General features: G+C 38.9%; 2 protein-coding genes across 2 annotated transcripts; one reads left to right on the forward strand and one right to left on the reverse strand.

Moving 5' to 3' along the window:
* The first annotated feature begins 9,866 nt into the window (after nt 1-9,866).
* On the forward strand, nt 9,867-85,183 carry msh5 (mutS homolog 5). The gene is made up of 25 exons (XM_039768786.1): nt 9,867-9,914; nt 12,077-12,187; nt 14,741-14,864; nt 15,895-15,975; nt 16,083-16,121; nt 23,557-23,678; nt 26,795-26,904; nt 27,415-27,450; nt 27,636-27,718; nt 30,896-30,941; nt 32,083-32,221; nt 37,595-37,657; nt 37,759-37,887; nt 37,988-38,060; nt 38,216-38,325; nt 38,431-38,511; nt 39,527-39,614; nt 46,701-46,887; nt 47,230-47,356; nt 53,502-53,651; nt 53,758-53,832; nt 54,049-54,192; nt 60,988-61,125; nt 79,618-79,691; nt 85,052-85,183. Exons 2-25 carry the CDS (start codon nt 12,146-12,148, stop codon nt 85,143-85,145), a joined length of 2,355 nt encoding a protein of 784 aa, XP_039624720.1. The 5' UTR covers nt 9,867-9,914; nt 12,077-12,145; the 3' UTR covers nt 85,146-85,183.
* Nucleotides 85,184-96,236: 11,053 nt separating this feature from the next.
* Nucleotides 96,237-111,901, reverse strand: LOC120539066 (sperm acrosome membrane-associated protein 4-like). The gene is made up of 3 exons (XM_039768787.1): nt 111,736-111,901; nt 97,057-97,173; nt 96,237-96,960 (listed from the first exon to the last, which is right to left on the reverse strand). The coding sequence occupies exons 1-3, from the start codon at nt 111,785-111,787 to the stop codon at nt 96,749-96,751; spliced, it is 381 nt and encodes a 126-aa protein (XP_039624721.1). The 5' UTR covers nt 111,788-111,901; the 3' UTR covers nt 96,237-96,748.
* Nucleotides 111,902-144,179: the final 32,278 nt, after the last annotated feature.

Genomic DNA, 144,179 nt, shown 5'->3' on the forward strand with positions numbered 1-144,179 from the left:
AGTAAATTTCAGGTTTTGTTTATGTAATGCCTGAAATCAAGACAAATCATGTCAGATTTTTTTTACTATTAGAAAGATATTGAAATAAATGGTGTGTCAAATATTACAAATGGTGCAAGTTTGAAAAAATATATGAATGTATATATATATATATATATTACTTGAAGACATACTGTATTTGGAATGGCCTGGGCCTCTGTTCCTATTTTTTTCTATTGTTTTCTGTTTCCCCCTGCTTCTTATATCCTGTGACTGCTGAATAATTACAACATAGTAAAAGACATTGGTAGGAGGGACCAGGGCAAACACTGGGTAAAAAGGAAGGGCTGGGGCAGAGCCAATTCCAAACACTGGAGAAACATATTAATCTGATTAGGGTGTGGTTACCAAGTTCAACAAAGTTACCTTTTCACTTTTTATACCTTTTTTACTCCTGTTTTCGAGAGCTGGAAAAATTGTTCACTTTTAGTTTATGTAGTTGTAATAGAATTTTATTTTTAAGAATTTCCACATTTTTTCATATTTCCTTAATAACCCCAACTGCCAGTGACATTTTAATGCCATTTTATTTACAATTCAGTGTATATACTGTAGGTTTTTTAAATCTACCTCATTGCTCCTTAATTGTCTGTATACTGTATATAGAAGTTACTGTATTTGCATATTATTTCTTTAATGTTTGGTTTTTCTTCTTCTTTTTTTAACCTGCACAGAAAATAATTGAATGTCATTTTCTAACCAGCTAAATCCATACCAGTGTCATAGGGAGTGCTGGAGCCTATCCTAGCTAGCATAAGGTGCAAGGCAGAAATGTGTTTTTTCTTATTTCTTTGAGGCATCAGAACAGTACATGCATCTGGTGTTGTAAAGTTCAGCTATATGTAGTCTCTGCTTATCAGTTTTAAAATACCTTCTGCTTCATTTTATGTGACCCAACTTTAGCTTTTCTTCACTGCCAAAAAATAGAAGATTATAGTCAGCTGCATGCATCAATGAAGATATATAAAGTTTTTGTATTTGACATCATTCTTTAATCTGATGCAATAATAGAAACTTGTAGAACTTACGTAATTGGTTTTAAAGCTAGCATGCTTTTAAGGGCTATAGAAAGGTTAAGTGATCACTAGTAAATGACAGTATAGTAGCTAGAAACCATCCCAGCAGTATCAGATGCAAAGCATGAAATACCTTGGGTGTGGTACCAATCCATCACAGAGCAAACACACTTTTAAAAAAGGAGAAAGATGAGTCACCAATCAACCTGAGTTGTGAATTCTGATTTTGTGTGTTCCAGCAAGTTCCCTACATGATTAAACATACCTCTTGTTTATTATTTGTTTTTGGCTTTTAGACAATTCTTTCATGCTCATTTAAGTAACAAATAATTAATTTAAGATTCAACAATCAACCATATACATTTGAACACAACAAACAACAAAAGACAACAAACAAAACAATGCAAAATATCCAGTAACTCCTTCTCTTCATCTGTTTTACCTAAAAGGGGCACAATCAGTTATATTTCCCCTTAAAATGGAACACAAGTTTTTGTTGTCTGTCTATAAAATATTGATACAGAATTTCTGAACTCTTAGCCAGTAAGAAAGGTCAACTTCAGCTTTGGTTTACAAGGTTTTAAATGTTCGTAGTTGAATGCATTTAAGATAAAAAAAATAAGAAAATGTAAAAATATGAAAGAAATAAAATCCTAAATCTTTTGTAATATGAAGGCATGGTAAATGTAAACAATTCAGAAGTTATTTCCTTTTATCCCCAGGAACATCCTGATAGAAAAATAACATTATTTTTAACATTGGTCACTTGCATGTAACAGGTTTCTTCATACATTTTAACATGAATTTTACATTCTATTCACAAGAAGTATTTATTTAATAAAAACTATATTTGTACCATACTTAATAATAAACAGCAGCATGAGAACTAAAATTCACAGATTTAAGAACTGTCTGAGGTAGAGAAGAAAACCAGCTTATAGTGACCAAAACACCACTTCCTTTTAAAGGAAGTGATAAATAAAGTACATTACACATAGTATGCTGACGCACATCCTTTGTACTCTGTTTCATTTCACACACAGATGTTCATAGCAAAGCAAACATTTTGTTAGGTACTTAGTTGGCTCAATAACCTTACTAAGACTTTTAAATTTACCATAAATATCTTTACTAAGTAGAATCCTACAGTGAATGGTACAATATAAAACTGAATTCAAAAGAAAACAACAGTCATGCTTATAGAACAAAAAAGTTTTTACGGTATTGTATCCAGGACAAACTTTGAAACCCAGCTGAAGTAAAATCATCTATCCATCCATCCATTTTTTGTCAAGCAAATATTAAAGGTCTGATACAAAGCACTGTATGTACAGTACTTAGGTTAACTGACTGACTGCCTCTTTCACTCTTTGTTCAACAAAAATATTATTTACTATATAATAAACTGTAACTAGTGCAGCATGTATCTGTCAAAAATGGAAAGTTTGACATAACAATATTTAGGGTTGAAAACAAGCCTAATAATATAAAAACTAAATGTCCCAAAATCTAAAAAATGGTTTGACTAATTTAATAGAAATTTTGTGACATAGAAAAATTAAAATTAGCTGACCCGTGCTTTTCTGTCAATAATAATACTGTAGCAAGTAAGCTATGCTAATGTGCCAAGTATCTGCTCACTACAGCACTGAAACAAAGCCCGGAGATAAATCATGCCTGCCAAATATTTGATGCTTTTGCATTTATGCAAATGAAGGTACACGAAGAGTGACACTGACCAATAAGGTGGATGGACAAGTGAATAGGGGAGATCTCCTGGACATAGAAAACAGATGGAATCTTGTATAGCACTTTTCACTGAGTGCAGGCACAGAGCACTGTGACAAGTTCTCAGGTAAAATGCAAGTATAGATTTGAGGAATTACTAAATACAGAATGAATACACTTAAAGTCAAATACAGTATGTGTTTAGAAACACAAAAAACAAAGTAGAAATTAATTAACAAAAGTAGATATCAAAAATATCTATCCAATAATAAATTGTTTAACTATTACCAGTTGATAACAGAGGAGAAGAAAACAAAAATTCCAGTCAGCAGCATCGTTGGAGAAAATAAAAAACTGGGGTGTCCACAGTCAATTGTAAAAGAAAAATGAAAGACAAAATTTAACAGCTGAGACTGAAGGGACATCTCTTATATAAGCAAGGAGATCATTCCACAGCTTCACCACCCTGCAAATAAAAACATGAGCTACCCTTTTATTTTATTAACTCTTGGAATCCCATGGGGGCCAACATCTTGTGATCTTAAACTGTGCTCTGGTTTGTAAGTAATGGTAAGTCAAGATCCTTGGCCATTTAAGGCTTGTATGCTAAAAGGAGGATTCTGAAATCATTCTGAAGCTTAACTGGCAGCCAGTGTAAGGGCTTGAGAACGGGAGTTTTGTGTTTGTACTTTCTGTTTCTTGCAATTATTCTAAAAGATGGATTTCAACAGCCAGTGAATAAAACATTGCAGTAGTCAATCCTTCTAGAATTAGTTTCTGAGTATCCTGCATATTTGTAAAACATCTTTCAACATTTTTAAGATGAAAATACATGTTTTACATAGTTTTGTAATATGTGTTTTAAGTGACATGCTAGCATCAAATATAAGAGCTCAGTTTCGCATTGATTTAGCATAACTGATGGTGATTCCAAACGAGTTAGGAAGTGGCAGAATTTTGTTGCCTGTACCCTGGACCCTGAGATGGTTAAATGTGTGATGGGCGCAGCAACGCGCTGTATCAGTGCATACTCCCAGCCTCCAACTTCCAACCCCACTTAATAAATAATATTCTATTTTTTCTATTTTTAGAAACAATTAGTTCTCATCCATCCACTCCTTTAACTCACTGACACAATTAATTAAGGATACCATTGGAGAAACAAAAAAAAGAGAGTACATTATAAAGTGTAAGGAGGAGAGTTCAGCAAAGCTCAAAGAACACATGGTTAGAAAGCATGTAAAAATGGTGAAGTGTAGGTGCCAGGCACTGTGACTGTGAGTGCAGGTGTTGCTTTGCCAAAAGCAAAAAAGTATGGAGAGATTAGTAGTGGAGGGAGTGGTGTTTTAGGTTTCAAGATAAGTCAGGAGAGACAATGTCTCCCAATCAGTTTAAATGCAAGCACAGCTCATTTAAAGGTTCCCTTATGGCTAGAACAGACAGCAAGTGGACATATTTCACAATATTATTTTTTTTCACCTGTTCATTTCAGTAAATGCTTGCTTCTCTTCTGTTTTAAGCCTTATTCCTTCAAAAAATGTTCTTCCCTTCATTGTACACATTAGTGACTCATTTCTTTCCTTTAACCATGATGAGGTCACTACAATACATTTACAAGGAGAAAAAAAACAAAATTAAAAATGTTCAGTTCATTGCATGGGCCATGTAAATGGGCAGCATGTAAATGTCATTGCTGTTTGCAATAAATTCATCTAAAACACAATTCAGTTTTAGGACTTTATTGTCTCGCTATGGGTTTTGGGGTAAAGCTATGTTAATAAAATGAAAAAAACAAATTACACAGAAAATAGAAGCTTGAACATACAACTGATAAAAAATATGAAAACATAATCCAGGCTGGATTCTCTCTTTAAATGTATGGGTTTGCATTATTAGGGGCTTTGAATCACTGATTGTTTTAACCCTCACCTTGGACCAATTTGCCTTGGGAGACCCCATCAGGGAGAACATTGGTCCTAGGGTTACAGGGGTACTCAAACATATCCACCATGATAAGGGTTCTCCCCTTAGTGATAGGATGAGAAGCTCAGACATCCAGAGAGGCTAGTTGAGCCTCCAAAACAAAAGGAGCCAATTGTGGTGGTTCAGGCATCTGATACAAATGCCTCCCAGACACATTCCTGTGGAAGGTTTACGGGCACGACCAGCTGGGAGGAAGACCAAGGGCCCGCTAGGAAGATTGGCCTGGGAACACAGTGGGTTTCCACGGTATGAGTAGGCCAGTGTGGCTGCATAAAAGGACGTTAGGTCCTCACTGCTAAGTCAGTTGCCCCCCCCAACATATTATATTTATATATTATTTGCATTTACACATTTTGTCAATGAATTATACTCATTTGCTGAGATGCTAATTAAATTTATATTAATTTACCTAATATTTATAATATACTTCTAGTTTTCTTTTGTGTCATTTATTAAAAATAGAGGGTGGGGAGAGGAAAGGGGGCATATGCTTTGCCTAGGGCATCATAAGTGCTACAAGTGACATCATTTTTCCACTTTTTCCAAAGGATATACAAAGTGTTATTTTTGGCCCTAAGTACAACTGAGTTTTATAAACTGTGTCGCAGTAGGGGGCGCTAGTGCTCCCTTGAACCCTCAGGTACCACGCCAAACACCAGGTAAAAGTGCTACAATTAATATTTTTATTATAAGAATTACGTGCACCAAGCACCCTCCACTCCACACTATTCATAAATTAATCACAATACTACAATAAACATAATCAATTATCCAATCCTCCAGCTCCCAGACGCGTTGCCCTCCTACCACTCAGCTCAGCTCATTGTCTGGGAGTTCCCATGGTCCTTTTATACTCCCTGACCCAGAGGTGTTCCTGCCCAACAGTCCACAAGTCCTTATTCCTTCCGGCTCAGGGTAAATAGTCCTTTTCTTCAACCCGGGAGCACGTCATTTCTTCCTGTCACGTGACCGTGACGCACTCCCGGGTCATAGGGCACATAAGAGCCTACGAGCCCCCCTACAGCGACGCCTGGTGGCCCCCAAGGTATCCAGCAGGGCTGTGTATAAACACTACATAGTCTATGATGCCCTGCTGGAACTCGAGGCATGATCATGTTGTCGGGAGAGCTCCTCCTGGCGGCCTGGGGGTGAGGGCCGGAGTAAAATGCCGGCAATCCACCACAACTGATTCCTGTCATATGAGATTACATTCTAAAGTAATGCATACTTTATAAATTTTAAGAAATAACTTTTGATGAAGCATAATTGTTACTGGTATCCAATTGTAATGAAAAATCTTTAAACTTAAGTTCATTTTTCAAGGAAAAAGTATTGATCTGCATCTTCAGATTACATAGGCTACATATTACAAAAGAATGTATCCATGTCATTATAAAAGTAATAAAAGGCAAACCACTGCTGTGAAATTCAGCCATTGTAAGGGAAAACAGGCTGTGCGCTATACTTTGTTCCTTGCCTTCCTCTGTGGCACCGTTCAGCCCCAAGGGGGATGGATTCATCTCGTCATTGCCAAGAGCTATTATTGATATTGAATCTTGATGCCCAGATGTAAACTGCTGTCTGAGTTCTGAAGTCAACAGACAACTAAACAATAATAACTGAAAGAAGTCAGATTGTTGTGCATATTCCTTGACTATATGGATTCTTTTTCTATTATTTCGCAAAAATGTAAAACAGCTGCCATTGGATTGATATTGCTTCAATGTGAGAGAACATTGAGAATGCATGCCCTAGATTGCAAGTGACTATAACTGAACAGATTTTATACTGATATATCCATCCATCTTCCTAACCTGCTTATCCAGAGCAGGGTCACAGGGCAGGAGACCCTAACCCAGAGAACATCGAATGCAGGGCAGGATCAATCTCTGGACAGGGACAGCCCATCTCTCACACACGCATGCACACACACTAGGGCCACTTTAGCAATGCCAATTCACTTATGTTTAATTAGGATGAAGTTTTGGTACAGGTGCTTTAACATATTCATAGCATAGCACAGAGCTGTTATTATTGCCTCATAGCTCCAAATTCTTAATGGAGTCTACATGTAATCCCTGTGTACAGTATTTACAGATTGATTGGAATCAAAGAATATCAGTGAGTTTTCACTCAAAATCATTGTCCTCAGTTCTTTTATTAACATATTATAACATATATTTAAAAATGTATAAGATATGCTTCACTTTAAAATGCAAATTCATGTGGCAAATTAATGAATTTCATGATTGTAAAGAAATAAATTTGTCTTGAAAAATATCCAACTTACTGTTTAATTACCTATAATACTTAGCAAGTTCAAAAGATATAGCTAATCTGCAATCTCTAAAAAATGATAAATGATGCAATTTCAATATAGAAGTGCAATGAAAGAATTGACTTTGAACTTTGTAATGTGGCTTTGACTAAGTTGTGATTTGTCTTCTTTTGTTGAAAATGATACCTTAAAGAGGTGATTAATTTTTGAATTAATGAAAATGTAGTGCAACATAGGCCCATTCACTTTCCAAACACAGTATGTTTTTTTTAAATAAAAAACCTGATATGATTCTAGTTTTTTTTTACTCAGCATTCTGTCTCAAACATCGTATTACACTATATGACAGACTCAAGTAAAAGATGGTTTAGACTAACTTAAAAAAACAGCCAAATAATTCTAATAGCCCACAACTGTACCCAATTTTTACTATCATTATTTCCCCAGGAAATACTTTTCCAGTATAGAAGGTGATACAGGAGTTACAAAAGATATTTCCAAAGATTTTAAAAGATACTGCTCTCAAATATGGCAGTGCAGATTAGTGACTGTTTCATTAAACTTCCATACTTTTGAGTTGAGACTCTTTCCTGCTGAATGTCTGTGTGAAGTGTGTACACTCTGCACCTAAACACATATGAAAAATAGAATATATGTATGTTGGAACATATTTTTACAATGGTATCTTTTATTAATGTTGTTTCTGGATCTATTTGCTAAAAGTCTAAAAAGAGATTATCACACATGCACACCTGTGGATCACCTTCCACTTTCTAAGAAGGTAAGTGTTACCAAATTGAGATGAGAAGGGACACTGTTTCTCCTCTCTCCAATGCAGCTCCAGGAAAACACCCCAGGATGACACCAACTTCGCCCACAACACCTAAGAAGGGTCCATCCCTTCTGCTTGGGACACCATACAAATTGGAGGTCCCCAGAAGGAGGTGTTCATTCTGGACCTGGAACTTTTGGCTACTGCAAGCCACTGTACTTTGAGTGCCAGGGCACTATTTTTCTTAGTTTTTTTGAAATTAATTAATTAGGATGCCCTGGTGGGTACACTGACCTTTCTTCCGGCATCCCCAGTCTGTTCAGCCAGTCACAAAACACATTAATTAATCAATTCTCTGAATTTGCTTTTTACCTCTATCAAGTTGTGGTAATCTTGACCCTTTCCAGACTACAGCAGACATACATCAGCAACCAACTTTATACAAGAGTTAGACTCAGACCACACTAAGCAAATTCAGTATTACCAATTAACCTATCATTCAAATCCATAAAATGTGAATGAAATCTAAGACAGCTATTTACAGTGGAAAACATGCAAACTCCACACAGACAGTAACTGGACATGACATTTAATCCTACTCTATCCAGCAGGTCTCTGAAACCGTGATGCAGACACGTTAAACCCACTATCAAAGTTTCACTATCATACATCCATCCATCCATTATCCAACCGGCTATATCCTAACTACAGGGTCACAGGGGTCTGCTAGAGCCAATCCCTGCCAACACAGGGCACTAGGCAGGAAGGAAACCCTGGGCAGGGCGCCAGCCCAACGCGGGGCGTGCACATGCACACACACACACACACACCAAGCACACATAATAATTTAGATTCGCCAATGCACCTAACCTGCATGTCTTTGGACTGTGGGAGGAAACCAGAGCACCCGGTGGAAACCCACGCAGACACAGGGAGAACATGCAAACTCCACGCAAGGAGGACCCAGGAAGCGAACCCGGGTCCCCTAACTGCGAGGCAGCAGCGCTACACCCAGAGAGAGCGAGTTTGTACTAAAATCGCTTAAGCATAGGAAAAGTGCTATATAAATAAAATTAGCTGTGTTACCATATTAAGTAAATAGTACTATGGTGTTGTACCATGTTAGCCATTATGAATGTAGTGAAAGTCAAGCAAAATGACCTTTTATTGGCTAACTAAAAAGATTATAATATGCAAGCTTTTGAGGCAACTCAGGCCCCTTCTTCAGGCAAGATGTAATCATGTATTACATCTTGCCTGAAGAAGGGTCGAGATGTAATCATGTATTACATCTTGCCTGAAGAAGGGTCCTGAGTTGCCTTGAAAGCTTGCATATTGTAATCTTTTTAGTTAGCCAATAAAAGTGTCATTTTGCTTGACTTTTCACCATATTAAGTAAAGAAATATATATATATATATATATATATATATATATATATATATATATATATATATATATATACAGTATATATGTGCGTGTGTGTGTATGTATTTGTATATAAAGGCAAGTTTTCCATTAGATGTCTTCTTTGTTACTTCCATGGTAACCCTGAAGGTGAGATTCCAATGAATGTAATATCCATTCATTGGAATGACAAGGGAATGCATTTATGTCCAGTTATGCTCCATTAATCAGACCTCTAAAAGCTGCATAAAACACTGATTCGCAGGCAGACTTTGTTAAAAATACAGCAATCACATATCGCCATCTAGCGAATGTGCTTGCTCATAACAAAATGTAATTATTAACTGTTAATTTACGATTTCTCCGTATCATTATTTTAACCTTTCTAATTTACAGTAGCATTTTACTGAATGTTATGAGTAGCCTTGAGAATAACATTTAAAATGTAATTCTGGCACAGTAAAACAAAATTTTCATATATCAAACAAAACACATTTAAGTAAATCATCCCTCCGCTTTCAGAACATGCACTCTAGGTAAACAGTCGAGTGCCGAGTGCAAATGGAAGGTTCGAGTAGCAATTGGTACCCACAACTCACGTGAGTGTTGCGCGCGAAGTTTATTTCTCTGTAAACGCTGAGCCTCCTGGAGTTCGGTGTTCTCGAGAAACCCCTCAGTTTTCAGACATCAAAGGTAATATTTAATGTTTACATTTTTATATATGTGATGTTTTTGGTTATTATATACCAGTCACGATAATAATAATAATAATTCGCGTTAATTTTACGATCGTCAAGAAACGTCATACATAAGCGAGAGATTAAAACTATCGACTTAAGTTTACCCCAAATCTAATCTTACACACGTCATTGTTAGAAAATAATACGGAACGGCATTGAAGGTTATTACTGCCAGAGTTGCAAATAGTTAACCGAAGTTTCCACATTATTTAGTCATTTCATGCATTTTGTTTAATGATTTATTCCTGCTTAAAGAAATCAGAAGTGTATTCCTATTTTGCTCAGGAGTAACAAGCTCAAAATTCTGAATTAGTACTGTGGGTTTAAAATCATTCCAATAATCAGTATATGGATATAGGCGCCATATGAAATTTTCATGTATTGAACAACTTACTTATTCTGATAGTACTTGATGCACAGTCAAATAATCAGCTCCTTCATGTGTGGATTTTGTGTCAGCTTTTATTATATATCAGTAAATTAAAGCATTAGAAATATATCTACTTTCAATTACTGTTACTATTATTTTACTTTGCAAGCAGTATAACCTCAGGGGATTTGATTTGAATCCTGGCCTAGTCATTGTGTGTGTTGTATGTTTTTTTTCTTCTTCTTTATTTTATTGATTTTATTAAAATCATACAACATTCCATACAAATAAATCAATTTTTACAAACATAAGATCGAAAACAAATCAACCCCCACCCCTGAATGTGTGTTGTGTTTTATACATTCTTCATGTGTTTGTGTTTTTTTTCACTGGGTACTCTGGATTTTCTCTTGCATGTCAAAGACATGAGTTTAGATTGACATGTGATACTAAACAGTTCATCTTTAAGTGACTATGCATGTGCAGATGAGTATACCCATTGATGAACTGGTGTCCTGTCCAGGGTTCATGTCTGCCATGGGCTCAGTGCTGTAAGAATAGGATCCATCTCTCACTTGGATAAGGTGAATTTAGAAAATGTATGTACTTTGTAGCTGTACTATATTATGGTTTGCCTCAGTCAAATATTTAATGTAAATTACAATTAAATAAATATACTGTCAATATCGTCCAGTTAAGATTCATAGGGAGCCAAGATTGGGTGCAAAATCAAGCACAACATTGCCTTGAATAGGATACTAATCCATTTCAGGACCCTTGTAAGCATCCATCCATCCATCCAGCTTCCTAACTCACTAATCCAAGCAGGGTCAGAAGACAGCGGGAGCCTGCCACAACAAACACTGGGCATAAGGCAAGAACATCTCCTGGTCAGGATGTCAGTATATTGCAGAGCTGATTGTACACACAAACACGGACTAATTTAGCAATGCTAATTTACCTAATCTGTATCTCTTTGAACTGTGGGAGGAAACCCACATGGAGAACATATGCAAGCTGCAGGCAAGGAACACCTGGGATGCAAACCGTGGTCTCTTAATTTCACAGTGGTTTCCCCCTTTTTAGGGGGAAGAACTAGAATACTAGAAGCCAAACTTACAAAGACACTAGAAAATGCCACACAGATATGAAGAGAATGTGCAAGCTTCACAGCTAATAACTAGACATGGACTTCAAATGCAGGATGCTGGATTCTTGAGGTAGCAGTGTTAACTATTGTTTTACCATATCTCCTATTTTCGATTGTAATCTAATATGTAATTTTGTTTTCTGTGATAATTTTGTATAAGATTTTTCTTTCTTGCGCCCATGTTTGTTGTGCTTCAGCTGTCTCACAACCCTGCCCTAGATAAGCAGGTTTTGAAATTAGATGGATATATCGCTATAACATCTGTTCAGTGGTTGTCACTTTCAGTCTGGATCTTGCATTCTCAATATTCTCTCCCATTGAAGCAATATCAATCCAATGGTAGTTGTTTTACATTTTTACAAAATAACAGAAAAAGCTTCCATATAGTCAAGGAATATACACTACAATCTGACTTTTTTGGATGGATGGATATAAATTTTAATGAAGCCATCAGTAATATATTCTATTATAATGATGAGATTTCTACTTTCATCTGTATGTGATTCTGGCCTGACAGTTTAACAGCTTTCTTTATAATCTATACTTGTTATGTGCAGGTTTTGAAACACTGAACACTTTCTTTTTTGTGGTTTAGGTTAGCAAAAATTGCTAGATAAAGGCCCAGAGAGTTTGTAAATAGCCTTAAGAGATTTTTGGATAAATTATGAATGAACAAGAAGACCAAGACAGTAATGAAGAAAGTGAGGTACTGTAAAAATGTTGAACATGAGTTTTCACTATTATTAATTACAACAATTTTTTTTTTATTTTAAAAACTTTATATTTTCAAATGGAAATATCTGCTTTGACTTATCTTTGTGTGGTTTGAAATGTAGCTCACAAAGAAAGTCATTATATATCATGAACGTAATGTGAAAAGTACACCCTCTTTCATATTTATGTTTTATATATTAGGGCATCACTAACAATCATTTAATCCTCATAAGATCCTGAAAATAGATTTTTTTTAACCTCAGGTGACATACAACACATAATAGATTTTATTTTCTCCTTTTTAATTTATCAAAGGCAGCACGGTGGTGCAGTGGGTAGCGCTGCTGCCTCGTAGTTAGGAGACCCGGGTTCGCTTCGTGGAGTTTACATGTTCTACCCGTGTCTGCGTGGGTTTCCTCTGGGTACTCCGGTTTCCTCCCATAGTCCAAATACATGCAGGTTAGGTGCATTGGCGATCCTAAATTTTCCCTAGTGTGTGGGTGTGTGTGTGTGCGCCCTGCGGTGGGCTGGCACCCTGCCCAGGGTTTGTTTCCTGCCTTTTGCCCTGTGTTGGCTTAGATTGGCTCCAGCAGACCCCTGTGACCCTGTGGTTAGGATATAGCGGGTTGGATAATGGATGGATAGATGGATAATTTATCAAACAAGCTACAATGCAGAGTTAATTTCCTAAATGTGAGAACACCCTGTAAGTCAGTAGGTTGTAATACAACATTTAGCAGCAAAAACTTGAAGTAATCATTTCTTGTCTGAGTGTATTAGTGTCTTACATCAAACTGGAGGAATTAGCCCTCTTCTCAGTACAGCACTACTTTAACTTACAGCACTCTTAAGGTCTAAAAACAATATTTCAATGTAGTTGAGATCTAGACTTTAAATTAGTCACTTCAAAGCATTGGCTATTTCGTTTTCAGTCATTAAGTTGTTTTTCAAGGATAGTCCTTTACATTCAACCAGTCAGGTTTATGGTTAGCCTCTAACATATTAAAGCTCTTACTGTATACAGAGTGCATCATTTCACATTTTAATAATGGTCTAAAAAAATATGCTTACTTTAGAAATTTAAATGGTTGTATTACATACTTTTCTAAGCTTGGAGGATTTTGCACCCATTTTTAGGTGTGTTCACATGTAATGTGAAAAGCCCCTACAGAGATTTTCATGTCTGTGTCTCTATCTGTTTGCCCGTCCGCATGAAACAGCTTAGCTCCCAGAGGACCACTTTTGTTGGAATTTGACACCCTTATCCTTCAACGAAATTGATTGGGAAAGTCCCATTTTAAATTAAGTCTTTCAACCATTGATTAACCAATTTTACTTCAGTACAAATCTGCTGTTCATGAAAGCTACTGAACCACCACAATCCTATTTGGACTATTGCAAACTACATGATATTGTAAAGTACTGCTAAAAAGTTTGTTCCTAATGTAGTCTACCAATGCATGTAATTTAATTTTATTATCACTGTTATCTTCTACAAAAATATTTAATAAGCTGAAATGTGATGATGCAGTGGGCTGGCACCCTGCCCAGGGTTTGTTTCCTGCCATGTGCCCTATGTTGGCTGGGATTGGCTCCAGCAGACCCCCGTGACCCTTTAGTTAGGATATAGCGGGTTGGATAATGGATGGATGGATGGATGGAATTGTGATGGCTGACTGTTTAATGAAGGAACTAAAGCAATTTAAACAGCTTCAAAGTAGATAACTAGGTCCTCAAGTCCACCTACATTTTATGCTATGTGTGCATGTTCAAACTTGCTATAAAAGACGAATGTGCTGTATTTTTTCCTCCTATGGAGGATTATGTGTGCCTTTTGCCTTCATTTTTTGCTTTAAGGTGTTACAGACTAACTTTAAAGCTGACTATGATGGTTGATGGTAAATGACTGTCCTAGAACAACAATTATGATGAAGTTCTTGGAATAACAGAAAGTCATTGAAATCAGGTTTGCCAAATTTTCTGGGACACCCATTCCTTTTAAGATTGACAGCTATTTTGAATTATGTCCATTTGTTAGTAATACTTTTGAGTAGAGAATGATAGATTTCTAATTGTCCGAAGATGTCCTTATAACCTTTCCCAGACTGATAAGCAGCAACAAATGCTTATCTAAGAACACTGATGATGTATTTTACTTTTGGCTTGGAGTCACCACAAATTTGAATGCTCAAGATTACCTGCTTGGTAGCGCTCAAATAAAAAGGCAGCAAAGATGTACTTATTTTTTTCACACATGGCTTTTTTGTTAAATATTGCTTGTAATTTAAGGTTAGACTTATCTAATCTTAGAAATCAGTGATTACTGGGTGATAATTAGTGATGTCCTGCTTTGTGAAAACATAGAATTGGAAGGGTATGTAGTGACTTTTTTATTTCAGTTTTTTAAACTGCCATTATTTAAAATGTAATTTTCTAAAATTATTTTTAGTATTCTGAAATTACAGTCACTATGTTAAATACCTTGTGCTTATAGCACAATGTCCCATTTTTTACTTTCTTGTTTATACTGAAGTCTTTTCTGCAGGTATACCTCAGTGTGCTGTGCAATCATGGCCAACTTGGAGTCGCCTACTATAGTATGGTTGACTGTGCGGTGCACTTCATGCCTGACTCCCAGGATAACAATAGCCTTAGATTATTGAACAAAGGTATGATTGTATAAGATGTGTTACATTTAATCAATTTAAATATTAAATATAATAAATATATATTAAATATCACTTTGTTGTGGAAGAATTTTTGGGATGTTAAAGAACCCTCAAAAACCCACACCTGCTCTCATACATCGTCCAATTTAGAATCATAATTTAATCTAATCAGTTTGTCTTTGGAATATAGGAGGAAACTGAAGGATCTGGAGTAAAGTCTGTGCAAACACAAAAGAACATACAAACTCCACCTGGTCAGTTACTAACCATGGTGTACAGACCCAGGATTCTGGACCTGTAAAGCAGCAGTAGCATAGTAGAGTAGCCTCTGTGCATAATGCTGCCCCTTATAATTAAGATAATTATATTTTTTCACACATTTGCAAGAACTGGCTGACTTGGCAAAATTATCTACCCACTATACATTTTTTAACCTGTCCATTACAAAATGACAAGAGGTCAGAGGCTATTTCAGTTACAGCTACAAAACAAGAAATAGTGCACCAGTCTATCTCAGTGCAAACTGATCAATCCACCTACAATCAATCAAACTGTACAATGACAGTTTAAAATCACTAAGACAACTAACATAGTAAATGAGCTTCACAGAGTTTGAGATAAGACTGGAATTTTAATCCAGTATTATAAGAGTCTGAATTGCAGGGCTGATTATTATATCTCGTTGTCATTCTCATTTGGGACATACTGACATAAATATACAAATATCTAACCTGTGCATGAAGCAGTTTCTATAAATAAGTTCTTGATATATATCTACATATGTTGTGTCCGATGTCCTGTTCAACACTTCTGAGCTATGTGCAAATGTAAAGTTCACAAGGTAGTAATAACATTATTATTGCTGATTGTTTAGGACTGAAATTACTAATGGAGACCTCCTACATATTTTTCTTATATTTTTATTAAATAATTCATCTTATATTGCTTCATTGTGTTAATATTCTTTATTTATATAGTTGAGTTTCATATTCTAAAACAATTTGCATGATTTTAATTTGTTTTTCTGCAGTAATTGAAGATGTGCACCCCAAATGCCTTATTACTAGTGCTAAACAGGAACATAATTTTGCAGAGCTCCTAAAGAAGCTAAGTTAAGTGCCTTTACAAAATGGATATTCAACATAAAGGATCTTTTTCAATGCTTTCAAGCATCTTAGGCAAATAGTAATATCTCTCTTCTGATTCTTTTTTTTCCAGATACTATAGAGACTGTGCTGTATCCTAATGCTGATTTTGGTAAGAATTATGTTCCTTATTTTCATATCTGTTGAAGTTTGATGTGCTATCAAGTTTTATATATTTTAGACTGTATAATTTGCCAACTACTTTAAATCAGGTATTTTCTATTCCACGACTATTTTAGCTACTTCTTTGATTTTATATGCATAATATCTGATATTTCACAGCTCCTGAAAACTGGTTTGATGGAGCAATGTCCTGTGGTGGGCTGGCGCCCTGCCCAGGGTTTGTTTCTTGCCTTGCGCCCTGTGTTGGCCTGGATTGGCTCCAGCAGACCCCCATGACCCTGTAGTTAGGATATAGCGGGTTGGATAATAGATGGATGGATGGATAGGGCTATGTCACTGGGAAGATATTTTTGGTGTATAATTCATCCATTTAGTTAGCTAGCGATCACCATTTATTTAATTTTCACCATTTAAAGAACAGAAGTTTATTCAGGTGTCAAAATCATGTAAATAATGTCTAATGTGATCTGGTGCCGCCCTAACAGCCAGTAACATCTCAAGACACATTTGATTTTACAAAGTCACCGTTCATTAACTGCTCCCATAGTAAGAAACCCCATAAAACTGAAGTGCTTGTGCCAATTCATTTATTCATTGTCCATATAGTAAAGTTTTGGAAGAACCACGCCTATATCATATATCCAGTTTGGAATCAAATTTATGGTTGAAACTTGAATCCATACTGCCCATTTTCTTCTGTAATAGGGTGACTATAGAAATGTATTATGAACAGTAACGTAAGGTATATTATAACCCAAATAGCAAGTCCTATACCACCCTTCGGGCAGCCATGGGTAAGCATTCTGTCTACAAACAAAATAAGTAACATTAGGAGCATCTGATACTTTAGAATAGTGAAGATAGGGGCTTCTTTGAAACTTAGTCAGTTCCAGGAGTGTTTATGTTAGTAATAATAACAATAATAATATCTTTTTATTTATATAGCGCATTTACCATGCTCAAGGTGCTTCACAGTCTTAGAAAAAAATGCAGGGTATATGTAATATTGGATACAAATGTTTTCCTGAATAAAACAATGAAACAGATAACAAAGCATTAAATAGAATAAAGAACAATAAACCAAAGTAAAATACTAAATTCAATACCAAAAGAAATACCTAACAAATAACCTAATTTGTGATATAACAGACACACAAATTATCCTGAGCACCTGGACAGAGAGGTAAACTGAAAGAAAGGGCAGAATGTTAAATTAAGCTAAAAGCCTTCCTAAATAGATGAGTTGTAAGTTGTTTTTTAAAACAATGAATGGAGTCAGCTGATGTAATTAATTTCAGGATGTCATTCCAAAGTCTGGGTGCTATGGAGCCGAAGGCCCTGTCACCCATAGAGTGCAGGTTAGTGTGAGGCACAACAAGATTACCAGAATCAGAGGACCTTAGTAGGCGAACAGGAGCATAGTGATTTAGAATGTCACTGATGTAGTCCAGTGCAAGGCCATTTAAAGCTTTGTTATTAATAGAATTTTATATTCAATCCTGTAAGACACAGGGAGCCAATGAAGGCGAAGCAGGATGGGCGTTATGTGCTCACTGTTGCTGGTTCGAGTAAGGACTCTTACAGCAGAGTTTTGAATCAACTGGAGCTGTGATATAAGATTAGAAGAGGCACCTGCCAGCAGCGACTTACAATAATCGATTCGGGATGTGATAAAAGTATGGACAAGTTAAGCATTAGAAAAGGAGAGGAATGAGCGAACACAGGATATGTTATGGAGGTGAAAGTAATAAAGTTTCTTAATGTGGTTTATTTGGAGGAATAAGAAAGGGAGGAATCAAAAATGACACCAAGATTACTTGCATCAAAAGAAGATCTGATGAGATCGCCATCAAGAGTGACTGGAAAGGAGCTCATTTTCTTAAGTAGCGCTTTAGTGCCAATTTGCAGGAGTTCAGTTTTGTTGCAATTTCATTTTAAAGAGCTCTGCTCCATCCAGGTTTCAATTTCACTGAGGCAAGTTGTGAGCTGAGAAAACTCTGGTGAAGTTGCACTTTTGACATTGAAATAGAGTTGAGTGTCATCTGCATAAAAATGATAACCCAGTCCATAGCTACGAATAATATGGCCAACGGGAAGCATATAAATACAGAAAAGAAGAGGGCCAAGGACAGAGCCCTGAGGAACTCCTTGTGTGACTGGCGCTGAGCTGAGCTACAACACACTCAAGAACTTTTGACAGAAAAGGTAGCCCATGTGGTTGAATTAATGAGGGGTGAAACCATCCAATCATGGAAATAACAAATGGTAATGGACAACTCTACCAATAATTGAACAGTAAGTCAAGTGGCCCATAAACACTTTGAGTATTAGCTCAAAGCCTGCTGAAAAAGGGCGAGGCATCCATATTATGAGGTAATGATAGACACAGATGAGGCTGACCATCTGATGTTATCCTTTGTTGAGAAGCGTGAGGAAGTTAAGAAATAAAATGTTGTGACATTTAAGATGTAATCAAATGGAAATAGTAAGAAAAACAGAAAGAAGGATTATTAAGTCACAGAGTACAGCTAGAAGTAATACCTAAGGGACCAATAACACTTAGGCAAGACATATTACATAAAGATTCAGAATTATAGTATTCATAACAAATATAATTCTTCAGGATCATGGCAAATATAGATTTTTAGCACCCACTGATCCATTATCAATTATACAAATATTCATACTGTGCTAAACCTAAATTAACCAATATAATAAAAGGTACGGAAGATAAGGGAATTTCTGCATGGGCTGGAAGTATGTGTCATACAAATCCACAATCTGAAATTTTAAACAGTCTGAAATTTTAAATTCATGAGATGTTATTTCTGAAGGATTAAGGAGAGCTGCTTTTACCTGTAGATGAAAAGACTTAAGAGTTTTGCTCATCAATAAACAATAATGTAACATTTTATCTGCAATAGTGGAAAGAGCTTGAGGTTGTCAAATACACGAAGGATACTCAATTTGTTGCAAGAACCTTCCCATTAATACTTCATGAAGTGACAGTTCTGTAGTTCTGTTGGTGTTCCTTTTATAGCCATTAATGTTAGTGGTAAGGCTGCTGGCCATTTTAAACCAGTCTCCTCCCCATATGGATTTTATCTAGCTTATTTGTAATGGTCAGATTTGGTCAAATAGGTGAAAGTCAGAGAAGCTGCAGAGACTGTAAAAAGATTTTCTTTTCCTTTTTCAAAGGTATTAAGATTGTGTGTATAAGTAATGCAACATAGAGGTTCATTTAAACAAACAATGCAAGCATATACTGTAAGGGTAACTATTCTGTTTTCTTATCTCAAGCACATCTTAATTTTAATTTCTCTTACTACAAACTGAAGCTTAATTTCTTCAGTTGCTGTTTAAATTTCTCCTCAATCATGTCCAGCTTAAGGTAATTACTAGAAACTTTTTCTCAAACATTTTCATTAGCTGCTCTTTTTGTTTATCTCAGGCTCTCCTTTCTTTGCTTTCTTGCAGCATGTCCTGTAAATTCTGAGTCTGTTTGTCATACTTGCCATCACATATGACATGTTAGTTATTGAAATTGTAAAATAAATGAGTATATATGTATGTATAAGATATATAAAAATATATAAAAAATAATTTCCTTCATACATGCAAGGCTGATTGATGACTCTTAGTTGACCTAGTATGAATGAATATGGATGTGTAGGTGAGTGTGTGCTATGTGATGGACTGGAACTTATCCAGGGTTGGTAAATGTCCTGTATTATGACAATAGGCTCCAGGCCTCTGTGAAATTTGCTGTTTTATATGTAAGAAGGAAAAAATACCAATACACTGTCTAGATCTAGATGTCTGTAAATTAAGTTACTTAATAAGATGAACACCACAATAGAAATCTAAATCTAAGATTAATTGAGATTTTTAATGAATTATAAAACTTATTGGCTTCTATGAAAAATGTTGCTTAGGGGCCAGCGTCTCCAATGCATTTCACAAGAAGTCCTTTATGAGAAAGTGACAAGGAAGCAGACTTAAATGAAAAAATACAAATACTTATCTAATTTCAGTGTTCTGCTACTGCAGAATTTTTTTTTTGTCTCATGTGACTAAAGTAGGAAGTTTTGGTCTAGATGTTACAAATTAAACACTAAACACCTGTCATGTCACACCATCTCTGTTGTAACTTATTGTATGTTTATACTAGGAAGGAAATGGGGGCCCTGCTTCCCAAAAAAAACCATGAAACATTAAAGGAAAACGTATCTGCACTTAATACGATAACAATAACAATGTTTTATTAAATAGATATTGCTGACTAGCTCAGTCAGAGTTCTGACCTCAATCCCATCTGAAATCTGTGACAAGACCTCAAAATTGAAGTCTACCACTGACTCCCAGCTGACAGTTACATAATTGATGTATCTTCATAAGGACAAATGGGCATATTTTGCCCTATCACAATATGTAAAGGTATTCGAAACCCAAAAATATTACTATGCGTTATTGTTTTCAGGGATGGTTCAACAAAGTCAGGAGCCATGAAATTTAATTATTCTGTTTTTTACTAACTTCTTTTTTAGGATGGTTTGTGATCAAAATATTGTATGGATTATGAAGGAGGTCTCACAATTTTGTTAAATCAATTAAAAAGCCTAACCTGGTGAGACTCTTACAAATGAAACAAGATGTTTTGAGACTGAATACTTTTTCAAAGCACTGCTTTTCCAGAATAGCTTTGAAGCTACCTAAAGATAAATGGTATTGCATAACACAAAACCTCATGTTGTATGAAATACCAGTCCAGTGCAGGGTGTATAGTGTATATATTCCACGACTGTCTGCTTGTCATAAACTTTCAGTTAGCTTTATTTTGGTGTACTGATATAGTTTTAGAGGTGCAGGATGGTCTTGTATTTTGTAACATATACTCTAAATGTACTTGGGTAAAAGTGTGATTAAACCAATTTATCTTGAAATAAGAGAGCAAAGTGATAAAGAAATAATGGTTATTATTAAATATAAACAAAAACATATCTTTTTATTTATTTCTTATTTTTTGTTTAATGGAATTTTCCATATCTTAGAAAGTTATACTCCACTTTTTGTTAAGATGTGAATTAAATAATTTCTGTTTTTTGTAGTAAATTATAGGAATGTGTTTAGGACAGAAATGTGAAGTGGGTCACTTTACCAAATAGAGTTTTATTTTCATTGTCCACTTTCTACCTGTAAAAACGTTTAATTTATTATACAACTTGTTTACTCTTGGCCTTACTTATAAAAGTAATTGAGCAAGGTTTTCCAACTCTGTTTCACATTACTTTACTTTGTTTTTGTAATCTAGTCATTTCAATAAAAGGAAAACCTAAGTGTTAGCATATTACTAGATCATTTTTTTAATTCACAGGTATGTAAACAAAGAGTCTGATTAATCATAAATTTATAATGTGAATTTAGTAGTAATAGTAATTGTGGTAGTATTAGTAGTAGTAGTAGTATTGTCAAATGTACCAACAATACAACATGTTGCCACTTGGTAGCACCATGATAAAAAGGAGGTGATTTAGTACCGGGATGGGAGGCCAGAGAGGAGCCATAGACAGACTTGTGGGCGGAACAAAAAAATAACTTTGTGTCTAACCGGTATTAAATAGTGGAAGGACCAGTGAAAGTTGGGAGTCCAGAGCAATTCCATCCCCCATGCATTAGGTGGCAGAGTGTTTGCACAGAGGCTTTTTGCTTAGAAGATACGGACACTCATCTAAAAAATGCTGAAAGACTACCTTCACATTGATCCCTTCATTGCGGCGGCTTTATCGCGGTACTTCATTTACTTAAAAGCCCAACAGCTCGTATTGATTTTTGATTCTTTACTTTTCTCTCTCTGTCTCTCTCTCTCTGTCTGACATTCTCTGCTCCTGACGGCACTCCTTTGAAGAGGAAGATATGTTTGCATTCTTTTAATTGTGAGAAAGAACTGTCATCTCTGTCTTGTCATGGAGCACAGTTTAAACATTTGACTAAAGGGTGTTATTTCATGTCTAGAGGGCTCTAATAATGTTAAAAAACGTATTTAGAAGGTCGTAAACAGGTTTTGTATGCTCTAACTCCAAAAATATTAGATTTATAAATAAAGAATCCTACTTCGAGGAAATTAATTTATCTGTCTGGAGCGGATTAACCGCGATAAATGAGGGTTTACTGTATAACTGTGCGGAGAATATTTATAAACAGTGTGGGAGAGTTTCTAAGGGCTTAAAATATACTGTATAAAAATAGCCATACAAACATATGGTTTCTACTTTGCGGATTATCACCTGTCGCGGAGGGTTCAGGAACGCAACCCCCGCGATCGAGGAGGGATTACAGTAATCACTGTTGATTGATTATTGACTTCAACATAAGCCTGTATCCACTGCAATATACTAAACTGAGATCAGCTGTTTATATAATATACATAGAAATACATAACATTTTGTATAATTTTACAAGTTATACATTATATGATGTGTTATTTCAAGAAGTGTTATCATACCTCCGGAGTATTTTGCTTGAATTCCAGCCCAGGTGCTATCATTTTGAAGTACTTACATTCTCATTATATCTATGTTAGATTTACTCTGTGTACTCCTGGTTTTCTTCCCTGTGTCTAACATATGCCTGCTAGGTTAGTTAACAGCTGTGAATTAGTCAATGGACTTGTGCACCACTTAGGGTTGGGTTCTGCTAGTGCTGTTTTGTTTTGCCCCCCAATATCCCTGAATTATCCATCCATCCATCCATTATCCAATCCGCTATATCCTAACTACAGGGTCACGGGGGTCTGCTGGAGCCAATCCCAGCCAACATAGGGCGCAAGGCAGGAAACAAACCCCGGGCAGGGCACCAGCCTGCCGCAGATCCCTGAATTTAATTATTTTGATAATGAAGGTATGAATTAATATTTACCTGCATATACTGTAATTCTTTATAAAAACTTTAGGAATTTTTTCTTCACTCAGAGAACCATAGACAAATGGAAAAAGGTACCATGTAGTGTGGTAGATAGGACTTTAGGGACTTTCAAATCTAGACTTAATATTATTTTGGAAGAATTAAGTTTATGGGATTGTCAAGCTTTGTTGGTCTAAATGGCCTGTTCTCACCAAAATGTTTCTGATGTTCTAAAAAAAATGGTGTTTTCTAATTGTTTGCAGTTGTCATTGTAATTGCATTATAATGTATTATCAACAATCTCTGATTGTCCACAGTTGTCATTAATATTTCATCTTAATTTATTATCGACAATCTCAGCTGGAATAACATAAATTATAATATTTATTATTTTATATTACCCTTTTTGTTGGATATTGAGTTCATTATAACATAAAATTCTGAAAGCCACTTAATCCAATTCAGGGCAGTAGTATTCAATGTATTATATTTAAACATTTTCATAAACTAATGATTTGTCTCAGTTCTAGAGCTAAGCAAACAGAGGATTCTTTCAGCACATTTGCCCTTCCTCCCGGCTGATTTGACTGATGTAGAGAAGATCTCTTACCTGTCTTCCACACTTCTTTTTGAAAATACTCAAACGGTAGGCATTTCAATTAGCATTTCTTAAAAAAAAATTAGATTTGCATTGTTCAGATTAATAATTACATAACCCATCTTTACTGAGGGCTATTCAGATACTGCAAATTCATAGAACCTACAGGGCTCTATCCTTATTCTTTTATCATAGATCACCTGTACTCAGAGAATTTGATTTGGGAGTAATGCAAATAAATTTGAAACACCAGTTTATATGATTACTTAAATACTATTATTTAATTTTGATTTAGTGTATGCAATTTTGCAGAAGCCAAACAATATTAATAATTTACATGTTTAGATAATGATCAAAAGTGAAAGTTTAACTTCTTCTTTGGGAATGTTGTTTTGGTACAATGCATTTTTTGGTATAAAATGATTTATTCTTAATGTGTTATTTGCATATATCCCAGGCATTTAATTCAATGTACATTTTTATTTTTATATTATTTAATGTACTTTACAAATCCTCTCTAAAGTCTCTTCCTTGTATTTTTTCTTAAGTCTTTTAAATACACAAATGACTGAATAGATTTTTATACAGTCAATCTACTGTAAACATTGTGCATTTATTGCTTCAGCATGTGAGACATAAGCCTGGACGGCTAGAGAGAAAATTTGGAATTATTAAAGCACAATGCAAATCCAAAAAAAACTAGAAAATTCTATGGATACTATGGGGAGACAAATTAAAAAAAAAACGTTAGAAATACAATATTGCATAGATTAGTCACCCGTACCCTTGCATTAGATTTTAGTTTGCAGTTCTTAGGGTTTTTTTTTATGTCTGTCACTTAATTAAGATCATTGTCCTCAATAGATAAATGACCAAGTATAATATTTATGTATCATTTGTTTAACTGGTTTCTCTTTATCTATTTTTAGGACTTGAGCAAAAATCTGATGATGTTTTAGGTCATATTTATACAGAAGTATAGAAAATTCTAAAGGGTTCACAAACTTTCAAGCACAACTGTAGTTATATTTTGTTCTGGTGTTTTACAGACCAGAACATAGATGAGGTTCCCTGAAACAATGAATATTTTTGTTGCAGTATGTAAAAACTAGTGTTAACTGGTGAATTTTGACCTTCTTCACTGTGCTATAGGGCAATGTGTGTCATAAGATTAGAACTTGTGAGCACGATGATATGTATATATTTTTCTTATTGGTAGTTTGTAGCCATTTGTTATGTTTTGTTTGCGGTTATCGTTCTGTGTGAGCCTTATTTCTTTGAGAGATGGTTGCACAGCTGCCTCATAGCACATATCACATTTTGGCCACAGTAATCAATTCAGCATAGTTGCCAGACATTTCCCTAGCCCATGAGGATACTTAAAAGTTGATTAAACCATTATAATCTAGTCAAACGAGTTCAGTTCCTCCTTGTCAATTGACTTCAGTGCAGTTCACACAGTTCTGTGAAGTTCCAGAACATTTCCAAGATTTTGCCAAATTCACTGCATAGCAAATTCTGTACAGTTTGCTCATCGTTAGTAATAACATGTGTTAATGTGTTTTACTGGTTTTTTTTTTGTTCCTTTTGAGTTGTTGTTTTTCATATCTTTATGTATTTTCTGTGATGCTATGTACCTTTCCTTTAAATGTCCTGATATTCCTTGTGCTTTGTGGGTGGAGCCCCAGGAGACGAGGCCACATTAACATCACCACTCCTGAGCCCTACCTCCAGTTTTTAGCTAGTTTAGGCTTAGAAGTAGAAGAACATTGGTGTGAAGGATTCAGTTTGCAGTTTTGAGGCTTGCTGTATGTAGGGCTAGTCTCTTTTGTTAGGTTGTGGCCCTGCCTTTATGATACTTTTAGGAGGCTTCACAACCACTTTGCTATGTTTGGGATACTATATCATAACAGTTACAGATTAGAAAGCAACATTATGATGCACATGTGTTACATATGTGTTGCTTTTTTGTGGGTTTCCCAAAAAGTCTTCTTAATTGGAAATGTTATAAATGAGTATCAATTACTTCTTTCCTAACTCTATCTTTAAAGTCAGTCAGCAAAAAGAATCTTAAAAGTGGATTGAAAAAAGAAAATACTTTCATTAGATATATATATAGTGTAATTTATAGTCCTCTATCATTTCCTTAACCGGCTGCAACCTTAGCACAAAACTTCAAAACTTTTAAAAGAACAAAAAATATCATTATAGATTTATCAATATTAGCAATAGAACTTATTTAAATGATTTCAATAATTTTTGTACATAATATAATCATACAAATACATTGCTGTAATTCATCATGAAAATATTATCATCTAATCAAGTCTAAATTTACTCTGTTTGGCATCCAGTGTCTGTCTATAAGGTTGGTGCAAGAGATAGCCAGTTTAACAAGCAATTAATAGGAATAGTCAGGGAGCACTTACATTATGTTGGATTTAACATGATGCTTTAGCTATGATGGGATTTTGGAAAAGCTCATAAATGAATGTTCAATTTTAGAATGGAGTTTAGCATGTTCTTAGTGCTACAATGGTTTCAGTGAACTCATCCCAGATTAACATGTCTCAGGCCTTCACTTTTTCTTTTTCAAATATTTTATTAAAGAAGATATTGCATAATGAACATGATAGGTTCAAATATGATCAAATTGGCTGGTCTTTTTAGGTTTGTTTTACACCTAATTTTTGTTTTGCAGCTGGTATAGGAAAAAAAGAAAAAAATATATTGTATCTGAAACATAAAAATAATAAGGCAAAATAATTTTGGTTCATTAGTTGGTTGCTAACTACAGTATGTATGTGGGTGGAATGTGAATCCACATTGACTGGAGTGTTTGTATTCCTCCCATCTGTCCATAGCATATGTTGTCAAACCAGACACTGATGTTTGTCATTTTAATAATTAAAGACAATTTAACACATTATAACAATATATCTGTAACTTGGCTCTTGCCTTGCACCTGGAATTGCCAGCACAAGCTCCAACTTCTTGTAAATGAAAAAAATTGGTTAAAAAATTTAAAGATCAGATGGTGAATTATCTAGTGATGACTGGTAACTTATATGCTTATTATACACACCGTTAGTAAGTTCATTGACTGCCTTTTGAAACAGTTGAAATATTTATGGTGGTTTACCTTTGAATTTTTTGCATTCCAGATGCGAGCTCTTGGGGGACTCCTCAAGTTCCTGAATAAAAGAAGAATGGGATTGGAGTTGGAAGACAGCAGTACTGGCATACCTATTCTTGCTATCAAAAGGTTTATGCTGTATGTGTTCTTTCTGGAATTACAAAATGTGTGGCAAATGAAAAACCTTGTTTGGATGAGGATCAAGTTATTTATAAAAATATGTAATAAATTGAAATTCACACTCTAATTTCAACAATATTTCAATTAGGAACCAATAGTAGTATTTACTTTGCTCTAAATTAGTAAAATGCATTGGTAGCATTGGATTTATATTTGCCAAATAAATCATTTATTGACCCTAGTGTATTTGATGTGTGTGTGTGTGTGTGTGTGTGTGTGTGTGTGTGTGTGTGTGTGTGTGTGTGTATGTGTGTATGTGTGTGTGTGTGTGTGTGTGTGTGTGTTTACCCTGATATGGACTAGCACCTTATCCAGGGGATTGTTCCAGCCTTGCACCCTGTTCTAGTTGAGATAGGCTAAAGCACAACACGACCCTGCTCAGATATAAGCATGTCAGTAAATGACTGACTGACTGTACTATATTAAAAAAAAAATTTTTTCTCTGATTTATTTTATTTTTATCATCAGAAATCACCTGGTATACATGGACAGAGATGCATACAAGTAAGACCATTTTAAAAATCTGTATTTATACCTTTAAAAACTTTTTAAAATGTACAATTAAAACTTTTACACTCCTACACAGTCAGCTGTGTGACTAACGTTAAAAGGATATTTCGAAATATTTCTGCACCCATAAATACCATTTTTAAAACAGTATTAATATCTATGTACTCTACTTTTAACAGCACTTTACAGATTTTCAAATCAGAGCTACATCCATCTGTATACAAATTGGCTTCAGGAGTAAAAGAAGGTCTCAGTTTATATGGTAAAGTATATTATTATTATTATATTAGTTTATTATTCTATTTTTAAAAAGTCTTATTCTGTGCTATTTAAAATATTTATTTTCTTAAAATAAAGTAGAAAATAAGTCTTTTACAGTAAAAATTAATCTTAATTCTTAATTTTATAAGGTTTTACTGAATGCATATTTTTGACCATTTAAACATATTTTAATAAATATATGTCCTATTTTGTTCTTACTTTTTGTCATTGTACAACCAAGACAATCTTGATCAATGTGTTTTTAAAACCATATTATATGATTATTTCTGTTTTAATTGATGTTTTAAATGTATGATATTATTGAATAAAACGTAAGGTATTAAATGCAATTAAAATCTTTTTGAATTGTGTATTTTAAATCATATTATTGAAAACTTAAATCCCTAAATTCATGTGTATTATGATTGATTGCTGACACTGAACTGGTTCAATTACAGTGAATTTGTTTGTGTTAATGTACAGTATGGTCCCAAGTGTGGAAAGAAGTCCTCTCCAGCACTGGTTCTTTTTTTTTTGTTCCTTATGCTGCAGGGTTGACACCAAAACCAAACCATTTTTGATGCAATAAATTTGATTGGAAAGTGAATGATTATTTTAATGGCTGTGAGTTGCAAACAATGCCAAAGAGACACAAGAACCGGTCTAATTCAGTACTATATAACAGCACTCTCAAAATATTTCCATTTTTATTGAAAACAATAATAAAATAGTGGCATGCTGGAATTAATTCCAAATATAGTTCATTTATGTGTAGCTAATGCTTGAATGATTGATTTTCTTATTTCATGATAGCTGTGACAGATAGGGGGCACTGTCGTCCCCTTGAACCCTCAGACCAGACACCAGACACCAAATAAAAGTCCAATAATTATTTTTATTACAATAATAAAGTGCACAGAGCACCCTCCACTCCACAATACTCATATATAATTAACAATAACCAATATAATAATAAATCCTCCACACCCAGATGTGTTGTCACCCTGACACCCGACTAAGCTCGCCCATCTGGGATCTCCCACAGTCTTTTATAATCCATGACCCAGAAGTGCTTCTGATCCCTCAGGTCATGTGATTACCCAGCACTTCAGGGTCAGGTGAAAACTCCTTTTCTTTGTCAGCCCGGAAGCACTTTATTTCTTCTGTCCTCGTGACTTGGAAGTACTTTCTGGCTATATGAAAAATAAACGTCTCTGTGCCTCCCTGCAGCATCCCCTGGCGGCCCCGATGTTATCCAGCACGGCTGTGCACTAAAACTCCATAGTCCATGATGTCCTGCTGGAATTCGGGGCATCTCCATGTCGCAGGGAAGGCACCCTCTGGCGGCCTAGGGGTATTGGCCGGGATGAATGGCCGGCCATAGTCCACATAGCATAATCTGGATCAACATAATCTATACTAATAAAAGGCAAAGCCCTCACTGACTGACTGACTCACTCACTCACTCACTCATCACTAATTCTCCAACTTCCCGTGTAGGTAGAAGGCTGAAATTTGGCAGGCTCGTTCCTTACAGCTTACTTACAAAGTTAAGCAAGTTTCATTTCGAAATTCTATGCGTAACGGTCATAACTGAATCCTACTTACATACATATACACGGCCATAGCCTGCAGCTCGGTCGCCATGTGAGGCGGAATTGCGTCCCCCATCACCACGCCTCCCAAGTAGTTGGCTGCCTGCCTATATTGCGTCCCCCATACCCACGCCTCCCACGTAATTGAGTGCCTGCCCATATAAGGCCGTCCGTCAGCAGCAATCCAATAGACACGCTGCCTCTAAATATTCGCAAGTAAATCAAAAAGTTAATACTGAGAATGCCTGTTAAACATCTTAGATTCACGTGTAGCGATTTGGGTGGTGAGATGTCTATTGAGGTGGACTGGGGAAAAAGGAAGAGACACTTTTAACACATGGACTCTCACCCAGGAGGAAGCCAAGGTACTGAAAACTTACTATGACTGTTTGGAGGCGTTTGTCATGCCTAAGATGAATGCGATATTTGTGAGATACAAGTTTAATGAGAAGACGCAGGGTATAAATGAGACTTTTGATCACTTTGTAACAGAGTTAAAATTGCTGGTGAAGGACTGTGCTTATGCAAACGAAGATGCGATGGTCAGGGATAGACTAGTGTTTGGCACAAACTCAGCGAAAGTGTGAGAGAAACGTTTAAGTGCTGGGTCTTAGCTAACATTAAATAAAGCCGTGGACATCGCAAGATCGCACGAGATAGCACAAGCACAGCTGAGAACCTTTGATGTATGTACTCCGAGCGGCTTATGTGAACTGACTGTGAATGCAGTACGCAGACAACAAGCAAGAGACCTTTAAAGAGCGCTGAACAAAAAACGCTTTACAGAATTGAGAAGGCATCAAAAGAATATAAAGCGAGTGATGCATACAAGCATATTCATAAGTGCAGCTACTGCAGAAACAAAGCACACAGTGGAAAAAGTCAATGTCCAGCTAAAGGAAGACAATGTAAAAAATGTGGTAAATTGAACCACTTCGCTAAAGTTTGCAGGACTGGGAAAGGTAAACCCGTGCATGCAGTGTGTGATGTCTCAGATAAAGAGGAAGACGAGCTGTTTATTGATGCAGTAAGAAAGGAACAACCCTCTGAAGCTGAACAAGCCTTTGTAGACATATCACTAGGAATGCAAGGTGTAAAGCTTAAGTTTAAATTAAGTTCATAGACACGCTGCCGCTAAATATTCGCAGGCAAATCACAACTTAATACCGGGACACCTGTTAAACTTCTTAGATTCAGGAGTACCGGTTTGGGTAGTGAACACTTCGATGAATGAAACCTGTTATCTTTACAATGGTTGACAAACACGGAATGTAACTTGAACACAACACATCCTCCAAATACGAACCTGATTGAAAGAAATAATGATAATCAAATCCTTGATGACAGCAACACTCATAACCGTCACAAAACAATTACATTAACAATCATGTTACGTTATTTTTAAAATGTTTCCTTTTCTTTTTCATAACTTCTTTAACACACTACTTCTCCGCTGCGAAGCGCGGGTATTTTGCTAGTAATTAATATAAAGTGGACATAACCTGTGAGAAATATTTTAGTTATAATATGCATTTTTGATCTTTATTTTACATTTTATGATAATTATTTCTTTTGTTATTTAGGAATACTTAATCGCTGTAAATCCAAGTTTGGATCAATTCTTATGCGGTGAGTAGTACTTTAAAAAATTGGCACATGTAAATAAATCTCAAAAATACTCATCTACAAACCTATGAGACACATGTTTTTTCAATAATTTAAAGATATTATGTTTCACTGGAGATTTAATCCATCATCACACACTGTAAAAATTTTACTAAACAACTGTTGTAGAACCATAGACATAATTCCTGAAATTAACTTTCTAGAAATAGATCTTCCTTATAATAAGCATGGTACAGACAACAACTGTACATACAGATTGCTCTGAAATAATGGCAGTAGCTTCCGCTAAAGTCATGTGCATGCCATGTACATTTTCATAGTACCCAAAGCTTAAAACAACAAAGATGATGATACAATCAGAGCACGATTCAAAAATGGTAAAAATATAATGAGTAAGTGTAAATGATAAATATAAACATAAGATCAAAACATTAAGATCTTCATTTGTATTGTGGCAGCCAGGCTGGAAGATAATAGCACCATGAAGATAGAAAGTAGCCAACAAAATGTTAGGAAAATGCAACATACCATAACAGAACTATCATAACCTTTTAGTATGATGAATGAAAAGTGCATTTTTCTGCTTCAGGTGCACTTGCCTTTAGCTGCAAGAATATATATTTTAGGTATAAAAAGTGATTATGCAACATAAATATAGCATTACACAATGTAAAATTTTCAGCAAACTGTTAGTGATACACATTCTTTTTTATATTAAATTTGGCAGTCGTATGATAATGAACTGTTTACCTGTTTTTCCTTGCACTATAAATTAACACAAAGACATCACTCTATGAAGTTTCAGTTGTCACCTATTGTCTTTAGCTGATGATGCCCCCATGTTAATTTCACCTAGGCCAGTGTTCTTTATGGAACATCAGCAGATTGAGCAGTCTTTATCACTGATGTAACTGCCAATATGGTTTAATAAGAAGACTACTCTTAAGGCCTTTGATATATATTCTTTGTGGTATAATAGCCACTATACTGAGTATCATTTTTATTAACAACCTAAAGCATATTGGGATGTTCTTTGCTCGAGTATTACACATCTGCCCAATTGTTTCCTTCATTTTGCTAATCAATTAATTGCCCAAATGTGAATGCAGCCAAAAGCTTTAAATTAAATATTATTTTTCTACAGTCAGTGGTTTCTTCAGCCCACACGAGACTTGGAAGAACTAAAGAAACGTCAAGAAGTAGTGGAGTTCTTTACCATCCCTCGTCATTATGAAGTAATGACCATGCTACAAAACTGCCTTAAAAACATCAAGAGCATCCCTGTAAGCCTCTGAACAATTATTTAGTTTTATCCACTGTGAATATCCAAAAAAATATTCATGATTTGTTTGTTGAACTTTAATACCTACAGTTCCAAGGATAAATATCAGAAGGAAATTTCAGGTTCACTTCCAGTTTAGCATTGTCTATAATACTGATGATTTTCCTTATCTCTAGTTTTGTATTTGCAGTGTTTTATATTTTTACTGCCTCTAAATTTTTAAAACATTTTCAAACATTCAAAAGCAAAGTTATGAATTCTGACATTTAAATAACAGTACAGTATGAATCCAAAAATCGAAATGCAAATTAAGACCACCCAAAAACTGAAACCTTTTAAAATTTCCAATCTTTTGTGTGTAGAAGCTCTGTGCTACAGAGGCACAGAAGTGACAAAAGACAGACAATATGTGCCACAAAGACACCATTTTTAAATAATTAACCAGACTATGGCAACACCATAATTTTGGGCCATATGTACTCATTCCATATTTCTGTATTTATAGACCCTTGATAATGGCTCCTAAAGTATCTAAACTTAATGATGTGAAGAGAAGGAAGAACATATTGAAACTGAACAATAAACATGAAATAATAAAAAAATAGAAAGTGGTGAGACCAGCGCTGCTCTAATGGAAACCTTCAACATCAAAACATTTACAACTTACAATATAAGAAAATCAAAGAATAAAATTCTAGAATTAACAGCCTTGATTGAACCTTACAATAAAATTGCTGAAAGAAAAAATTTACATAAGCCAAAATTAGAAAATCTTGATTGAGTGTTTAACACATGGTTTTTTGTTAAAACAATCAGAAGGTATGACAATTTTTGGGCTGATGCTTATTAACAAAACTAAGAAGCAAATTAACATTGAATCAGGCTGTGCATTTAGTTATGGATGGCTTAGGAATTTCAAAACTTGTCATGGTAGTAGACAATTAGAAATTTCTGAAGAAAGACAGTTGAACGATTCGAAAAGCAGCAACAAACTACAGAGCAATATTACAAAAAAAATTACTGACTTTGATCTCACACATGATCAATTTTTTTTAAGCTGAGGAAATGGGGGTGTACTGGAAATGTTTGCCCACAAAAACTTTGGCTGGAGACCAAAAACTAAATGTGCAATGTTATAAATTTAATAAGGAAAGATTAACCTTTCTTACATGTACTAATATTTTAGCTCAATATGAAATTAAGCATTTTTAGTGCCCACAGGCCTTTAAAGGAATACTCCATGTAAAAATGGTATTTTTTATGTTATTTACTCCATGTACTTCGTTGTGGTGGCCGTGAAAAATTTTAATCACAGATTTTCATGCAGTAAGGAAAAAAAGAAGTTAACGACGTAATAGAAGGGAATCATGACCATTGTTGTACGTCAAATAGTGTGAAAAACATCCATTGAAAAAGAAAAGAGAAACTCATGTTACTTATGTCACATAATCCACATGCCAGTTATCCTGTAGTTATGCTCAAAATGTGCAAAATACAAGTCTTTTTTGCTAAAATATTGTTTTATGGTTACTTCCTAAATTATCACCATACACCTAAACAGGAAACCTAAAGCCTCATGGAACTTTCTGAATTGAGGACCCACCTCTCCTTCTCATTTGTTGGTTGAATCCTTTCTTCAATTCAAAAAGTGACTCCCATGAGGAAAAGAGTTTGTTTATTTTTAACAGTAATTTTTACCCTTTTACCAGAGCCTATGAAAAAACTTTGCACCTGTCCATCAGTGTCTTTTGTCCTGTAAATGTGTCGATAAGCAGCAAGCAGCCTACTATCACATCCCCTCACCGCTGCACATTTTTCTCAGCTCAAGTCTGTTTACCTGCGTGTCAGTTGCTTAGATTTGTATAGAGTGAGAAGTCAAGTAAAATGACACCTTTTATAAATACTATATCGTTATTTGGAACACATGCATTTCATGTGTGTTCCGTGTCTACAACAATCTATGTAAACACATTATTAAAACAAAAATGTTTTTCATGTTTTAGTAATAATTGACAAAATGTACACATGAAGTGTATAATGTATGAAGCCTGAATTCCAAATCTATATATATATATATATACTGTAATTCACTAAGGGCAAGCAAGAGGCACACAAGACAGAGAGCCACACCGGCCAACTCAGAGCCCCTCCCACCAACTCTAACAGAGCCCCGCCCACCAACTGTAAGACCATGGGATATGCACAACAGGGCCAGGCCTGCCAACTCACAGAGCCCCGCCCGCCAACTCTAAGACCATGGGATATGCTGGACAGAGCCCCACCCGCTAACTCTAACCCTCCTCATGCGTCATGGGATACACACAATAGAGCCCCGCCTGCCAACTCTAACTTTCCTCCTGCGTCTATAAACCGTTCCCACCCACACGCACCCGACACGGCATTTCTCGTCAAGCATCTGCAGTACGCCTACAAAATAAAGCAAACTCTACATGCAGCGAAAATGTACTTCTCCAGCTAGATTTCATGCTCAGAAGCAATGAAACCCTTCGCTAAATCATACAAACACATGCATGAAATCGCCACTTTGAGCTACTGTTAGTATGAAAATGTGCTATATAAATAAAATGTTGTTGTTGCATAGTCCAGTCCAACAGCATCTGTACGAATGCTTTTCAAGGAAAACCCTAGGCAGGATTTATGACGATACAATGCCCTGACATGTCACACCAATGTTGCAGCGATATTCATCGGAGAAGATGGCGAACCACCTGCCGAAAGGGACATTTACATCTGTCCCATAGGCAACTCCTCTAAACAGATTTCCACGCTCAATATGAATTGCAATCCTATGGTTTACCCATTTTTATTCCCTTATGGAGACATTGGCTGGCACAAAGATTTACAACATGTTCACGATAAAAGAACAGCCAAGCGAAGAAGGCTTACTCAATGCCAATTTTACACGTACAGATTAGCAGTGAGGAATATATTTAGTATTTTGCACTCCAGCGGCGAACTATTCCAGCAGTATGTTGTAGATGCGTAGGTTAAAACAGAGGGCGCATCTATTTCAGGTTGTTATTGATTATATTTACGTAATCAAATTTCAGAAGCGCAGCCTTCCTCATACCCACGTGCTGTTTACTCTTCACAATAATTCTAACAACCAGTCTTCAGCCACGATCAACTCATTTTCTGTTGTCACCACCAAAACACCTATTCACACCTGCGTCTTTCAAGAAGTATTTATTTCTTCTTGATTTCTGAATTCCTTTCTCACCATTTTCTGTTCCTATTCTTACACCGTTGTATGCTACGGTGGGCTTCGGCTAGTATCAAATAAACACTTTCACAAAAGGTACAAATATAACAGAACAAATGCACTTCAATTCAAGAATATAACTACAGGAAAAGAACTTGTGTTAGGGTGCGACATCGACACACATTTGCTATGACCGCTTTGGTGGCGCAACGGTATCAACTGTTGACTGGTAATCAAAACTTCACAGCTTCGACCCCGGACAAGTCCGTTTTGAGAAGTGAGCTGCTCTTATTCTTACTATTTTTGAATAAAAACGTACATTTGATTCCAGACAGTAACAGCCGCTGTATATTTATGATACTTGTAAAGGTTAGCTTTGTATCACGATCCCACCCCACCCACCCCTCGCATTTGACACTGCTGTTTTCACATAAAGACGCACTATAACAGAGGTGAACTCAGATGATGACAATGGTTCTACATCGGAGCAAGAATGCACGTCGCACTTTTGCCATCGTTGTACTTTGTATATGTACATGGGAAGCTCTGCAGTCTACTTGTGGCTTTACGCTGTAGGAAGTAAGTAAATAAATAAAGGTAAATAAGTAAATAACATTCGATCTGGCTCTTAAATACAAAGTACAGCAATGGCAGCTTCCACCTTCAGCTATTGACTCTTTAGTACGCGAGCGACTCTGCACGTTAGTGTTTAGATCTGGACGGTGCATGTGCCCAAAACATTAACATTTATATGTTACTTACATAAAAGCCAGATCGAATGTTATTTGCTTTGATTTATTTACTTACTTCCTACAGAATAAAGTCACAAGTAGACTGCAGAGCTTCCTGTGTTTGATCGACACAGGCATGCTCAAAAAATACATGTGTAATGCCACGAAAAGTGCATGCTGACACTTCAGTTTGCAAGCAATGATACGAGAATGTAGTCAGACTTCTTTTTTGGGCACATGCACCATTCATATCTAAACACTAGTGTGGAGAGTCACTCGCCTACTGAAAGAGTCAATAGCTGAAGGTGGAAGCTGCCATCGCTGTACTTTGTATATAAGAGCCTGATCAAATGGTATTTACCTATTTATCCTGATTTATTTACTTACTTCCTACAGCGTAAAGGCACAAGTAGACTGCAGAGCTTCCTGTGTACATATACAAAGTACAGCGACTGCAAAAGTGCGACGTGCATTCTTTCTCCGATATAGAACCATCATCATCATCTGAGTTCACCTCAGTTATAGCACGTCTTTATGTGAAAACAGCAGTGTCAAATACGAGGGGTGGGTGGGGTGGGATTGTGAATGCGACTGCGAGAATAAAACTGAATAAAAAAAAGCTAACCTTTACAAGTATCATAAATTTACACCGGTTGTTACAGACTGGAATCAAATGTATGTTTTTATTCAAAAATAGTAAGAATAAGAGCAGCTCACTTCTCAAAACGGACTCGTCCAAGGTCAAACCCGTGAAGTTTTGATTACCAGTCAGCAGTTGATACCATTGTGCCACCGAAGCGATCGCATCAAAGGGGTGTGAATGTTGCACCCTAACGCGGGTACTTTTATAGTTATATTCTTGAATAGAAGCGTGCTTGTTCTGTTATATTGGTACCTTTTGTGAAAAGTGTTTATTTGATATTTGGACTTCAGGCTTCACACATTAAACATTTCATGTTTACATTTTGACAATTATTACTAAAACATGAAAACGTTTCTGTTTTAATGATGTGTTTATATAGATTGTTGTAGACATGGAACACACATGAAATGCATGTGTTCCAAATAACCATATAGTATTTAAAAAAGGTGTCATTTTGCTTGACTTCGCACTCTTTATAGCTCTAAGCAACTGACACGCTGGTAAACAGACTTGAGCTACCAAAACTGTACAGTGGTGGGGGGTTGTGACAGAAGAGCTGATGGAGAGGTATGAAGCAATTTAAGGTGGGATGGATCTACGAGTTTTTTCGTAGGCTCTGGTAATTCTAATGTTAAGTGACATTTGTTCCTTGGTGTAATTGAAACTGAAAAATACTTAGCTTTTTTACACAATTATTATGCACATAATCAGTATTAATAGAAATTGCCTGAAGCACTTAAATTACTCATTTTAAAAATAAATGTTTTCTTTTTATAGACTGTGATGAGGAAAATGACTTTGTCTCAAATTAGCATACGTGACTGGCAATGCCTGTACAAGGTACATTTATCTTTGGTTTACTACTTTAATACTATAATGTTATTCATAAAATAATATAACTATATATGTCTTAGAAATACTTGCTTGTATTCCATGTGCAGACAATATACAATGCATTGTGCATCAGAGATACTATTCGATCTCTGCCTCAGTCTATTGTTTTGTTCAGAGAACTTTCTAAGGCCTTTACAGATGATCTTCACTACATTGCCACCCTCATCAGCAAAGTAGTAAGTTAATCAATTAGGTCTACCATTTGCTTAAAGCATTTTTCTTTCTTACTGAGCACATCTGTTGAGTAATGTCTTGTCTATCTTGTCAATCATATAGATTGATTTTGATGGTAGCGTCGAAGAAAATAGTTTTACTATTAAACCTAATGTTGATCCAGTCATTGATGAGAGTAAGTAAAATACTGTTACTGAATGTGTTACTAAATTATTGATTGATTGTTTTTTCATTTTTTATCAAATTACTGACTATACAGTAGAATCTTTGTCTATTGTTAAGCTTCATGGAAAGCAAAGTTGCCTTAATAATCATGTATGCCTTTCACAGAAAAACGCAAAATGATGGGACTGTCAGACTTCCTGACTGATGTAGCAAAGAAAGAGTTAGACGATTTGGACAGCCAAATACCATCTTGTTCTGTTATTTATATACCACTGGTGAGTGGTGTCTGAAGAATGTGATAGTCTTGTTCTATTAAGTCTTGTTGTACAAGATTCCAGAGCAAATGCTTTATTAAAGTTTTTTTGCATGTGTTGCTCAAGATTGGATTTCTACTTTCTATTCCTCGCCTTCCCAATATGCTTGACAGAAGTGATTTTGAAATAAATGGCCTGGAGTTTATGGTAAGTTTTTGTAATCTCAAATTTTAAAAGAAACTTTTAAAAACAGTTATCAAAAATATAGCTTACTTAACTGTGTAATAGTTGTGATTATTTTTTTTAATTAAGGTACAAATAATACCTTTAACAAAAAGTCACATGAACAATGGTATGGTGGATGTTTTTCAAGAACTTATATCCTTCTGAGTTTAAAGCCTGTGTTTTTTCATTAATCGGATATTTTCTCCACTCTGTTTAATTAAACAACCAAACTAAACAAATTCCAAAAGCTATTAAACCTAAGGCATTGGACTTGTATATCACTCTTTGGTAAAAATCCTATAGATCATTGAACTTTTTTTTACCCTTTTGGCATTGGTTAAAATTTTAATACTAGTTGATAACAAAAAGTCAATTTTATCATTAAATTGAAATTAATTAAAAACTGGTTTAAATCTCTGTTCTTTTTATAATATACAAACCTGGAAACTACTGAGTGTTAAAGCATCTTTCTGAATTCTTACTACTGCTTTATTTAAGCTTTCCTTTTTGTTTTTATTGTTGAAATAACTCTGTAATTCTATTTAGTCTATTATTTGATAATTTTCAAATTATGCCTTTACTTGATATGCACTTACCTAAACCATCATCTGGTATTTTTAAAGAAGAATTTAACAAATTCATTGGTTGATTTCATTGAAATTTCTTTGTTCACTATTTCCCTATATTAGGTGAGGATCACAAAATTGTCACATTGATTTGTTTTTAATCAAGCCATTTATGTTATGACTGTGGTTTTATTATAGTACATATTTACTCTGTAACTAACTTCCTTTGTACATCCTTGCAGTTTAACTATCCATTTATCTGTATTTTCATTACAGGGTTATGTGAGGCCAAAGCCTGTTCTGATAGTTTAGTTTGCAAGGCAAGACCCAACCCCAAATGATACATCAAATGTCTATCACAAAGTATGCATAAAGCCCACACCAATGCTTACTCATAGCCAATTTTATTTTATTTTTTGTTTTTGCTGTAGTTCCTGTCTGAAAACAGATTACATTATCGTAGCAGTCGCACTAAGGAGCTGGACAACTTGCTAGGAGACTTGCATTGTGATATTAATGGTTAGTATAGATTTACTTAGAAATGTGGGTAAGGCATCTTCTTAATATTTGTGTGGTTTACTGGACCAGCATTTTTATCTTAATTTAAAATATATATGTTATATTAATTTGAATTTTAAGTGTATAGTATGATGTTTGATGTGACACATTAAGGCCAGCTTTTATAGGTTAAAATTCTTTCAGCTTCTATCATTTTGTTTCCTGCCTTGCACCCTGTGTTGGCTGGGATTGGCTCCAGCAGACCCCCCGTGACCCTGTAGTTAGGATATAGCGAGTTGGATAATGGATGGATGGATGTATGATAGTGAAACTTTGATAGTGGGTTTAACATGTCTGCATCACGGTTTCAGAGACCTGCTGGATAGAGTGGATCAAATGTCATGTCCAGTCACTGTCTGTGTGGAGTCCGCATGTTTTCCACTGTAAACAGCTGTCTTAGATTTCACTCACATTTTATGGATTTGAATGATAGTTTAATTGGTAATACTGAGTTTTCTTAGTGTGGTCTGAGTCTAACTCATGTCTAAAATTGGTTGCTGCCGTATGTCTGCTGTAGTTTGGAAAGGGTCAAGCTTACTACAACTTGATAGAGGTAAAAAGAAAATTCAGAGAATTGATCAACTGATGCGTTTTGTCACTGGCCGAACAGACTGGGGATGCCAGAAGCAAGGTCAGGGTACCCACCAGGGCATCCTGTTTAATTAATTTCAAAAAAACAAAGAAATGTAGCAGGTTGGATAATGGATGGATGGATGGATATATATATATTGTGAGATAATCAGCTCGGACACAACCAGACGGACACCGGCAGTTCTTAAAACACACATGTTTTATTAAACTCATGTCCCTCAAGTCACAAGTCCCACACACACACAGTGCCTCTAGCACCACAACACCCTTACTCAGGCCTTTCAATGTCCGTTGGCCACCTTTCTTCTCCTCACTGGACCTTCGTCCACCTCCAGCTCCCGACTTTAGCTCCTTGACTGCAGGACTCGACTTTTATATCCACCCGGATGTGCTCCAGGTGCTCGTTGATGACCTTCCGGCGGCAATTCCTAGTGTGGCGGAAGTGCCGCTCTAGCACCCGGAACCACTCCAGGTGTCCCTGGAAGGTTCTTCCTCCACCTGCCCAGGTGTGGTGAAAGTGCAGGTTTCCTGGGGACCACAATGCTCGGGGTGCCCCCTGGCAGCAGCCACGGGCCCCAACGGGTTTGAGCCTCCTGGCTGCGTCCCTGTGGTCCCCTCCTTATCCAGGGCAGTTGCCTTCTCGTGGCCCAGGGAACATATAAACCGCCTCCTGGTCCTTCCAGGCATACCGGCTGGGTCTCCCCCCCAGCCTCCTGCCACTATATATTATATATATATATATATATATATATATATATATATATTATATATATATATATATATATATATATATATATATATATATATATATATATATATTATATATATATATATATATATATATATATATATATATATATATATATATATATATATATATATATATATATATATATTATATATATATATATATATATATATATATATATATATATATATATATATATATATATATATATATATATATATATATATATATATATATATATATATATATATATATATATATATATATATATATATATATATATATATATATATATATATATATTATATATATATATATATATATACTACTTGGGAGTCATCGAATGGGACGAGGAAGCACTAATTCCACGCCAGGCCGGGGGGTGCGGATTGCACGAAACCTCTCCCTTTTCTACCTACCTGGGGTACCTACCTCAGTACCCCATCGCCAACCCACGTAGCAAATCCAGGGTTGGTCTAGCCAGCAGTGGCCGTCGTCCTGTGGTGAGCAAGGGGTCTGCGGAGGCACGGAGACTGTGAGGTGTTATGATCTCGCTAACCTTCTGGCTTTTGAACATACTGGGGAGGTTTTATTAAACAGGATCAAACCACCAGACATCTTCAATTCGAGCAGTGACATTTCATTTGTTGCTCGCCACTTAGTGTTGCTACAACAATGGGATAAAATGAAGACCAGTATAACCTGTGTACACAGGGTCGTCTGTCAGTATAAATCAGCCGTGTGCTTTGTCCACTGCGACAGAGTGGTAAAAAAACTGACAGTAGCCATAATGGAAGACCCTCCATCCCTGGTGATACTTCGGAGAAATTGGTCAAACAGTAAAACCGGCATAACACTACATCTCCCTAAACAACCGTTGGGCCTAGTAATGGATGCAGAATATGGCCACTACTGATGATATGGAGATTCCAGGGCCATCGTGTGCCGATATGTTGAACCCAGACACCACAGCTGTACGGGAGGAAACCATACCCATTGAAGTCGGCTCCAACCCTCTTTCTCAACTTCACCGGCTTCTTTTAAAAGGGAGCAATGGAATGATGACTCCCTTAAGTTTATAAAGAATGCAGTCGTTCTCATAAACGGTCATTGCACTCAGCAGCCTATGCCACAGGGTCCTGTCTTTGTGCTGAATAACGACCTCCTATATTGGGTAGCTAAACATAAGGGGGAGGTGTGCTCCCTGTTGCTAGTTCCATGGACTTACTAGCGACAAGACAAGCACACACCCACCTCCTCAGAGTTTATTTGGGTCCCGAAAAGACTCAAATGTATCAAGTCGGGAATCAGTGAGGAGGTCCACCACTGCCCAGAATGTCATATTGGTCAGAAAGCCTGACGAAAGTTGGAGGTTTTGCAATTACTTCCGTTGGCTTAACCAGATCTCCCGATTCAACGCTTATCCAATGCCGTGCATAGACAACTTCCTCGAACGACTAGGATATGCTAAATTCCTGACCACATTCGATGTGACGAAGGGGTACTGGCAGGTTCCCTTAACGGATTATGCAACGGAGAAGACCGTGTTTAGCACCCCTAGCGGACACTGGGAATATCGTGTCCTTCCATTTGGATTACACAGGGCCCCTGCAACCTTTCTGCATCTGGTGAACAAGGTACTCTGTCCCAATAACTCATACAGTGCTGCCTACCTGGATGATGTTATTATCTATTCCAGCACATGGAAGGAACACATACAGCAGGTGCAAGCAGTATTGCAGACACTAAGCGAAGCTGAACTACGAATTAACCCCAAAAAAATGTTTCTTCGGGTTAACAGAGGCCAAATATTTAGGCTACCTACTGGGCCGGGGTACTGTATGACCACAATGTTCAAAAGTTGATGGCCCCATCCAAGGACCAAGCGGCAAGTCCAAGCCTTTCTTAGCACGCTACTTTTGCCGGATTGTGCCCTGCTTTTTTGAAAAGGCAGCATCCTTGACAAACCTCACAAAGACGAGGTTCCCAAATCATGTGGTATAGGATGCTAAATCAGAAGCTGCATTTAGTAGCTTGAAACAGGCCCTAACGTCAGCTCCAATATTGAAAACCCCTGACTTTTCTGTACGTTTTATCCTCCAGGCGGACGCTTCGGACACAGGTCTTGGTGGCGTGTTGAGCCAAAGTGTCAAGGGAGTTGAACACCCCGTCATTTACCTCAGCTGGAAACTGTTGAACAGCAAAACCAGGTGTGCGGCAGTGGAATGGGAAGCCCTGATGGTTAAATGGGCAATCACCCAGCCAAGGTACTACCTCTTGGGCCGTGAGTTCACCCTGGTGACGGACCATGCACCACTGCAGTGGATGGCTTTGCACAAGGAGTCGAACCCACGCGTTATGAGGTAGTTCTTGGACCTCCAGCAGTGCAAGTTTTCTGAATTTTACCACCTGGGTAACCTACAGGCCAATGCCAATGCACTGTCAAGGTGTCACAACCTCTCGGCCAGTGACGCCCGACCCGAAGAATCTAGGCTGGGGGGCGGCATGTCATATACGTGTGTTTGGGAGTCAACCAAAGCAATCAGGAAATGGCAATTCCACGGCAGGCCAAGGGGCGGTGGGGTGCACTAAACCTCTCTTTTTTCTTTTCACAGACCAAACATGAGAAATCCTTCCTTTCCCAGCCCAGAGAATGTCATTTCCTGTCGTAGCCACGAGGATGTCACCTCCTGTGAACCACCTATAAAAACCCCTCATATCCAATACTTAAACAGTTCTGTTTTGGACTCTAACCTGTACACATTGTACACTACTTTAAAACCTTTTGCAGCCAGGGAGACTATATGTGTGGCTGCCCCAAACCCGTTGTTGTGTGTCTGGCTGTTTCTTTCACAATATACAGTACAGTATATACCTTGAGATATGAGTGCCCCAATGTACGAGGTTTTTGAGATACGAGCCGTCTCTAGGTTGATTTTTTGCCTTGAGTTATGAGCCAAAATTCGAAATACGAGCCATCAAAAAGCTTGTTGCCGTACATTCCGAGGAACTGACTACAGAGGAGTTGATGGAACTACAGACGCAGTAACATACGTAGGTTCTGCAGGAGATCGATATCGCAGAGGCGGAGGAGGTTACATCTTCAATTGAGATAAAGGAAGTGTTGGCAATGTGGGGAAAAAGTTTTGGACTTTATTGAAAAGACCACCCTGAAAAGGTTGCAACTGGTCGTGCAGCGGCGCTATTTAATGACACTTGCCTAACTCATTTCAGAAACATTCTAAAGGGGAGGAAGAAACAAGGCTCCTTGGACAGGTTTCTGTTGAAACGCCCTGCGAATGAAAGTGACGAAAGCGTGGCAAAAAAGAAAAAAACTAATGAAGAAAATTAAGTTAAGCAAAACTGAAGTGAAAAAAAAAAAATTACAATACTGTACGCTAATTGGCTCCGCCAACATCTGTTTATTTCTTTAGATTCTTTTTTATGTATTAGGTTTTATTTTGTTTGTATACAATATTTGTTCATTATAAATACATTTTCTTATGTTGAAAACATTTAACAAAAAATTGGGGTGGTTTTTTGGGGGCTGGCATGAATTAATCTCATTTCAGTTAATTTCAATGGGGAAAACTGATTTGAGATATGAGCATTTTGACTTACGAGCTCGGTCACGGAATGAATTAAACTTGTATCTCAAGGTTCCACTGTGTTTTATTTATAAATATATATATTTGTGTTTATTGTGATAAAGGTGCTATATTGTGCCCGACCTAGCACAGACTCACACTGAAGCATGTGTAAAACCCAACAAAGACTTTATTTTTTCTTCACCTGTGGGGCACATCTTCCCCATTAACCCCACAGGCATAACACAGTCCAAATAAGCACACAACACTTTTCTTGTTCCACCACTCATCCCATCTAGCTTTGTCCTCCTCCTCCCAACTCTGGCTCCTGAGTGGTGGTTGCTGGTCCCTTTTATAGTATCAAAAAAAGATAAAGATCACATTAGCGCTTAAAAAGAAATTATTACTCGGTGAAATAACAGAAAGGCGAATAGAGATCGAATATATGGACATAGGTGATATGTTAGAAGTATGGAGATATTATAAGGCTTTGAAGTTTAAGTCAGAGACTTGTAGATCGTCTAATTCGTTTTGCCATCAGGGAAAAGTAGTGTTTCTACACAATGAGGAGGCGTATCAAAGAGAATTAAAAGATTTGATGTTTGGGGAAAGTTTCCATACATATGGTTTTTAACATTTTATTTTTTATATTTCAGATACCATAAAAAAAAAAATCTTGAATAAAAATCTCCAGATCTCATCCCACTTGATTTTTATCTTTAGGGGCATTTGATGACCATGGTGTATCAGGAAAAGATACAAAACACGTATTGAAATGTATTTTCAAAACAATGGCAGTCATGTAGAGCATATTATATGAATAAAAATGGTGCAGTCCTGTTGGGTCCCGCAGGCGCCGCCAAGGGGTGCTGCAGCTGGGACTCCTGAGCCCATATGGGCAGTGTTTTCACCACACCCGGAAGTGTAGCCAGAACTCGGCAATCAAGCACCTGGTGCATTTCTGGGTTAACTATAAAAGGGGCCAGCAGCCACCACTCTGGGAGCCAGAGTCAGGAGGAGGGAGACAAAGCTGCCGTGAGGAGTGGAGGAAAGGAAGAGTGTTTGTGCTTTTGTGTTCACTGGTGTGTTTTGGGACTGTGTTGTGCCTGTGGGACACGGTGAAGACATGCCCCACAGGTGAACAAAAATAAAAGTTCACATGCTTTTTTTATAATTGCCTCTGATGTTAGTCTCTATCAGGTCGTCACCTATATAGCACCTTTGTTACTATATATATATATATATATATATATATATATATATATAAATACACTATTAAGATGATTTGTGACATAGCACAGAGTGATAGTAGAAGGAGGTTATACTTGATATGCCTTAAGAAAGATGGCCAGGGTAAAAAACAATTCAGTGACATTATGTTTAAAAGAGTCCCCTGACCACCTCGAAAATAAGGAATGCCACAACCAGACCATCCTGTATGAATAAAACATTATTTATGTCAATACACATGAAACAGTTAAAAATCTAGCATACCAGGCTTCTTGCAGTGACAAAAATGATTGCTAAGGGTTTGAAAAAGTTTTTTTTCCATTCAATGTTTGCTGTTTATGGTTCAGATCCTACAACAGGCAAATAGTAGTTCCTGCAAAGGGCAGAGTTCCTTCTCTGGCTGCAGTTGGATTTGAACTGATTTCATCCCTTGAGATTGCTCCTTTATAAATTACTGTTTTTGGTCATGTAACCAGAATGTGTAAGGGGAGCAATTTGTAACAATATATACTGTATACATTTTGCATGAGGAAGAGGAGATCATTTTAGCAATATCTATGCATTTTAATATACAGTATATGTGTGTCTTTAAACCATATTTAAAAGCGAATTAAGTTAGCATTAACTTTACACAATATATTTGGTATTTTTGTTATTTGCACTTTGTAGCAAAAATGGTGTTTTGTTCCATGCAGTTTTTTCAGTTAGTTGTTACAAAGATGAAGCACACAGTATGTTAGTCCTAATTAATTGGAATCAAAATTGCAAGTGCTGTAGTTAAAAAAATGAAGGATCACATTTTCCTGAAGTGGTCTATTATAACAAACAATGTTTCAAAAACTTATTTTAGACTGAAAACTCACAATTATTTTTAATTATGTGTCCCTTAAGACATGGAAACGGCAGTAATTACACAACTGCAAGGGAAAATATTAGAGAAGGCCCTTGTGCTTAATGATGTAATGGAGTATTCTGCCCAGCTTGACTGTCTCATCTCCCTGTCAGAAGCTGCAAGAGAGTTCTCTTATGTTAAACCTACAGTGTCTGTTCAGGGTGTCTTCAGAATACTACAGTCAAGGTAAGGATTGCAAAGGCAACTTTGGCCTGGCTAATTTTTGCACATACTCTGTGATGGTATATGTTTCCCATTTCACCTTATTTCTATGTCTCTGGACTACTAAATCTTACTGTATATCTGAAACAGTATTATAGTCAATTGTTTATTTTTTAATTCTGAGAATGAATCATTGTACTTAATTAAGCAAAGCTGGAGTTACTTTTATAGTGAAAAAAGTCATTATGAAAAATTTATTTTGTTCAGTTTTCTTTATTTCATTTGCTTTGTTTGAAACAAATACATGAGAATGTGCCAATGTATTTTGTGAATGAGCACTGATCAATTGGTATTCTCTATCTTCAGGCATCCCTTACTGGAGCTATGCACTGCAGTGTTTGTTTCAAATCCAGTTCATAGTTCTGAAAAGGAGGGCAAAATAAAAGTTATCACAGGTCCTAATTCATGTGGGAAAAGCATCTATCTTAAGCAGGTGATTTCTTCACCATATTCCTCAGATTTAAGTATGAAGCAAATCAATAAAATGCTATATTTTGTTTATGCATTTTAAACAATGTTTACTATTTTAAAAGTCACAATATTAAAATGTTAGGTTTGAAGGTTGTTGCTTTTTATTAGTGTGTATTTATAGTCAAGTCAAGAAGGTATATAGTATTTTATTAATTTAATGTTTGAAATGTGAATTTCTTAAAACAAAAAAAGAATTCAAATACCCTTTTTAAGATGGCTAACTTTCTTTGATTTGGTATAATTAAATTCATTTCAAGAACAATATTTTTATTTAAGATCCATTCTGCTGTAAAATGGACTTGCTTCATTTGATAAAGGTAAAACCCTTAGTCTCATTTTCAGATTTGAATCCTTTTTGATCCTCTGTCTATGTTAACTTCAGCCATTAATAACTTGAAAATATTCCCTAGCCTAAATGCACTATAGTAATAAATTTACTTCTCGAGAACAATTAAGACTAGGCAGATTTCCAATACTACAACCCCTTGTTATTATTTATGACTTAAGTGAAGTTATTCACATTGAGTGCTTGAATCGAGATTGAACCTTGGAAATTAAATCAGCCATCCGTTTATTTTTCTGGAAACTAACTCAGCCATCCATTCATTTTTCTAATATGTTAATTCAAGGAAGGATCGCAGGAAGCTGGACCACATTCTAGCAAACATAGGGCACAAGGCAAAAACAAACCCTTGACAGAAACTAAATTCACCCCAACCAAACCAGATTTATGCACACATAGTATGCACCAGATAATATTGTCTGACTTTTGCACGTTGTTGATGATCTAGATTCCTTGCATCCCTACTCTCTCTCTATCTCTCTCTCTCTCTCTTTTGATGCCAAGAAGTCATAAGGTCAGATAAAATGGTTTTATTTGTGTGCATGATCTTCCAACACATGGGCTTTAGAGACAACGTCATTAACATGATTCAGACTTTACACTCTTCCCGCTCAGCAGTCATACTGTCAAATACTTCCATTGTTACTCTTATATACATAGGGGCTTCTGCTTAAATTAATAGACCAGAAATCAGTGTTATTTTAGATAAATAACATCTATAAATCATTTAATCTCTATATTAGCATTACTATTGTTTCTCAATTTAGTGTTTTTGGTATCAATATTCCAAATTAAATGATACTATATCCCATAATTCCCCATAATTATAGTTATGTGCTCAAAGAAATAGAAAACTTTGAGCCTCTGGACAGATTGTATGGACACTAGATGGCACTGTCACTCCTCAACCCCAACACACAGACTCTAAGGACACAAGTGAAAAGCACAATGAGCTTGTTTAATTAATGAACTCTTCACAATGCTTTTCCCAGCATTACAGCCACAAGTAAATAAGCAATATAGCCCACACGATTCTTTTCTCTCTCTCTTTCTTCCTCCTCTGCTCCTCCCAACAAGCTTTGTCCACTATCTACCTAACTCTGCCTCATCTCTGTAAGGTCAGTCTGGTCCTTTTATATTGTCCAACCCGGAAGTGCTTCTGCTCTTCTGGCCACGTGATCTGCCAGCACTTTCAGGACAGTTGGAAACCTTATGCCCCATGGTTCTTCCACAGCACCCCCTTGCAGTACCCACAGTACCCAGCAGGGCTGAGATTAAGAACTCCAAGTCCAATATTGTCCTGCTGGAATCCGGGGCACCACTGTAATCCTGGGGAGCTGCCGTCTAGCATCTCATGGGAGGCAGTACCCTAATGAACCTACCTTCCTCCATCCTTCCATTTCTAGGGTGCACTGTCCAGTTTGAGCTACCAGCCATTTCTTATATTACCCCTCCCTCAGCTGAGCACTGTGGGCTGAAGTGCCCTGTCCCGCGAGGGTTGTTGTTTTCCAGGAGGGGCTGTCTGCACTGGCCTGTATGTAGGATGGTCCTGAAAAACATAAACAAATGCAGGGAGATGCTGTGCTTTTGTCATCCCCTGACATCTTCCCTGGTATTAAACGGACATCTTCTCCACAGATGACCTGGCTGGCAGCATTCATAACACAGCCAGCTCCCTCCTGATGTTCGTGCCCTGCAGGTTTGGAAGCAGGCTGGAAACATCAGCTCCACCTCCCACGCAGCGTAGATGATCGTCCTGCCGCCTCTGCAGAGAGCATCCCTCTGACACATGTGAGCGCACAGGCTCACTTGCTGCAATATCAGGAGATCATTGTTTTTCACTGTGGATGTCCTTTTTATCTGGGTTGTAGTGTCAGTCTGCGTCTCTCTATGAGAGAGAGAGAGAGAGACTCCTTACTGTCTATACCACTTTTGTCTTATGCATAACCGGCGCCGACATCGAGAGAGTTCGGACAATCTGGAAGTCAGCACTAGACAGCTGTTTCAACTCGTCTGACCCTTCTACTGGGCAATCGGTCATCATGCCCGTATCGATTGTAGGTCTCGAGGCTATTTGTCATTTAATATTGATTAATCTCGGGACCCTTTCGCTCTGCATCCTTCTTTCTTGTATTACTCACCTGTACTACCACATTCACCATATTGTAATGTCCTCGGCCAAGTCATCGCAGGTATTCTTCACATCTCAAAGGCACCTCGGTCGTCTTCCTCAGCTCCTCAACTAGCTTCTTTGTATGGGAAATAATCTGTACCAAGGCTTGTACAGGCTGGAGTAACCTTTCCAGTTTCCGCACATTAAAACCATTAAATCAATTGGCGGTGATGAGCTTGGGCAATAATAAGCCCCGTCTCCCGGCCGTGAGCCAGCAAGCATGCTATTTCCCTGCATATGCACTATTGGGTCTTGCATGGGCTCATGGGAGTTGGAGTTTTGGGTTATGGCCTTTTGCTGATGGTGATCCACCTGTTTCAGTTTATCGGTGGACCATTCAGTCACCCCCCAAACCTCCTTACCTTTATTCATGGTGGGCTGAGCATCGCTAATCTCCCCTTTCCCCTTTGTGGAGTCTGAGTCCATAGAGTGATGTTCAAGCCTATGACGGGCCTCCACTGACCTTCTCTATCCAACTTTTCTTCGGGCCAGGTGTCCCTCTCCGATACCCCACTGACCGAAGTCTTTGGTGCTCGGGTGTCGTTTGGGATTTCCTTCGGGAATATATTCCACTCCTTGCTGGATCTTTATATAGTCCTCCTCTATGAGGTACAAGCACAGGACAAAGTTTACAAAGTCGAGAAACCTCTCAGTTCCCTCCCTGGTGTGTACCTTTTTCTAGATAACACCAACCAGTGTTATTTCCTCTCGATAGACATAGTCATTCCCTGTCTTGTCTCCCATTATGACAGAATAGGGTGCCTGAGTTCTCAGCGCATTGTTGATCAACTGGGATTTCTGCCTTCCCATTTCAGACCGGCAGGAATTCTTGGCAAACTTACTCTTGCCGCTGTTGTTTTGGGGTGTGTTTCTGCCAACAGACGAAAATCCTGTCGACTATGCCACTTGTGGACACTAGAGGGCACTGTTGCTCCTCCAACCCAACACGACAGACACCAGGCACAAATTGAAAGCATAAAAGAGCTTTTTATTTTTAAGGAGACTCTTCCCCAAAAGTGCTTCATCTAGCTATTCCCAGCATTACAGCCACAAGTAAATAAGCAATACAGCCCACACGATTCTTTTCTCTCTTTCTTTCTTCCTCCTCTGTTCCTCCCAACAAGCTTTGTCCGCCATCTACCCAATTCTGGCTCATCCCTGTGAGGTTGGTCTGGTCCTTTTATATTGTCCAACACGAAAGTGCTTCTGCTCGTCTGGCCACATGATCTGCCAGCACTTCCAGGTCAGTCGGAAACCTTATGCCCCACGGTTCTTCCACAGCACCCCCTTGCAGTACCTACGGCACCTAACAGGGCTGAGATAAAGAACCAAGTCCCATATTGCCCTATGGGAATCCAGATCACCGCTGTAATCCCGGGCAGCTGCCAACTAGCGTATCAGAGGAGGCAGTGCTCTAAAGAAGTTACCTTCCCCCATCTTTCCACATCTAGGATATCCTGGCCAGGTGGAGCCACCGGCTGTCTCTTGCAATTGAATCTCTTTGATTCAGATGTTGAGCCTCATCTATAATTAATTAAACTAATGTTTCCTCTTCCCCTCCTTTATCTTAGTGAATGTATATTAGATCTTTAATCCCCAAATTTATGTATAAGGGCAGAAGGCTACATCAAAAATAAACCACTGTAACCCCCTCCATAGGAGAGTCTGGGTATTCTTACTTTGTCCCATTTATTCTTGATATATCTATCATCCTTGTTGACTTCCTAGTGAATCCGTTCTTATGGCTTCCACACAATGTTATTTGCAAGTTGCATAACAAGGTATAAACTCTGTTTTTGCCCCATTATATCATATAGCATTCATATATAGTGCCTTTTTGAAAACAAGACCAGTCACTAACTGAAATAGCATAATCAAACTCCCCTCTTCATTTGTTTCTCTTTCCATATTGGCCCTGTAAAATATGCCATCCTTTCTCTCTATGAATGTTCCAGGAATTACATTCTCAGTTTGGTATTCCCACCTCCTACTTTTACTTCTTTCTTCAAGTACACTAAGCTTTAAAGGTTTTAGGTATCATATTCATACAACCTCCTTTCAATTCAATATATAAAGGGCTCTGTCAATTCACTCAGTTATATATGGTTCGCACTTATTTGCAAAGGGTCTTTCTTAAGATTCTCATTTCAGTTCTGTACAAAGAACTTGTCTGGCATCTTTCTCTGTGTGTTCTGATTCTTCCCTTCAGTGTTTATGTTTAGGCTTGAAGTCTGTATATTTGTATCTTGTCTACTACATTTCCTTCTTCCCCATGCTCTCCAAATCATTCCCCTGGATTGGGATGCATTATCATCACAGGGCATACACTAATACACACACCCACACCTACATCAGGCAGTTTAGACTCATTTCTCAAACTGACTATTTTAGTCTGTTGGAGGTGTAGTCCCAAAATGAAGCTCACATTGATGCAGGACAATCATGTAAACTCCACTACAAAAATACTTTGGTCAAGAAGTGAACTGTAAAGCAAATGCTATTGAGTGAAAACACAACCTTTTTAAGCCAGGGTGCTAGTCCAATTTTACTTAATAAAATTTTATCACAATCTCACAATTATTAGAATCACATCCATAAAATGTTTTAAAAATTTCACTAATATGGATGTCAAAATGCTAAATTTAAAAGATGCTATGAGACACTATGGGATTTTTTAAATTCCTATTTTAAAGCAGGATTAACATTTATTTTACTCTTCATTATATTATAGTAAAATTATTCCTAATTTTAATCAATATTAGCTTTTTTGTTTAAAGTGTGTATTATATTAATGTATAATGAATTTGAAAAGTATTCTGAATACACTACTGCAGATTAAAATGTCTTTCACAATTAGATTTATTAACTTAAAATCAATTATACTGGCATTTAACAGTTCATAGAAAGACTGCTGTACAGGCATTCTGAGTAAGAATTGCATCAGATCCCATGATAATGGTTAGTTGTTGTGTTAGAAAACACACAAAAAAACTATTTCTATAAGCACTCCATCCAGAATATCCCCTTTTCCACTTCAAAACTGTAATAACCCACTACTAATGTACGTATATATCTCTTTTTAATTTGAACTCTTTTATTGCCTCAGATAGTGTTCCTTTCCTTTCTAACTATAGAAATGTTTTTGTATATTATTTTTACTCTGCCCTGTTTTTATTTCAACATTTGAAATTGTACTCTCACAGTATACAATAAAATAATGACTTATGAAATAAATACATAAATTACATTTGTTTCCCCTAGAGTCTTGAGAAATACATATAGTGAAGCCACAAGTAGCAATGATCATCAAAAAGTAAAAACACATCAGGAGTTTAAGCTAAGAATAAATTGCATCACTATTTTGTAGAATCCATCAAAAATATAACTTACTTCAGTAATGAAAGTTTGTCCACTTTATCCAACAGTCCATTCTGGATCGTAATTGTGCCATAGCAATAAATAAACATAATTTGGTTTACTACAATGTTTGTATTCATTACAACAGTGTAGGGAAGTATTATTTACAAAAGTATTTAAATGTGGTACATGATAAAGTAATACTTTAAAAATGTTTTATTTTGCTAACCACAGGTGGGATTAATCATATTTATGGCTCACATTGGTAGTAATGTGCCTGCATCTGAAGCTGAAATTGGTTTGGTTGATGGGATCTACACATGTATGCAAACCAAAGAATCAGTGTCAGTAGGCCTTTCATCATTTATGATAGAGCTCAATCAGGTAAAACAGAAATAATTCCTAATGCACGAAATGCATACCAAAATAGATACATTTAATTCTGAAATTTTCTTTTTATTTCTTTCTTTCTTTCTTTCTTTCTTGCAAGATGGCCAGTGCTCTGAACAATTCTACAGACAAATCAGTTATTCTTATTGATGAATTTGGAACAGGAACAAATACAGTAAGTACTTTTTCTAAACATAGCAATACTGTACACTGTAAATCAATAATACAGATTACTAATGAGGAGAGACACTGTTGATGCAATATAGGATTATAGTTGTGTTGACCAGTAATTCTGTTAAATATTTGACTTCAATTTAGGAATTCTGTAACTGTTTATGAAAAATTAATCACTCATGCTGTTTAATTTTTTAAAAAATACATTTGTTTTGAGGTTGATGGACTGTCCCTATTTGTTGCTACTTTGAGACACTGGATGAAGCTTGGTTGGGCCTGTCCAAATATTTTTGTCTCTACACATTTTCAAAGACTTGGCAAACTCAACTTTCTTCCTGCAAGTGCATTACATCGTTTTCTGGTAAATAAATTAACGTCAATTTAATCAGACATAGTTTTTCAGTGACCCTTAGGTCTCCGTGACTGTTTATTTTTTTGTTTATTTTCCTTTAAAAGGTTTAGGTAATTTATGAGAGAAAAATATCCATTTAAATGGATTTATATTTTATACAAAGTAGTACTGTTTAAATAGTTTCTCTAATTCACATTTTTAGATTTGTTACATTTGTAAACCTAATTGTTTCTACAAGTATAATATTCTGCATATCCATCAAACTGACTAAATATAATTTTAGGCCACAGGGAGAAATATAACATACAGTTAAGCTGTCTAAGCATGTAACTTCCTCTAAAAAGAGTAATCTGTGATCAAGTGACACACCATCTATGGTCTAGTGACCCACGTCCTGAATACAGAGGAATTTTAGTGTCACGCACATCTGTTCCTCAGAGAGTCACAGTCAGGGCAGGTAATGGAACAATCCTTACAGATGACACTGCAATTGTGACCCGCTGGGCTGGCTACTTTGAGCATGGGATGTCCCTTTGGGACATCCTGAGACTTTGCGGGATCCCCCCAAAGTTGCTGGATGTCATGGCTGGCCTGTACACTGGTACTGGGAGTGCTGTGCAGAGAGGAGGCAGAACCTCTGCATTTTTCCCAGTTGATTCTGGGTTTCGTCATGGGTGTGTTCTTGCTCCTACTCTGTTCAGTGCTTGCACTTGGTGTTGCGCTGGGTTGTGGGCTCCAGAGGCTGATCTTGACTTTGATATTGACTTTACCGACAATGCTGTGATCTTCTCAGAGTTAATGGAGGTTCTGATCGGTGTTCTCGAGGGACTGAGCAAGGAATCTGAGTGTCTGGGCTTGTGAGTGTCCTGGATAAAAAACAAGATCCAGGCCTTTAATGACCTCTTGCGTCTGTCTGCAGAGAGAATGTCGACCTTGTTGAGAGGTTTACTTACCTCAGCAGTGATATTCATGTCTCAGGTAACTCATCCTTTACATTATAAAGCAGTAGGTAAGTAAAAATCAGATTATAAAACTTAAACATAGATTCATGTTTTCACTTTTAGGATACAATAAGATTCTGTACCTTTATAGACATGGCTGTGAAAAATGTTTATTTTCCAAAACCTTTATTCATTGGAATCAATGCTGATTACATATACAGGTCAAATTCCGTTACAATGAACTCCCAGGGACCTAAAAAATATTTTGTTGTAACGAAAATTTTGTTGTAATGAGATTCTGTATTTGTTACTATAGTACTTTCTTTAACTTGTGTACAGGCATTTGCAGTCATTTCAATAGCAGCTTCTTTCGCGTTAATTTTAATCTCTTCCCGTCTACAAGTTATGCTGACAAGAATTTTTCTCAGTATTTCCTTGCCACAATACACTTTCAGGGTGCGAATGATGCCCAAATCCAATGGCTGAAGCACTGCTGTGCAATTGGGTGGGAGGAATTCAACACGAACATTATCTAAATGTGGAAGCATGTTGTGTGCAGCACAGTTATCAATCAGAAGCTGAATCATCCTTTTCTTCTCCTTCATATTGTGAGGTTTCTGAACAATTTTGGGATCCCCCCACCCACTCCCCATCCAATGGGAATGACACGCTGAAGTGCGTCTCGAAGCGCTATTGCAGCGTCTGTGGAAGATTGTTTATCCGTTGCTGAGGCAGGGCAATAGCAGGCTCACAGCAGTGCAGTGAAGTGCCACAGAAGCAAATCATAAAAGATTGGGGTCGTGCTGTAAGTCCCTGTCTTGCACCCCAAAACACAAGGCTTAGTCTCAGTACTTTAGCAAAATCAGCTTTATTTAGCTTGAAACAGGAACGGCACAGCTATTTACTGTAGCGTGATCTGCCACTCTGCTATACACGGACACAGCAGTCTGGCAGGGTCGTGGCCAGGTCAGTGACCAAGTAATCCTGTTATCTGCATTTACAATGTACATGCTCCTAACCTTGCATCACCCATCAAGATCTTTTCTGTTTACTTTGGCGGAGAGACGCAGCATACCTGCAAGCCTGCTATTGCCCCGTACAGACACGGAGATCGCACTTCGGGACGCTCTTCGACTTGCTGTCTAGTTGGGGGAGGTCCCAAGAGAGTTTACAAACCTCACATTTTCTTGAATGAGTGCCGCATTAATAGGAATGTTTCTTGAATGAGCATCACAGAACCATATAAAATCTGCTTTTTCAACGTCTTCAAATGCAACAATTCACATACGTTTGCAACCCAAGATTTTTCTTCTCTGTGGTGGGCTGGCACCCTGCCTGGGGTTTGTTTCTTGTCTTGCGCCCTGTGTTGGCTGGGATTGGCTGCAGCAGACCCCCGTGACCCTGTAGTTAGGATATAGCAGGTTGGATAATGGAATGGATGGATTTTTCTTCTTTTTTTGCTCTGTCTTTCAAGAAAGTTGACAGTGTCGATGGCGAAATTCTGAATTCACTGGCAACGTCTTTTTTCTTTTTTGCCGCAATCGTGAGCTGCAAAAAATGTAAGTTTTTTTTTTAATATGAACTGTTAGCATTTTTTCGTGTCTGCCGTTTCTATATGAGGGTGACAATGAGTTAAATTCCAATGGATGTTTTTCAAATGTTGACGAGCAATAAGCAGAAGGTATCACTGAAAAAAAAATTACAATGTTTCTGTTTGGGGGTCGTTCTGCACAACTGAGCTGCGACTACAGAACTAACTGCTCTGTGGATGATTCATTCAGGCATTTCAAGTTCTTTTTTGGACTTCGTTGTAATAAAAGTATCTGCTGAATGTACTTCATAGTAACAAGATTTCTATAGACTTGTGTCATATGGGGAAGCTGTTGGGACCATAAAAATACTTCGTTGTATTGAAAAATTCATTGTAAAGATATTCGTTGTAACGGAATTTTACCTGTAATTTAATTTAAAATGCAAATGCAAACATCTGTCTAATGATTAAGAATACAAATGTATTTGTTACGATGGCCAAAAAACTGCAGTTTATTTTTCGTAGATATTCTTTGAATATACTGTGCTGCAAAATAGTACGCCCACTATAAAGCATTGTATCATTTAACATATGTGATCTGATCATTATGTTATTTCTCTCAATAGATTAAGCTGATTAAATATAATTAAAAACATTCTAAGATTACACTTTGTATTTTTAATTCAACAAAAATCACCAGAAATGCAAATGTTTGGGATGTAAAATGTTAGTAGGCTACTAGCTGAATCATCTCCTAACCATTACAGTTTGGTCTAAATGGCCCAATATAAATACTGTAATACAGAAAAAACACAGTATAAAATATTCATACAGTTTGGGGCTTTCAGAAGAAAGATTGTAAATCATTTTCAGATTAATTTATAGTGGGTTATTACTCAGTATGACAAATGTTTACAAATGGAGAAAATTCCAGATTACTAACATTCTTCAAAAGTAGGTTGTTCCATTATATTTTGTTTTGGAAGGTATGGGTTGCCCTTCTACGGAAACTCCGTACTACGGAAGCTCTGAACCGCGCAGTGAAAAACAATTATGGGATAACCCTTATCTCAAGATACTTTCACGTATGTACGAGATGTTTTCACGTACGTACGCAATAAACTTAGAGGTAAACTTAGATTAAAATATTACAAAAGTACGGAAGCTCTGAACCGCACAGTGAAAAAAATTCTGGGATAACCCTTATCTCGTACGTACATGAAAATATCATGCACGCGTGCGTGAAACATCTCGTACGTATGAGATACTTTCACGTGCGTACGAGATGTTTTCATGTAAGTAATCTGATATTTCACGTTCGTACGAGATGTTTTCACGTACATACGAGATACTTTCACGTATGTACGAGATAAACTTAGATTAAAATATTACAAAAGTGTGCATCAGGGCTTCCTAATTACGACCTTACCAAGGCCATGGCGCTTCAGTTTGACGTCACTTCCAGCACTTGTTGCGCGGTAAAATAAAAAAAGCAGATGGATGGGCTTTTATTTATTAAAGGAGTGTGGGATGGTTAGAGTTGGGTTTAACAGCAGCTTGCAGTACCTACGTCAGGTAATGCCCAGAACGTCAGTCACGAAATGCCCATCGTATACCCCGTTACACTATGGTTAAGATTAGGCTTTTGGGAGGGTAACGGTTTAGTTACGTGCTTTATGTTTACAGGTATTCGTCTGCACACTCGTATGGAGCAACTGAAGAGATCGGGTGTTTTTTTTTCTTCCTGAGAAACAATTTCGTGCGTACAACTTACTATCTCGTGCCCACCACTTACCAAAGCCTGCACACCAGGCACATTTAAGGTCGCATCTGCCAATACTGCGTGTGCACTGCATTCTTTCAGATGAGCACCAAATGCCATCGCGTGCTACTGTATATCATTTTCTGGAAACAGGACATATCACTGAACAGTCTGATGTTTTCCTCATACTGTTACAGTCCATAGAAATTAATATTGGCAAGTTTATAAAATCAGGCTATGCATTCAAACCCAGATCGTTAAATCCGCGAAGCAGCACCGCTAACCAATGCACTAATTTATAGTAATAGGAAATTACATTAGTTAGCCATTTACTTTCTAGCCCGCAGCTTGTTATTCGCACAAGTTACGAAATTAACGAATTCGTATTTCACGTATTTACTGTGTGTGAAATTTACCCAGTTCAATGCGGGTTCACTAATTTAATTCTCTGGTAAACCTGGCACACTCGATCGCTTATCTGCACCAATGAACTGTGGGATTTAACGTGCATCTAAAGAGTTAAATCCAAATCGGGCCACTTTAACTCCCGCCGTTTTCAGACAAGAAATGTACCCTTGTTAAAAAGCAAAACTTGAATATCCTAGTGAAATCTACTGGCCAACCTGGTACACTGGGTCACCTGTTACATTGTGCAAAATGAATTGCGATCTTTTAAAGTACAGCAGAGATCTAAATCGTGTTGCTGCCGTTTTTATTCTCACGTTTTTGACATGATGGATCACTAAGTTAAATTGCAGGTAGTACTTGCTTAGCCCAAATGTAGGTACACTTGGTATATTAATTGGCTAACTTATGATGTCATTGTGTTTACGGTAATGGGAAAAAATAAAGACATCTTCTTTCAGTTTTATTACATATCAGAGGCACGGATGGTTATTTAACCTGATTGCCCCTTAAACAGCGGAGTCCGACTTGTTGCTAATATGGGAATGTGTAAACTTTGCTAGAAAAAAGGACTTGGGCTAAGGAAGTATTACCTGCCATTTAACTTAGGGATCCATCTTGTCAAATACGTGACAATAAAAATCCGCCTCAACACGATTTAGATCTCTGCTGTACTTTTAAAGATCGCAGTTCGTTTTGCACAATGCAACGGGTGACCCAGTGTGCCAGGTTTGCCAGTGGATTTCACTAGAATATTCAAGTTTGGCTTTTTAACAAGGGTACATTTCTTGTTTGAATACGGCAGGAGTTACAGTGGCCCGATTTGGATTTAACTCTTTAGATGCACGTTAAATCACACAGTTCATTAGTTCAGATATGCGATCGAGTGTGCCAGGTTTACCAGAGAATTAAATTAGTGAACCCGCATTGAACTGGGTAAACTTCACACGCACTAAATACGTGACATATGAATTCCTTTTGTAACTTGTGCGAATAACAAGCTGCGGGCTAGAAAGTAAATGGCTAACTAATGTACAGTAATTTCCTATTACTATAAATTAGTGCATTGATTAGTGGTGCTGCTTCGCAGATTTAGCGATCTGGGCTTGAATGCATGGCCTGCCTTTATAAACTTGCCAATGTTCATTTCTGTGGACTGTAACTGTGTGAGGAAAACATCAGACTGTTCAGTGATATGTCCTGTTTCCAGAAAATGATGTACAGTAGCACGCAACGGCATTTGGTGCTCATCTGAAAGTATGTGCCGCACACGCAATATTGGCAGGTGCGACTTTAAAGAACCTGTGCGCAGGCTATGGTAAGTGGTGGGCACAAGATAGTAAGTTGTACGCACCAAATTGTTTCCCAGGAAGAAACAAAACACCATATCTCCTCAGGTGCTCCGTACGAGTGTGCAGACGAATACCTGTAAACTAAACCCTTACCCTCCCACAAGCCTACTCTTAACCATAGTTAGTTAGCCAAGCTGCTGTTAAACCCAACTCTAACCATCCCAAACTCCTTTAATAAATAAAAGCCCATCCGTCTGCTTTTTATATCACCGCGCTACAAGCGCTGGAAGTGATGTCAAACTGAAGCACCACAGCCTTGGTAAGGTCGTAATTAGGAAGCCCCGAAGCACACTTTTGTAATATTTTAATCTAAGTTTACCTCTAAGTTTATCGCGTACGTACGTGAAAACATCTCGTACGTACATGAAAGTATCTTGTACGTATGAGATATTTTCACGTACGTACGAGATAAGGGTTATCCCATAATTTTTTTTCATTGTGCGGTTCAGAACAAGGTTCTTTTTATGGATGTCCTATCCCTATGCCACTTACCAGCTACTATAACAGTACACGATCATTGCCACAGCCCACAAGTCACACTAGCTAGCATGCATCCCGGGTCTGATGACCTGTTACAAAAAAAAAAAAAATGAGAGTTGCATGGAAATGTCACATTAAAACATTGCACGATTTAACTAGTCTTTTTATGTATATATGGAGCAGACATATTTTTTATTTCACATTAACTACTAGAAGCTGTTTTTGTATTGTATTTGAGCATTGTTTTATTTTAAAAATAAAAGTTCTCTTAAATATTATTAAAGCTACCTACTTATGACTTTTGTAGGCAATGAGTATTTTTTTATGTTTTAGACTATGGAAACAACAGTTGATGGAGATGAACTGGTTTTCTTTTACCAGCTCAAAGAAGGGTTATCTGAGTCCAGCTATGCAGCCAATATTGCCACTATTGCAGGCATGCCGGCAAATATTGTAGAGAGAGCTGTTGAGGTGAGATTTATTCTGTAGATAGTGCATGTGTTTATGAAAAGTGTTAAATAAATATTCAGTTAAATAGCAGCTGCAGATATAATTGAGAAGATTAGCATGTGTATGCTCTCAAGTCATCTACTTTGTGTTACCGACCTCAGGCCTAGGGGAACCTGGGCCAGGTACAAGCCACTGTTGCTACAGTGTAGCCACAGCGATATGGTGTAAAGCATAAAAGAAACAGACAACAGTCCCGAGTCTCAGACCATACTTGCCTGTTCTCTTTTTTCCAGAAATATATATATACTTCAATTTTTGCATAGATCAAAAATCAGTGAAAACAATGGTGCAAGCCAATTTCCTCTGCATAACAAATAGTGTAAACACATTTACTTAGAGTCCTTGATTAGAAGCCAATTTTCCAAGGAAGCAGACAGTTCTGTATCCCAACATTGTATGTAGATGAGATACTAAGTCAAAGCAGTCTGACTATTCAAAGCAGGTGACTCTTTAGCAAGACAGGTAAATATTTATGTCCTGTAGATAGCCATCAGCAATAACCTGTAGCAGAATTTTCCAGAAATTCTGCCTTTTCTAAGTAACACACCAAAATGTTATTTTCTTTATAATGCTGAGTTGTAGCCCATTACACTCTCCCCTACTTTTTTGAGATGTTTCCTGACATCTTGCTCCAAAGGCTCAGCCTTTGGTTCAGTGTCTATTGTGTCTCAACTAGTGGTCTTAGATAATAATCAAATCCTGGGTATGCTGGATACACTATTGTGTGGCTTGGCAACAGATACATAGGATTCTGTATAACTGCATGGACACCAGGATTCCAAGGCTGGTATGATGGCTGCCCCAGTCTGTGGTATGTGAATACTTCTCTGGGTCTGACAGTGCGAGCCGATCTTCTTAAAGTATCCCCTTCTCTGTCACTCTGGTGTTCTGTTGCTAGGTCTTCTTGGCCATTTGTGGGTTCCACTACTTCATCAATGTTCTCCACCTGGGGTTCAGCAACACTGCTCTCCATTTCCAGTCCTTGTTCCCTTGATGTTCCTTGCAAAGGATTTCTGTCAGGTTGTCGTGGTTCTCGTGGTTCAGGGTAGAACTCTCGGGCCTTGGCTCTGAGCCTGGAGCGTGACTCAGATTCTATTACCTCAGATCTGACATGTGCTGGAAAGCATGGCAAGCAACGGGACCATATGAGGTTTCTGCTTCCTCATCGGAGTGATCAGACGCTGAGTCTGGTGTCTCACTCTTTGTTCTTGCCAGTCTTTGCATTTTCCTTTTCACTGTGTTTGATTTAGTGTCTTTTTCAAAAGGTAAGTCATTGACAGGCAGCAGGAGGTTGCGGTGTAGTATCCGGGGTGCTCTGCTACCAACTTCTGGCTGTACCTTATACACTGGGCTGTCTTTAATTCTCTCCACAATACGACATACCTCTTTTCCCAGTAGTCACAGAGTTTTCCTGAGCCTCCTCTCTCAGATAGGTTTCTGACTAAGACTCTGTCACCTGGTTGAAGAATAGCGCCCCTCACTGTACGGTCATAATACTGTTTACCCTTGGCCGATGCTTTCCGACTGTTATCTGCAGCAATCTGGTAAGCTTCCTTCATCTTAGTTGCCCATTTTTGCACAAAGTCTTGGCTGTCTGTTTCCTCATTGTCAGTTGTAAGATTAAACAACAAATCGATAGGTAATCTTGGAGCTCTGCCATACAAGAGGAAAAATGGTGAATAGCCAGTTGATTCGTGTCTTGTACAATTATATGCATGCACAATTTGTGGTAGGTAATCTTTCCACTTTGACTTTTTCTCTTCTTCCAAGGTTCGAGCATCTGAAACAGAGTTCGATTGAATCGTTCTACTGGATTCCCCTGTGGATGGTAGGGAGTGGTGCGGGAGTGAGCTATTCCAGATAGTTGTTGGAGCCTCTGAAATAAGTTATTTTCAAATTTACGCCCCTGGTCATGGTGCAGCTTTGCAGGGTAGCCAAAACGGGGGATAAAGTCTTGGAAAATCTTCTCAGCTGCGGTTTTTCCAGATTTGTTTTTGGTGGCATATGCTTGTGCAAAGCGAGTGAAGTGATCCATGAGAACCAGAACATAGTCATAACCTCCTTTACTTGGCTCAAGACGGAGAAAATCTACAGAGAGCAGTTCAAAATGTTTGCTTGTAGTAATAGAGCCCATAGGTGCTCTGTCTTGGTTACTAGGGTGCTTCTGTTTGATGCAGGCGCATTGTCGAATTACATAATCTTCAATCTCTCGCTGCATGTAAGGCCAATAAAATCTTTCTCTGGCTAGATGAATCACCTTGTCAGATCCGATATGTCCCATATCATCATGGAGGCTTTTAAGGACAACTGGTTTCAGCTTATGTGGCAAAACAAGTTGCTTTCTTTTCCTACTTGCCTGTACAGTACTCCCTTGTAAATGGTGAGTTTGTTCCATTCATGTATCAGTCTCTTTGTTTCAATTCTCATTTGTTCCTTGCCCTTCTTATTTGGACCCCATCCTCTGCTTTTGAAGTTAATGACTTCACTGATGGTAGCATCTTCTTGCTGTGCGACCCTAATATCATTTAGTGTGACTGTATCAGCACTTTCTGGCAACACACCATCATCCACTGAGGTGAACTGTAGAGCAGCCACCCATGGTACTTCTTTATCTTTAGCTGCTTTGTCCCCCTGCCAGACAGCTGAGACGACTTCAGGAGATATTGTTTCATTATACTCAGTGATAGTGGACTGTAAGTCCACAGGGAAGCGGGACAGCGTATCTGCATCTGTATTTGCTTTCCCAGGGCGGTATTTGATTTCAAAGTTAAAGTCTGCTAATTCTCCAACCCAGCGATGACCCACTGCATTCAGTTTTGCTGTACTCAGAGCATATGCCAGAGGGTTATTGTCAGTATATACAGTGAAGGTGGGTGCATAATATAGATAGTCTCTAAATTTTTCACAGATTGCCCACTTCAGGGCCAAGAATTCTAACTTGCCAGAGTGGAGATGGTAATTTCTCTCAGCTGGGGTTAGTGTTCTTGATCCATAGCCAATTACACATAGTTTACCCTCCTGCTGTTGGTAAAGTACTGCTCCTAGTCCTTCGTTTGATGCATCAGTGTGCAAAACAAAGGGCAATTCAAAATTTGGAAAAGCAAGTATGGGTGGATTGGTGAGTATATCCACAAATTTAGAAATGACTGTACGATGTTCATTAGTCCATTGAACTGGTGTCCTTGAAGGTAGCTGTACATTGAATTTTATCCTCCCTCTTGCTGTAGTCGCCAAGCTGGATTTTCCAGTATTTCCAATAGTACCATTTAAAAGTTCAAACAAAGGTTTTGCCAACCTGGAAAAGTCCTGTATGAAGGAGCGGTAATAACTAAGGAAGCCCAGCAAGGATCTGACTTCTCCAACTGTTGTGGGTTCCTTTTCCATTAACTGTCAGACTGCTTCCAAATCCTTAGGGTCAATCTGCACCCCCTCTTCAGACACTAGACGACCTATGTACCAGATTTGTTGTCGGAATAACTCACATTTCTCTGGTCGTAATTTTATTCCATGTTCTCTCATTCGAGACAGTACCCGTTTCAAGTCTTCCACATGGTCTTGAAATGTTTTTGAAAAGCAAAGTACATCATCCAAATATGGGGTGCAACCTTCATCTCTCAATTGTTCCAGTACCCCTTCCATGCATCTTTGAAATGCTGCAGGAGCGTTGCTCAAGCCAAAAGGAATGCGTACCCACTCATATAGTCCCCAAGGGGTACTGAAAGCAGTGACAGATCTTGAGTCCTCATCCATGAAACCTTGATGATATGCACTTCCTTGATCCAGGATTGAAAACCATGAGTAGCCCCCAAGATTATCCAGTAGGTCTTGAATGCGTGGCAGGGGGTGTCTGTCAGGGATGGTTTTACGGTTTAGCTCTCTAAAGTCCACACAAAGACGCAAACTTAAGTCATTTTTCCTGACACAGACAACTGGAGAAGAGTAAGCTGAAGTGGACTTCTTTATCCAACCATGGTCCAAAAGGTTTTGGATGTATTCCTTCACCTCTTGGTATAAGGGCTTTGGAATAGCATTGTACCTTTTCTGCACAGGAGTATCATCCTTCAAGTGGATTTTTAGCTTCAAATCTGGAATGCAACCAATTTCACCATCTTCCCGTGAAAATACATCTGATTCTTCATATAACATGCGCTTAACTACCTCTTGTTCTTCCTCTTTTAAGTAGGACAAATCTACTGGTGGGTTCCATTTCTCTCCAGCAGTAACCTTGTATTTGTTGCTTTCCTGTTGTGGACACTTTTTCTCTAGTGTCGTTTCTTGTGACTGAAGACAGAGAGATATAATTAAAGTTAGTAAAAAATCTTTTATTAATACACACCAGGCAAGGGTAAGATGACAGAGAAGCACAGTCCTAGGACACCTGCCCTTCATCTGCCTCGAGGGGTCGGTATCCCAAATCTTTTATAGGGCCTTTGTCTTATGACTTTGGTTGCACAAGAATTTCAAACCGTTACATCTTACAACATTTTGCTTGGATCAGCATTTACCACATCCTTTAAGTTCATCAGTTGGTCACTTGTGGTTTTTTGTTCGTTAGGAGAAACAAGTTTGCACTTGCACTATAAAGACAGGTTCTGCGTGGCTCTATCATGTATACCAGATTGATCAAACTGATCAAACTATTTATTATTTTTCCACATTCCCCCCTTTTGAACAATCTGGGTATGACAAGGAATAAAGGAAAGTTAGACAGCGGAGGTAAAAAGTGGGGAAGGAGGAGGAGAGGGGGAAGGGGACGAGGAAACTGAAGAAGCAAATTGGAGTATATGTTCCTCATGTAGCATATAGGCCTATGCCATAGAAGCAGTGAAATATTTGGATATTATATAGCGAATAAGAGGAATAATGCAGCAGCCAACAAGGAGAAGAACAATGAATACTACTGCCAAAGAAATAAATGCTGATTTTAGCCATTGGCCCCAGGACCCGAAAGTGGACGTAAACCACTGATCCCAAGGGTTAGGGATGCCAGAGTTAGCGGCAAGTTCATTAGAAAGGGCAGTGAGACCGGCTAATGCACGAGTGATAGAGCCATCAGGAGCAGTATTATTGGGAATGTAGGTGCAGCAAGTGTCTCCAAACATTGCACAGACACCACCTTTTTCTGCTAAAAGCATATCTAGGGCCAACCTGTTCTGCCAGGTCATTAGAGAGGTACGATCCAACTGCTCATGAATTCCTTCAACGGCATCTTTTGTGAAGTTGAGGAATCGTTGTTGGTTATAATACAAATAATTGATCCAATCGACATTTTTATTGATGGTGATCTGAGGTATTATGGACTCAAACCCAGCAGCTACCTGATCCCTGGCATTAAATTTATCTCCTATGGAATCGATATATACTCCTGGGCCGTGTAGGGAGAAACTGGAAGAAGAATCTGGGAGAGAACGGGTTCGGCGGGAAATAGTGGAGAGCTGGGAATAAGAGGGGTGATACGGAGAGTGTGAAGAGGGTAAGGTCAGTAATCGGAAGGCATGACCAGCTGTATAGGGGCACAAGTGCCAGACCAATCGAAAGGCAAGATATCAAATAGTTTTGACCTAAGGGCACATCCACCAAATATCAGACCTAGGGGTAGTTTGGGAAAGCAAAACTTTGAAAGAGTGGAATTAAAAGAGGAGGAGTCAACATGGAAGGTCTGGGAGCAGAAGGAAGAAGGTAATTCTCCTACCCAAGCAGTTCCATTTGATTTAAAGCATGTGAAATTACCTTCGTGAGATTGAAACATGGGGTAATCATATGATGGGTGGGGGGAAAAAGGGAAGATAGATTAGCACATTCGGAATTAGTGGGGATTTTGGGGCTAGTAAACAAGTAGAGAAGACAAGGTAACCCAGTGGGGTCAGAAATGTTGGATAGTGGGAAAGGGACTGTAGCTAAATGAGAGCGTGGCTGCACAAGCGTAGTAATGTGAACGGTTAACCTGTTTTGCTGAATAGATTACCCACTGCAACCATCTATTTTGATCCCCATAGCCTGTCTCCACAGAGAAAGTGCTGGTTAAGGTATTTAGATGCAAAATCTGAACCAGGGGTGATTCATTATGTGGAGATACAGTGGTGAGAAACTGAGTAAGAGAGGGGGACGAGGGAGAGAGAGAAGGTGTCCCAACCTTAATTTGAAAAAATCCTCGGGGATCATAACCACTTGCATATGCAGCTAAGACATAAGTTCCTGAATCATGCAGAGAAGGATTCTTCAGAGTAATGATTAATGGATTACAATGATTCTCGGCACACTCATGAGGGCGTGTCCCTTTAAAATAGAGAATCGAGTTTTCAGGCCATACTGTGTAGCCTGCCAAGGTTCATAACCCCAGTCATTTGGTCCTGTATTTGCAAACACATCGCTCCAAAATCCACATTCAGAGTCCTCTGAGGAGGAACCTGAATCAGAGTCATACCAAGGGTAGCTTACACAAACATATTTGTCAGGCCATTCCCATTGTTCCTGTCTGCCAGTACAGGGGGCAATTGCACAAAATCAACCTGGAATGAGGCAGTTTCTTCCACCTGGAAAGTCAGTGTCACCCGTGAAGTGGATAATGGAATGGAAAACAATAAGATTATGTATATTAAGGGTGCCATCTTTTGCAGTGTGAAGCGTGAATCCAGGCGGGCAATCCTTCAACCTTTACGGCGTGTGGTGTAGACAGAAGAACTTGGAACGGTCCTCTCCACCTAGGCTGATGCCAATGTTTCCTCCGGGTATCTCGAACCAGAATCCAGGTGCCCAAGGGAATCGGCGAGTCTTCAGATGGAGGGCTGGTTCTCCAGGCCTGATTAACCTGCTCGTGGACTTCCTTCAGGGATGCTCGGAGACCTGTAAGACTAGAAAGAATATCATTGTCCACGGTATGCAGGTTCACATTTCCTATAACCATGCCAACGGGCATAGGTCGTCCGGTCAGAATTTCAAACGCGATAGTCCCAATTGTCGGTGTGTCCGTCCCTCAATCCCATTAGGGCCAGGGGCAGAGCGTCTGGCCATGATAAATTGGTTTGTTCACAAATTTTTGCAAGTTTAGCTTTAGGGTGCCATTGCATCGTTCTACGATACCCCCACTTTGTGGATGATATTTGCAGTAATGATGTACATTGATCTGCAGCCAGGTGGTTAATTCATTTATAATGGAATTCACAAAGTGAGTACCATTGTCTGTTTGTAACTTTTGCGGGATGCCCCATCTTGGAATAATTTCTTTAATTAGTGCCTTAGCAACTGTTTTAGCATCATTGTGTTTAGAAGGGAAAGCTTCTACCCATCGGTGAACACATCGACAATCACAAGGCAATATCGGTAACCTCTAGACGGTGTTAGTTCAATGAAATCCATTTGGAGGTGTTCAAATGGACCCATCGGGTTAGGAGTAACGGCGCGACTTACCTGTGTGCCTTTTCCTACATTAAACCTTTGACATAATGCACAGCGTCTGCAGAATTGCTCTGCATATGTAGAGAAGCCTACAGCTTCCCAATGTTTTTCAACATCCCGACCATGGCATCTTTCCCAGCATGGTCGAGGCCATGGGCTATTTTGCCATACCTGGAAAAGAAGCCTTTGGGAGAAAAGGTTTGTTAGTTTGCTTATGAGTCCAGACTCCATCAGAGAGGGACCCTTCTTTGGACCATTTTTTCTTTTCGATGTCCGTGGCTGCACTCTGTAAAGAAATAATTTGATTATCAGGGTCCTGGTCATTTCTCTGTTGGAATAAAGAGATTGGTGTGTTACTGTGTGCAGCCTTTTTAGCAAAGTAGTCTGCTAATTCATTTCCTTTGCTGACAGGATCCTGTTTTCCTGTGTGAGCTTGACATTTAACAATCGCTAGCTTTGATGGTTTAGTTATGGCTTCTAAGAGGGATTCGATTAACTTTTGATGTTGGATGGGGTTGCCAGTACTGGTCTTGAATCCCTCAATTTCCATAATGCCCCATGATCATGGCAGACTCCAAAGGCATATCTAGAATCTGTATAAATTGTTATGATTTTTCCTTCAGACAGCTGACATGCTCTGGTGAGCGCTATTAATTCAGCTGCTTGTGCACTCAAACTTGATGAAATTCGATTTGCTTCCAGCAGGCGGTCCCCTTGGACCACTGCGTAACTAGTTGAGGGTGTTCCGTTTTCCAATCGCAAAGAACATCCGTCTACAAAAATAATTTCTCCAGTTTCTAAAGGTGTTTCCTGTAGATCTACTCGAGGCTTTATAACCTTTGCTATTTCTTTATGGCAATTATGCGGTTCACCTTCGTTATCTGTTGGCAACAGGGTGGCTGGATTTAAAGTGGAGCATCTTTCAATCGTAACGTTTGACAGAGTACAGAGTACATTCTGATAGTGTATTGCCCTAGCAGTAGTGAGATGTGAGGTCTTAGCCTGTACTAAAATGGAATGTACAGCGTGAGGCACCTTTACTGTTAGGGGGCTCATGAGCACTATATCTGTACTGGCTAGCACAGCTTCTGTTGTGGCAGCCACAGCCCTAAGGCAAGGCGGAAGTGCTGCAGCCACTGGATCCAATTTTTCAAAAATATGCTATTGGCCTTTGTTTATCCCCATGTAACTGTGTTAAAACTGCATTCATATATCCCCCCTTTTCGTCCACAAACAGAGTGAATGGACGAAAATCAGTAAGCCAACGCAGGAGCCGAGGAAGTGCGTTTTCAAGTCACAGAGAGCCTTCTCAGCCTGCTCGTCCCATTGCACTTGACCAGAAAGAGGAAGGTCAGGGGTGTTTGCTAGATTTTGTAATGGCTGTGCTCTTTCAGTGAAATTCAAATCCATTGCCGGCAGTATCCTAAAATGCCCAATACAGACATAACCTGTTGTTTTGTGACAGGTCTAGGAAGATTTTGAATGGTGTAAATGCGATCGCTAGAAAGAGCTCTTGTTCCATTTGTAATGTCATGACCTAGATATTTTACAGTCGTTTGAATTAATTGCAGTTTAGCCTTTGAAACTTTATGCCCATTTTCTCCCAGGAATAATAGTAATTTTTTAGTGTCCTGCTCACAATCGTCTTCTGTAGTACTGCATAACATAATATCATCTACATATTGTATTAATGTACTACCTCGGTCTGGCCAGAACCCTTCTAAACTTTGAGCAAGCGCTTGTCCATACACACAAGGGGCTTCAGTATATCCCTGAGGCATGACAGTCCATGTCCAACGGCGGTTTTGGAAAGTAAAGGCAAACCAAAATTGAGAATCAGGGTGTACAGGGACAGAAAAGAAAGCATTGGCTAAATCAATCACGGAAAAATAACGAGCAGAGGGAGGGATTGCAGAAAGAATAGTGGAAGGATTAGGAACAATAGGGGCCCTAGGAAAGATTGCAGAATTCACTTGTCGTAAGTCTTGAACAAAGCGCCATGAACCGTCAGCCTTTCTTACAGGTAAAATAGGGAATTGACGGGGAATATCTAATCGGAATAATCGCACGCGTTCACAAGATCAGAATGTACGCGGAGATGCCAGCCTCTGCTTCGGGGACAGAGGATACTGAGCACGTGCGGCGGAAGGAAGATTTCGGTAGACCACCAGAGGCTCACAATGGGCTATCCTTCCATAATCATTCTTCCCTGAGCCCACAGTGAATCAGGAAGCATAGAGAGCCAAGAAGGGGTAGTAGTTTGCAATGAAAAACAGAAAAGGAAGTGCGGCACAATGCACGGTGCACTAAAAATCAGTTTGAGCACAACTTTAGTTATCAAATGGTCTGAGGTATCAAAATACCTGATGCCACCTGTAACCAGTCTGTTCTATTAAGACATTGTTCTACCCATGGTCCGATTTCCCCCAATGTACAGTGCTTGATTTAGCTAAAGAAATATGAGGCACTGAACCACCAAGATAGAAAATATTCTGTGAGTATGTGAGATGAACATAAGCAGCAGCTTTTGTGGATGAAATGAAATACAGGGAATGTGAAGGGTTTCGGGCAGGTACCTGAAGAAAGAAAAGATTCCAGCCAGGGGGTGTCTACTTCTGCGGGGAAATATTGAGCAGTGCAATATAAGGTGTCAGGGGCTTGGAGATTGGGAAACAAGCAGGAGGGAAATGAGTGAAGGGCTTTAAGAAGGATGGTGTGTGGGGAAACATTTCATTGAAATGGAGAGAGAAAGTTTTGTCATGAGATCCCTTCCTAAGAGGTTAACTGGACAGAGCTGATTTAAAAGAAATCGGTGTGTTAAAGTGGAATCACTGGAATGCAGCTGAACTCGAAGAATCTCTTGAGGCAGGGACCTCCTTCAGCGAAAGGGTTGAGCACGTGGCTCCTGTGTCCACGAGGAAAACAGTTTCAGTGCCATTCACCAGCCAGCAAAGTCAATAATGGATCAGTCTCTGAATTATGGGTGAGCAAAGGCAGTTGAAGAGAAGGGCTGGGAGTCCCTGCATTCCTATGTCCATAGCGAGATAAGAGACCAGTCTCTGCCTTTCTTATACTTGTCCTTAATATTATTTTAACATGTTCCCATTGCGTAATAAAGGGACCTTCATCCTGGCCCCGAGGCAACGCCTCGTTCCACTGCCACGGTTTCCGTTATGCTGTCCATGATTGACAGTGTCCCATGTGGTGCCAAGCTTTCTCCACAGCACCTGAGTCCATTCTGCGGCATTAGGCTTATACATATCATACAGCTGCTGTAATTGTTCTATGAATTTTTTAAACACACCGATGACTTTGGGATCAGGCAATTCGGACACAACGTCCTTCAGCTCTTGAATGTCCCAGTTACGATGTATCATTACAGTAGTGGGGTTATTAGCTCCTGCAGGTTGCATTGAATCATGTCGGGGGGTTCTGGGATCTCAATCAGGGGGCACTCGAATAAGGGGCCTGTGGGTTTGGGGGACTTTAAGGGGATTGAAAGGTGGTGTTTTGATTAGGGGCTGAAGGAATAGGGTTTGACTTCTAGTGCGTTGTGAAATGGAGGTTCTAGGATCGTGAAACCCACCTGCCGAACCCATTACGTTACTTTTGTCATTCCCCGGATCAGTGTGTAATGAGGGATCATAATGATATTCTTCAAAGAAACCAGACCCCAAGGGATCATCTTTTAATTCTGGTGCGGTGGGCGCTGGAGGTGGCGGAGGAGAAGGTGGGGGCTGTGGATGTGGATGGTGTAGGAAAGGTGGAGGAACAAGTATGGGATATAACGGGTCTTTGTTTTTTTTGTTTTCTCGCTCTTCTTCCCTTCTCATTCGACTGCGGTCCCGAATCTGCTTGCACTTTCTGTAAAGCTATAAATAACTATTTTTTTTTTTTTTCTAGTTCTAACTTTCTGCAGCCAATAATTCATTTCTGTACTGCCTTTAAATTACGATCTTTAATAACCAACTCCCATCTGTCATACATAACACGGACCTTTGTTACAACATCCTCGTACATTTCTACAACATCCTTGTGCATTTCTACATAATATTTTTCTAATTTCCTGAATTTCACTTGCGTCTCCTGTCCTTCCAGTGTCCATCTCCCCTCACTTTGCTTATTCCATTTCTTACACGCCTTCTTTAAAATCTAACCCCGTCTTTTCTCTATAATTTTCTAGGAGACCCATTTTTCTCGGCTGTTGATCCCCGAAAATAATCCTTCTAGCATTAAAAGACTTTGAATCCTCGAGGCACTGTTTGGCAGGCTTGCTGTTATGTGTTCCCATTTTTCCCTTGCTTTTTCCTCCCGATTGCTGTGACAGATTTATTCCCTCTTGTCGTGTCCTATTCTCACTTCTGTCTTCAATGAACTACTAGTTTTCTGAGTGTGCCACTCACCCGTTTCTAGTGTTCCCCTTAATATTTCCAGAAGTGGAATACCGAAGCTTTTCCTACGTTACTGTCACAGTGCTCGTAAAGCAAGTATTTATTTCCAGTAGTACTTATTTATTCTTCCCTTGTTTTATTAACCTGTTATTCCTCTATTCTATACTCTATCCTCTGTCCAATAGATTTGTCCGGGTTTATGGGTGTGCCACGCACGGATCCGTCCTAAATCCCCCTTTTTAATTCCCAGAGGATAGTGTTCTATACTATCTTTCCCAACAGGAGTGACTTAAAACAAGGTATTTCTTTTCCGTTTACTATTCCCAGTCACTTTTTATACTCCACAGCAAGCCCACCTCCAGTTTTATCTTTTTACGGAAACCCCCGATGGTACTTACCCCAGCCTAGGTGTTAGTCAGCTCTGTCAGGAAATCCTTCTCAGTCACCGTGGTTGTACCAGAAGGAGACCGGGGACTCCTCACGCAGGAACCGTCTCAGGACAGGGCAGTCCTAACTTTTATCGGAGCTGCTTACTCTGCTGCCGGTGTACACTGTAGCGGCAGTCTGCTTCAAGAAGACAGATCGCTGAGGTCTTCCTCGAGGAGTCAGCCGGCCGTCTCCTGCCCCACGTCCGGGCGCCAAAAACTGTGGACACTTTTTCTCTAGTGTCGTTTCTTGTGACTGAAGACAGAGAGATATTAATTAAAGTTAGTAAAAATCTTTTATTAATACACACCAAGCAAGGGTAAGATGACAGAGAAGCACAGTCCTAGGACACCTGCCCTTCATCTGCCTCGAGGGGTCGGTATCCCAAATCTTTTATAGGGCCTTTGTCTTATGACTTTGGTTGCACAAGAATTTCAAACCGTTACATCTTACAACATTTTGTTCATCAGTTGGTCACTTGTGGTTTTTTGTTCGTTAGGAGAAACAAGTTTGCACTTGCACTATAAAGACAGGTTCTGCGTGGCTCTATCATGTATACCAGATTGATCAAACTATTTATTATTTTTCCACACTGTTTAACTCTATTGTACTCTGTGTGTGCAGCATTGACTTGGCCATCAATTGGCTGACTGAGTATTACTGGGTCAGATGGTGGGGAAGGACTGGCCAGATATCAATAATTTCTTCTAGAATGCCTAATATTGTTCCACTAGGAAGGTAGATATCATGTAAGGTGTAATTTTGAAGAGGTATGGTAATTAGTTTTGAAGTACCAGTTGGGCTGTCAACAATGGCAGGGAGTAGTTCAATGCCCTCTGGGCAATGACTCTCTGCTAGTGGCTCAAAAGTCATTGTGCCTCCTCTAGGCAAAGTCCTAATTTTACATTTCACTTGACATATCTGACATGTTGGGATAACAAGCCCCTTTTTCCCCATCCTTACTGTAATACCTGGTGATATTGCTTCCCCAGGTTTTACTCCTACTGCAGAGATGATATTATCTGCTGTGTCACCTTTCACGTTTAATGCCTCACTCAGCAGCGCGCTAAGAATGGTGGTATAGGTCTGGTCACAGTTCCCTCTGATCAGTTCCTCTATAACATTGAAGCCTAACAGCGGACAGTTAACATGACTTTGACTTACTAACAAAGAACATCAATGGCTACCTGCCCATGCCTGGAGCTCAGTATCTGAAGTGTCACCTCAATCCACCCTTCAAATGGAATCTCAGTGCCATTTGCTGCAGTAATACAGAGTGCACTTCCTGTTAAACTCTCAAGTGACTGAATCTTAACATCAGGCAATGTCTTCCTTACCCACTCTCTCCCCACTATGCTAACCTGTGCTCCTGTGTCTAACAGCATTTGTGTTTGAATTCCATTGATTACACATGTGACCATGCAGCGACTCCCAATTAGTTGGGCAGCACATTTTGCTTTAGGGGCAGTAGATACGTGTTTTGCATTGTGGGAGCCTCAGTCTGGGGGAACCTGTTACTCCTGTTGGTCACTGGTTGTTCCCTCTCCAGTGACCTTCCCCAGTTTCCCGATTCCCATCTCTTAGTACAACCAACAGCTCTGTGTCCCTGCAGTGGTAACACCTGTAAAATCCATACTCCTAGCAGGGTTGAAATCCTTTCTGGTTAGGAGTTGTGAAATTGTATCCTGGAGGTGAAGTAGGTGTGACATGCCTTCATCCTCCAAATTTCTCAACTTATCACTCTTAACATAATCAAAAAGGAAATAATAAAGTTCTTGTTCACCTAGTTGTGAGAGCATTACAGTTTCAGCTCCTTCTTCATCTCCTATACTTGCAGCCAGAAGGCTGAGTTGATTGTAATCCAGCAATATTAATTTCTTATGGATATCCCAGATCAGCGTCTTGCATGGTCTGGATGTTGCCATCTCCCTTCTGTACCTGAAGCTGGGCTCTCTGGATGACACAATTACTGGAGTCGTCCCTGAAGTTTCACAACAGGAAGTACCAGGGGCCTCATGTATAACGCCGTTACGCACTATAACATGGCGTAAGCACAAAAGCCGAAATGTGCTTATGCACAGAAAAATCCAGATGCAGGAATCTGTGCGTACTCCAACTTCCACGTTCTTCCGTTGCATAAATCCCGATCAGCGTGAAAACTAACGCTCGTGCACGCGCATTATGTAATGCCCCAAATCCTCCCAGAATTACGCCTATTTGAATATGCAAATCAATATAAATCGCCCTTAAGCGCAGCCTTCTGTGAAAAGACAATGGGAAAAGCACGGGGAAAATATAAGAATTTCAGCGAATACCAAGTGGAGGCAAAGGAAAAACATACTATTTGTTCAAATAAACCATGGTATAATCAACAAAAGGAAGTTGATCGAGTGACATAGCGTGTTGGAGAAACTTGAAAGCTCACATTCACAAAATCGCACAGTGCCGGAAATAAAAAAGAAGTCACATATCAAAGTTGCCGTGAAAAGAAGAGTTGTAAGCCCACTGTCTGAGTGTCATATGAAAGTTTATTAGGGTACAGAGAAAAAAGGCACACAGTGGGGAAAAAGCACGAAATGTCAACTTCAATCTCGACATTTCCACTTTAATCACGTAGTTTATTTTGTCATTTAGTAGAACATTATAAACTTCATCTTAAAATCGTTTAATCAACCAGTTTCTCAAATCACATCGTAATTAAAGTAGCACGTTAAATGCTTTGTTTTGTATTTGATCTTCTACTCGTATGTGATCTATGTGTGTGAATCACTACTTGCTTCTTAAACTGGCTCTCTTCCTCCAACTGGACACAGAGTCAATTACATTCATGATATTACAGCTCTCTGAATAACTAAAATACTTAAATGTATACGTGATGTCATTTTCATGATGATAGGAGTTAAAGCACATTATTAAACATGTGTTTCATGAGCCTCGTGCTCATGACAAGCATTTATCTTTTGTTGAAATTTGTCGCTACGTTTTTAGCTGTGTTGTTATTTCCTCTTTCTGTTTTATATTCAATATATATTGGGCCGCCCCAAGAGTCCTTGCTTTTCTTTCCCCAAGTAACCAATCGTCATACAATCAGCTCTGTAATAGACGTTAAGCCATCTGTAAGCTTAGCGCGATTCTTCAAAACGTTTAAAGAACATTGAAATATCTTCGTAGTACATGTTTAATTATTCTATCCTTCACGACAATCCCAGTGAAGAATATAGATTATTTAAATGAAGTTAAAGTTTTATGTGTATAATTTAACAAACATATTTTGCTGCATTTCACCTTAAAAATGATATCGTCATCATATGTAAATACGCGCTTTATAAAGTGGCCCAAGTTGTGAGATATTATAACTGTAGTGCAAGTTTACAGTGGGGTGATTGTACTTATAAGTACAAACCGTTCTACAAGGAGCAATTGATTGAGTGCATTTAAAGTTCTTGGGATTAAACTGTTTCTGAACCGCGAGGTCCGTGCAGGAAAGGCTTTAAAACGTTTTGCAGTGGCTGAGACAGCGTGTCCTTGAATCTGTATACCGATAATTCTCTTTCCGATCAGCTGCTGCTGTGATTCACACTCAGATACAGTGATATAAATACTTCAGAGTCGTGCAGTGAGAGTAATATGGAAAAAGATGATCCGCTGTGGCAACTCCTAACGGGAGAAGCTGAAAGAAGAAGAAGAAAAATAAGAAGAAGAGAAAGGTGCAGTGAATACTATGGCTGTTCCCTGGACCATTATATTGTTACGAGTTAATTACAATCAGATGCATTACACTAATAAACAATATGCGGTTAGTTTCTGTGTATTTATAAAGCCGTGTCATGAAAATAATGAGTAATCACACAAGAACAGTAGCATTGCTTTGACGCTGGGTGCCGCCAGTTTGCAAAACCGAGCAGAGAACTTGCGTACGACAAGGCATGAGTACCGTGGAAAAGTGCGTGGCTTTACGCCAAGTGTAGGTTTTATACATCGCGATTTGAACGTGGAAAAGTTCTTACGCAACATTTCTGTGCGTACGCACCGTTTATACATGAGGCCCCAGGTGATGACTGTTTCCATGACAGAGTGCTGATCCCGGACGAGCCCCCAATTGTTACCGACCTCAGGCCTAGGGGAACCTGGGCCAGGTACAAGCCACTGTTGCTACAGGGTGTAGCCACAGCGATATGGTGTAAAGCATAAAAGAAACAGATAGCAGTCCCAAGTCTCAGACCATACTTGCCTGTTCTTTTTTTTCCAGAAATATATATATACTTCAATTTCTGCATAGATCAACATGGCAATCAGTGAAAACAATGGTGCAAGCCAATTTCCTTTGCATAACAAATAGTGTAAACACATTTACTTTGAGTCCTTGATTAGAAACCAATTTTCCAAGGAAGCAGACAGTTCTGTATCCCCACATTGTATGTAGATGAGATACTAAGTCAAAGCAGTCTGACTATTCAAAGCAGGTGACTCTTTAGCAAGACAGGTAAATATTTATGTCCTGTAGATAGCCATCAGCAATAACCTGTAGCAGAATTTTCCAGAAATTCTGCCTTTTCTAAGTAACACACCAAAATGTTATTTTCTTTATAATGCTGAGTTGTAGCCCATTACACTTGGATAATATTTGCTACAATTTTGTTGTATTTTCTTTAGTATGTTTTAAAAATGGAATGTTTTTGCTTCCTCACATCATGTTATTTAATATTATAATTAAAATGTATTACAATAAGAGTTTTACAGTGTTCTACATGTATCTTGACTTCTACTGTGTGACTCAGAGACATTCACTTTATTTATCTCAGCCAAACATTTTGTTATGTGCTTTGAACTTTGATATATTGTACTGTTTAAAAATAATTCTTCTCCCAATTTCAAAGTCTTGAGCTGAATGGAGAAGTTTTTCCTTTGCAAATTTCCCAGACAGACACAGTCCATGTTTACCTTCAGATTTGTTAAGCTCTATTGCTACAAAATACTCCCTAAAATTTAATGTTGCTGCCACCATGATTTATTGTACCTATTGGTTAAGCAGGTAAAATTCAATGTTTAATTTATGGTTCATGTATCACAATAAATTTCAATTTGTCTTTCTTATTGCACAAAACCAAACCCATAAAAAAATGTCCCTAAAAATGTCCCTGCACAAGCTATGCAGCATATCACATGGCTTTTCTTCAACAGTCTCTGCCCATTCAGGCCATGTAAACATTTTCTCCAATATATATTACGAGGAAATTTCAAAATGTCACACTTTTCACACTTTTATATTTTTGTTGGAAAAGGTGTAGGCAGGAGGAGTAGTAATTGGGCAATAAAAAGCTGGTACTGTATGACGCTGAGAAAATTACATTGCAAAGGAAGGCGACTATCATATGTAGAAAAGTGATGTAATTTGTGTTTGAAATTCTTAATAAATAGAGTTAAAAAAAAGTGTGGAAAAATTTTGGACGTCCTTCATAAATACCTTTAAAGTAATTTGGAGCTATGTTAACCTACATGATGACCTACTTTACAACCTACTGTAGCCTGTAGAGGCTAACTTAGAGTGTATAGTTTGTAGAGGCTTCACATTTCTCAGCCTGACCTGACTATATTTGAATAAGTTAAATTTCCTTTTATTAGACCCATGTGGAGCCTACTACTATACTTTTAATTTTGTTTATATGCTATTCAAAAGTAATTTGTGTCATTAGAGGTAAACTGGGCATGCTCCAAAAGTAATTTATGAGCCCCTCATATAAGTAAAACTTTTTACAATCATTTTTGAAGTTTTGCTAAATCTGTCATAGTAAAATTAATTTTTTTCCCAGGTGTTTTGATTTTCTTTCTACATGCCAAACATGTGTGTCAGGATAATTGTTGACTCATATTTTTTACTGTAGTTTTGTTTGCATGTGTGTATGTGTTTGTTTCTTGTGATGGACATGCATCCCTTGCAGTGTTGGGTCTAGGTTTGCAACTTATGTTATGATAGGTTACACCCTACACAACCTTAAATTGAATTAAATGGGTTTAAATGTAAATGAAAAAAGAGTGCAGACTACACATACAAAAATCATGTTTTTGCAAGTTTGTAAGTGTACCATATTTTAATGTAAATGTTAACATAAAAATTTGCGTTGGAATGAAAGGCTGTGCTGTAGAGCACAAATATCTTACGCCATAATGAAAATTGATGTTTTGAATGCTTTACATATTTTTGAAAACTCTGTCTTTCATTGTTGCATCACTTTAAATCCAGGCCTTAGAACACTACAGAACTGGAGAAATTATCAAACGAATTAACTGTCCACAAAATGAGCAACAATTAAGCAGGTATGTTTATCATCATAACTTTTGTTTGGTGTTTGAACTGATATATGGTTTCATTATCAAATAATTATCCCCAAATCTTTTAATGATACAAAAGTATTAGAATCAAGTGCTGAAAATATTACTAAACAAGTGTTAAGTACTTTTTTATAGCGATAGTTACAGAAAATGAGTCTTTAAGAGATTTGTACATTCACTGAGAAGATTGCAGTAGATATATAGTAGGTCCAATTAGTAAGTAAAGGTAACAATCTATGATTGACTAATATGGCCTGATGTGTCTGATCTGCCATAGCTTACTATCTCCTATAGATGAATTACCTGTGGACTTAACACTAGAATTACCAGAGCCTACGAAAAAACTCGTAATTCCGTCCCACCTTAAATCGCTTCTTAAATCCCTTCACACCTCTCCGCCAGCGCCCTTTGTCTTCTAAATGTGCTGATAAAGAGAAGCCGGCTATTCCATCCCCCCACCAATTTAGAACGTGTACGAACTTCTCTCAGCTCATGCCTTGATTGAGTATCTGGGAGTGAAGTGGAGTTTTAGAGTGGAAATAATAGATCGTTGTTTGGAACACACGCATTTCATGTCTGTTCCGTTTCTACAGTAATCTGTGTCAACACATTGTTAAAACAGAAACTTTTTTTATATTCTAGTAGTAGATGACAAAATGTAGGCATAAACTATATAATGTATGAAGCCTGAAGTCCAAATAGCAAAGAAACATTTTCACAAGAATAACACAATTGCACTTTTATTCAAACATATAACTGCAGAAAGAAAAAGCCGCCTTAACATGCGACATTGACACCAGTTTACTATAACTGACTCCGTGGTTCAATAGATACAGCCCCGCTTGAATCAAGGGTCACGGGTTCGATCCTGCCCCTCCTTTTGAGAAGTAAACTGTTCTTAGTCTTACTGTTTTAGAATAAAAACATACATTTGATTTCAGTCTGTAACAGCCGGTGCAATTTATGATCTTTGTAAAGGTTAGCTTTTTTTTTTTTATTCACTTTTCACTCTCTCAGTCGCGTTCAGAATCAATCCATACAACCCCATCTGACACGGCTGTTTTCACTAAAGACGCTATAGCTCTGCAGTGTACCACGATGCATACTAACGCCCCCCCGGTTCTGACACACAAACGCTGGCGAAGCTGCCTTCTTCGTATCTCACCGTCACTTGCTTTTCTTTTTATTCAGTTTTATTGAGTGTTCCTGCCAGTCCCCGCATGTTGCTGTATGCTTTTTCTTTTGCACCCAGGACATGCAGAAGAAAGAATGGTAAAGACCAACTTCGGCGCTATATGCAATCATCAGACACTCCCCATCTGCCCGTGTCGTTCAAACACAGGAACATATATTGGTGTAAAAGTATAACAAAAGTGCACTTTTATTCAAGTGCACTTTTTCCATCGCCTTTTCCTGTAAGAAGCAATGTACACACTTCTCTCTATGCTGTGGTTTCTATTACACACCTGAAAGAAAGACAATATATGTGAAAATATAATCGCACTAATGCAATATTATTTGAAAACGAACAGCGTCAGATGAATTTATGCAGGAACTGGAAATTCTCTGATGCGGGACCTTCCCCCAGGGAAGAAAGTACAGTGTCAGGTGCTCATTCAGTGTAATAGAAACCATAGCACAGAGAGGTGTGTACACGGCAACAAGTACACGTGTCGTAAATGTAGGAAGGACGGTCCTTGGGTGTGTGGGAACTGTTAATATTTGAATGTGATGATTTTATATAGCACGGAATGAAAATCTTCACTTCTTAGCATTGCACCATGCAAGATGTCGTATCAATCGCCTACTGTATCTTGCTTTCTTTTTTCTTCGGTTATACAGGTAGTTTTGAATAAAAGTGCACTTGTTTTGTTTGCGAAATGAAGTGTCTGCGTGCACTTTTCGTGGCATTACACGTGTATTTTTTGAGCATGCCCGTTTGAGCAGTATAAAAAGTATTGAAAAGTATAACAAAACAACGGGCAGATGAGGAGTGTCTGATGATTGCATATAGCGCCGAACTTACTGCTCTTTACTATTCTCTCCTCTGCGTGCCCTGGAGTACAAAAGAAACAGAATACAGACGCGCTATAGCTCTGTGCTGTACCACGATGCATACTAACGCCCCCCCACCCGGTTCTGACACACAGACGCTGGCGAAGCTGCCTTCTTCGTATCTCACCGTCACTTGATTTTCTTTTTATTCAGTTTTATTGAGTGTTCCTGCCAGTCCCGCATGTTGCTGTATGCTGGATATGTTCATATGTATTGTCTCTTTCTTTCAGGTGTGTAATAGAAACCACAGCATAGAGAGAAGTGTGTACACTGCTTCTTACAGGAAAAGGCGATGGAAAAAGTGCACTTGAATAAAAGTGCACTTTTGTTATACTTTTACACCAATATATGTTCCTGTGTTTGAACGACACGGGCAGATGGGGAGTGTCTGATGATTGCATATAGCGCCGAAGTTGGTCTTTACCATTCTTTCTTCTGCATGTCCTGGGTGCAAAAGAAAAAGCATACAGCAACATGCGGGACTGGCAGGAACACTCAATAAAACTGAAAAAAAAGAAAAGCAAGTGACGGTGAGATACGAAGAAGGCAGCTTCGCCAGCGTTTGTGTCAGAAACCGGTTGGGGTGGAGCGTTAGTATGCATCGTGGTACACTGCAGAGCTATAGCGCGTCTTTAGTGAAAACAGCCGTGTCAGATGGGGTTGTATGGATTGATTCTGAACGCGACTGAGAGAGTGAAAAGTGAATAAAAAAAAAAAAAGATCATAAATTGCACCGGCTGTTACAGACTGAAATCAAATGTATGTTTTTATTCTAAAACAGTAAGACTAAGAACAGTTTACTTCTCAAAATGGAGGGGAGCAGGATCGAACCCGTGACCCCTTGATTCCCAAGCTGGGACTGTATCTATTGAACCACGGAGTCAGTTATAGTAAACTGGTGTCAATGTCGCATGTTAAGGCGGCTTTTTCTTTCTGCAGTTATATGTTTGAATAAAAGTGCAATTGTGTTATTCTTGTGAAAATGTTTCTTTGCTATTTGGACTTCAGGCTTCATACATTATATAGTTTATGCCTACATTTTGTCATCTACTACTAGAATATAAAAAAAGTTTCTGTTTTAACAATGTGTTGACACAGATTACTGTAGAAACGGAACAGACATGAAATGCGTGTGTTCCAAACAACGATCTATTATTTCACTCTAAAACTCCACTTCACTCCCAGATACTCAATCAAGGCATGAGCTGAGAGAAGTTCGTACACGTTCTAAATTGGTGGGGGGATGGAATAGCCGGCTTCTCTTTATCAGCACATTTAGAAGACAAAGGGCGCTGGCGGAGAGGTGTGAAGGGATTTAAGAAGCAGTTTAAGGTGGGACGGAATTACGAGTTTTTCGTAGGCTCTGGTAATTCTAGTGTTAATCTTAATGTACCACATTTTAAAAAGTTAGCTTTACTTTGTACCAATTTGTGACTACACCTGGTATATTGCTTAAAGAATACAAGATATCTAAACAGCTGGTTTATCAGAAAGGATTATTTTGATCATCATTAAGGAAAAAACAATTCATAGTTTCAAGATAAGAGTTATTAGCTGGCATAAAATTTAAATTTTCTGTAATATTGTATGTTGGTCATATACAGTAGAGATGCTTGTAAACATGGCCTTTATAGACATGGCAGGCAAAGTGGGTAAGACTTTGGACTTTAGATCCTCATGTTGTAGGTTCAGATCCAGCTAATGACTCTGTGTAACCATGCACAAGTTATTTCACCTGCCTGTGCTCCAATTGGAAAAACAAAAGAAATGTAACCAATTATATCTCAAATGCTATACATTGCCTTGAATAAAGACATCAACATAATAATTAACTATTCACACATGCTCCATTTTCACATCTGTTATCAAGCTGCAACATTGGGCCACTATTTTTTAAGGTACAAACACTGTCAAAAAACACATTTTCTCCTTATTGTATTTTGGACACCAGCAGGTCATTTTTATGAAATATTGATTTTCATGATATTTTTATTGGCTTGGAGCTTATAATATTTAAATTAAATTACCATAATAATGAATCAGTAGCTGATTTGACTGCAGTTGTGGTTTTCTACATTTTTCTTTAAGTGCAGTAGTTGTGATAGTAGTTTTAGTAATAGTAATATTGTCATATGTACATTGAAATTCTTACTTCCGTGTCTGTCCAACATACAACATGTCATGCCTGTCCTGTGCCATGATAAACAAGAAATTATCAATATTACAGAACATCAGTTTAATTAATAGAAAATGCAAAACAGCTAACCTGATGTATTCTGTACTTCTGTTTCTATGTTCCTATGGCCTGAGTCCTTGGAGAATAAAACTTCCGTTTTGCTGAAGAAACACAGTTTTCATACAGTATATACATTTAATAATTCAGATATTACTTTAAACTATGCCATCGTACATATTTAATAAATCAAGTAAATAATCTCTCTTAAAATAGTGAGTCAGATTAAGCATATTTGATAATAATAATAATAATTCTTTACATTTATATAGCGCTTTTCTCACTACTCAAAGCGCTGTCCATGCAGGGAGGACTTGGGAAGTGAACCCACAATCTCCTTACCTCATTTCCCCTGTACTGAAGCTATGATGTTTTAGTCTATGGCTTTTTCTGTTTAATAATAGAAATAATAACCTTGTTAGACACTTTCTCTTCCATTCATGCATCCATTCATTTTCAAACCTTTTTAATCCAGTTCAGGGCTATTGGGCAAGGCCTTAGTACCTTGCAAGGTGCATTCACACATAAACCAACACACATCCACATTCACTCATACCAAGAGAATTTAGAGTTGCCAGTTAACCTTGTGCATAAGTCTTTGGGATGTGAGAGGAAAACAAAGAAGCTCAGTACCCAGTGAAAAGACCATTCAGATACTGTATGTGCAAACTCCATAGCAGCAGTTGCCAAGTGGGTATTCAAACTGGATTTTAGAGCTGTGTTTCAACAGTGCTTGTATAAAATATGTGATATAATTTTTGAATGTGTCATAGATTTCAAACCTTTACTGGTAGTTGGTGAAACATTATTACAGTATACATATGAGCAGTGTCACATTTTTACATTCATTGATGCCAAATTGTAAAATTTTGAAAATTAAATATTTTTATTATATTATGAAATATATAACTTGTCAATCATAGCAGACTTTAAATACAATAGAAAAGACAACAGGAACCATATATATTAATGTAATATGTACTGATATTTTTTGAAAAAAATCATTTAATCTGCTTTTCAATACCTGCCAAAACACATTTTGTCTAATTTTTTATAGGTGCCTGGCAATAGCAGAGAAATTCCTCAGCTTGGATTTAGATGACTCCAGTATTGATTTGCAAAAGTTCCTAAAACAAGAGGTGGTTTTGTAAAATGCCACACCTCTGTTGAGCAAGAACATGCACTACTCTGTAATAAATAAAGCCATTATCTAAAATATGTAGAACCCATCATTTTTTTCTTTTAAGCTTTTGCTATAACATAATTAAATAGCACAGTAGAAATGCAGTTGTTTTAATTTAATTGAAGTTTCTGCGTTCTGTCCCATTGGCAATCATACAGTATTCACTCAAGTAGGATATGGTCTGAAGAACCACCAGAATGAGTAAAAAGGAAGAAAAAATATAAAAAAAGGAAAGGAAAATTCTGACTTGGCAGTCCAGAGTCCCAATGAGGCATTATGCAGGCATATTGCTGTTGGTATAAAGCAGCCCCAGTAGTGTTTCTTGGCATACTTTTGCTGAGTAATTAATTGCCTAAAAGTACTCAGTGTTAGTGTGTCAAAGAGAGGATGTGCAGCATTCTTCACAATGGCACTCAGTTCTCTTTCAATTACCTCCTTTGCTACAGCCTCCAGGGTATCGAGAGTGAGTCCCATAACTAAACCTGCCCTTTTAATTAGCTTGTTAACTGTTGAAGTGATGTTAATAGCCCAGTACATCACCGTATAGAAAATTGCATTTGCCAGTCTCCTAAGGAAGAAGAGCCTGCTCTACCCTTTCTTATATAGTTCCTCTGTGTTCCGATAACAGTCCAATCTGTCATTGTTGTGAACCCCCAACTGCTTGCAGGAGTGAACCACCTCTACATCCACTGTGACCAGACATAGAGGCTCTTTGGTGCGTAGAAAGTCTGTTAACTAGTTCCTTGTTTTTGCTGGTGTTTAGTTGCAGACAATTTTTTTGCACCAAGAAACAAAGTTCTCTACCCAACTCTATACTCTGTCTCATCACCCTTATCGAAACACTCCATAAGTGCAGAATCATTGGAAAATATCTGTAAATGACATGGAGAAATGTCAGTTTCTGATGTTATTTTTGCTGCACAGTCAGAGGTGTAGAAAGTGAAGAGAAAATAAGACAAGACTGTTTCTTCTGGTGCTCCTGTGTTGTTCACATCCATATCTGAGTCCTCGAGTCTCAAAACTGTGGTCTGCTCGATAGATAGTCTATTGGCCAGGACACCACAGGCTCATACACCTGCATATCTGTGAGTTTACCCCTTAACAGGGATAGCTGGATGGTACCGACAGCATTGGGGAAATCAAAAAAACATAATCCTCACAGTGCAGCCACCTTTGTCTAGGTGAGAATAAGCCTTGTATATATAATATATGTAAATAAACAGTATATTGACTACATCTTTAGATAAAAATAATTAATTTGAGTGTTTTAAGTAGTTTAAAGCCTTTATTAGTAGTTTGCCTTTGAGGTTTTACCTACACATCAGTGAGTGCTTATTATAGTAAATAAATACCACCACATATTTTCATTTTACATTTATTCTGTAACATGGCAATGATTTTTAAAAATAAAAGAATTGTTGCTTTATGCATAATATGACTTTGTGAATTATGGAAAGAAGCTGGAAAATTCTAAGCTCCTTAACCAAAAAAAAAGATAAATATTCTAATGGGTAGAATGGTTAATGTCCATCTTTCAATGTGTCACCACTTCTTTAAGTAGCTGGATTGTAGTAACAGATGGCAATAATCATTTTGTAGCATTTGGAGATTAAGAATGGTTATTTTAAATAAAGGGGGCAGTACACAGCTTATGAAAGCCTGTGTTGGTGAAGTTAGTTTCCAGGGGACACTTGATTGGCACAAATATGTGCTGAGGCTTTGGTGGCTTCAGCTGTAATCTGTAGCCACTTCTATGTACAACATGAACTCCGAGGGTAGACGTGAGGATTTTCTGTCAGTGTACCTGGACAGGTAGTTATATAGTTTTCAGGAACTGCTAACAATTTCAAATATGACAGCAAATATGAGAGAAAGGCTGCCTTTGCATTTGACACATGATTTGAAAAATTTGCATAAAGAAACATTCCAGATTTGTATCCGTTGAGTCCAGAATCGTAAAATAAGTTGTGATAATGGTCTTCTACAGGGAAACAATACTGAAGGATGAGGAATGGAAAGCGGAGTAGTGTATTGAGGAAAGCAAGTGGGCTTTCTGGTCCACAAAGACAACGAGGGTAAAAGCCTATAGTTGCATTTGTGTGTTGTGGGAAATTCTTTATCATTTAGTTTTGATCTTTTGCATTTCTAGGTGGAGTTGCTATTGAATTCATGCTTGATTCAAAATTAAAGATTATCTCTAATTATTTTTTCATGAAAATTAAAAGGTTAAGGCAATCACCAAATGCTGATTGTTATTTTATTTTTATACATGTAATTGTATATAGTGAAATGAGATGAGAACCCATCAGTACTCTCATAAATTGCAGTATTAATGTATGTCATCTGCACATTCTCCCATTGTAAGCCTTCTCTTGAAAAAAGGTGTTAAGGTGACTGGAAAGATCATATTTTTAAGTATATCTGAAAGCAGTATCCAGCTATACACATGATGTACTCCCTCAAAATCATTAAAAAAACAGACATTACAAAAGTTAGTAGAGTTTCTGCATAATTAATTAAGTAAGAACACTAATAATTGTCTGGATTTTTTTTAATTTATGGAAAATATGACAGTCTTTTTTTCATTGTCTTATGCCAGTTTGGTTAAGACTCTCCCAGCCCGGCAAGATAAGCTGACAAGTTACCAATGTAGTGTAAATGACCTCATTAAATCCCATGAGATGTTACTCCATAAATGCTGTTAGTGGGTTAGAAATTGGTGTGAGGACAGAACTGTCTAAAAGGTAAGCAAAAGGTTTACTCAAGGGTTTTAGCATGAGACTTTCCAAAAACACAGACATTCTCCAGTGAGGCAGGTGTCTGATGAAGGTGTCTTGATCCAGGTAGACATTGGATAATCTGAGTCAAGCTAAATATTAGTAAAGTACAATTCTGAGCTGAATTAGACCATGTTTTTCAGAAAATGAAGATGGGTGTTTTTTTATAGAGTACTGATTTCCATTTGTTTTCTAAAATTTTAATTGAACGATTCCATTCACAACACTACCTCATAAAATCTTAGGGGTGAACCCTTTTAAAGAAATTGATGGAGATGCTCCCTGTACATTCATTGCTGCAAGATTGTATGGCCATCATTGCAGACACTAAGTGAAGATTAAGAAAGCCAGCCTGGATTATTTTAGCAAATTCTCTAACGTGCATATAGGAAAGGAAGTGTGTTGATAAAAGGTTATATTTGATGTTGTAACAATGAGGCAGTGAGAGCTGCATAACAATAGCTAAGAGCCAGACCTGCAGCAAGCTGAAGATCTCTATTAGCTGAGCAATAAAACTGATAGATTTGATTTCAGTGACCTCTGATCAACATACATATAATAATAATAATAATAATACATTTTATTTATATAGCGCCTTTCCCATGCTCAAGGCACTTCACAGAGTTTAAGAAAGAACGGCAGGGTATACAGTATATAGCATTGTACTAAACCAGATAAATAAATAAAGAAGAGTAAGACAGTAAATTCAGAGAAAAGCCTAACAGACAACATAATTGATGGTCTAGCACACACAAACAGAGGTTACATAAGCATCTTGACAGAGAGGTAAACTGAGAGAAGGGTAATAAAGTCAGGTGGAGCTAAAAGCCTTCCTGAACAGATGAGTTTTGAGTTGTTTTTTAAAAGAATTCATGGAGTCAGCTGACCTGGTTAATTTCAGTAGGACATTCCAGAGTCTGAGCGCTATACAGCTGAAGGCCCTGTCACCCATGGAGTATAAATTAGTGTTGGGCACAACAAGGTTGCCAGAATCAGAGGATCTTAGTGGGCAGACAGGCACATAGTGATGGAGAAGGTCACTGAAGTAGTTTGGCGCAAGGTTGTTTAAGGCTTTGTAGGTTATTAGTAGCAGTTTATATTCAATTCTGTAAGACACATGAAGCCAGTGAAGGTGCAGCAGGATGGGTGTGATGTGCTCGCTGCTGCTGGTCCATGTAAGGACTCTTGCAGCTGAGTTTTGAATAAACTGGAGCTGTGATATAAGATTAGAAGGGGCACCTGCCAGTAGGGAATTACAATAATCGATGCGGGATGTGATAAAAGCATGGACAAGTTTGTCAACGTTAGAAAACGAGAGGAAGGAGCAAACATAGGATATGTTACGGAGGTGAAAGTAAGAATGTTTCTTAATGTGATTTATGTGGGCGGAATATGAAAAGGAGGAATCAATAATGACACCAAGATTCTTTGCAGTAGAGGCAGGTCTGATGAGATCACCGCCAAGATTGACTGGGAAGGAGCTCATCTTATTAAGTTGCACTTTAGTCCCAATTTCCAGGAGTTTTGCAGTTTTGTTGCAATTTAATTTTAAAGAGTTCTGCTCCATCCAGGTTTTAATTTCACTGAGGCAAGTTGTGAGCCGGGAAAACTCTGATGAAGTTCCACTTTTAACATTGAAATAGAGTTGAGTATCATCTGCATAAAAATGATAACTCAGTCCAAAGCTATGAATAATATGGCCAAGGGGAAGCATATAAATACAGAAAAGCAGAGGACTGAGGACAGAGCCCTGTGGAACCCCTTGTATGACTGGCGCTGTGCTGGACCTGCTGTTGCCAAGACTAATAAACTCTTGCCTATCAGTCAGATAGGACTTGAACCACTGTAGGGCAGTGCCAGAGATACCCAGCATGTTCTCCATTCTGGACAGTAGAATGTCATGTCTGACCTGAGTGTCAAATGCTGCACTGAGGTCTAATAGAATTAATATGCTGGTTTGTCCAGAGGCTGCTGCCATAAGCAAATCATTGGTTACCCATAGCAGAGCAGTCTCACAGCTGTGCTGCACCCTGAAACCAGACTGAAAGGGTTACATCAAGTTATTAGGAGTTAACTAGTTGGTGAGTTGGGAAGCTACAACACGCTCAAGAACATTTAACAGAAAAGGTAAGTGGGAAATAGGCTGGAAATTGTTAAGATTGTCAGCATCAAGACGAGACTTTTTTAACATTGGAGTTACAAAAGCTGTTTTAAAAGTGAGCGGCACAGAGCCAGTGTCAAGGGATGAGTTTATTATTGTTGTAATTGTCAGGATTATGGCATGAAGGCAGGATTTAAGTAGTGTGCTGGGGATAGGGTCCACTACACAAGTAGTCAGCCTCATCTTACAAAACAGGTCATTAACAAATGCCGATGTGACTGGTGAAAATTTAGAAAAGGATCTGGATGGAGTGGGAAGATAGGGAAGGATATAAATGGATGATGTATTTATTTTAGTTGAATTATTTAGATCCTTAATTTTATTGAGGAAAAAGTGGAGGAATTTCTCACAGACTTCAGTAGAGGAGGTAATTGGGCCAGATACAGGCTGAAGTAATTTATTAACTACAGAGAACAAAACCCTTAGGTTTTCATGGCCACTTTCTATTATTCTGCCATAATGGATGTTCTTGGCAGCAGTTACTGCTTCTCTGTAAGCTCTTTGGTGGTCAGAGAAAGCCTGGGTGTGCACGGTGATGCCAGACTTACGTGACATGGCGCCAGACAGCTGCTTTCATACTATACTCAGCAAAAAAAGACTTTATTATAGTGATGTCGTTCAACCTCACATGTTTCACAAGCAACTTAAAATTAACAGATGAATTAATACTATGTCATATAAAACTGAAATATACCAGGTTACTTGTGAGTGTCTGCCCCACCTTTTAATGGGTGGTCATACAAAAATGTGTTGGGTTAGGAGAAATCATTGGAAGTACCATTTGTGCATTCTTATCAGTTGATCCTGTAAATAATGCTATAACAGTTGGAAATTGTATTTAAAGAATGTTCTGCAGACATTGGCAGATATTAAGATATAAAGCCAATGGTACCCAGTGATTGTTGTATTATGGCAATGTTACAATATAGTAGTATAGTAGTGTAGCATAGTGGTAAGTGCTATAGCCTCTTAAATACTGAGTCCTGGGTTCAACCCTTTTCATTGTCTACATGGAGTTTGCATGTTTTTCTTGTGTCTGTGTTGTTTTTTTTTTTAAGGTACTTGGTCTTTCCTACCACATCCCTGAAAGACATGCACATAAGATTAATTTGTATGTCTAAACTGCTCCTGCAAAGTTGTGTGCATGAGTGGACTCTGTGTGGGCTGCTGTTGCACCCAGGGTTGTTTTCTACCTTGCAGAAAATGCTACTGTGTTAGGCTCAGGTCTGTTATGACCCTGAACTGGAGTAAGTGGGGCTGAGAATGTATTGTGAGGGAAACTCGTTTATTCTAATTATAGGTTTGTAAGTTGCTGGACAATGTAGAGAACCAACCGTGGACAGAAAGCCAGTCCCTTGTGAGGCACACTCCTTCACATATCCAATCTCATGCACATATGTCGTAAAAAATATTCATTAAAAATTGCTAAGTTTGTTAATTTTACAACTACATTAGATATAGAGGACCTTAATGACAATGAGACTCTTTTTTTTACTCCTCAGTAATTTGCATGTTCCCATTGTTTCCAAGTATGTGATGTAAGGCCACCTGCTGTGTTTTAATTCTCCGAGTTTTACTTTTGGGGCCATGGGTGAATGGGCAGAACTTCTCACTACATGCAGTGTCTGTTGAGTCTAATCCTCTTTTAGTCAAAACACCTCAACAACTATGCTGTGCCCAAATGCCTTGAAGGGTTTCTCCTAGTGAAATTATAATTGGTTGGATGTTTATTTTACTAGCACTGTGGAAACGTGTTGATCTGTAAGTGCCACCAAAGCAAAAAGTTTTGCAGGGTCAGGTTTCTTCTAGATGCGTCTCATCTAGTACAAGCTGCAGGACCATATCATGGGAGTCTCATACCCCAGGAAGGAATGGACCTTGGATGGGGAGCCTGAGCATGAAAAGAGTGCACACTTAATAATTCTGATCCAGTCAGGCATTGCCACATATTTGCATGGGCTTGTTTGGAGTTTAGTGAAAAATGCTACTGTCAGAGAATATTTTGAATGTGTACTTTCAAAGTAATCCTTCATTTTTTATGTTTAAGGAGTTTGCTGCAGACTTGATATTCATATTAGGATTTTTTTGTGTGGCATAGGTCTACTCATTTGATAAAGCTGCGGTTTTGTTAGAGTATTTAATTATGCACTTGAAATATAAAATATATTCTTGACCTAAAGCAAACCCCTGTGATTTTGTGAAAGGCATCTTTTTCCACTTTTAAAATTGGAGCATAACTATTTACTTTATAGGAATCTTTGCAGCAGCCCAACACTTCCTGTCCTTCTGGTTTTAGCTCAGTTAATCCATTTGTTGGATTTTGGAGTTATTTACCAGTTTCATGCTCATACTTTTGTCACCAGGAAGTAAATGTGACATGATTCTGTCCAGCTGTGGAAATGTCCTTTACTATTTGAACTGCCTCCAGTCTATAGCCATTTGTTTGCATCTTGAAGACTCCACTGGATAGCTGCAGCCTTTTTGTAATGTTACCAGTCCTCGATATGCTGGGCTATTGTCGCTACTCCATCAGGTGGTCCTGACACAACACAACTCAGATGTCCAACTTAGATCCTTAAGGGCCTCTGGCTACTATTGGAGCTTCTCCCATAATGTTTAACCACTTACTGTTGCCAATGGAACAATGTTTTGCCAGTTTGTTTTTTTCCCCCTTAACCAGCAGCCAAACAATGATAAATGAAATAGAAGACAAGCCAACAGATAACTAGCTAACTCTAAGCATTCAAAATACAGTTTCTGGACGGCCAAATTACTTTGCTCCAACCAATTTAACTAGAGGTACAGTTGATGAAACACACAATGCTAACTTTATCCAAATTGTAAAAATTTGGCCATCATGAATATGTTTAAAAAAATATTTAAAGAGAAAAAAAGATCTGAGAATCATTATTCTGCTATAGTCAAAAATACATTTTGATGGTGCTCTGAGGAAAGAAAAAAAAAAAAAATTTTTGGAATAAGGAGCACTAAGAATTAAATAAGACGTTTAGTTAATGACAAAAAGGACAAATAGATTTTTGTGCCAAATCTATTCAGAACGTCTGGGGGCATCCTTAGCAAGTACCCAAAAACAATGATTTAAATTTATCTTTCCAGTGAATTAAAAATTGCATGCAAGAACCTAGGCAATGAGAACCTATATATTTTTTCAAATGTCAAACAACTGTTTCTCTTTCAATAACAGGAACAAGTGCAGTAATTGATAATGAACAGATTTCAAATGGGATACCATATACCACAAGTGGCATCTTACTATATAAAAGCGGTCGGGATTGTCCTTCCGTCCCGTGAGTGCTACGCAGGCACGGAGTTTCACACACGCCCCGTCCATTTTGCAATGCACGATGGGATTTGTAGTTTCGTTTTTCCAGGTAAAAGATGATTTTCTACTCCAGACTGTGCGATATCTTCTTCTTCTTTCTTATTATATAAAAGCGGTTGGGATTGTCCTTCCGTCCCGTGAGTGGAAAGCGTAGCGGTATTCCGCTTATCACAGACTTACTACTTGCAGCTTGCGGTACGAAGCGACATGATGTGAGCAGAGTCCTGGTGCTCCCATCGTTCCCTTGCTTTTGTGCGCGATGCGCTGGAAAAATAGACATAATTATGTCTATGGAAATAATTAATGTTGATAGAGTACAAATGCCTCACCACATAGTAAATATCAGGGGGGTTCAAAAGGGCGACCTCAATATAGAAAAAAAGTTTACATTTCATCACAAAAATAACAGAAACTACAAGTATTAAAGTAATACCGCTCAAATGCAATATAACCAAATTAATGAGTTTGTATAAAATATCAAATTGATCTACATATTGAATTGCCTTAAGAAGTGGTCAACTTAAAAGTCAGTCACCTTAAAAGGCGGGTGAGCCTAGTACATGAAATAAGAGATGAATTTCAAACACATTTTATAAGAAACTCACCCAATTTGCTCAGTCATTCCAAATGGACAGATGTTCCTAGGAACCAACTTCCAGGAGGTAACATTCAGTTGGAAGTCTGGTGTAAAGAACACCTTCCAGGCAACCTGCAATATAGGTTGTTTTCCCACTTATGTTTGACAACATGCTTAGTTGAGACAACAGTTTTCAACCACTGTGACCCAGATACTCTTAAAATGATTACTAAAGCCTTAGTCAAAACTTAGTCACATCCATGCCAGTTTCATTTTTGTGTAAGGGGACGTTCTTCCCTACCCCTCATAGTTGAAGTGTGTTATTTTGCTTGAATATTTTAAACCAGCTCACTATTTCAGTGTACACCATTCAGAATTGGTTTTCATTTGCCCATTACTACACAAGTTTCAGTCTATTAAAAAATGCTCCAGAAAAAGTAGGTGGTTTCTAAAACCACTACATTGTTTTCTTTAAAAGGAGCTCTGCAGTGAAGTCCTGCCACAGTAAAGAATGAAATCTATTTTAATAATTTAAAAGACCATTTAAAATAGTTTGGAAGTGATTCTTCAGTAACCTTGTCCAAGAAGTTAATACACAAAGCAGGAGGTAGGTGTGATCCAGATATTTATTATGAGAGATCTGAATGGCAGTTTTTGGTTAGGCTCACTAATGCTACACAAGTGGTAATTGGACACTGGGACACTGACATGGCACTAGCACAAGAATGCTTGGAAACATTTGTGCCTGTTGTATCAAGATCTAAAGGTTGTGGCTATACCAGAAAAGATGTAGGAGGCCAAGTAAATACCATCATTGAAGGGTCAGAAGACATTACAAAAAAGTCTCCACAATACCTCTCCAACTTCTGTCACCTAAAGACATCTGCAGGTAATACCAAAGATAATACCTTCCACATACAGATACCATTGACTACTTCCCACAGATGACTGCATTTAGAATGCCATTGAGTGCCAGCATTTTAGACTACTGTCAGAGTTATCTGCAGAGAATCATCCAAATTCTCCAGTAGGAGATATGATCAAATTCATAAATGGAGAGGGCAATCTATAAAAGGAGGGAAACTGACAGAATAGAGGGGGGAATTCAGACTCCATCACCCCTAATAAAATCTCTGAAGCAGAGCTTTCCTGGTATCATATCCCATCCCCTTCTGTCTCTTTGACCATCTTTGTCCTTCCCAAATCTGGGGGAAACAATGCAACAATCCATTATCCAACCCGCTATATCCCACCTACAGGGTCACAGGGGTCTGCTGGAGCTAATCCCTGCCAACACAGGGCACAAGGCAGGCCCACCATAGACAATGCAACAAGACAATAGTCAAAACCCTTCTGATTCAACTATTTACCAAATTTCAAGCTAGTCGGAATTGGGACTTCAAGAAAGCGAACAAACAGTTATTCACAATAAAGGTTAAAGTGGATGACGCATCTTGAATCTTGTGGCCATTTGCAGTCAATGGGAAGTTAACATTCTTCCTCCATTGCTGCAAGTTTTTCTTACAAAAATCTCATTTGCACATAACATTAGAGATTCTACCATGAATTTGTTGGCTTTTTGTGTAGCATTGTTTCAGGGATACATTCCAGCCTTGCCCACTCTGGCTTTGGATAAAGAGAGTTCCAGAGTATTTTTATAACATCCAACCACTTCCTATAAACATAGGAATGGGTTATATATATATATATAACATTAACATGGGAAGAACCAGTAAACTCCATGCAGGTAGCACCTAGGATATGAATCTTGTTACAACTAGCTTCCTTCCAAGATTTAAAAAGGCACACCAAAAGGAATTGGTTGAAATAAAGAGGATGAGGAGCTGTAGATTGGCATTTTATATAGTAGACATCAATGACTGTCACACCAAGGAGAAATGGAGGATTAGTGTTAGTGCCAGTTTGTTGGCTAGGCAGAAGGAAGATTTACCAATAAACTTCTGAACCACCTCAAAAATGCTTTACATTCGCATTTAACATGTCCAGCTACCCCAGCTTGTCAATGCCAGATTACACAGTGTTTGACAGCAGATTTTAACTCTCATTGCAATGGCCATAAATAATCCAATTTCAGAAAAATTAACACCAACACTGACATGCAATTGCACCCAATCAGCAGTATCAGCCAACCCCCAACAAGAGATGTCCATAGAGTAGTAATGTTAACATAAAGCAGACAATTCACACTTCAACAAATTTTATTTGAACATATTATACCTTCTGTTTACAAGTTGCCCAAGAATTAAAATTATGCAAGTGATCAAGTTATAAAATTTAAAAACCATATCCCCTTCATGCACCTCTTCCACTGCCAAGAAAGTGGAAACCTTGTACCAGATGAATTTCAAAAAGCATTACTAAACCACTCATTGTCACTAGTCATGAGTTTAGTGAAACTGCTTTCAACTGACCAAAAGACTGGTCATCAATAGAAAGACAAGCAAACCTCACTGTAGGAAATAGCCACACAGTGGCCAAGGTCTTCTGGATCAGCACCTGCAAGTCTGGGTTATTTGTGGGCTCTAATGTAAGGATTCTGACTACTATGCCAGGGTTTGTAAAAATGCAAAAAAATATGAATTTAATAAAAGCTAGGTTTGAACAGCTGCAGTCTGATCACATTAAAAACCATAGTTGTTTCCAAAGGCAAAGTGCATAGTAAAGGTTACAGGATTTCACTGAAAGGAAGAGATTACAAGAGTCCAAACCAAACAGTAGCCATTACAATGGCTGTTAGCGTGGAGAAGGCCAGTGTTGTTCCACCATTGCATAGCTCTCCAGTACAGCAGGTATAGGTGACAGTGTAGTTCATACTGTTATACAGAACACTGTCAGTGGTGATATTTGTTGAACTGCATAGCAAACTGGCACGACAGCCTTTTTCAGTGATTTTCACGAAGCTAACTGATGAGAGAAAAAGAAAAAAGTTTAAATGAAGGAAAGCTATTACCACAAAACACACTATGCTATGCAGGCTAGTTCAAAGGTGGAAGTGCCTACCTGCACTTGGGGTTCCAGTGGAACTGAAGCAACTGTCTCCTTGTGAACAGTTTATTGTGGAGGTTATGCAAAGACCAAACAATCCAATATCACATTTGTAACACTGCAGTGTGTGCACTAAAAAAAAAAAAAATATATATTACTTTTGCATTGCCGGTCTATTTGGAAAGGTAAAACATCTCTATCATCATCATCAATATATAAATAAAATCCAATGTCTGCCTGCTTTTTACAAGAGAACTACTTAACGGAATTAGATTAGGTTTTTTAAATTTGCTTGAACATTCCTGTTAATTTTGCGACCTCTCTCATTGCAATATGCATCAGTTTGCTTGCAGTATGATTTATGTATGCAAATCCGAGAGAGACACACTGGGTTGCTCCCTCCTCTGGGTGTACCTTGCATCCACTTAGTTAGTGAATGAGAGAACTACTTAACAGATTTAGAATTTAAATTCTAGAATTTCTTTGAACATTCCAGTTGATTTTGCAACTTCTCTCATCGTGCAAAGAATCAGTTCACTTGCAAGATATTTGCATTAATCCGAGACAGAGGCTGCAGGAGGAGGGGAGGGCCCTCGTCACTCACACGCACACCAGCCTCCATTCGAGTCGGTGTACTTGTCTCTGCTTAGCTAGGGATACCTTTGATTTTTAATATTTGTCCTGTTTCACGACTATACAGGCAGAGCCATGGGGGACAGCTAATCCTATATAAGCCAGCACTGAATTGCAAGCTCAAAAAAAAAAAAAAAAAAAGTTAAACCCCAAAAAGTACTACAATAGAATGACTGTACAAAATCAGGAACCCTGCTTTGTGGACATTTGAAAATAAATCAAACAAGTTTGTAAATTTTACTCCCTCTATACAAAACTCTCAACCTGGTAAAGAGCCTATTGATATGCATTACCCAACCACCTTTGTTATATAGCACCTTTAATAATTCAAGTCATCCCAGGACACCTTAATTACAAAGCTACAGGGCAAGTTTTGTCAAAGGCAGGAAAGTTAGACATTACCTGGAATTTGAACACCGAGACAAAGACAGACTGATTGTTATGCCAAGGATTGTTACTTTGCTGCCCACACTTTTGCTAGATCTAATCATTTTCTGAATGGATTATTTTCTTGTGCTCCGTGGCAATGGATTCCAGATTTGCAACCACCCTAAAATTAAGTGGGTTCGAGATTTTTATATTACAGTCATGTGCATGTTTGATTGCAAAAATTTGAGACCCAACATGGGGAGAAGTAGGGGAAAAACTGCTGGGCAGAATGGCACATATTTATGCAGCTAAATGTTTTACTTCAGTTAAAAGGTAAATTTCCTCCTTTATTCAGTTATAGCCAACTACTTGTACTATTTGACCAATTCTAAATGGCTTTCATTCAGTAATTCACAACTTACAGAAAACATCCTGGCCAGCCTGACACTGCTTAAAATTGCCCACTTTTAAACCAAGAACCATTGAGCCAATTGTGTTTTACACTAGGCTTGGTTCAACTGAGTATTGGGGCGTTCAGGCATACACAATAAAAGCAAAAAACAAAACAAAAACCTAAATTATGTAGTATGATATTAATTCTTTCAGCAAGGGGGAGCAGATTGCAGACATGCTACAACTGGTAAAATCCTAGCAAAGCAGGTGGGGGCATAAAGATCTTTGAAACCTTCTGCAATATTCAACTGCTAGTAAAAATGTACACATACAGTACACCTCATTTCAGGAATATTTGAACTTGCAGGATCAGAGAATTCTTGGTTAGCACAGTAACAGCAAGTTTTAAACTGAAGGTGTAAGAACTCTGACATGGTAAATCAATGCAAAGTAGGTCACAATGCCTACTGGTTTTTGTGCCAGTCGATTTTCACTTAAACTGGACTTCTATCGCAGATAGAGCTCATTATTTGGATATCCATTTTACAAGAATTTAAAGTTTCACTAGTTTAGTCATCCGAGACTAAAGTACAAAACCAATGGCCTCTTCAGTTGTCTCTCTGCAGTCCAAACCAAGAGAAATGGCTCTCGTCTTATTTAAATACAAACCTCTAGTCAAGCCTTTGCCACTCGTTAGTTACCTTAAGTAACAAGAGTTCAGTCCTGGTGCCTCCTGCATAACACCATGCATAGAACTCACTAAAACATGGCGTACGGACAAAAGTGGAAATGTGCGTATGCACACAAAAATAAAAAAAAGGGGATACATGCACTAAGCCGTGCGTAACCCAACTTCCAGGCACTGAAGTTCCATAAATCCTGGAAAGCATTAAAAGTAATGCACATGCACACACCTGCCGTCCCACCCCAACTCCTCCCAGAATTTTGCATTTTAATATGCAAATAAATATAAATATTGCCTTCCCCATTCAGTGTTTGGTTAAAAGAATGGCAAAAGCACGTGAAAAAAAAAGTATTTCAGCGAATAAGAAGAGGAGGCAAGGAAAAAGGTACTGTTTGTTGCCTTAAGCAGTGGTATAAACCAGGGGTTGCCAACTCTGGTCCTGGAAGACCACCGTGGCTGCAGGTTTTCATTCTAACCGTTTTCTTAGTGACCGGATTTTGCTGCTACTAAATTTCTTTTGAAGAAATATTAGTTGACTTTATAGATTTGTTCCCCTGAATCGCTTCATTTCTTTCCTTAAAAAGGCACCCAAACAGAAGTGAAACATGAAGTGAGGGGGCCAACAGAAGACCAACTAAGTCAGGGCCTCAAACTCCAACCAATTTCACTCCAACCAGTTGCTTAAATAGGCACAGATTCTCATTAATTAAACCAGTTCTTTAATTTCATGGCTTGTTGCTGCTCTCATGGTGCCACAGCAGACATTTCTGAAATTTTTGATTTTTCTCTTTCTAAGAGCACTGTTCAAAATGTGTTGGGGACATGAGCAGATTAACATTCCTGAGACCTTCATCTTTCCTTATTCTCAGATATTGTATGATGGACACAGGTTTGCTGGTCATGTTTTGGTTCATTTGTATCTCATTCTTTGGCAGCTACTTAAGTAAAAAGAAACCATTAAAAAAGGTGTCCAAGTCAAGAGCAAGTCAATTAAAATGAATTCAAAAGACGTTTATCAGCAAAACCAGGTCACGAATTAAGAAAAGTGTTAGAATGAAAACCTGCAGCCACGGTAGGTCCTCCAGGACCAGAGTTGGCAACCTCTGGTATAAACAACAAAAGGAAGTTAAATCGAGCGGAGAAACTCAAATTTCAGAAAGTCTCACAGTGCCCGAAATAAGTTGCCATGAAAAGGAGTCTCGTAACCCATCGTCCAAGTGTCATATGGACGCATGTTAGGGTATGGATGGTGGGTGGGTGTTTAAAAGTTAATTTAACTTTAATTTAATCCTGTAATTTATTTTGTCGTTTAATTAGAAAGTTGTAAACTTCATCTTAGAATCAATATTAAATGTACTAGAGTTTCTCAGATCCTAGCGCAACTAAAGTAGCATGTTAAATGCTTCATATTGTATGTGTTCTCTTATATACTCCGTGTGTGGATCACTATGTGCTTCTTAAACAGGCTCTTACGCCAACAGGACACAGAATACATTACATCTCTCTGAACAATTTAAAATTGTTCACATATGCTTGATATTTTCATGAAGTGAATGAAAGCATGTATTAAACATGGGGGCACAATGGCACAGTGCTAGCGATGAGCTAGCACCCTGTCCAGGGATTATTCTAGCAAGGTGCTTGCTGGGAGGTGTGTGAACTCAATTTAATGCATCAGTGCTGTCTTTCAAATGTACCAAGCCCCAATTTCTGTCCTCCCTTTTATTTTCTCCACATAACCAATCACCATACTGCGCTATGTAATAAATAAAGCCAGCTGTAAGCTCAGAATGCCAATTCTTCAAAACTTTTAGGGAAAATTGAAATATATTTGTTAGTAGAGGTTTTATTATTCCCATCCATCTGTCCATCCATCCAGGGTTGTGGCAGTCCCAGCAAGCATACAGTGCGAGGAAGGAACAATCCCCGAGTGGGACGCCAGTGTGTTGATAACACTGTGCCATCGTGCCCACACTTAATATACATTAAATGAAGTTAAAAATAAAATGTATTAACCTACAGTATGTATGTTATATATTAAAAATGATAGATCAAAGAGGATAGCTCTTGGAAATTTAAATCGACTTAGAAGTCAGTCATCTGTAAATATGCACTCTTCTATTGAATTTAATTCCTTTGTCATTGTATGGTACAATGAGATTAAATATACAAATCCTCCATAAACTTTCCTACAAAATATATGATAAACAATGAAAAATATAAAATATGAAAGTATAATATACATATAGTATAAATGGTTCATAAAGTGGCTCAAGTTGTGCAATATTACAGTAGTAATGCAAGTTTACAGGTAGGTAATTGCAATTCTAAGTACAAACAGTTCTACCAGGAGCACTTGGACTTCGAGTGCATTTATAGCTCTTGGGATGAAACGGTTTCTGAACATCGAGGTTCATGCAGGAAAGGCTCCGAATCATTTGCCAAATGGGAGAAGTTAGACTATGCGTATGGCTGTGGCAGTGCACGTTATAAATCTTCTTCAGAGTAGAAGCTGTATCCTGATAATTCTCTCCACTCTTGAAACAATTGGCTATAGAGCTTTCCGATCAGCTGCTGTAGAGCTGGGATTCCACACTCCGATGCAGTGGGTTAAAATACCGAGTGCTGCACCAAGAGTAAAAAGCAGCTATAATAAATTCTTTGCATTTATATAGCACTATAGTGTTTGGAATAGTTTGGCGATTCGGTGCACCATTATATTGTTACAGATTGATTACAATCAGATACACTTAAAATTAACCGCATACTTATAAATTTAAGGTATTTGATAAAGCCACATTAAGGATGTGAATATTTAAAAAAAAAAAAATAATAATAATAATAATAATAATAATAATACGAAACCACACAGGAACAGTAGCACTGCTTGGACACTAGGTGCCACCAGTTTGCAAAAAGCAAGTGGAAACTTCCTTATGCACAGGGTAAGGCTGGCATGAGAATGTGTGGTTTTACACCAAGTTTAGTTTTTAATGCCTCTCGAAGGGAGGTTGGAAACAGGTATATGCAACACAATACATACTCAACTACAGTCAAGGGTTACATGTCATATCTAAAAGACTTTATCTAAACACCTAGCAGGTTAGGGGTAGGGATCAATCTGTTCTTAACTCAAGTTTTCTTTTTGTAAAAACTTGATTGCTTTGTATGGATTGCAATAAAATTAATAGATAAAAAAAATAAAATATAAACACCTAGCAGGTCAGCTTAAAAGCCAATGGTCAAAACACATTTAAAAGCCAAAGGGTATAACAGCCTAAATCTTAGGACGTAAATGACTTTAAATGGGACGATAAGCAAACCACACCTAACCAAAGCAGACAATTCAAATCCTACCGTATTCTTTACCAGAATAGAGGGGGGGGGAAAAAAAAAAAAAAACCACCCACCCCACACACACCAAAACCACAACTTGGCAGTGCCGTTGGTACTCTGAGTTTAGAATAAGTGTAATGCTGTCTATGGCGCCAAACTCCTTGCTTTAATATTTCTCTAATCAAAGTAATTCTTACAAACTTAAACTATTGGAAGGTCTTAGTACACTCTTCCAACTGCTGCCTGGGGTTTGGATGGGGTTAGAGATCTAAATTAAGCCATCTAGTTTGGCAAGTATACATTTTTCAGTCAAGAAAAGTGGTCTTAATTTCCTCATTTCTTTCAAGATTTGTGCTCTTCCTTTTCTATTCCTAGAACTGAACAATTCCAAGTTCAGTTAATATTCATAAATTGGTTTCAGAGGCTACGGTGGGCTGGCGCCATGTCCGGGGTTTGTTTCCTGCCTTGCTCCCAGTGTTGGCTGGGATTGGCTTGAGCAGACAACCAATGACCCTGTAGTTAGGATATAGTGGGTTGGATACTGGATGGATAGATGGATGGTTTCAGAGGCTACCACACTAGTGTTGCCTTGCCATTTTTTACCACTATTTGGTCAAGTTCTGAAAAAGCTTAAGTCTTGTATACCTTCTCATTTAAGCCTGTAAGAAACATGTATAAAACTTGTTTCAGAGCAAACCTCTCATTTGCACTGTAGGCCATTCCAAGTGAAAGCAAAGTGAAGCAATCAGCATTAAATGTAATGTAAAAAGCAAAAGACTTTTCCGGTCTAAACAGGGGGAGAAAAAAAAAAATAAATCTGAAGTAACTGATCAACTGAAAGGACGAGAGGTTAGCATCCCCCCCACCCCAAAACCAAGCACCATTCACAGTACAGCATCTGTCTAAATCACTGAGGCTTGTGTTTTTGCATTCCATCACAGCACAAAGGGCACATCAATAATGTGGAACACACACACACTACACACATTCGCAAGGAACAGAAAAATAAGTGTGCAAAGAAATGCTGTCCTGACTGCAACAGCCGCCTGTACATTGCCGATTGTCTCAAAATATATTGCATGAAGGCTGTAAACTAAATCTGCCTTGGTGCAGCAGCAGACAGAAGAGATGCCTTTCCTACTGTGTGCAGGGTCGGATTAAGGTGGGTGCTATTGATGCAGCAGCATTAGGCCTATTCCTGAAATAGGCCCAGATGAAAACAGATGAGAATTTTCTCAGAAGCTGAACATTTTTCCTTTGCTATATTAACCTCAAAAATAATTCTTAGAATAAGATTGACACCTAGACACAGCGTTAATTATACAGTTACTATTGATCTCTGCACTTTGACGGAACTACAACGTTGTGTTTATTGTTAACCAAAGATCAAGTTAATGCTATCAATTTTACGTTAAACAGTTTACTTAGTAATTTAGCTGCGTTTTTTGCAATATCTTGGGGATTCTCACCACTTTATTCTTGTTCGGTAACTGCCACATAGTAAATTTTTCTCCTTGAAAGTTAATTGTATAGTAAAAATCGATGGCTATTTAAATGGTTATCTGTAAAGGTAAAACTAAAAGCCAGCCTGCGACCCCGGCATGGATGTTTAGAATTTTTAAAATCCTCAACAGAATTCTGGTCTATTATGACATTTAAATCGTGGACAAATTTTTACCCTCAAGAGCCTGAACTGAGTCACTTTGACTCAATGTCTCTGCAAATTCATTTTTTCTTACTCTGTTTCGTAAGAGAATTGCAAAATTGTGTATTTTCATGGTTAGGTTTTCTGCATGATGTTACATAGTTTGATGTTAATCGCAAGTTGTTATGATACTACGTCGTTATTATTCATGTTCAATAAAGGCTGGCTGGTTGCGTTGCAAGCAATTAAGGCTCCTTGGTCGGTCTGAGTTTGCATGTATGGAGTGTCCATTGCATGTGCACCAATGGCAAGAAAAAAAAAAATCTGGCCCAATTTTGTCTTAATCCGGCCCTGACTGTGCGTTTGGATACTTTGCAATGTGCATGTTTGCTGTCACACAATAGAATATTCATCCCCTAGAAAGGTTTTGGCTCATTTTTCCCCACAGGGAAACACTAAGGAGGCTACCACATTTTAGATATTGGGCAGGTGAATATAGAATTCAAGAATTCAGATATCTGCATTTGCCTTTTACTTAGCTACTGCTAGGTGGTGCTAATAACCATACTATTTTATTTCTAAATTAAAACCCTATTAGAGAGATTTCTCCCTTTATTCTTAAGTTAGAATTTCTGCCTCAAGATAACTTATTTCACCAACCATTGGTTTTCCAACTCCAATGTTTACAAGGTGCCTATCCTAGGCAGCACTGGGCACAAGGAAAGGCCATGTCATGCTATAATTTCTAGACTAGGATTGTTCATTTTCCATTACAATTGTGCTCCTACTGTTCAATCCCTGATCATCATGAGCTTTGTTATAGGATAAAGACAATGATCACATTCTTAAGGTCTGCCATTTTCATTTGGGATCTTTTAGTAATATCTGGTATTAATACATTAATGTTTGACTGCTTGTATAATCACCTGTAGGAGGAAGAAGAGCAATCACACAGATAATATCTACTTGGAAATCTTAAGTTTATATAGATTTTATGAAATAAAATTTATAAAAAGTTTGACATCAGCTGCAATAAGGGAAAGTATGCACCAAAAATTTTTTATTTCTACTACACACACACACACACTTGAGAAAATGAATATCTCCAGCAGGTAATTGCACCCATTCTGAAGGCATGCTTCATTTGCCCCATTTATCATTTACTTTGCTGCAATTTTCCAAAGGGAGTTTCACAAAACAAGACACTATGGCAGACCGAACACCTGTGGTCATCACCATTGACCGGTGTTTACGGAGCACTGCTTGGAGTCACTCATCCCTGGTGAGGGCAGGGAAGAATTCATTAATATTTCCTTGTTGGTCCAATTCTCAAATAACTTTGCTATTCTACAGGATACCATAAATGTCTGAAACACAGGTGGGTTAATCAATTTATATTTAATGTCTTAGGGAGGAAGAATTAAAGCAAACTCGCTTAACCTTCAGAGTGGTTGCCGTTTAATTTGAGTTTTTGCATTGACATTTTACACCCACAAAAATGAATCAAAAGGTTATAGGACACCCCATTCCCATGGAAAGATTAAATGGGAACACATTAACTAGCTGTGAGCAAAAAAGACAAGCACTAAGGCAGCATATTACCAGTTGTCACTCTTAGGCAGATCGTAATGTATCCACCCTTCAAAACTAATTAAAACGGGGCTGTGTATAGCTCAGAGACAAACTTCTACTTGAACGATGTGATTTTCCTGCCTAGCCCTTCCTCATATATATTTTAGAGTAATGTGGTACAGAGAAGCAAGTGGAAATTTGTTGAGCTGAATCCAGCACTCAAACATCAAGCTGGGCTACAGAGCTAAACAGATTCCACACCTGTCTCAGTTTGACCACTGCTGACGATTCCTGCATACACCCCTCTCTGCAAATCTGCTCTCACCACCACAAGATCCATCATAACCAGGCCTGGTGATGCCTCTATGCAGCTGCAGGACTGCTTCAACAGGACTAACTGGGACATTTTTGAAAATCCAGACCTGGAACTCTACACCGACAGTATATTGTGTTACATCAAAACCTGCATTGACACTGTCACAGTGGAGAAACGCATCTGTGTCTATCCAAACCAGAAGCCCTGGATAACAAGAGGTTCAGCAGCTGCTAAAAGGAAAGGAACACTGCCTTTAGGTGCAGTGACAAGGCTCTCTACAGCATGACACGGTCCAACCTGAAGAGAGGCATCACAAAGGCTAAGAGGGACTACAGGAGAAGGATTGAGGAGCACCTGGACAAAAAAACAGCAGCAGGCAGGTTTGTCTGGGAATCCAGCACTTCAACTACAGGACCAGTGATGGAGCTGCTGAAGGAGACACCTTAATGGCAGAGGAGCTGAACCACTTCTTTGCTCGCTTTGCAGCGGCCGCTCACAACAATATCACCCCATCCCTTAGGTTGGAGGAACATGAGGCAAGACGCTTGCTCCAGGCTGTCAATCCTAGGAAAGCAGCAGGTCCCGACGGTGTACCTGGACGTGTGTGGAGGAGCTGTGCAGAGAAGCTGGTTGGGGTCTTTACAAAGATTTTTAACCTGTCACTATTCCAGGCCTCAGTTCCTCCTTGTCTGAAATCCGCCATCTTACTCCCTTTACCAAAAAAAATCTTCCATAACCTGCCTGAATGACTATCGGCCAGTAGCACTCACCCTGGTGTTGAAGTGCTTTGAGAGACTGGTCCAGAGTCATATCATGTCCTTCATCCCTCCCACCTTTGATGCACACCAATTTGCTTACAGGTCTACTGAGGATGCTGTTGCTCCTGCTCTCCATGCTACCCTGTCTCATCTGGAGCACCAGGGGAGCCAAGCACATCTCCTTTTTGATTTTAGCTCTGCTTTTAACACCATCCTCCCTCACAGATTAGTGTGCAAGCTGCTAGCCCTGGGACTCCTGTATTCCACCTGTATATGGATTAAAGACTTCCTGACAGACCACACACAAAGGGTTAGGGTGGGCCCTCATATCTCCTCAGCATTGGCTCTCCCAAGGGCTGTGTGCCAAGCCCCCTGCTCTTCATGCTGTACACACATGACTGTGTCCCTGCCCACCACAGCAACACCGGTGTCAGATATATCGATGACACCACTGCGGAGGGGCTCATCTCTGGGGAGGATGAGTCCACCTACAAGGACAAAGTGGAGCGGCTGACAGCATGGTGCACTGACAACAACCTGATCCTGAACACACAAGACCAAGGAGCTTGTTGTGGACTTCAGGAAAAAGAAAACGGACATCAAACCGCTCTACATTAGAGGGGACTGTGTGGAGAGGGTGTCAAGACTTCCGCTTTCTGGGAGTCCACATCATGGAAGACCTGTCCTGGGGTGTGAACACAGCCGAGCTGGCAAAGAAGACTCAGCAGAAACTATTTCCTGAGAGCCCTCAGGATAAACATCCCCCAAAAATTGCTGGTGTCCTATTGCTGCTCTGTTGAGTGTATCCGGTGTTACTGCCTCTGCATATGGTTTTCCAGCTGCACAACACCGCAGAGGAAAACACTTCAGTGGATCATAAAGACTGCCCAGCAGATCACTGGCTGTTCTTTACCCTCCCTGGATGAGCTGCACAGCTCTCACTGCCTCAGGAAAGCAGAAAACGCCAAAAGACTCCTCACACCCCGCTCATGACATGTTCCAACTATTGCCATCAGGCAAAAGATATAGAAGCATCAAAACAAAGACTAAGACTGAATAATAGTTTCTACCCTGTTGCTATTAGGGCACTGAATGTCACCTAATCACCTCCAATGCAGCAGTGCAATAGAGGACATCTTGTGCAATAGTGTTTCATGTGCAATTAAGGTCTTCTGTTGAATGTTTCTGTTCTACCTTATTTCTTCTCATCCTTTGTAATTATATTTATATTTTAAATACCTCTGGGACTGCACCTAATTTTGTTGTATTTGTTATAATGACAAGATATTCTGATTCTGTTATTTACAGCTAATCAGCACATTCACTGTACACTAGGCCAAGATCAAAAACATCAGTTATATAGAGACACACACTATAATCAGTGCCACAAATTCACCCTAACCAAACTAGATGGATTCATGTTTGCACATTTACTGCAGCATTTTTTCAGGAGAGCTGCAAAACAGTACCTATGGGAGCAAATGTAAAGGATCATCCATAAATACATATCCCGATACCTACGCAAAAGGACAAAGGTCCAAGTTTAGAGTCCTGGTGCTATCCAGTGACCCGAGACTAAGACTGGACCCCTTTGGTACCGTGTCTCTCCGGAAAAATCCTTGGGTACCGTTGGCTTGCCTTTGTGTCGAATGAGTGGTTGCTCATGGAGTCCCAAATGTGGCACATTACCTGCATTGTGATGGAGCGTCAGTTACGGCACTACAGCCATGTGGCGCTTCTCAAACCCCAGAGGGTGATCCAGTTTGTAAGATCCTCATTGTTGGGGACCCGAGTGGCTGGGCCAAGCCAAGGGGTGACCCACATAACACCTGACTGCAGAAGAATCTGCAAGGGTCATTTCCGGAGGGTGGGACTGGACCACGTGTCTGCCTGGGGGGCTGCCAACCAAGTTATTTCATCATGTGGTGGGTGCAGCAATGCAATGTACCAGTGCATGCTCCCCAGCTTGACTTCATATATATTTTGCATTATTTGTATGAAAATGTGCTATATAAATAATTGTTGTTTTAATTCTCTGATCTGATCCAGTCCTAACAAAAGTTATTCTGTCTCCAGCAAGAGAGAAGCAAGGGAACTTTTGACATTTGAATTTCAGACTCGCCCTGTCGCAAAAAAAAAAAATAAATAAAAAAAGGGTCAGTCAGTCATGTCAATTTTGGGTGTCAGATTTCAGGTGGTTATGGAAAAAACAAGATGGAGAAGACTGCACAAGAGAAGCAAAAATTTACTTCAGCAAGAAACACAGTCCACTTTAAATACACATTTTCAAATTTATTAGACTTTACTTATGACAGCAAGAAAGGTGAAATACTACTTAAAAAAAAAACAAAAACCCCACACCCCCCCATACCAAATGCTTTGATCAGTTTACTAGAAGAAAGGCATTCCCTGACCATGATGAGCCTAGCTGTAATTTGCTGGCCAGAACAGCTTCATTCAAAGCACAACACAATTCCCCATCATTACAAAGAAATGTAAAGTGGTGCACCCGGCCAAGCCAGTCCACTTATCAGATGTTAGCCTGGCAATTTTAGTAATCACTCATGTGTCTGGGTTGCAAAACTCAATAATTCTAACCTTTTGCTAAATTTTCTTTAAAGGGGTTTTGGGAGGAGTTGGGAAGAATCACACACACTAATATGGTGTTTTTCTCTCAAAGTTCAAGGACAGTTCCTGTATATTTTTTATAAATGTCTGGACTCTCCCAAAGGAAAACCAGGAAAATATCAATATCTGATCATTTAAGAAAAGTAAGGACATATTCCATCTAGTTTTCAACCACCATCTTTACTGCTCATAGGTGGCAAAACTGAAGACCAAATTCTAATCTACTGGTATCTTATACTGAACAAAAGACCTGCAGAAGAGCAGATGCAAAAGCAGGATTTATGCAGACTGCTGACAAAGAGCCTATTTTTAAAAGCCAAAGCCCCAGCAGTTTGTGGGGGAATCCACACAATACACAAATGTCTGTCTTTCACATCCAAATTTACTATCAAGTTGACAAACCCCTCAAATTTGTATTCCATTGGCATTTACATTTCAAATGTCTTAAAAGTAAATATTTAATAAATAGAAGTTTAACTTTAAGACTTGTTCGAATTCTGGCTAGTCTCCAAATGGTCTTTCTGCATTTGGCTACAGACGTGCTCAGGTAAACTCAGCAGTTTAAGGCGGGGCACACGAGAGAGTAGGCATTCAGATATTGACATCAGCACACTTCGTAACATTATTCACATTTGAACGGAGCAGAAGAAAATGCACAAACCTTTAGCAGATCGTGTCAGCTGGAGAAACGCTGCCTAAAAATGAACCCTGTTGCAGATATGCCAAGGTCAATTCCGCCTCCCCTAAACATTCGCCTATCCAACAGTCGATTGTTTAGAAGAGCTGAAGCTTAAAGGCGGATCGTGTTGTGTTTGGGAATCTTTTGTTTATGTCGCTCATGTCTATTCTGGCAGTTGTACCCTTTGTTGGCCTACGACAGAATGTTGCACTCTATAAGACTGCTACACGTTACAGCTTCTCATTACTGCTTTTTTTAATGCCCGATTAATACACACGCCAGTGATTTGGTTACGCAGTTGAACGTAATCATTAACTGCACTTGTTATAGGCAATTTGTTGCCCCGTTTTATCCGGTGTGGGATCATAACAGGGGGTTTTAAACGAGCTTGTTCACCCAGCCTTCGGTGAGTAAAACTGCCAGAGAAGCTTCAGTGGTGGTGGCGTTTCTGGCACCGTTTCCTAGCCTTGTCATTTTTGTTAAGAATTTTGCACGTTAGAACGATCGATAAGAAATTTGGGTTTCACCTTTTTTTCCAAGGAAGTAGAAGATTCAAATTTAAATGCGTGAAGTCTATTAAAAGTTATTAAATTTCTAACGGCATGTAAAACCGAGCTCTCGCGGCTAAGCCGCTTAACAAACCGGTTTCACCCCGGCGGCGGTCGCTTAAACATATTACCAATTTTATTAGCGGCTACAAAACTACAAGCGCCCGATCAAGTCACGGATCTTGAAAAATTTTCATTCTGAGGAGCAGGTTTGTGAAATAACCCGCATCAAAGGAGTTTAACGGGAATTGTACCGACTTAACGTCTCACCAACACCCAAGATGCAAAAAGAATTGCAATTCATCACCGTTTTTGTCAGTAAGTGGATCTTTGTCCCTAGGAGGAAATTTAGCATTACATGTTCATGGCAAGTATTTCACTATTAAAACATAGACTCAGCTTCTTACCTTTTTACTAGTTTTCTTGCTCTCCTTTCACAGTATGAAGTAGATGAATGTTTTGCCTTACGAGGGGGGGTGGGGGTCCGGGGGAATTGATTTTGGAAGTTTTACCTGGTAAGCACGCGTTTCCTATGAGGCTTTCAAAGGAGAATTAACTAGAACGTTAAACTGTTCCCTCTCGTCGGGAAAGTTTTTAAGAGCTCCAAGTGCTCGTTGAAAAGTATCAGTAGTAAAGTCTCTAGAAACAGAATTTGTATTAATCCAGTAATGAAAAACTTGTTAGTTTTGTATTTAACATTGAATATCCAGCTAATCGGGAGTTCGGTCTAAACCGACCTGACGAGACACAGGTCCAGAAGCCCACACTTGCATCACCAAATCCCTTTTTGTAATCGATCGTGTATCAACTAACACCACAATCAACTATTTTATTAGCGTATTTTATTCTTCCGATTTACTAAAATATTTCCGACAACTTAATTGTAGGCAACTATAGCAGATTACGGACGGTATGAAGCGGATTTGCGAAGGGCGCTAGGAACAATGACCCTGGACGCATTTCATATTCCTGTGCAGGATAATCCACTAAAACAGTAAAGCCGCCCAATTAAGTGAACCGTTTTTGCAAGATAAAGAGCTATTGCATAAAAAGCTTTGAATAACGCGCGATCTTTACTCACTATGTCAAACGTATTTCTGTTAGCAAAGCAGCCACAGTGCTTAATACTTACCAGCTGCAAAGCAAGCCACCAGGGCAAACACCCCAACTAATGTTCTGTTCATCTTCACTGTTTAGGACTTGGGATCAGACTCTGCTGTAAACACGTTTGTTACCGTCCTTTAGGTTAACTGTGTACGTCCCACACACAAATTTAACTATGCACAAATTCCCCGCTTCCCCCTCTTTAAAGGGGGCAGCTTTTTAAATCATTTGGTGTCGTCATCAGCCACCAATCGCATTCGGCAGACACACCCGCTGACTGACAGGAGCGGACCTGCGAGTGGAATTTGACTGACAAGCGGACGGAGGGAGATGTTTGCCAGAATATCGCAGGTTTAACTTTAGGAAAGCAATAAATAAACGTTTAATTGCGAAAAGCATAGGTTTTAATAAGAGATTAACGATGATAAACGCGCAGCGGCAGGCGAATAGAACCCATCGACTTGAACGTGAGAAATGTCTAAGGACCAGCTTACACACGGAAAAAGTAAACGTGAGGTTTAGTTACGGATGCAAAACCAAACATATTAAAATTACTAATGACAGAATACAGACATCTTTTTATTACATTTCCCACGCAAGTAACCCGAGTCGTTGCGCTTTGACCATCCCATACAACAGACAATTGCTGCTAAAAGGGTTTCAGGTTTGTCCGTAAGTACTGCCCAGTCATATAGCTTCGTTGGTCCACTCCACTATATATAGTTGCACCATCTACTGTTTCAGGGTGGTCAGAGCTTCCTCCATGTCAGAAGCTGAGTCTGTTTGGTTAATGGGAGCCAAACCGTCGAGGGATATAGATATTATATATTATTATATTATATTATTATATATATTTACCAAATACAGTATATCCAGATTGATGTATTAGTGCTGCTAAAAAAAATTAGATATCATACAACCAAATGGGACAACCTAGGTCAGTGAATGACAAATAATAAGTCCTTAAGAGATACCTTATAATGACTGCGATAAAATAGGGAATAAGAGCTACTTATAGTAAATCTATTCATTACTTACTGCAACTGTGTATGAAACCTCACAAACTTGAAAAAGTAACTTGGGAAGGATTCTGGCTTGGACTGGCTCAAGCATATGGGGAAAGTGGGTGCAGATGGTATAGCCTCTCACCCTAAGTGAGCACTGTAAGGCAGAGTTGGAGGAATTAATGATTAGGCAGCGAACGTCACAGAGAAAAAACATTAAAACCATATGGAAATAGTAATCTTAACATGCATCACAGGTAAATTAATTGAAGGAATTATTAAGAAAAGGATTCAGCAGCATACAACAACAATAACATTTATTTATATAGTACATTTTCATACAAAAAAGTAGCTCAAAGTGCTTTACATAATGAAGAAAAATAAAAGACAAAATAAGAATTTAAAATAAGACAACATTAGTTAACATAGAAAAAGAGTAAGGTCCGAAAAAAACTCCAGACGGCTGGAGAAAAAAATAAAATCTGCAGGGGTTCCAGGCCACGAGACCGCCCAGTCCCCTCTGGGCATTCTACCTAACATAAATAAAATAGTTCTCTTTGTATTTAGGGTTCTCACGGACTAACAAGACTGTCAGTGAACAATCAACATGGGTTCAGACAGGAGAGGTCATATTTTAGTACATAATATGCTGGGAGCAAATGCTACATAATTCTGGGAGGGAGCAACAAAAAGATACCATCAGAGAAGTGCATATGATATGATTTATCCTGACTTTCAGGAAGCATGAGATAATATGAGATACTAGCAATTCAAAGAAATGAGAGTTTAGGGTGTAGTTTGTAGATGGGTGAAAACACTGGTTCAAATATGAGAAGGAGAAGGTTATATGGTGCAAGGAACCTAATCAGAATTAGATAATGTTAAAAGTGGTGTCCTCCAGGGATCAGTAATGATGCTACTATTTTCATTTGGATAGGAATATACTCAACAAGGAGGTTACATTTGAAGATGATACCAGGGTACAGTAAGTGGGATGACAGATAACCTAGAATCAGTCAAATCATTACAGAGGAACTTGGACAGCATACAGGGAGGGTTTGTGGCTGATGAAATTTAACCTAAAGAAATATAAAATACTACGTGAAGGAAACATAATGCTAGATCTGAATACACAATGTAAGCTCTGAATCTTGATAGTATCCTTTATGAGAAAGACCGTTATGAGAAATGTGTTCAGAAGCCATTAAGAAGGCTAACAGAATGTTAGGTTATATAGCATGATGTATGTACAAGTCCAAGAAGGTTATGCTCAACCTTTATAATGCACTGGTGATGCCTCATCTAGAGTACTGTGTGCAGTTTTGGTTTCCAGGCTACTAAAAGGACATACCAGCACTAGAAAATGTCCAAAGAAGAGCGACCAGGCTAAATTCCAGGACTACAAGGGATGAGTTATGAAAAAAAGTTAAAAGAGTTCAACCTTTTCGGTTTAAACAAATGGAGATTAAGAGGAGACATGATTGCAGTATTTAAAATTATGATGGGAATTAGTACCGTGGATTAAGATTGTTACTTTTAAATGATTTTATTAAGAACATGGTGACACAGTTGGAAACTTGTTGAGGGTTAATTATTCACAGATGTTAGAAAGATTTTCTTCGCACAGTGAATCATAGACAGGTCAGGTCAGGTTGGGGAGCATGCATTGGTACATCACGTTGCTGCACCCACCACACAGTGAAACAGCTTGGGATCCCAGTTGGTTACCCCCAAGGCAGACACATGGTGCAGTCCCATCCTTTCAAAATTACCACCTTTCTGCCGCAGCCAGGTGTTACATGGGCATCCCCTTGGCCTGGTCCAGCCACTCAGGTCTTCAGCAACAAGGATCCCGTGAGCTGGATCACTCTCTGCTTAACTGACTTTCTCTCACAATGCAGGTAATGCGCCTCATTCAGGACTCTGTGAGCAACCACTTTTTCGACACAAAGTTATACCAGCCATACCCAAAGATTCTCTGAAGAGATGCAGTATATATATATTGTCGCAGATGGCTGAGGGGGGCGACCCAGACGGGACACCTCGGAAGAACCGGAGGAGGGCTTGCGCCTCCCTCAGACCATGTGGGGGCAACCACCCTGGTGCCTTTGGTAGCCACAGGTACAGGGCTTTGAAGCTGAGCCCTGTAGGGGCCCGTGGTCACTGCCAGGGGGTGCCCCAATGCCTTGGGAACTCTGGACCTCAGCACTTCCGCCACACCCAGAAGTGCTGGGGGGAAGAAGAGCAGGGACACCCGGAGTGCTTCTGGGTATGCAGCCGACACTTCTGCCACACTGGGGCATGTCGGTGGAAGATTGCCGGGAAACACCTGGAGCACATCTGGGTGATTGTAAAAGGGGCCGCCTCCCTTCATTCAGGGCAAGAGTCGGGAGTGGAGTAGGACGGAGCTCAGGAGGAGAGACAAGGAGGCGGCCTGAAGAGAAAGGCATTTGTGTTGTGGCCAGGACTTTGGTGTTTGTGCACTTTATTGACTTGTAAATATTGTGAATAACGTGTGTGTGGTGAAACCATCATGTCTACCTGTCTGTGTCCGGGCTGTATCCTACAATATATATATATATATATATATATATATATATATATATATATATATATATATATATAGTAATAAGTGGAGACCAGAGGCATGGAAAGGTTTGGGGCAGCCACCCGCTTAATTCGGTTTCCTGGCTGCAAACGTCTTTGAGGCATTGTAAACAGTTTATACAACAGAGTCCAAAACAGAACTGCCTGCCAGAGCAAAGGCAGGGGGCTTTATAGCACAGAGGGCGGAAGTGATGTCGTCCTCTGGGCTGGAACTGGAAGTGACATCATCCTTGGGGCCGGAACTGGAAGTGACCTTATCCTGGGGGCCGGAACCGGAAGTAATGTGTCCTTCCTGGAAATGGCGGCTCCTGGTGAGATTTCCTGGGTAAGACCTGCAGAGAACTCAGAAAAGCGCCAGCGCACCCCCGGGCAGATGTATAAGCAGTATTTTCTAGGCCCTTCAGCTGCCTCCCATGCACACGTGTGTGACAATATATATATATATATATATATATATATATATATATATATATATATATATATATATATATATATATATATATATATAAACTGCTCAAAAAAATTAAAGGAACACTTTGAAAACACATCAGATCTCTATATGGATATATATGATATATGGATATATCGATATCTATACTGATATAGACTGGGTAATGTGTTAGGAATGAAAGGATGCCACATCGTTTGATGGAAATGAAAATGATCAACCTACAGAGCCCTGAATAAAGACGCCCCAAAAATCAGAGTGAAAAAATTATGTGGCAGGCTAGTCCATTTTGCCAAAATTGAATTGCAGCAACTCAAAATTGTACGCAGCACTTTGTATGGCCCCTGTGTTCTTGTATACATGCCTGACAACATCGGTGCATGCTTCTAATGACATGACAGATGGTGTTGTGGGGGATCTCCTCCCAGATCTGGACCAGGGCATCACTGAGCTTCTGGACAGTCTGAGTTGCAACCTGGTGGCATTGGATGGACCAAAACATAATGTCCCAGAGGTGTTCTATTGGATTTAGGTCAGGAAAGTGTGGTGGCCAGTCAATGGTATCAATTCCTTCATCCTCCAGGAACTGCCTGCATACTCTCACCACATGAGGCCAGGAATTGTTGTGCACCAGGAGCCACTGTACCAGCATAGGGTCTGACAATGGGTCCAAGGATTTCATCCTGATACCTAATGGCAGCCAAGGTGCCTTTGTCAAGCCTGTAGCGGTCTGTGTGACCCTCCATGGATATGCCTCCCCAGACAATCATTAACCCACCACCAAACTGCTCATGCTGAATGATGTTACAGGCAGCATAATGTTCTCCATTGCTTCTCCAGACCCTTTCACTTCTGTCACATGCTCAGGGTGAACCTGCTCTCATCTGTAAAGAGCACAGGGCACCAGTGTGCATCTGCCAATTCTGGTATTCTATGGCGAATGCCAATCGAGCTGCATGCTGCTGGGCAGTGAGCTCAGGGCCCATTAGAGGACATGGGGCCCTTGGGTCACCCTCATGAAGTCTTTCTGGTTGTTTGGTCAGAGACATTCACACCAGTGGCCTGCTGGGAGGTCATTTTGTAGGGCTCTGGCAGTGCTCATCCTGTTCCTCCTTGGAACTGAACAACAATCCTAAGTGGTTGACAAGGAGCACAGGACCTAGAAGTGTCTCTATATATAGGCGCAGACCCACTGACTATACAGTAGACAGTCATCAAGGATTTGAATTAATACAGGCAGCTACAAGAAACCAATGTAGTGATCTGAAGAAAGGAGTGATATGTGTCTGCCTCGAAAGGTTGAGCACCAGATGCGCCTCTGCATTTTGAACCATCTTCACTGGCTTTGTAATATTTTATGTCTTCTTGATTGCATCTGTACACTGTCTTCAAATAGATGTTGACAAGTCCATTATGACTCCTAAGTCCTCCTCTTAAGGTGTACTTTTAATGTTTACCCTTAATTTTGCTTTGCTTATCAAACTCTTTTATCCAAAGCAACTTATAAAAGAGGTCAACATAACTGAGTAAACATCAGTCTGGGGGACTGTTTGGGAAGAAGTTTGACAGGATAAGGTTACAAAATTGTCATCAAAAGGGAAGAGTTCAGAACAAAATCCAAGCTGGTTACAATTCCAGATTATTTAAAACCTGGCAGTTAATAATTCACCAAACATGAGAGTCTTCAGATACTTCTTAAACACATCAAGGAAGTCAGAAGTTCATATGGAGGGGGGCAGTTATTAAAATCAGACAGGAGATCCACATGAAAAGAGTCTGGATTGATGCCATGCAGAGGATGCATCATCTGACACCATTTATCAGCAGATCTGAGTGATTGAAAAGGAGTGTAGGGCCTCACATGTTTCTCCGTATATGCAGGTGCTGATCTGTTGATTAATCTGTAGACACGCATCAAAGATTTGATCTTAATACATACTGTTACAAGGAGCCAATGTAGTGATCTGGAAAGAGGAATGACATGTGCCAATCTTGGCTGGTTGAACACTAGAGGTACTGCTGCATTTTGAATATCATTTACAGTGGGCTGGTGACACATGTTGGTTCTCCTGCTAGTAGAGAGTTGCAGTTATACAGATGTGACAAGACCAAATAGCCTGGATATACTCAGTCTGCTCTTGCAAATGTTGTATAGAGTGAATCAGCAAGAATGAGAGACTATAGCAACATGGTCATTGTAGGACAGCTGGTCATCAATCACCATTCCAGGGTTATACAGACTGGCTGGGTGTTAACAATAATAAGCCAAGCTGAGCAGAGGTGGGGTGCTGAACAGATGGACAAGCGAGTATAACAAGAAGGTCCATCGTTGCCAGGTTGAGCTTGAGATGTTGCAATATCAACAAGATATGCAGAGATTCTAGCGTATACAGTGTAGTCCTCTGGAGGAAATGACAAGTACAGCTGCATACCTGAAAAACCATGGGACATGATGTTAGGGCCTAGAGAGGAAGTGCATAGAGAGGAGTAGGGGATCCAACACCAATCCTTGGGACAGGGTACACTCTTGACATCTCTTCTCGTCAAAACACATGGAAGCATCTTCCGAAGAGGTAGGACTCAAACCACCTGAGAGCAGTCCCAGTGTTGCTAAGGACAGAGATGATGTAAAGAACTCTTAAGTGTAGAGCAGCTGATTGAGCACAGAGGTGAGTATCAAAGTAATTATGAATCAAAGGAAGATGACAGCACTTGCAAAAGAGACAGAAACTGGTCAGCAAAACACTAAAAGATGCAGATCAAATGGCATAGCAACCACAAAAAATTTAAACTGCCCAACTCCTTATCTGCTTGTGCACCCAGAGAGTCTGAGTCACACTGTTTTTAAAAAAACTTGCACTGCCAAAGACCCGTATTTCATCACACCTCTCCCTAATACGTCACCATTTGCATGGGTGAGATGCACAGTCAGAGTAACCCAGTTCAAATGGTGACCCAGCTCCATGGCATGGCCCCTCTGCACTTCCACTAATATCTAACACAATAAAAGCATTAAACAATACCTCAGACCCCCAAGGTCCCCTTTAAAACCAGGACAATAACAGAAGAATTTTTAAAACACAATAAATAAATAAATAAATATTCCATTAAAAGTTTAATTCCTCCTCAGTCCTTCTGGCTTGGGTCATGGGTTCTTTTTTTGGGTCAGTCATCAAATCCTCTTGCTGTCTTTCATCCTTCCTTGTTTCTCAGTGCCACAGGATCATCCCACAGCTGCCACCAAATGTGAAGGTCTGGGTTGGCTCCATGATCCTTGCCAGTTTTCTATCCCAGAACCATTGATACTGTACCATGACCTGGATGAGTGGTGCAATGTTAAGTAAGGTAAGAACAACCGGTACAGTGCAAAGGTGCTAATGTTTTTATTTACAAACAGTCAAAATGCAAGACAGTGCAGTGTTCATCATTTATAAATAAAAAAGTCCATAAATAAACCCAATAAAAACAGGTGCTAAAGTGGAAGCTAAAACGTCCATAATAAATAATCCATCAATAAAACAGGGTTAAAATCACTAGCAGGAGCTGTCCTTTAAAAAAACCAATAGGAGCTATGGTGCCTTCTTCTCCACAATATCTCTGCTGATCACCCATTCGTGTCTGCTCAGGTCACAGAGAAGCCAGCCAGCAAGTGCAGTCAATCTTCACATGAGCTTACATCCCAGTTACTTCATTTGGTCACTGCTAGGGTGCCCCAAGCCCAGACTTGAGTCCCTTGCTGCCACTCCTCAGGGTAATCAGAGACCCACAAGCTTTGCTCCATCTCCTGTCTGCCACCAATGTTCAGCCTTCAGATGGGGGCCTACACAAAGCAGTTGGTCACTCCTGCCTTTGTGAGTGTCGGCCATGCTTTCTTCACAGGACATCAATCCTGACTGTTTACCTTCTTACTGCTTCACCAGCTCAGCACATTACCTGCATCTTCCTTCTATTTCAGTTTAACCTCCATGCTTTCTTTTCCTTGATCTCCCCTGTTTCCTGCTTAGACTTCCTTTATACTGCTAGGGATGTAGGTGGGCCGAGTACCAACTCTGGAGTACTAATGAGTCAATCGACTGAACCGCGTGTGTCTGCATGTAAATATGTAATCAGCTGATCACCCCATCAACCTCCAGAGCCGCTTCACCACACTACCATGCACACCTGTATTTCTCCAAACCCTTAGTGCTCCATATTCATTTTTTTTTAACTGCTCAGTCCCATAAACCTAATTACACTCGTGCAGTCACAGGGTGGAAATTAAAAATGGAGTTATCTAATTCAGCGTCACATGGTTTCTTATTGATACTATGGGTATAATCAGGGCCTTGGCTAAAAAGGTAGAAAGGAGAATGAAGGCACATGTGATCAGAAATAATTGTGGGTTGTCATGTGTCTTTTGGTAGTGAACTGTATGGAGCATTGACCTTTAAATCCATTAGTTCTGATAGCTGCAGAGTCTGCTTTATTTTTATAGAGTCTTGAGTATTGTAATTGCCAGACAGTCATTTTCTAACCTGCTTAGTCCTGAACAGGGTCTTAGGGTATGCTGGAGCCTATACCAGCTAGAAGAAGGCGCAAGGCAGGAACAAACACTGGACAGGGCACCGTGGCTATTGCTATCCTGGCGATAATAAAGATTCCCTTCCATGGTCTACAGCCTAAAACCATACAGGTGGGAGGAAAATGCCTGAGAATTAGAAGAAGAGTGCAGAAGAGAATGAGATTCTGGTAGGCAGGTGCCCAAGATACACCCACTGACACATCAGGCAGCTTAGGCAGATGTTGGGTTTTCTATGCTATGATTCATTTTATGTACTCCCCTGGGGTTGTGAAATTCAAAATAACAGTAAAAGTGCTAGTTGATGTTAGATACCTTTGTTCTTTAGATGAAATAAATATCTTAAAAAAGTGAAGACTTAAAAACCTCCATCCATCATTCATTCATGTAACCCGCTATATCCTAACTACAGGGTCACGGGGGTCTACTGGAGCCAATCCCAGCCAATACAGGGCTCAAGGCAGGAAACAAACCTCGGGCAGGGCGCCAGCCCACCGTATACCTAATAACATTCAATGTCAAATACTAACAATAATACAGGAAATCAGGAAGATGTACATACTTTTTTTACAACATTTTATGCTTCTGTCTCATATTACCATAACACAACAGTCTAAAATCCGCTTATTCCAATTTACTGCTATGGGAGTTGGAGGCTATTCCAGCAGCACTGGACACAAAATATGAAATGGGCCTGAACTGCAATTAGGGGGAAGCCATTGCGGGTTTCACTCACACACACTGCCACACTCATAGTGTATCTAACATGCATGGCTTTGGGAATGTGGAAAGAAAAACGGACTCACCATAGAAAAACTTGTGCAGGTACCTGGGATAGAATGTAAACTCAACATGGATTTGAGCTCAGGGTGCTTGGGTCCATGAGACAACAGTGCTGCCCAATATACTCATATTTAATATTTATTTACTTATAATCGTAAATAGGGACATGATTAGATTAGATCAGATCAGATCAGATTACATTAGATTAGATTAGATAAACATTATTAATCCCAAGGGGAAAATCAGATGCCTCCATCAATTGTCATTGCCTTGTACAGTAATCTCTGTCTGCTGTGTTTTGCTACTATGTGCTGAATTATCACTGCACATTTCAGCACCAGTTGGATCAGAAACGAAGGCTTTTTAATGTACTGTAAGGAATAGCGTCAAGAAATTGAATGAATTGGGGCAGACATCTAGACATCCAGAAGGGCGCCACATGGTTTCACTTCCAGGACAGTTACTGTTCTGCATGTTTGGAGTTTACATATTCCCTGTCATGTCTTTGCTCTACATCTCCCCTCCTTTTACCCACATTCTCAACCAACTTGGCATGAGCCAGACTAAATGTAATCTCTGATGGACTTGCAGTCCACCTAGGGGTGGGTTTCTACCTTGAACCCAGTTCTGCTGATTAGACCTTAACTGTCCATGATACTATTATGGATTAAATCATTGCCAAATGTTATCTTTATTATTGTAGACTCTCACAGACTAAGTTATACTGATTCTTTAATAAACACACACTCTTTGAGCAATATATAATGAAAGGCCCTTTGTGTTTTGTGATGATTTTATTCTCTACATAAAACTTTAATTGGAGCAGATGAGAATTAAACAAAAATGAGATCAAATGACGGTGAGGAGCTTAAATGAAACAGTAAATAACAAAAAAGTCTGTAACATTCATGTGTGCTGAGGAACTTAGTTCTTTTAAATATTGGAGCATTTTAAACGTTTGTTTAAGACAGGGATACCATATCACATTTATTGATTATTAAGCATCTCTGTATTATAATAAAAAAAATCTTGGGAAGAGAGACGAGACATGATTTTTTCAGAGACACTTTCATGTCCCGCGAGATGAGACTTTGTGCCAAGAGATTTAACCACGCCTGGGGCCAGGAAATAAAAAATAAAGAGCAGATGACAAAGTAGAACATCATAAAGAATTCAAAAACGTTGGCATGATACACATGCAGAGCAGGTTAGAGATAACAGAAGTACAAAAATTTGAAAGTCTCAAAAAAAGAATGTTAAAGATCGCATTAGCGCAAACAAATGGAAATTATTACTTGGTGAAACAACGGAACAGCCAAAAGAGATTGAATATATTGTTCGGATTTAAACTTTATGTCGAATACTTGTAGATCATCTAATTCATGTTGCCATCAGGGAAAAGTAGTGTTTCTTCCCAATGAAGAGGCATATCTGCGAGAATGAAAAGATTTGTTGCTTGGTGAAAGTCAAATCCCAGGAGAGAAAATTTCAAGCCCCGTGAGACAAGACTTTATGCAAAGAGATTTGGAAAAGTCCTGCCCACATCTAAAACATTTACAACCACGCATACAGTTCAATCAGTTCTCATTTGTGTGAATGCTATTGTCAGACACAGTTCGTGTAGAGAGAAAGAAATGATATCCACTCACAGGCAGTTATATGTTGCTTTGTCACAATGTAATTCCAAACACGGAATCAAAATTCAATGCAATATTGACGACAAGATAAAAGCGAAAAGAGATCGAATATATGAACATAGGTGAGATGACAGACGTATGTAGATATTGTTTGGTTTTAAACTTTAAGTCGGAGACTTGCAGATTGTCTAATGCATGTAGCCATCAGGGAATAGTAGTGATTCTTCCCAATGAAGAGGCGTATCCACAAGAATTAAAAGTTTTGTTGTTTGGCGAAAGTGAAATCCACATACGCAAGCGGCAGAGATGCAAAGTGGCTGGTGCGTAGTGAAGGCCAAAGGGGTTGGCGAACAAAGCAAGCAGGGGCTAAAGCCCTCTAGTCTTTGTATAAATGAGGTCAGCTTATTGTTCAAAAAGAAGTAACCCTCAAATGTGCCAAATGATCAGTGGCTAATCAAGTAACACCCTTACAGTCCTTAATAAGTTTGAAGACAAACATAGCCATAACAAAATGGAATTAGGAGAGTACATAAAACGTATTCTAAAAAAGTATTTTGTAATATCATGCATTTAAAAACCAACCCCAAATAGGCTTGTGGTGGCACAATAGCTTTCATATGCAGCAGATTCCTACTCATGTGATGACAACATTGCATCAATTTATGTTCTTCCGCTATTTGCTGGCTGTGGATGTTTGTTGTTGCTGTTGTAGTTAGCTGTTAAATCAGAACTTTTGACAGACATATTCAATGAAAATTTAAAATCCATGCTGAAGTCCACCTAGACACGGATAAGCAGCTTATGTGGAGGTGAGTTCCTGGTCATGTGAGAGACTCTGCTGATGGTTCATTAATATTTATCAGGATTTGTTTTACCATCAGAAGTGCCTGTTGGGTATGCAAAAGGAGGAAAATATACAAGTTGACATAACCTCTCCCAAAGTAAATTTGAAAGGTAAATGAATACATTCCTGTGAAATGTTACTCTTTTTTAGACAGACAATATTGAGGAAATGGCAATGCTTTTCAAGTAGTAACGTTTCAGATTTCAAGTGTTTGTATAATGTGCTCTATTCAAGATACCTCATCTGAAAGAAGTGCACCAAATTTAAGCAAAATCAATCCAACTGGGAGCCGAGTTACTTGTACTTCATGTGGAAACACAGATGAATGTGACAATGACAAACAAAGACTTTTTTTGCAAGTGTGACTATTTGGCGTGATTTAATTATTAGTATTATAAAATGTATGTCTACCATTGACTACACCTAATAATACGCCAAGCTCCAACATGTGCTTACATTACATTTAATTTTCTAAACCTGTTTAACGATAGCAGGGTCACAAGGTATGGACCACAAGAGAGCACCAGCCAATCGCAGGGTAAACACACACACACACATATTATCAATGGCTGATTAAGCAAACACCAGTTCATCTCGCCTGCATGTCTTTGAACGGTGGAAGGAAACCCACACGAACACAGGGAGAACATGCAAACTCCACACAAGAGGAGTGTGAACCCTTGTCTCCTTATTGTGTTGGAGCAGTGCCACCCATTTGTTTGCTTTTGTAGTGAAATGTCTATGTTTGTATTCAGTGCTGTTACTTGATGAGCTGCTGGTCACTCGGACCACTTAAAGGTTGCTTCTTTTCAACACTAAAATGATTATGTCCTTACGTAAGATCAGATTTCATTGTTTTTTCATTGCCATCCCCTATGTGAGGCGTATCAGAGCATGCGGAAATCCTTGCAGATGCATGGATTCCTTTTGTGTTTAATTATCATTGACTGCATCTTGCTGTGTCACACTAGCCTGACAAAAATGTCCTCTGGAGATGTACTGTACAAAGCAAAAGCATAGGAAGGGCAAGAAATGCAATGAGAAGCAATGTGGCTTAGCTGCTAAGGAGATGAGCTGTAAATCACAAGGCCGGTAGGTGTGCCCCATATTAGTGACTCACTGTGTGACACCCGCATAAGATGCAATCTGTGAAAACAGCAATTAACATATGTCAGCACCTCAAACAGCAAAAAAGAAATCAATAGACTGTCAAGCATTTATCTGATTGGCAATTTAAAATTAAGGATGACATTGTGGTCCCAGGTTCAAATCCTGCTCTGGTCACATGTCTGCATTGGAATTCTTTGGGTTCTACATTGCTTGGATGTCCTAATTTAGCCTTCTGTAGGCACACATGTATTTGTGTTAGGTTAGTTGTCACCTCATCCGTGGTTTGTGCCTTGTACTTCTGTGTTCCCCATTAGCCTGGACAGATGGATGTGTACCTTAGTAACAGCAGCAGCCTGGCCATTGATGGGATTTGCTCATAGTGGAGTACAGAGCATACACAGTTCAAACAATGTAACTTATGGACTGTGCTGGAAGCGAATGGGAAGTGCATTTACTTAAGGTGATCAAATATCTCACACTTTTTCTTTGTGGAAGTAGTCATGTTGTGAAACTGAATAACATGCTTCTGTTTTATCGGATACTTGAACTCAGTTGCATCTTTTTTGAATTTTTTTTAAAGTTTTGGGATTGCAGTTAAATAGCATAGTATATTTATACAGACAGTGAGATCACATAAACAATGTGAAATACCTCAACTGCTGCACATCTGCATGAACAGACTAGTTCATGGCTTTTCTTTGAATTCAGATAAAAGCAAGGTGTAATTGAGGATTGCAAGCCTTGGGCCGTGCCTGTAAACACAATCAGATATCTAAGAGCAAGTCACCACACCACATAGGTGCTACTGACTCATTTTATTTTCTCAGCAGCAGTTCAGCTATTCATTTCATGTACCAGCTAACTCCTTTACACCATTGTGGGGAGCTGTGCATTATCCAGACTGTATTAGCAAAAATGGCATGCCAGTTAACCTAATGGCACACTCAGACACACAACTGAAATGTTTACAGAGCTCATGTCCAAGTACTTCTGGATTGGCTTATGCAAACTGGAGTTTGTTAGGCAGCTCATTTTCAGGCTGGGATATGTCTAAAAATGATCTTGATTAATATATGACACTAGCCGAAGCCCGCCGTAGCAAACGGCAGTGTAAGAATAGGAACAGAAAACGGTGAGAAAGGAATTCAGTATAACAAAGGCTTAGGAAACCACCGTCGCAGTATAACAAAAATAGCAAGGAGTGAAACCAATGCCAATGGTCGAGAGAGTACCTTCCTGTAGCAGGCTACGGAAAACATAGACATACATAGATAGACGCCACATTCACTGTGTGGCCCAGTCGACACGATAAGTCAGCGCGTCCGCCCTATTGCAAGTGGTAAAAGTATCATTTAAACTAATACAGGTAGACGTGGAAACTGGGTTTTCTGATGAAAAAACAATGACGTTTTAAACAGTATCGTTTACATACAACAGATTTTGGCGAATCGTTTATATGCAATTATTTATATCCATCTATACACTAAATGCATGCGTATCCCATGGTCTTAGAGTTGGCAGGCGTGGCTCTCTGTCTTGAGAGCAGTGTAAAGTCAACGTGGCTCAGAGGAATTTTGCACAGATGAAAGCGACTGAGGCTGTGTTTGGTGAGTTGTTGCGTGGCTCCAGAGTGACACTGGACTCAGGAGGACGCTTACAGTTGGCATGCGTGGCTCTGTCATGTGTATCCCATGACGCAGTAGGAGGGTTAGAGTTGGCGGGCGGGGCTCTGTTTTGCTTGCACTCAGTGTCTTGCGTTCCGTTAGTGAGTTATATATATAGATTGTAAAGTATTGTTGTACACAAGCCAAAATAAAGGATTTTTTTATATTCATTAGAATTATTTGTCCTGCATCGCCTGACTTGTACTGAAAATCCCTACATAATTTATAATATACATCCATCCATCCATTAACCAACCCACTATATCCTAACTACAGGGTCATGGGGGTCTGCTGGAGCCAATCCCAGCCAACACATGGCACAAAGCAGGAAACAAACCCTGGGCAGGGCGCCAGCCCACCGCAGGATACACACACACACCAAGGACAATTTAGGATCGCCAATGCACCTAACCTGCATGTCTTTTGACTGTGGGAGGAAACCCACGCAGACACGGGGAGAACATGCAAACTCCATGCAGGGAGGACCCGGGAAGCGAACCCAGGTCTCCTAACGGCAAGGCAGCAGTGCTACCCACTGCGCCACCGTGCCGCCCTACTTTAAACATTTAAACATTTAATACTTCCACCTCCTCAAGCAAATCATTACATTTCTTATGAACACCCCAAATTAGGGAGGCTTATGCTAATTAAGACTTTTATTAATTAATTCAACAGATTTAGTAGAAAAACATATCCTTTCCTGGTTGTTTACTAATGCATGGCTTCCTTGCATATAGATAGACAGATAGTGTGACAGACGGACCAGATGCCAGACACCAGATAAAAGTCCAAGAATTATTTGTATTCGGACAATAATGTGCACAAAGCACCCTCCACTCCACAATACTCATAAACAATAATCAATAAACAATAACAATAATCAAATCCTTCAACTCCCAGACGTGTTGTTCCCTTCCTCCCAACTCAGTTCAACCTGCTGGGGTTTCCCATAGTCCTTTTATAGTCCCTGACCCGGAAGTGGATCTGATCCCTCAGTCCATGTGATTCTTATCACTTCCGGGTCAGATCAAAACTCCTTTTCTTCGTTAGCCCACAAGCACTTTATTTCTTCTGTCCTCGTGACATCCAAGTACTTCCCAAAGCCTCCCTGCAGCGGCCACTGGCGGCCCCGACGTTATCCAGCAAGGCTGTGCACTAAAACTCCATAGTCCATGATGCCCTGCTGGAATTCGGGGCATTTCCATGTCGCAGGGAGGACTCCCTCTGGCGACATGGGGGTACTGGCTAGGATGAATGGCCAACCATAGTCTACAATAGATCAATAGATAGACAGATAGATAAATACTTTGTTAATCCCAAGAGGAAATTCACATACTCCAGCAGCAGCATACTGATAAAAACAACATTAAATTAAGGAGTGATAACAATGCAGGTAAAACAGACAATAACTTTGTATAATGTTAATATTTACCCCCTGGTGGAATTGAAGAGTCGCATAGTGTGGGGGAGGAACGATCTCCTGAGTCTGTCAGGGGAGCTACACCTCAGTTTGCAGATGATGCTGTCCAGTGGATGCAGTGGATATTCCATTATTGACTGGAGCCTGTTCAGTGCCTGTCGCTCTTCCACGGATGTCAACCTGTCCAGCTTCGTGCCTACAGTAGAACCTGCCTTCCTCACCAGTTTGTCCAGGCGTGAGGTGTCCTTCTTCTTTATGCTGCCTCCCCAGCACACCACCGTGTAGAAAAGGGCGCTTGCCACAACCGTCGGATAGAAAATCTGCAGCATTTTATTGCAGATGTTGAAGGATGCCAGTCTTCTAAGGAAGTATAGTCGGCTCTGTTCTTTCTTGCGCAGAGCATCAGTATTGGCAGTCCAGTCCAATTTATCATCCAGCTGCACTCCCAGGTATTTATAGGTCTGCACTCTCTGCACACAGTCTCCTCTGATGATCACGGAGTCCAGGAGGGGCATGGGCCTCCTAAAATCCACCACCAGCTCCTTGGTTTTTCTGGTGTTCAGATGTAAGTGGTTTAAGTTGCACCATTTAACAAAGTCCTTGATTAGGTTCCTATACTCCTACTCCTGCCCACTCCTGATGCAGTCCACGATAGCAGTGTCATCAGCGAACTTTTGCACGTGGCAGGACTCTGAGTTGTATTGGAAGTCCGATGTATATAGGCTGAACAGGACCGGAGAAGTTCAGTCCCCTGCGGCGCTCCTGTGTTGCTGACCACAATGTCAGACCTGCAGCTCCTGAGACGCACATACTGAGGTCTGTCTGTATGATAGTCAATGATCCATGTCACCAGGTATGAATCTACTCCCATCTCTGTCAGCTTGTTCCAAAGGAGCAGAGGTTGGATGGTGTTGAATGCGCTAGGGAAGTCCAGAAACATAATTCTTACAGCACCACTGCCTCTGTCCAGGTGGGAGAGGGATCAGTGTAGCATATAGATGATGGCATCCTCCGCTCCCACCTTCTCCTGGTATGCGAATTGCAGAGTGTTGAGGGCGTGGCAGACCTGTGGCCTCAGGAGGTGAAGTAGCGGCCTCTCCATGTCTTCTCACATGTGACATCAGGGCAACAGGCCGGAAGTCTTTCAGCTCACCAGGACATGATACCTTTGGGACTGGGGTGATGCAAGATGTTTTCCAAAGCCTCGTGACTCTTCCCTGTTCCAGGCTCAGGCTGAAGATGTGCTGTAGAGGACTCCCCAACTCCAGCACAGCTTTAGCGGTCGTGCCGATACTCCATCTGGACCCGCTGCTTTTCTGGCACAAAGTTATGCCACCATAACGAATGCCACCAATGGATAGAACTGTAACTGATATTGGTCTTTTTTAGCCGCTGCTCTCTAAATCAGTGTTATAACATGCTGTGTATTCTCATATATTTGAACTTTGACACTCACTGTCATTGTTGTCCGGAAGAGATAGTTATCATATTGTGCAAGACCACACATGAGGCTTTCCTCAAGGATTTAGTAAAATTTCAGAGCAGTAAATGATTTAGACCACTGATTTTCAAAAATAAATGTCATTACAACCAATAGTGGAATGAAAGATAGGAGAAAAAATGATGTCTTCTGAAGTAGTTATGCCCAGTTAGAATTGCCCCCAGATTTATAAATCCATAATCAGCATACCAGGGTGTCAATGGACTGTGTAAAGAAATCGAGTTGTTGGCAGGATGCATGGGTAGAATATCGATCCTTTACCTAGTGAGACTACTCACTGTGCCAATGATGATAGTGTACACATGGTGTATCATGGTGTCAATAATTTAACTTTTCAGTTAATAATGTTAATAATAAAATGAATATTATTTTATAATAATAATAAAAAATTGCATTTATATAGCACCTTTTCCTTGCTCAAGGCAATTAATAATTTAACTTTTCAAATGTGTAGGGGACATGCTGTGACAGGGCTTTAAGTTGGCTGTGAGCTATGCAATGTGCAGTTGACACCAGTATGTCAGACACAAGTGCTTTGGGATGCCTTAAAGAGGTTTTCCAAATAACGGTAACACTCCTCCAGAGAGAGTGTTATATATACAATGTCACTGCTTTCTGCTATATTTTCTTAAAAAATGGATTGTGACTATGCTAATCTGAAAATGGGTGCAGTTTACTAATTTGTACAGCTTGTGCTATACCAAGGAACAACGTATTCATGATTTTAGCTTATGACAGGCATTACGTGTGCTCTATACTATTTAGGTATTTAGTTTCTTTGAAACGTATTGGGTGTTCCACCCAGAATTGATCCCTGCATTGTTTTCAGTGCTACAAGGACAAAGTTCAGGTCACCAATGACCTAAAAACTTAGAATGTAGATGAAGAAGCGTAGGATGCAAAGTGCACGTGTGTGTTCACGTCATGCTCTTGATTCCATCCCACCCAAGCATATATATTATTTTACTTTTATTTATTTTAGTAAGTAAACTAAAAACTAGTTATCTTCTAGAATGATAGCCTGAACACATCTGGAGCAGAGCCAAGTTACATGCAGTACTTTGCTCAAGGCCAACAACTGAGTCACCAGTTAAGACCTAGTTAACTGAGTTGGTTTATGAGCCGCAGGACTCAAGTGGAAAACAAGGAACTGAACTTATTCTGAAAAATTAAAAAGAGGTGAAACATGAATCATTGGGATTCCTGAAAGTTTCAAACTTCAGAGTTCTGTTTTATTACACAAAACAAGAATCTAGGGTTTTCTACATAACATAAAATGGCAGTAGAGGCAGAATATATTTGTGATGGTGGTGGATGCTACAACAATTTCAGGAAGCTCTTTTGACTAAAGAAAGAATCACAAAAACAAGAGGAGTGACAAAAGGTTGTTGTCACTACTATGGCAATTATTGGTCCCATTAAACAAATATGTTATTTACCATGGTTCATTGAATAACACCTTAAGCTGTGAACTGAAAACATGCAGAAATGGGCTGTCTATGATGGTGAGTGAGGGCTACCTTACCTAAGGTGGGCTTGGCTATAGACGTTAGTTCAGAAGAAGCAAAAGAAATAAAGGGGAATAGAAAGTGAGGTAGGCTAAACTGGAGCTGGATGGATAAAGTAAAAGAAGATTTGAAGGAAAAGGGTTTGACTGTTGAGGAGAAATAGGATCAGGCTGGTCAAGTACATCAAACCCACATAGAAGTGGGAAAAGATGAAGAGGAAGAAGAAGAAGAAGACACTTGCCCACTCATTACCACTGACCAAGCAGAATGAAACTAGATTCACACATCAAGATGACACAGACATGATCACAGCATAATGTTCTGAACAACACATTGTGTGTTATGATGTGGGAGGCTCCAGCCGCCTGTACTTATTGAAAGGGATTACTCCAGGCAATATTATCAATTGTACTGAATTTCATCACTTGCCTGCTGTGTGCCACTTTTCCAACAAATGAATATATTTCAACACACATGGCTGCCCCCTCTCAGGGAGGTCTACATGATATCCATTGCCCAAACTAAATATTAAGATGGGCATTTGGATCTCCATGGTCAGGCATTAGTCTATGTGAATTTCCAGTATAACATCAGATTAATAATTACTGTATAAAATCGTAGGAAAGTTCTCCCACGGATAAGTTGGAACATGATTTTTTCATATAATTTCTGGCATATTATAATAACAACAACAACAACATTTATTTATATAGCACATTTTCATACAAACAGTAGCTCAAAGTGCTTTACATAATAAAGAATAGAAAAATAAAAGACACAATAAGAAAACAAAATAAATCAACATTAATTAACATCGAATAAGAGTAAGGTTCAATGGCCAGGGGGGACAGAAAAACAAAAACTCCAGACGGCTGGAGAAAAAATAAAATCTGTAGAGATTCCAGACCATGAGACCGCCGAGTCACCTCTGGGCAATCTACCTAACATAAATGAAACAATCCTCTTTGGATTTAGAGTTCTCATGGAAGGGCTTGATGATGATGGTCACGTAGACTTCTGCCTTTAAATCCATCCATCGTTGTTGGAGCATCATGAAGTTTTGAGTAAGTGGAGGTGGCGTGTTAAACTTTTATAAATTAAAGTTATAGAAAGGCCATGTTAAAGTAATGTGTTTTCAGCAGTGTTTTAAACTGCTCCACTGTATCAGCCTGGCGAATTCCTATTGGCAGGCTATTCCAGATTTTAGGTGCATAGCAGCAGAAGGCCGTCTCACCACTTCTTTTAAGTTTTGTTCTTGGAATTCTAAGGAGACACTCATTTGAGGATCTGAGGTTACGATTTGAAATATAAGGTGTCAGACATTCCGATATATAAGATGGGGTGAGATTATTTAAGGCTTTATAAACCATAAGCAGAATTTTAAAGTCAATTCTGAATGACACAGGTAACCAGTGTAGTGACATCAAAACTGGAGTAATGTGTTCAGATTTTCTTTTCCTAGTTAGGATTCTAGCAGCTGCATTCTGCACTAGTTGCAAACGATTTATGTCTTTTTTGGGTAGTCCTAAGAGGAGTGCATTACAGTAATCTAGTTGACTGAAAACAAACGCGTGAACTAATTTCTCTGCATCTTTCAATGATATAAGAGGTCTAACTTTACTTATGTTTCTTAAGTGAAAAAATGCTGTCCTAGTGATCTGATTAATATGCGATTTAAAATTCAGATTACAGTCAACAGTTACCCCTAAGCTTTTTACCTCCGTCTTGACTTTTAATCCTAATGTATCCAGTTTATTTCTAATAGCCTCATTGTATCCATTATTGCTAATCACTAAGATTTCAGTTTTCTCTTTATTTAACTTGAGAAAATTACTATTCATCCATTCTGAGATACCAGCCAGACATTGTGTATAAGTCGAATGCGGAAAACTCATGCTATTGGTCCAAAAGATTATGATATGCTAATGCCCACCTGAGAGAGTAACCATGGAGCTCACTCCTTTTCTTTTTCTATGTATTGTGCCTACGTGACCATACGGTAATACCCGAACTATTCTGAAGCAACGTTTGCACTGATCTGTGTTTTCTGTATCTCACACCCTCATACACCTTTATCTATGATGGTGTGTTCAATCAGAATAAAATACGAAGCTGGTTTTAAATTAAATGTTGTTGAAGTAGCTGAAGAAATTGGTAACTGTGCTGCAGCAACAAAATTCGATGCATCTGAGAAATTGATGTGAGATTGGATGAGGCAAAAAGATGTAAAAAAAATGTAAGTGTCGGATTTTTGAATGGGCATATAAGTCGGGGTCTGATTTTATGATCAATTTTTCGGGTTTCAAGACTTGACTTATAAGTGAGTGTATACGGTATGTTGGTTCCATACTTTTTTAAATATGTAAAAAGAATTTAAATAAAATGATGGTGAGATTCAATCAAGCACTACATTGTAACAAGAAACCAGTCCCAATATTGGCAGACATCCTATATTCCAGAAGGTGAACTAATATCAGCAGAACAGACCTTTAACTCAAATGCAAAACTAGGATTAACACAAGAATGGCATTAGGCTGAGATTGCCAAAACACAAATGTGACTGGACAATAAAGCATTAAATGCGTTGAACTCCATGTCAGAAGCTGCAACCTTAATTTTTCAAATATGTTTTGTTAATAATTGTTACAGGCTATATTATCCACACACTCGATACCAGAATAAAGAATCAGTATGACAAGCGGCACATGTATGTTTAAGCAATTATAAACACTGTAGAGTGTGTAAAAAAAGCATGTAGAAAAGCCCAGAACAATACAAAAGCATAATCATTTTCAATTAAAGGTGTAATTTTAGGCATTTTCTAAGATTCAAACTGTAATTTTTTTTAAATAATTTGGTCTGCTCGGTAATTATCAGCATTCTACATTAGTGACTTTGGGAGTACAACAAGCTTGTGGTTAAAGTATTGTTGAGCAAACAGCATCGGCAGCTAACTAGTCTGGGTATGAAGCATAATCATATTCGCTACAATGTAGCTGTCAACCAAAAAGTTACCTATTAGATTCTTTGTGAATCCACAAGTAGAAAACATTTGTGGGTTTATTTATACAACAGATACATTTTTTCCTCATTAAAAAAATGCTAAATGGAAGGACCTCCAGTCAGATTGGATGTTTATGGCCCCCTGAGGCCTGTCCACTAAGATGGGTCTTCTGACACTGGTACTCTTCCTTGGATGGCTGTGTCCCCAGAACTGTCTCATACTAAAATTCAGCTTTACCTCATTTAGCGCTATCCACAAACGGTTCTTCCTTGGACAAGTACAATCTTTGGTGTGATGTGTGAATCCATGCCATGATACAATTTCATCCACACATGTGATTCTCTTCTGCACCAATGAATTGTTTCTTTTCATAACAAATAATTATGAATGCTTTGAAATCATTTAATTTTTTGTTTTGCCCCCTGATCAATTTAAGATAACAATGTAGGGTCTATTTATGCAAGATGTCAGGCTTTTTGGGGTTCTCGTTGATTTTAGGCCATCTGGACTCGAAAAACCCTAATTTGTAGGTAATTTTTATACCACATTTTGTGCAGGAAATTACACACTTTTGAAAAAGACTAAACCAATAGGTGTCACCAGCAAAAATAATCAGAAGGTCTTGAAGTTGCCACATCAACTGACCCCAGGGGTTCATGAAGGAGTCAAAGTTTATCTTTTTCACAAAACTTGAAAAAAATGTGACTCGGTAATATAGGCATGTGGGGTATCATTTTACATTATTTCGAAGTTGCTGATTGATATCTTTACCAGTTGTCCTAGCCTTGTTAGAGCCACTCCTAGAAGATTACAAATAACAACTTTCAATCATAAGGCTATGGGGTATTGTTTTAGACCATTTCAAGGTCAGTAATTACTAATATGGTGTTTATTTTTGATTTTTCAAGATTCAAGAGTATTTATTGTCATTTCATCCATATACAGTAGCACAGCATACAGTGAAACGAAACAACGTTCCTCCAGGACCATGGTGCTACATAAAACACAGGACAACAAAGAATCCACGACACATAACATAAAGACACATAATATATAACAAGGTGCATGTGAGTCAAATGTGCAAACATGTGTAACCATGTGCAACACTGCAGAGCAGAACACATATATCAGATATCAGACTGGTCCATGAGTGTTCAGGAATCTGACTGCTTGGGGGAAGAAACTGTTACACATTCTGGTGGTGAGGGCCCGAATGCTTCGGTACGTTTTACCAATGGCAGGAGTATAAACAGTGAATGTGAAGGGTGTGTTGGATCATTCATAATGCTGGTGGCTTTGCAAATGCAGAGTGTGGTGTAAATGTCCACGATGGAGGGAAGAGAGACACCGATGATCTTCTCAGCTGTCTTCACTATCTGTTGTAGAGCTTGACCATGCAATTTCCAAACCAGACAGTGATGCAGTTGCTCGAGATGCTCTCTATGGTTCCTCTGTAGAATGTTGTTAGAGTAGGTGGTGGAAGATGGGCTTTCCTCAGCCTACGCAGGTATCTAGTCCTCCATGGGTCCTTTTCAGAGGGTGAAAAATGATACATTTCTATTACAATTGAGAATATTTAGACTTTATATGTTTGAATTGAAGCACATATTTTAATATTTCAAATATCTGACACAACTATTCTTGTTTAGCATGCACTTCTACCTCATGAAGTAAATGATTACATCTCTTATGAACACCCCGAATTAGGGCACCTTACACAAATTCTGATTTTTTGAATATATTTCTTATTCATGTCATCTGTCCACCACTTTTCATGTAAACTCAAACATTTACTCAGAACAATATTATTGTTTGAGAAAGAGGATCTAATAAGTCGAAAACTAGTACAGTGTTATTTATGAAAGGTTTGTCTGATGAAAAACTGCACTTAGACAGATCGTGAAGTAGTGTGAATCGTGTTTTTTGTTTTTTTATACGCCTTGGTTTAGTCAATGAAGCGTAAAAGTTTTGGCTACTTCCAACCATTTCAGTCTGGGTCAGAGTTAAAACAACAGAGACTTCACATTACAACATTACAACTGTGACAGGAGGGGCCAACTTTCAGACTACCAGCTACTGAAAATTTATAATAGGACCACTGTCCTCATGATCACCAGCCGATCTCCGTCTTTTATGGAAAGCCTTGTTTTATTAACTTCTTAGCTCCTAATTTTGCACTTGCTAGTTTTTTGTTTTTTTTGCATGAGTAACATTTAGTTGAAATATCTAATTCTAAATATTGCAAATGCTTGCTCGAGATTGTCATTCAGATTTAACTGTTTTTATGACAAGAACTCTTCAGGTCATTAGGTATGAGTCAGAGTGCAATACAGGGGTCACAGTTTGGCAGTTTTAGGAATAAAACAGATGTTGACACCTGTCCGAACAACAGTAGATCACAAGTAACATTCAAGATCATCCTCACGCCCAACATGTTGTATTAAAGCTGAAAATTCTGTGGCGTACAAACAATCCAGAGGGACAAGACGCAAATTCTACAGTGAGAATAGCCAGGCCAGCAATCAAATTCAAGCACCTCAAGTTGCCAGAAAGAAGCACTAGTCACTGTATAATTGTCTCTGTTGTTATTAATGACAAGTGCATCTTCTGGGATACCTGCTCCTAGGAAAATTGCCAACCTGTCTTGAATTTTCTCCATTTGAAAGTGAACATTGGAAACTGAGGAAATGGCATTATTAAACTTTATATCTGGCAGGCGAAACTACTGAAGGTTGTGGTTTTACGTCAAGACGGTAGTACTTCCTGGATATCAGCTAATCCAGACAAGCACCCAGCTAGAATAATCAACCTTGTTAATTCATATGGGAGCTGTTAGGGTGTACTTACTTTATCACAAATGTATACATTGTTGTTTTATTCATCCATCCATTATCCAACCTGCTATATCCTAACTACAGGGTCACGGGGGTTTGCTGGAGCCAATCCAAGCCAACACAGGGCGCAAGGCAGGAAACAAACCCCAGGCAGGGTGCCAGCCCACTGCAGACGTTGTTGTTTTACGTTTAATTAAAAAATATAAACGCAAATCTATTATGTGCTGTTTGTTACTTGATTCAGGACTTGGTGAGAGTATAGTGATTGTTACTATTGTTTAACATCTCCATAATATTATAAGAAGCAAGAACACAAAGAATTATGAAAAAAAGGAAAACGTCAAATTTAGCAGCCCCAGTCACAGTGAGGCATTATGCAGACGTATTGCTGTAGTGTTTCTTAACACATTTCTGCTGAATAATTTGTTGGCTGCAAGTCCTCAGTGTTACTGTGCCAGAGAAGGGATGTGCAGCTTAGTGTTCATAATGACACTCAGTTTTGTTTTAATCCTCTCTTTTGCTACTACATCCAGGGGATCCAGAGTGCATTTTATAACTGAGCTTGGCCTTTTAATTCGTTTGTTAATTTGGTGGGTCCCTCTTAAAGTGATGTTACCAGCCCAGCACACCACAACGTAGAAAATAACAAATTGCCATCACAAAGTTATGGAAGATGTGAAGGACGTCACTTACAACATTGAAGGAAGTGGTCTCCTAAGAAAAAACTAACTGCTCTGCCCGTTCTTATATAGTCCATTTGTGTTATGAGACCAGTCAAGCCTGTCATTGATGTGGATCCCAAATGCTTGTAGTAATGAACTATAGAGGCTCTTTGGTGGGCCAGATCTCAATAACCAGATTCATTTTTTCCTGGTATTACATTGCAGACAATTCTCTTTGCACCAAGTTTTCCACCTGTCTCATCACTCTTATTGATAGACCCCAAAAGTGCAGAATCATCTGAGAATTTCTTCAAGTGACATGACCTGGTGTTATATTTATAGCCTGAGGTGTACAGAGTGAAGAGGAAAGCAGACAGGACTGTTCCTTGAGCTGCTCCCTTATTGATTACATCCATACCACATGCACATTCAGGCCCAGCCAGTACTTTGATGAGACCAACATTACAAATTACCAGTAATTCAGTAGATACAGTGCAGTATCACAGTAATATTATATGTGCAATACATGGATAAAGTGTCCAGTGATGGACAAAGTACCAGTGATTACAGAGTCTGGCACCCCATACATACAATTCATGAAATACTCCAGTAAATTATACACGGATTAAAGCCCAGAGTTTTATTATCTGATATCAGCAAGAAGAAAAGACCTGCAAAAATGTTCTTTCCTGCAGCAGGGGAGGAGCAGTGTGTTCCTCATTGCACTCTTTCTGTATTGATCATTCCATATTGAGTTTTTTAACTTTCAGTTATACCATTCTGTGTTTGATTGTTTTCCTGTAACTCATATATGGAAATAAATAAAATTTGATTGTTAAAAAATAAAGATGAAAGATATGTCAGTTAACCAAAAATGCACCTCTTTGAATGTAGGAGGCTGCGGTGGGCTGGCGCCCTGCCCAGGGTTTGTGTCCTGCCTTGCCCCCTATGTGGGCTGGGATTGGCTCCAGCAGACCCCCGTGACCCTGTAGTTAGGATATAGCGGGTTGGATAATGGATGGATGGATGGATGAATGTAGGAGGAGTTTATTTTATGTAATACATCAGCAGCTTTTCATTCTCACTTACCAATATCTAGTTCTCATTCCTATGACCCTCCAACTCTCCAAATGTGTTCAAGGGCCTCCCCTTCTGTGAGTTTCCATTTTTAGTTCACAATCCGATCCTCCACTAAATCAAGGATTTAGTCTATAAACTGAATATAGCAGTTGTGCTTGTAAAATAGATGTGATGCTTTTGAGGTGACACAGCTACTGCCTCCAAATGGTGGGTATTAAGGTTCAATTCCCAGTTCATCCTGTAGAAGGAATTTGAATGTTCTGTAAAGTTCAGTTGCCTTCAACATCCCAAAAATGTTCATATCAGATTAACTGGTGACTCTAGGAACCGTCATGTAAAGTAGGTGAGTGTGGGAGAAACTCCTTGCAATGTGTAAAAGAGAAAACAGATACAAACAATGGAAGGGTGGGTGATACATGTAATTAGAGGAGCAGTAGGTAACTCGAGGATTCTGCTTGCTGAGTCTTTATCAAACAAACACTCCTTGTCAGTTTCCACGTCTCTGTGCTAACTCTGTCTCCAACATCCTAATTATCACAAGGTTCTGTTGTTTCTTGAATCTAATTATAGATTTGGGCATAACAGGAACTTGTTGGAACAGGGCATGACACGTGATTATTAGTGCCTGTTTTGGAAACAATCCTTGTGGCTTTCATTTGGGTTTTTAAAGGTAGCACAATATTGACAATGTTTTTGATTTTAGCTGCTGTTTTACTGCTCACTGTCTGGATCATCTGATCTTTAAAAGAATGCAGCAGTTTAAATTTTTACACCAGCCACGTATTGGAAAGACTAATAAAAGTCAAAAGCATAAAAAACAATTCTACAGACGTCAAAATGTATTCAGTCACAGGGTAACATACAGTACGGCAAAATGATTAATTCCCCTTCCTCAGTCTTTTTCCTTCAGATGAATAAGCAAACAGCATGATATATAATATTCTCTGAACTCTCATATTAAAATGTTACCACACTCTAGACGAGAACAGGCCATTCAGCCCAACAAAGTTCCCACCCACTTAATTCTTCTAAACAAAAATCAAGTCGAGTTTTGAAAGTCTTTGAAGTCCTGCTGTCTACCACACAGTAGCTTATTCCAAGTATTTATGGTTCTCTTTGTAAAGAAAAACTTCCTAATGTTTCTGTGAAATTTACCTTTAACAACTTTCCAACTACATCCCTGTGCTCTAGATGAACTAATTTTAAAGTAGCAGTCTCAATCCACTGTAAAAATTCCCATCATAATTTAATAACACTTTGATCATGTCTCCTCTTAATCTTTTGCTTAAACTGAAACTGCTCAGCTGTTTTAATCGTTTCCTCTTAATTCATCAACTGTAGTCCTGGAATCAGCCTAGTTGCTCTTCTCTGGACCTTTTCTAGTGCTGCTATTTGTAGCCTGGAGACCAAACCTGCACACAGTACTCCAGATGAGGCCTCACCAGTGCATTATAAAGGTTGAGCAGAACCTCCTTGGACTTGTACTCCACACATCGTGATGTACCTGTATAACCTATCATGCCTTTGTCAAGGATGCCAGGGGCGATGACCCGGCCGGGACGCCTTGAGGGATCACGTGGGGACCGCCACCCTGGTTGCTTTGGGGGCCACGGGTTGGGAGCTTGGAAGCCCAACCCTGTAGGGGCCCGTGGTTACCGGCCCCGGTGCCTTGGAAGCCCTGGACACACCCCCATGTGGCGGAAGCACCAACTGTGTAGCCGGAAGTCCTCCGGGTGTTATTACTCCTCTTCCCCCCAGCACTTCCGCTACACAGTTGGTGCTTCCGCCACACGGGGGTGTGTCGGAGGAAGCTCCTCAGGACGCACCTGGAGCCCATCCGGGCATGCATAAAAGGGGCCACCACCCTCCAGTCGAAGGCAAGAGTCGGGTGGAAGTGGATGGAGCTTGGAGGAGAGGAGTGGAGGCGGTCTGGGGACTGAGCAAGGCATCATTGTGCGGCCAGGACTTGAAGGGGTGATTGGTGCTGCGGCACTGGGTTGTGCACTTTACTTGTATTATAATAGTTGTAAATAAACACGTGTGTGGCGAAACAACATGTCTGCCTGTCTGTGTCTGGGCTGTACCCCACACCTTCTTAATGGCTTCTGAACACTTTCTAGTAGTTCATAGTGTCGAGTCCACTATGACTCCTAAATCCTTCTCATAAGGTGTACTTTCGATTTTCAGACCTTCCATTGTGTCTTCAAAACTAACATTTTTACTTCCTATGTGTAAAACTTTACATTTTATCATCATCATCGCCTGATATCCCTCCTGGGGCATAGGCCGCCAACACAGTTCCTCCAGTCATCTGGGTCCTCTGCCTTGCTCTCCAGCTGGCTCCAGTTGTAAACTGTTCTCTTCATATCCACATCCACCTCCCTAAGCCATGTGTTCCTTGGCCTCGCTTTTTTCCTTGCCCTGAGGATTCCACTGTAATGTCTGCCGAGTTATTTTGGACACTGGTTTGTGGAGTGTTGGGCCTATCCATCCCCATCGCCTCTTCCATATTTCATCTTCTGCAGGTAGCTGGTTAGTCCTCTGCTAGAGGTCACTGTTGCCGATTGTGTTGGACCAGTACATTTACTGACATTAAATTTCATCTGCGACAAATCTGCCCAAGCCTGTATGCTGTCCAAGTCCCTCTGTAATGATCCAATGGATTCCAGATTATCTGCCAATCCACCTACTGTATCTGGGAATCATCTGCAGACTTAACCAGCTTCTTACTTATACTCCTATCTAAATCATTTATATACGAGGGACATTCAAAAAGTTTCCACACTTTTTTTAAACTCTATTAAGAATTTCAAAAACAAATTACATTACTTTTCTACATAGTCACCTTCCTTTGTGATGTTATTTTCCCAGCGTCATACCAGCTTTTTAATGCCATCAGCAAAAAATGTTCTTGCCTCCACTGTTTCCAACGAAAATATAAAAGTGCTGAAACTTGTTGAACGTCCCTTGTATATTAAAAAGCAGTGTATTAGCAGTGGCCCCATCATTGACCCCTGTGGAACACCACTCTTAACATCGGCCAGTTCTGATGAGGTTCCTTGCACCATCACCCTCTGCTTCCTGTGTCTGAGCCAGTTCTGCACCCATCTTAAAACATTGCACTGAACTCCCACTTCTTTTAGTTTGATGCCCAACCTCTAATGTGGCACCTTATCAAATGCTTTCTGAAAGTCCAGATAAATAAAAGCATATGCTCCACTTTGATCGTATCCTTTTGTTGTTTCCTCATAGAATTCCAGCATGTTAGTAAAACATGATCTCCCTCTGAACCCATGCTGACTGTTCAGTAAAATTCCTGTTCTTGCAATGTGTTGTTTAATCTTGTCCTTAATAATTCTTTCCATTAATGTTCCTGTGATGCACATTAAGCTTACTGGCCTATAGCTGTTTGGATCTGTCTGGTTACTCTTTTTATATAATGGTATAATATTTGCCATTTTCCAGTTCTTCAGATTTTCCCCAGTGTTCAGTGACTTCCTAAAAATATGCGTCATGGGTTTATATATGTACTCACTAACCTCCTTAAGAACTCAGGGGAAAATAATATCTGGTCCTAGAGATTTGTGTGATTTCAGCCTATTTAATCTCAGCAATACTTCTCCCTATATAATTTTTACATCACTCAGCACCTCCTTAATAGTCCCATTTGCCGCTGGGATGTTATCCACTTCCTCACATGTGAAGACCTCAGAAAAATACAAGTTTAGAACATATGCTATTTCACTGTCTGTATTTTTTAAGTTCCTTTTAATTTACTATTCCTGATGCACTTCACCTCCTCCTTGACTTTTCTTTTACAACTAAAATTCTGAAAGAATCTCTTTGGGTCCTGTTTCGCCTTATCTGCTATATTCCTCTCCAACTGTCTTTTAGCCTCCCTAATATTCTTCTTAATGGTTGCCCTCATGTTCAAATGTGCCCAATGATTCACTTTGCAGTTATTAGTCTTACACACCTTATTTGGCTGTTTTTCCTTTTTAGTAACCCACAGCAGAGTTTTTTTTTTTTGCTTTCTTACCTAATTCCAAATTTAGGTATTTACCTCTCCCGCATGTAAAAAATTTTTAGACCACTGTTCTTCAACTGTCTCTACACTTAAAAGCTTGTCCCAGTTTATCCTCCTTAGACTTTGTCACATTTGCTCAAAATTTTCCCTACAAAACTTAACAGTTTTAGTCTTTGTATCGGCACTCTTCCAAAATATTAAGAATTTTATTATATTATGTTCACTTGACACCTCTACACCCTCAATTCTATCTTTATTATTACAAAATACTAAATCTTGACAGGTTTCTCCCCACATTGGTGCTTTAACATACTCTGTTAAAAAACAGTCACTGATTACTTCTACTATGGTGGGCTGGTGCCTTGCCCAGGGTTTGTTCCCTGCCTTGCGCCCTGTGTTGGCTGGGATTGGCTCCAGTAGACCCCCGTGACCCTGTAGTTATGATATAATGGGTTGGATAATGGATGGATGGATGGATGATTACTTCTAAAAACTCCTGCTTTTGTTCTCCACTATTTGCAAGATTATCCCGTTAATATTCAAGTAGTTAAAGCCTCCCATGATTATAATATCCCCCTGCAAACTTTTTAATATTACAAAAAAGATGCGCATTAAAATCAATGTCTGCATTTGGCAGTCTGTAACACACTTCTAAACTAAGACCTCTTTCCCTAATGCTTTCCAGGTGAAGCCACATGTCCTCACTAAGATGGAGCTCATCATCCATCTGAAGAGGACTTACGTTTAAATTATGTTTGACATAAACAGCAGCCAAACCTCTTTTTCTGTTCTGTCTATCCCTCGTAAAATATCCCTATATGTTACGCTCATTCCCATCTTTGTTATTTAGCCAGGTTTCTGTTATTGCTACAATATCAAAATTATGCTCCTCTACATACAACTCCCACTCACTTATTTTATTTTTGATACTTCTAGCATTAAGGCAAGCTATTTTTAATGTGTTACTCCTCTTACTTTTACATTTAAAGTACTTTTAAAGAATTTACATTACTATTCATTTATTGTTTGTTCCTTCATAAACAGTTCTAAACCTGACCTGTCCTAAATTCCCTGTTGCCCCCAATCAGTAGTTAAACTATCCTCCTACTCATACGCCTCCCCAATACATTGGTGCCCCTCCAGTTCAGATGTAACCCGTCACGGTGGAACAGGTCCCATCTGTTCGAAAAGGATTCATAATACCCCATAAACCTATATCCTTCTACCCTGCACCAAGATTTGAGACACACATTAAGCCCTCTTATCTCCTCAGTCTTACCTGGACTGGTGCATGGCACAGGCAGGACTTCAGAGGAGACTTCCTTTTCAATTTTGCCCCTCAGCCTGGCACCTAACTTTTTACTTGCAGATTGCTGAAGTGACAGACCACCCTAATGCTCATATCTATATCTATATCTACAGTATATATATATATATATATATATATATATATATATATATATATATATATATACTAGCAAAATACCGTGCTTCGCGAACTACTGCCTTAAAATTTTTATTAAGAAGAAAATTAAACCTTTTTAAACTGAGGGAAAATACCAATAATTATTTGTTAAGGATCTCTTTGTATACCACATTTTGAGTTCGGCCCTTGACCAAGCTGTGCGCTGAGCTTACTCTTGAGCATGCAACGTAAAGTTGGCCATGTGAACAGTAATCTTGTTGCAAATCTCACAGCTTGGATTGCTGCTGTCATAATCGGTTTGAGTTTCATGGTTTGTTTAAATTACGACAGTATTTGCAGGACTTGTGTTGAAGTG

Source organism: Polypterus senegalus, chromosome 11, assembly GCF_016835505.1.
Source record: "Polypterus senegalus isolate Bchr_013 chromosome 11, ASM1683550v1, whole genome shotgun sequence".
Lineage (NCBI taxonomy): Eukaryota > Metazoa > Chordata > Cladistia > Polypteriformes > Polypteridae > Polypterus > Polypterus senegalus.

Coding starts and splice junctions, on each gene's coding strand:
- LOC120539066 (XM_039768787.1), bottom strand. CDS start 111,787: ATGAACAGAACATTAGTTGGGGTGTTTGCCCTGGTGGCTTGCTTTGCA. Junction 97,174..111,735: donor GGTGGCTTGCTTTGCAGCTG/GTAAGTATTAAG, acceptor TTTTTTTTTTAG/TGCACACACTGCAGTGTTAC. Junction 96,961..97,056: donor CACTGGAACCCCAAGTGCAG/GTAGGCACTTCC, acceptor TTCTCTCATCAG/TTAGCTTCGTGAAAATCACT.
- msh5 (XM_039768786.1), top strand. CDS start 12,146: ATGAATGAACAAGAAGACCAAGACAGTAATGAAGAAAGTGAG. Junction 30,942..32,082: donor TTTGGATCAATTCTTATGCG/GTGAGTAGTACT, acceptor ATTTTTCTACAG/TCAGTGGTTTCTTCAGCCCA. Junction 61,126..79,617: donor TTGTAGAGAGAGCTGTTGAG/GTGAGATTTATT, acceptor CTTTAAATCCAG/GCCTTAGAACACTACAGAAC.